General features: G+C 43.8%; 2 protein-coding genes across 2 annotated transcripts in view; both read right to left on the bottom strand.

Moving 5' to 3' along the window:
* Positions 1 to 61,077: 61,077 nt before the first annotated feature.
* Positions 61,078 to 92,307, bottom strand: LOC144892723 (uncharacterized). The gene is made up of 8 exons (XM_078781043.1): positions 92,236 to 92,307; positions 84,814 to 84,975; positions 84,490 to 84,683; positions 84,296 to 84,371; positions 83,278 to 83,699; positions 76,996 to 77,087; positions 67,627 to 67,736; positions 61,078 to 61,975 (listed from the first exon to the last, which is right to left on the bottom strand). Exons 1-8 carry the CDS (start codon positions 92,305 to 92,307, stop codon positions 61,310 to 61,312), a joined length of 1,794 nt encoding a protein of 597 aa, XP_078637169.1. The 3' UTR covers positions 61,078 to 61,309.
* A 38,859-nt stretch (positions 92,308 to 131,166) lies between these two features.
* The window catches only part of LOC137429399 (voltage-gated delayed rectifier potassium channel KCNH8-like), a 723,799-nt gene continuing 710,786 nt past the window's right edge, over positions 131,167 to 144,179 (bottom strand). The window contains exons 11-12 of the mRNA XM_078781042.1: positions 131,426 to 131,640; positions 131,167 to 131,184 (exon numbers count right to left, since the gene is read on the bottom strand). Coding sequence (XP_078637168.1) covers positions 131,167 to 131,184; positions 131,426 to 131,640 — 233 coding nt within the window. The remainder of the gene's footprint in view (positions 131,185 to 131,425; positions 131,641 to 144,179) is intronic.

The following is a 144,179-nucleotide window of genomic DNA, read 5'->3' as shown; positions in this document are numbered from 1 at the left end:
ATTTCTATGTTATATGTTCACTTGTTTCTATGTATATTTCTATGTAGTGTTTGACTGTTTCTATGTATATTTCTATGTTCTATGTTAACTTGTTTCTATGTATATTTCTATGTATATATTTCTATATTTTCTCTGCATATTTCTATGTCCTGTATCACTGTTTCTATGTATATTTATATGTTCTATGTCCACTTGTTTCTATGTATATTTCTATGTCGTGTATCACTGTTTCTATGTATATTTCTATGTTCTATGTTCACTTGTTTCTATGTATATATTTCTATATTTTCTATGTATATTTCTATGTTCTATGTTCATTTGTTTCTATGTATATTTCTATGTAGTGTATCACTGTTTCTATGTATATTTCTATGTTATATGTTCACTTGTTTCTATGTATATTTATATGTAGTGTATGACTGTTTCTATGTATATTTCTATGTTCTATGTTAACTTGTTTCTATGTATATTTCTATGTATATATTTATATATTTTCTATGCATATTTCTATGTAGTGTATCACTGTTTCTATGTATATTTCTATGTTCTATGTTCACTTGTTTCTATGTATATTTCTACGTCGTGTATCACTGTTTCTATGTATATTTCTATGTTCTATGTTCACTTGTTTCTATGTGTATATTTCTATATTTTCTTTGTATATTTCTATGTTCTATGTTCATTTGTTTCCATGTATATTTATATGTAGTGTATCACTGTTTCTATGTATATTTCTATGTTATATGTTCACTTGTTTCTATGTATATTTCTATGTAGTGTATGACTGTTTCTATGTATATTTCTATGTTCTATGTTAACTTGTTTCTATGTATATTTCTATGTATATATTTCTATATTTTCTATGCATATTTCTATGTAGTGTATCACTGTTTCTACGTATATTTCTATGTTCTATGTTCACTTGTTTCTATGTATATTTCTACGTCGTGTATCACTGTTTCTATGTATATTTCTATGTTCTATGTTCACTTGTTTCTATGTATCTATTTCTATATTTTCTTTGTATATTTCTATGTCGTGTATCACTGTTTCTATGTATATTTCTATGTTCTATGTTCACTTGTTTCTATGCATGTTTCTATGTATATATTTCTATATTTTCTATGTATATTTCTATGTAGTGTATCACTGTTTCTATGTATATTTCTATGTTCTATGTTCACTTGTTTCTATGTATATTTCTATGCAGTGTATCACTGTTTCTATGTATATTTCTATGTTCTATGTTCACTTGTTCCATGTATGTTTCTATGTATATATTTCTATATTTTCTATGTATATTTCTATGTAGTGTATCACTGTTTCTATGTATATTTCTATGTTCTATGTTCACTTGTTTCTATGCATGTTTCTATGTATATATTTCTATATTTTCTATGTTATTTCTATGTGGTGTATCACAGTTTCTATGTATATTTCTATGTTCTATGTTCACTTGTTTCTATGTATGTTTCGATGTTGTGTATCACTGATTCTATGTATATTTCTATGTTCTATGTTCACTTGTTCCATGTATGTTTCTAGGTATATATTTCTGTATTTTCTATGTATATTTCTATGTAGTGTATCACTGTTTCTATGTATATTTCTATGTTCTATGTTCACTTGTTTCTATGTATATTTCTATGCAGTGTATCACTGTTTCTATGTATATTTATATGTTCTATGTTCACTTGTTTCTATGTATGTTTCTATGTGGTGTATCACTGTCTCTATGTATATTTCTATGTTCTATGTTCACTTGTTTCTATGTATATTTCTATGTTCTATGTTCACTTGTTTCTATGTATATTTCTATGTTCTATGTTCACTTGTTTCTATGTATATTTCTATGTAGTGTATCACTGTTTCTATGTATATTTCAATGTTCTATGTTCACTTGTTTCTATGTATATTTCTATGTTCTATGTTCACTTGTTTCTATGTATATTTCTGTGTTCCATGTTCCCTTGTTTCTGTGTATATTTCTATGGATATATTTCCATATTTTCTATGTATATTTCAATGTAGTGTATCACTGTTTCTATGTATATTTCTATGTTCTATGTTCACTTGTTTCTATCTACATTTCTATGTAGTGTATCACTGTTTATACGTATATTTCTATGTTCTATGTCCACTTATTTCTTGGTATATTTCCATGTATATATTTCTATATTTTCTTTGTATATTTCTATGTAGTGTATCACTGTTTCTATGTATATTTCTATGTTCTATGTTCACTTGTTTCCATGTATATTTCTATGTAGTGTATCACTGTTTTTATGTATATATCTATGTTCTATGTTCACTTGTTTCTATGTATATTTCTATGCAGTGTATCACTGTTTCTATGTATATTTCTATGTTCTATGTTCACTTGTTTCTATGTATATTTCTATGTTCTATGTCAACTTGTTTCTTGGTATATTTCCATGTATATATTTCTATATTTTCTTTGTATATTTCGATGTAGTGTATCACTGTTTCGATGTATATTTCTATGTTCTATGTTCACTTGTTTCCATGTATATTTATATGTATTGTATCACTGTTTCTATGTATATTTCTATGTTCTATGTTCACTTGTTTCTATGTATATTTCTATGTTCTATGTTCACTTGTTTCTGTGTATATTTCTGTGTTCCATGTTCACTTGTTTCTATGTCTATTTCTATGGATATATTTCCATATTTTCTATGTATATTTCAATGTAGTGTATCACTGTTTCTATGTATATTTCTATGTTCTATGTTCACTTGTTTCTATGTATGTTTCGATGTTGTGTATCACTGATTCTATGTATATTTCTATGTTCTATGTTCACTTGTTTCTTTGTATATTTCTATGTATATATTTCTATATTTTCTTTGTATATTTCGATGTAGTGTATCACTGTTTCTATGTATATTTCTATGTTCTATGTTCATTTGTTTCTATGTATATTTCTATGTAGTGTATCACTGTTTCTATGTATATTTCTATGTTATATGTTCACTTGTTTCTATGTATATTTCTATGTAGTGTTTGACTGTTTCTATGTATATTTCTATGTTCTATGTTAACTTGTTTCTATGTATATTTCTATGTATATATTTCTATATTTTCTCTGCATATTTCTATGTCCTGTATCACTGTTTCTATGTATATTTATATGTTCTATGTCCACTTGTTTCTATGTATATTTCTATGTCGTGTATCACTGTTTCTATGTATATTTCTATGTTCTATGTTCACTTGTTTCTATGTATATATTTCTATATTTTCTATGTATATTTCTATGTTCTATGTTCATTTGTTTCTATGTATATTTCTATGTAGTGTATCACTGTTTCTATGTATATTTCTATGTTATATGTTCACTTGTTTCTATGTATATTTATATGTAGTGTATGACTGTTTCTATGTATATTTCTATGTTCTATGTTAACTTGTTTCTATGTATATTTCTATGTATATATTTATATATTTTCTATGCATATTTCTATGTAGTGTATCACTGTTTCTATGTATATTTCTATGTTCTATGTTCACTTGTTTCTATGTATATTTCTACGTCGTGTATCACTGTTTCTATGTATATTTCTATGTTCTATGTTCACTTGTTTCTATGTGTATATTTCTATATTTTCTTTGTATATTTCTATGTTCTATGTTCATTTGTTTCCATGTATATTTATATGTAGTGTATCACTGTTTCTATGTATATTTCTATGTTATATGTTCACTTGTTTCTATGTATATTTCTATGTAGTGTATGACTGTTTCTATGTATATTTCTATGTTCTATGTTAACTTGTTTCTATGTATATTTCTATGTATATATTTCTATATTTTCTATGCATATTTCTATGTAGTGTATCACTGTTTCTACGTATATTTCTATGTTCTATGTTCACTTGTTTCTATGTATATTTCTACGTCGTGTATCACTGTTTCTATGTATATTTCTATGTTCTATGTTCACTTGTTTCTATGTATCTATTTCTATATTTTCTTTGTATATTTCTATGTCGTGTATCACTGTTTCTATGTATATTTCTATGTTCTATGTTCACTTGTTTCTATGCATGTTTCTATGTATATATTTCTATATTTTCTATGTATATTTCTATGTAGTGTATCACTGTTTCTATGTATATTTCTATGTTCTATGTTCACTTGTTTCTATGTATATTTCTATGCAGTGTATCACTGTTTCTATGTATATTTCTATGTTCTATGTTCACTTGTTCCATGTATGTTTCTATGTATATATTTCTATATTTTCTATGTATATTTCTATGTAGTGTATCACTGTTTCTATGTATATTTCTATGTTCTATGTTCACTTGTTTCTATGCATGTTTCTATGTATATATTTCTATATTTTCTATGTTATTTCTATGTGGTGTATCACAGTTTCTATGTATATTTCTATGTTCTATGTTCACTTGTTTCTATGTATGTTTCGATGTTGTGTATCACTGATTCTATGTATATTTCTATGTTCTATGTTCACTTGTTCCATGTATGTTTCTAGGTATATATTTCTGTATTTTCTATGTATATTTCTATGTAGTGTATCACTGTTTCTATGTATATTTCTATGTTCTATGTTCACTTGTTTCTATGTATATTTCTATGCAGTGTATCACTGTTTCTATGTATATTTATATGTTCTATGTTCACTTGTTTCTATGTATGTTTCTATGTGGTGTATCACTGTCTCTATGTATATTTCTATGTTCTATGTTCACTTGTTTCTATGTATATTTCTATGTTCTATGTTCACTTGTTTCTATGTATATTTCTATGTTCTATGTTCACTTGTTTCTATGTATATTTCTATGTAGTGTATCACTGTTTCTATGTATATTTCAATGTTCTATGTTCACTTGTTTCTATGTATATTTCTATGTTCTATGTTCACTTGTTTCTATGTATATTTCTGTGTTCCATGTTCCCTTGTTTCTGTGTATATTTCTATGGATATATTTCCATATTTTCTATGTATATTTCAATGTAGTGTATCACTGTTTCTATGTATATTTCTATGTTCTATGTTCACTTGTTTCTATCTACATTTCTATGTAGTGTATCACTGTTTATACGTATATTTCTATGTTCTATGTCCACTTATTTCTTGGTATATTTCCATGTATATATTTCTATATTTTCTTTGTATATTTCTATGTAGTGTATCACTGTTTCTATGTATATTTCTATGTTCTATGTTCACTTGTTTCCATGTATATTTCTATGTAGTGTATCACTGTTTTTATGTATATATCTATGTTCTATGTTCACTTGTTTCTATGTATATTTCTATGCAGTGTATCACTGTTTCTATGTATATTTCTATGTTCTATGTTCACTTGTTTCTATGTATATTTCTATGTTCTATGTCAACTTGTTTCTTGGTATATTTCCATGTATATATTTCTATATTTTCTTTGTATATTTCGATGTAGTGTATCACTGTTTCGATGTATATTTCTATGTTCTATGTTCACTTGTTTCCATGTATATTTATATGTATTGTATCACTGTTTCTATGTATATTTCTATGTTCTATGTTCACTTGTTTCTATGTATATTTCTATGTTCTATGTTCACTTGTTTCTGTGTATATTTCTGTGTTCCATGTTCACTTGTTTCTATGTCTATTTCTATGGATATATTTCCATATTTTCTATGTATATTTCAATGTAGTGTATCACTGTTTCTATGTATATTTCTATGTTCTATGTTCACTTGTTTCTATGTACATTTCTATGTAGTGTATCACTGTTTATACGTATATTTCTATGTTCTATGTCTACTTGTTTCTTGGTATATTTCCATGTATATATTTCTATATTTTCTTTGTATATTTCTATGTAGTGTATCACTGTTTCTATGTATATTTCTATGTTCTATGTTCACTTGTTTCTACGTCTGTTTCTATGTGTATATTTCTATATTTTCTATGTATATTTCTATGTAGAGTATCACAATTTCCATGTATATTTCTATGTTCTATGTTCACTTGTTTTTATATATGTTTCTATGTAGTGTATCACTGTTTCTATGTATATTTATATGTTCTATGTTCACTTGTTTCTATGTATATTTCTATGTAGTGTATCACTGTTTTTATGTATATTTATATGTTCTACGTTCACTTGTTTCTATGTATATTTCTCTGCAGTGTATCACTGTTTCTATGTGTATTTCTATGTTCTATGTTCACTTGTTTCTATGTATATTTCTATGTTCTATGTTAACTTGTTTCTTGGTATATTTCCATGTATATATTTCTATATTTTCTTTGTATATTTCTCTGTAGTGTATCACTGTTTCTATGTATATTTCTATGTTCTATGTTCACTCGTTTCCATGTATATTTATATGTAGTGTATCACTGTTTCTATCTATATTTCTATGTTCTATGTTCACTTGTTTCTATGTTTGTTTCTATGTATATATTTCTATATTTTCTCTGTATATTTCTATTTAGAGTATCACAGTTTCTATTTATATTTCTATGTTCTATGTTCACTTGTTTCTATGTATGTTTCTATGTAGTGTATCACTGTTTCTATGTATATTTCTATGTTCTATGTTCACTTGTTTCTATGTATATTTCTATGTAGTGTATCACTGTTTTTATGTATATTTATATGTTCTACGTTCACTTGTTTCTATGTATATTTCTATGCAGTGTATCACTGTTTCTATGTATATTTCTATGTTCTATGTTCACTTGTTTCTATGTATATTTCTATGTTCTATGTCAACTTGTTTCTTGGTATATTTCCATGTATATATTTCTATATTTTCTTTGTATATTTCGATGTAGTGTATCACTGTTTCTATGTATATTTCTATGTTCTATGTTCACTTGTTTCCATGTATATTTATATGTATTGTATCACTGTTTCTATGTATATTTCTATGTTCTATGTTCACTTGTTTCTTTGTATATTTCTATGTATATATTTCTATATTTTCTTTGTATATTTCGATGTAGTGTATCACTGTTTCTATGTATATTTCTATGTTCTGTGTTCATTTGTTTCTATGTATATTTCTATGTAGTGTATCACTGTTTCTATGTATATTTCTATGTTATATGTTCACTTGTTTCTATGTATATTTCTATGTAGTGTTTGACTGTTTCTATGTATATTTCTATGTTCTATGTTAACTTGTTTCTATGTATATTTCTATGTATATATTTCTATATTTTCTCTGCATATTTCTATGTCCTGTATCACTGTTTCTATGTATATTTATATGTTCTATGTTCACTTGTTTCTATGTATATTTCTATGTCGTGTATCACTGTTTCTATGTATATTTCTATGTTCTATGCTCACTTGTTTCTATGTATATATTTCTATATTTTCTATGTATATTTCTATGTTCTATGTTCATTTGTTTCTATGTATATTTCTATGTAGTGTATCACTGTTTCTATGTATATTTCTATGTTATATGTTCACTTGTTTCTATGTATATTTCTATGTAGTGTATGACTGTTTCTATGTATATTTCTATGTTCTATGTTAACTTGTTTCTATGTATATTTCTATGTATATATTTATATATTTTCTATGCATATTTCTATGTAGTGTATCACTGTTTCTATGTATATTTCTATGTTCTATGTTCACTTGTTTCTATGTATATTTCTACGTCGTGTATCACTGTTTCTATGTATATTTCTATGTTCTATGTTCACTTGTTTCCATGTATATTTATATGTATTGTATCACTGTTTCTATGTATATTTCTACGTTCTATGTTCACTTGTTTCTATGTATATTTCTATGTTCTATGTTCACTTGTTTCTGTGTATATTTCTGTGTTCCATGTTCACTTGTTTCTATGTCTATTTCTATGGATATATTTCCATATTTTCTATGTATATTTCAATGTAGTGTATCACTGTTTCTATGTATATTTCTATGTTCTATGTTCACTTGTTTCTATGTACATTTCTATGTAGTGTATCACTGTTTATACGTATATTTCTATGTTCTATGTCTACTTGTTTCTTGGTATATTTCCATGTATATATTTCTATATTTTCTTTGTATATTTCTATGTAGTGTATCACTGTTTCTATGTATATTTCTATGTTCTATGTTCACTTGTTTCTACGTCTGTTTCTATGTGTATATTTCTATATTTTCTATGTATATTTCTATGTAGAGTATCACAGTTTCCATGTATATTTCTATGTTCTATGTTCACTTGTTTTTATATATGTTTCTATGTAGTGTATCACTGTTTCTATGTATATTTATATGTTCTATGTTCACTTGTTTCTATGTATATTTCTATGTAGTGTATCACTGTTTTTATGTATATTTATATGTTCTACGTTCACTTGTTTCTATGTATATTTCTCTGCAGTGTATCACTGTTTCTATGTGTATTTCTATGTTCTATGTTCACTTGTTTCTATGTATATTTCTATGTTCTATGTTAACTTGTTTCTTGGTATATTTCCATGTATATATTTCTATATTTTCTTTGTATATTTCTCTGTAGTGTATCACTGTTTCTATGTATATTTCTATGTTCTATGTTCACTCGTTTCCATGTATATTTATATGTAGTGTATCACTGTTTCTATCTATATTTCTATGTTCTATGTTCACTTGTTTCTATGTTTGTTTCTATGTATATATTTCTATATTTTCTCTGTATATTTCTATTTAGAGTATCACAGTTTCTATTTATATTTCTATGTTCTATGTTCACTTGTTTCTATGTATGTTTCTATGTAGTGTATCACTGTTTCTATGTATATTTCTATGTTCTATGTTCACTTGTTTCTATGTATATTTCTATGTAGTGTATCACTGTTTTTATGTATATTTATATGTTCTACGTTCACTTGTTTCTATGTATATTTCTATGCAGTGTATCACTGTTTCTATGTATATTTCTATGTTCTATGTTCACTTGTTTCTATGTATATTTCTATGTTCTATGTCAACTTGTTTCTTGGTATATTTCCATGTATATATTTCGATATTTTCTTTGTATATTTCGATGTAGTGTATCTCTGTTTCTATGTATATTTCTATGTTCTATGTTCACTTGTTTCCATGTATATTTATATGTATTGTATCACTGTTTCTATGTATATTTCTATGTTCTATGTTCACTTGTTTCTTTGTATATTTCTATGTATATATTTCTATATTTTCTTTGTATATTTCGATGTAGTGTATCACTGTTTCTATGTATATTTCTATGTTCTGTGTTCATTTGTTTCTATGTATATTTATATGTAGTGTATCACTGTTTCTATGTATATTTCTATGTTATATGTTCACTTGTTTCTATGTATATTTCTATGTAGTGTTTGACTGTTTCTATGTATATTTCTATGTTCTATGTTAACTTGTTTCTATGTATATTTCTATGTATATATTTCTATATTTTCTCTGCATATTTCTATGTCCTGTATCACTGTTTCTATGTATATTTATATGTTCTATGTTCACTTGTTTCTATGTATATTTCTATGTCGTGTATCACTGTTTCTATGTATATTTCTATGTTCTATGCTCACTTGTTTCTATGTATATATTTCTATATTTTCTATGTATATTTATATGTTCTATGTTCACTTGTTTCTATGTATATTTCTATGTAGTGTATCACTGTTTCTATGTATATTTCTATGTTATATGTTCACTTGTTTCTATGTATATTTCTATGTAGTGTATGACTGTTTCTATGTATATTTCTATGTTCTATGTTAACTTGTTTCTATGTATATTTCTATGTATATATTTATATATTTTCTATGCATATTTCTATGTAGTGTATCACTGTTTCTATGTATATTTCTATGTTCTATGTTCACTTGTTTCTATGTATATTTCTACGTCGTGTATCACTGTTTCTATGTATATTTCTATGTTCTATGTTCACTTGTTTCTATGTGTATATTTCTATATTTTCTTTGTATATTTATATGTTCTATGTTCATTTGTTTCCATGTATATTTATATGTAGTGTATCACTGTTTCTATGTATATTTCTATGTTATATGTTCACTTGTTTCTATGTATATTTCTATGTAGTGTATGACTGTTTCTATGTATATTTCTATGTTCTATGTTAACTTGTTTCTATGTATATTTCTATGTATATATTTCTATATTTTCTGTGCATATTTCTATGTAGTGTATCACTGTTTCTACGTATATTTCTATGTTCTATGTTCACTTGTTTCTATGTATATTTCTACGTCGTGTATCACTGTTTCTATGTATATTTCTATGTTCTATGTTCACTTGTTTCTATGTATATATTTCTATATTTTCTTTGTATATTTCTATGTCGTGTATCACTGTTTCTATGTATATTTCTATGTTCTATGTTCACTTGTTTCTATGCATGTTTCTATGTATATATTTCTATATTTTCTATGTTATTTCTATGTAGTGTATCACAGTTTCTATGTATATTTCTATGTTATATGTTCACTTGTTTCTATGTGTGCTTCGATGTAGTGTATCACTGTTTCTATGTATATTTCTATGTTCTATGTTCACTTGTTCCATGTCTGTTTCTATGTATATATTTCTATATTTTCTATGTATATTTCTATGTCGTGTATCACTGTTTCTATGTATATTTCTATGTTCTATGTTCACTTGTTTCTATGTATACTGAAACGCAAAAGAAACTTACCACCTTTGAAACCTTTAAATATCAACAATAACACTGCGTGTAGTAAATGTGTGAACTTATTTGTGGACAATAGTGTCCTCACTGTCAGACAAAACGGTCACGGATGGTCACTTGAACCTTCAATGGTCACTTCATAGCACAGCTGTTGAACAGCCATTTTGACTGTCAGTGATTAGCCAAGAGGTACGGGATGATTTTAATGAGCTGCACGTGATGTCTTGATATTGGCTTTAAAAAGGCCAGTGCAAAATGGGCATTTTGACCGAAACATTTGACCATTTTGACCAACTTCAAAAAGACCGAAAACACAAAAGAAACTTACCACCTTTGAAACCTTTAAATATCAACAATAACACTGCGTATAGTAAATGTGTGAACTTATTTGTGGACAATAGTGTCCTCACTGTCAGACAAAATGGTCATGGATGGTCACTTGAACCTTCAATGGTCACTTCATAGCACAGCTGTTGAACAGCCGTTTTGACTGTCAGTGATTAGCCAAGGGGTACGGGATGATTTTAATGAGCTGCACGTGATGTCTTGATATTGGCTTTAAAAAGGCCAGTGCAAAATGGGCATTTCAATCAACATGCCACGATTGTCAAGGGATCAACGGCAGCGTGCCCTGGGCATGCTGCAAGGTGGACTGAGCTACCGTGAGGTGGCACGTCGCCTTGGCTGTTCACACCAGACGATATCGGCCCTGGTGGACAGAGACACCCTCCACAACTCTGCAGATGACAGACCTCGATCAGGGAGGCCAAGAGTCACCACTGCAAGGCAGGACAGGCAGATGGTCCGAAGTCACCTGCGGGATCGATTCCGTCCAGCATCCCGCACTGCGGCAGAAACTCCGGGGCGTGCAAATCCACGGAACTCCAATGATACTGCACGAAGACGACTGCATGACTATGGTCTGACTGCCAGAAGACCATACAGAGGCCCCGTGATGACGGTTGCCCATCGCCGCAACCGTCAGAGATGGTGCCAGCAGCATCAGCGGTGGACCTTGGCGCAGTGGAACGAGGTCGCTTTCAGCGATGAGTCAAGGTTCTGTGTGGACAGTCCTGATGGGCGTGAGTGTGTCTGGAGAAGAACTGGCGAGCGATATGCCGATTGTTGCGTGCGTCAAGCCAACAGGTGGGGTGGCCCAAGTGTGATGGTGTGGGCAGCCATATCAGGCCGGTACAGGATGCCACTGGTGGTTGTGGATGGGAATCTTAACGCCCAGCGGTATGTGGATAACATCCTGCGACCTCATCTGCTGCCATTCCTGCTAGACCACCCAGAACTGAGAACCTTTCAGCATGACAACGCTCGTCCCCATGCTGCTCGCTTTACCACTGCATTTCTCCAAGGCGAGAACATCAACACCATGCAGTGGCCTGCGCTCTCTCCTGACCTGAATCCCATAGAGCACCTGTGGGATGAGCTTGGGAGACGCGTAGTTGGCAGGGCCAGGACACGGGCAGAGCTGCTTCAGACATTGAGGACTGAGTGGGACAGAATCCAGCAGCAATCCATCCAAAGACTGGTAGGCAGTATACGCCGACGATGCACTGCCTGTATCCAAAACAATGGTGGCCATACACGCTATTGAAAGGGGACTGACATTGCACCCTGTGCTGTTCTGTACTGTAGAACAAACTGATGAGATGGTGTATCTTGGTCAAAAACTTGACATGTCATCAATAAAATGCCAATGTTTCAATTAGCAATTGTTGGTTTGTTTTATTTTGAACTGTTACAATTTTATTACATTTCAAACAAGTGGTAAATTTCTTTTGCGTTTTCGGTCTTTTTGAAGTTGGTCAAAATGGTCAAAATGGTCAAATTTTTCGGTCAAAATGCCCATTTTGCACTGGCCTTTTTAAAGCCAATATCAAGACATCACGTGCAGCTCATTAAAATCATCCCGTACCCCTTGGCTAATCACTGACAGTCAAAACGGCTGTTCAACAGCTGTGTATGAAGTGACCATTCATTGAAGGTTCAAGTGACTATCCGTGACCGTTTTGTCTGAGAGTGAGGACACTATTGTCCACAAATAAGTTCACACATTTACTATACGCAGTGTTATTGTTGATATTTAAAGGTTTCAAAGGTGGTAAGTTTCTTTTGTGTTTTCGGTCTTTTTGAAGTTGGTCAAAATGGTCAAATTTTTCGGTCAAAATGCCCATTTTGCACTGGCCTTTTTAAAGCCAATATCAAGACATCACGTGCAGCTCATTAAAATCATCCCGTACCCCTTGGCTAATCACTGACAGTCAAAACGGCTGTTCAACAGCTGTGCTATGAAGTGACCATTGAAGGTTCAAGTGACCATCCGTGACCGCTTTGTCTGACAGCGAGGACACTATTGTCCACAAATAAGTTCACACATTTACTACACGCAGTGTTATTGTTGATATTTAAAGGTTTCAAAGGTGGTAAGTTTCTTTTGCGTTTCAGTATATATTTCTATGCAGTGTATCACTGTTTCTATGTATATTTCTATGTTCTATGTTCACTTATTCCATGTATGTTTCTATGTATATATTTCTATATTTTCTATGTATATTTCTATGTAGTGTATCACTGTTTCTATGTATATTTCTATGTTCTATGTTCACTTGTTTCTATGCATGTTTCTATGTATATATTTCTATATTTTCTATGTTATTTCTATGTGGTGTATCACAGTTTCTATGTATATTTCTATGTTCTATGTTCACTTGTTTCTATGTATGTTTCGATGTTGTGTATCACTGATTCTATGTATATTTCTATGTTCTATGTTCACTTGTTCCATGTATGTTTCTAGGTATATATTTCTGTATTTTCTATGTATATTTCTATGTAGTGTATCACTGTTTCTATGTATATTTCTATGTTCTATGTTCACTTGTTTCTATGTATATTTCTATGCAGTGTATCACTGTTTCTATGTATATTTATATGTTCTACGTTCACTTGTTTCTATGTATGTTTCTATGTGGTGTATCACTGTCTCTATGTATATTTCTATGTTCTATGTTCACTTGTTTCTATGTATATTTCTATGTTCTATGTTCACTTGTTTCTATGTATATTTCTATGTTCTATGTTCACTTGTTTCTATGTATATTTCTATGTAGTGTATCACTGTTTCTATGTATATTTCTATGTTCTATGTTCACTTGTTTCTATGTATATTTCTATGTTCTATGTTCACTTGTTTCTATGTATATTTCTATGTTCTATGTTCACTTGTTTCTATGTATATTTCTGTGTTCCATGTTCCCTTGTTTCTGTGTATATTTCTATGGATATATTTCCATATTTTCTATGTATATTTTAATGTAGTGTATCAATGTTTCTATGTATATTTCTATGTTCTATGTTCACTTGTTTCTATCTACATTTCTATGTGGTGTATCACTGTTTATACGTATATTTCTATGTTCCATGTCCACTTATTTCTTGGTATATTTCCATGTATATATTTCCATATTTTCTTTGTATATTTCTATGTAGTGTATCACTGTTTCTATGTATATTTCTATGTTCTATGTTCACTTGTTTCCATGTATATTTCTATGTAGTGTATCACTGTTTTTATGTATATTTCTATGTTCTATGTTCACTTGTTTCTATGTATATTTCTATGCAGTGTATCACTGTTTCTATGTATATTTCTATGTTCTATGTTCACTTGTTTCTATGTATATTTCTATGTTCTATGTCAACTTGTTTCTTGGTATATTTCCATGTATATATTTCTATATTTTCTTTGTATATTTCGATGTAGTGTATCACTGTTTCTATGTATATTTCTATGTTCTATGTTCACTTGTTTCCATGTATATTTATATGTATTGTATCACTGTTTCTATGTATATTTCTATGTTCTATGTTCACTTGTTTCTTTGTATATTTCTATGTATATATTTCTATATTTTCTTTGTATATTTCTATGTCGTGTATCACTGTTTCTATGTATATTTCTATGTTCTATGTTCACTTGTTTCTATGTATGTTTCTATGTATATATTTCTTTATTTTCTATGCATATTTCGATGTCGTGTATCACTGTTTCTCTGTATATTTCTATGTTCTATGTTCACTTGTTTCCATGTATATTTCTATGTCGTGTATCACTGTTTCTATGTATATTTCTATGTTCTATGTTCACTTGCTTCTATGTATATATTTCTATATTTTCTCTGTATATTTCTATGTTCTATGTTCATTTGTTTCTATGTATATTTCTATGTAGTGTATCACTGTTTCTATGTATATTTCTATGTTATATGTTCACTTGTTTCTATGTATATTTCTATGTAGTGTATGACTGTTTCTATGTATATTTCTATGTTCTATGTTAACTTGTTTCTATGTATATTTCTATGTATATATTTCTATATTTTCTATGCATATTTCTATGTAGTGTATCACTGTTTATACGTATATTTCTATGTTCTATGTCTACTTGTTTCTTGGTATATTTCCATGTATATATTTCTATATTTTCTTTGTATATTTCTATGTAGTGTATCACTGTTTCTATGTATATTTCTATGTTCTATGTTCACCTGTTTCTACGTCTGTTTCTATGTGTATATTTCTATATTTTCTATGTATATTTCTATGTTGAGTATCACAGTTTCCATGTATATTTCTATGTTCTATGTTCACTTGTTTTTATATATGTTTCTATGTAGTGTATCACTGTTTCTATGTATATTTATATGTTCTATGTTCACTTGTTTCTATGTATATTTCTATGTAGTGTATCACTGTTTTTATGTATATTTATATGTTCTTCGTTCACTTGTTTCTATGTATATTTCTCTGCAGTGTATCACTGTTTCTATGTGTATTTCTATGTTCTATGTTCACTTGTTTCTATGTATATTTCTATGTTCTATGTTAACTTGTTTCTTGGTATATTTCCATGTATATATTTCTATATTTTCTTTGTATATTTCTCTGTAGTGTATCACTGTTTCTATGTATATTTCTATGTTCTATGTTCACTCGTTTCCATGTATATTTATATGTAGTGTATCACTGTTTCTATCTATATTTCTATGTTCTATGTTCACTTGTTTCTATGTTTGTTTCTATGTATATATTTCTATATTTTCTCTGTATATTTCTATTTAGAGTATCACAGTTTCTATTTATATTTCTATGTTCTATGTTCACTTGTTTCTATGTATGTTTCTATGTAGTGTATCACTGTTTCTATGTATATTTCTATGTTCTATGTTCACTTGTTTCTATGTATATTTCTATGTAGTGTATCACTGTTTTTATGTATATTTATATGTTCTACGTTCACTTGTTTCTATGTATATTTCTATGCAGTGTATCACTGTTTCTATGTATATTTCTATGTTCTATGTTCACTTGTTTCTATGTATATTTCTATGTTCTATGTCAACTTGTTTCTTGGTATATTTCCATGTATATATTTCTATATTTTCTTTGTATATTTCGATGTAGTGTATCACTGTTTCTATGTATATTTCTATGTTCTATGTTCACTTGTTTCCATGTATATTTATATGTATTGTATCACTGTTTCTATGTATATTTCTATGTTCTATGTTCACTTGTTTCTTTGTATATTTCTATGTATATATTTCTATATTTTCTTTGTATATTTCGATGTAGTGTATCACTGTTTCTATGTATATTTCTATGTTCTGTGTTCATTTGTTTCTATGTATATTTATATGTAGTGTATCACTGTTTCTATGTATATTTCTATGTTATATGTTCACTTGTTTCTATGTATATTTCTATGTAGTGTTTGACTGTTTCTATGTATATTTCTATGTTCTATGTTAACTTGTTTCTATGTATATTTCTATGTATATATTTCTATATTTTCTCTGCATATTTCTATGTCCTGTATCACTGTTTCTATGTATATTTATATGTTCTATGTTCACTTGTTTCTATGTATATTTCTATGTCGTGTATCACTGTTTCTATGTATATTTCTATGTTCTATGCTCACTTGTTTCTATGTATATATTTCTATATTTTCTATGTATATTTATATGTTCTATGTTCACTTGTTTCTATGTATATTTCTATGTAGTGTATCACTGTTTCTATGTATATTTCTATGTTATATGTTCACTTGTTTCTATGTATATTTCTATGTAGTGTATGACTGTTTCTATGTATATTTCTATGTTCTATGTTAACTTGTTTCTATGTATATTTCTATGTATATATTTATATATTTTCTATGCATATTTCTATGTAGTGTATCACTGTTTCTATGTATATTTCTATGTTCTATGTTCACTTGTTTCTATGTATATTTCTACGTCGTGTATCACTGTTTCTATGTATATTTCTATGTTCTATGTTCACTTGTTTCTATGTGTATATTTCTATATTTTCTTTGTATATTTCTATGTTCTATGTTCATTTGTTTCCATGTATATTTATATGTAGTGTATCACTGTTTCTATGTATATTTCTATGTTGTATGTTCACTTGTTTCTATGTATATTTCTATGTAGTGTATGACTGTTTCTATGTATATTTCTATGTTCTATGTTAACTTGTTTCTATGTATATTTCTATGTATATATTTATATATTTTCGATGCATATTTCTATGTAGTGTATCACTGTTTCTACGTATATTTCTATGTTCTATGTTCACTTGTTTCTATGTATATTTCTACGTCGTGTATCACTGTTTCTATGTATATTTCTATGTTCTATGTTCACTTGTTTCTATGTATATATTTCTATATTTTCTTTGTATATTTCTATGTCGTGTATCACTGTTTCTATGTATATTTCTATGTTCTATGTTCACTTGTTTCAATGCATGTTTCTATGTATATATTTCTATATTTTCTATGTTATTTCTATGTAGTGTATCACAGTTTCTATGTATATTTCTATGTTATATGTTCACTTGTTTCTATGTGTGCTTCGATGTAGTGTATCACTGTTTCTATGTATATTTCTATGTTCTATGTTCACTTGTTCCATGTCTGTTTCTATGTATATATTTCTATATTTTCTATGTATATTTCTCTGTAGTGTATCACTGTTTCTATGTATATTTCTATGTTCTATGTTCACTTGTTTCTATGTATATTTCTATGCAGTGTATCACTGTTTCTATGTATATTTCTATGTTCTATGTTCCCTTATTCCATGTATGTTTCTATGTATATATTTCTATATTTTCTATGTATATTTCTATGTAGTGTATCACTGTTTCTATGTATATTTCTATGTTCTATGTTCACTTGTTTCTATGCATGTTTCTATGTATATATTTCTATATTTTCTATGTTATTTCTATGTGGTGTATCACAGTTTCTATGTATATTTCTATGTTCTATGTTCACTTGTTTCTATGTATGTTTCGATGTTGTGTATCACTGATTCTATGTATATTTCTATGTTCTATGTTCACTTGTTCCATGTATGTTTCTAGGTATATATTTCTGTATTTTCTATGTATATTTCTATGTAGTGTATCACTGTTTCTATGTATATTTCTATGTTCTATGTTCACTTGTTTCTATGTATATTTCTATGCAGTGTATCACTGTTTCTATGTATATTTATATGTTCTACGTTCACTTGTTTCTATGTATGTTTCTATGTGGTGTATCACTGTCTCTATGTATATTTCTATGTTCTATGTTCACTTGTTTCTATGTATATTTCTATGTTCTATGTTCACTTGTTTCTATGTATATTTCTATGTTCTATGTTCACTTGTTTCTATGTATATTTCTATGTAGTGTATCACTGTTTCTATGTATATTTCTATGTTCTATGTTCACTTGTTTCTATGTATATTTCTATGTTCTATGTTCACTTGTTTCTATGTATATTTCTATGTTCTATGTTCACTTGTTTCTATGTATATTTCTGTGTTCCATGTTCCCTTGTTTCTGTGTATATTTCTATGGATATATTTCCATATTTTCTATGTATATTTCAATGTAGTGTATCAATGTTTCTATGTATATTTCTATGTTCTATGTTCACTTGTTTCTATCTACATTTCTATGTGGTGTATCACTGTTTATACGTATATTTCTATGTTCCATGTCCACTTATTTCTTGGTATATTTCCATGTATATATTTCCATATTTTCTTTGTATATTTCTATGTAGTGTATCACTGTTTCTATGTATATTTCTATGTTCTATGTTCACTTGTTTCCATGTATATTTCTATGTAGTGTATCACTGTTTTTATGTATATTTCTATGTTCTATGTTCACTTGTTTCTATGTATATTTCTATGCAGTGTATCACTGTTTCTATGTATATTTCTATGTTCTATGTTCACTTGTTTCTATGTATATTTCTATGTTCTATGTCAACTTGTTTCTTGGTATATTTCCATGTATATATTTCTATATTTTCTTTGTATATTTCGATGTAGTGTATCACTGTTTCTATGTATATTTCTATGTTCTATGTTCACTTGTTTCCATGTATATTTATATGTATTGTATCACTGTTTCTATGTATATTTCTATGTTCTATGTTCACTTGTTTCTTTGTATATTTCTATGTATATATTTCTATATTTTCTTTGTATATTTCTATGTCGTGTATCACTGTTTCTATGTATATTTCTATGTTCTATGTTCACTTGTTTCTATGTATGTTTCTATGCATATATTTCTTTATTTTCTATGCATATTTCGATGTCGTGTATCACTGTTTCTCTGTATATTTCTATGTTCTATGTTCACTTGTTTCCATGTATATTTCTATGTCGTGTATCACTGTTTCTATGTATATTTCTATGTTCTATGTTCACTTGCTTCTATGTATATATTTCTATATTTTCTCTGTATATTTCTATGTTCTATGTTCATTTGTTTCTATGTATATTTCTATGTAGTGTATCACTGTTTCTATGTATATTTCTATGTTATATGTTCACTTGTTTCTATGTTTATTTCTATGTAGTGTATGACTGTTTCTATGTATATTTCTATGTTCTATGTTAACTTGTTTCTATGTATATTTCTATGTATATATTTCTATATTTTCTATGCATATTTCTATGTAGTGTATCACTGTTTCTATGTATATTTCTATGTTCTATGTTCACTTGTTTCTATGTATATTTCTACGTCGTGTATCACTGTTTCTATGTATATTTCTATGTTCTATGTTCACTTGTTTCTATGTATATATTTCTATATTTTCTTTGTATATTTCTATGTCGTGTATCACTGTTTCTATGTATATTTCTATGTTCTATGTTCACTTGTTTCTATGTATATTTCTATGCAGTGTATCACTGTTTCTATGTATATTTATATGTTCTACATTCACTTGTTTCTATGTATGTTTCTATGTAGTGTATCACTGTTTCTATGTATATTTCTATGCAGTGTATCACTGTTTCTATGTATATTTCTATGTTCTATGTTCACTTGTTTCTATGTATATTTCTATGTCGTGTATCACTGTTTCTATGTATATTTCTATGTTCTATGTTCACTTGTTTCTATGTATATTTCTATGTTCTATGTTCACTTGTTTCTATGTATATTTCTATGTTCTATGTTCACTTGTTTCTGTGTATATTTCTGTGTTCCATGTTCACTTGTTTCTATGTATATTTCTATGGATATATTTCCATATTTTCTATGTATATTTCAATGTAGTGTATCACTGTTTCTATGTATATTTCTATGTTCTATGTTCACTTGTTTCTATGTACATTTCTATGTAGTGTATCACTGTTTATACATATATTTCTATGTTCTATGTCTACTTGTTTCTTGGTATATTTCCATGTATATATTTCTATATTTTCTATGTATATTTCTATGTAGAGTATCACAGTTTCTATGTATATTTCTATGTTCTATGTTCACTTGTTTCTACATATGTTTCTATGTAGTGTATCACTGTTTCTATGTATATTTATATGTTCTATGTTCACTTGTTTCTATGTATATTTCTATGTAGTGTATCACTGTTTTTATGTATATTTATATGTTCTACGTTCACTTGTTTCTATGTATATTTCTCTGCAGTGTATCACTGTTTCTATGTGTATTTCTATGTTCTATGTTCACTTGTTTCTATGTATATTTCTATGTTCTATGTTAACTTGTTTCTTGGTATATTTCCATGTATATATTTCTATATTTTCTTTGTATATTTCTCTGTAGTGTATCACTGTTTCTATGTATATTTCTATGTTCTATGTTCACTCGTTTCCATGTATATTTATATGTAGTGTATCACTGTTTCTATCTATATTTCTATGTTCTATGTTCACTTGTTTCTATGTTTGTTTCTATGTATATATTTCTATATTTTCTCTGTATATTTCTATTTAGAGTATCACAGTTTCTATTTATATTTCTATGTTCTATGTTCACTTGTTTCTATGTATGTTTCTATGTAGTGTATCACTGTTTCTATGTATATTTCTATGTTCTATGTTCACTTGTTTCTATGTATATTTCTATGTAGTGTATCACTGTTTTTATGTATATTTATATGTTCTACGTTCACTTGTTTCTATGTATATTTCTATGCAGTGTATCACTGTTTCTATGTATATTTCTATGTTCTATGTTCACTTGTTTCTATGTATATTTCTATGTTCTATGTTCACTTGTTTCTATGTATATTTCTATGTATATTGTTGCGGATATGGGATTTGCATCCATCCATATCCGCTTGTAAATATTCCCCTATTTCCTCAATACTTCCCAACTCTCCCCAATCCCCCATTCCCTAGTCCCATTTTCTGCAAACAACACTCTGTAGACCCGACCTCCCCCTATTTCCCCCATTAAGTGTCGCACCCAGGTTCACCGCATCTCATGTAAGACAACTATAGGACATCTTGCTAGTTATTCTTAGTCTATGTCAGTTAAGGATTCGTTTCCATTAATTCTGACCCTTCGTTGCACCAGAATGTGATTGTATGGCACCGTTAGGAAGTTTAGGACCTCCCAATACCTCCCCGCAGCTCTTCCTCACAGTTCAACAACAACAACAACAACAACGAGCGCAGGGAGTGCGCGTCCTCACTCCGGCTTGGTAGGAGTGGTGGGAGGGCACCAGGCCTTCCCAACGAGCCGCCATCGGACATGTGCTCGACGGGGTTACCAAACAGGGGCTCCCTGTCAGCTCCTCGTCAAGGGTGGAGCCCGGTAACCCCCGCACCCAATGGAAGCGGCGGACCGGCCCCAGTTGGGGCGGAAACAACCAGCCGAGGGCGTGTCACTCCCCGTTGAGCATGCGCAGTGAGAGAGAGGTGACGTCAGATGCGCGCTGAGCTTGGAGCAAGCAAGACCACCTCCGAGCGCTGTGAGACCTCCCTGCATCTTTTGAACCATGCTTTATCCTGTCCCCGAGCCAAGGTGCACCTTGTGCCATCGACCGACCTGCCCATTCCCGCCATCAATCCCCGTGTGAGTCTACCTTGTCCGTTTGTCCGTGGTCTGTCCGGGAATAGATAAGATTGTATTTCAGTGCCCATCTCTTCTGTGTCTTTACCTCACTCTGCCTTGTAATCTACCCCCTTTTCTCCACCACTGTAATTATACCCTCCTCCGGAGGTCTTGAGAACTGTACCCCTTGCATCCTTTCATCTATCCCAGTCGTCGTGTCCTTTCTATCATTGATTTAGCATAGCGCGATTTGGCCAACGTCTGGGTGAATCGGGTGAGTGTAAGGGAAGAAAAGGGGAGCAACTGTTCGGTCGCGGAGCCTCCGCTCGGCAAATATAACATCTAAACCGCGGTCCGTAACAACTGGTGTCGGGGAGTGAGATACGAGGCCCGAACCAAATTTTAAAAAAAAACATCTAGACAAAATTTGGTCAAAATTATAAAGTACCGAAATTGCTTTTGTTTTACAAAAACCCGAATTTTGGAAGTCGCGCTATGGGAGATCAAGACGGCTGGGTTCCGGTAGAGGAGAGTGACGCAGGGTCGATCCAGGACCAAATTGAGGGACATGAGGAGAGCGAAGCAGTGAGGGCGGCAGGTTCGCAAAATGGTGGCGCTAGGCATGGGGAAGAGGAGCGCGAACAACAGGTCGGCGCCGCACAGGGGATTGCGGTAGCTGTACCCGTGCCGCCGATGGACATGCAAGTCCTCATGGCGCAAATAGGGGCCCTGTTGGCCCAGAATAGCGAACAATTGGAACAAAGAATGGGCAAGCAATTAAGGGAGGACATGGGGGCCAATAGCCAACAGTTAGAACAAAGGATGGGGTCCAATAGCGAGAAATTGAGGGAGGACATGGGGGCCCAGATCGGAGGGTTAGGGAGTAGAATAGAGGGATTAGGAAACAAATTTGAGGGACTAGACAACAAATTTGAGGGATTAGACAATAGATTAGGGGAAATACAGGGGGGGTTAACGGGGGTAGAAAACAGAATGGCCGCTCAAGAGAATCAAATGGAAGGGATGAAAAAGGGGTTGGAGGGGTTAGAAAACAGTATGGAAGGCAAATTGAGGGACATGAGGGACCAAGCGGAAAGGGAAGTTAAACAAATGGGGCAGCAGATAGAGGGGGTCAGAATGGGGGTAGAAACTAAATTGGATGCTCACAGGAAGGAAATGGAGCGGATGAGGGTGGCATCTGGGCAGGAGATGCAGGTGATGGGAGGGGAGATCAGAAGAGGTGTGAGTGAGGATGTCGGAGGAGTGCGCGAGGAGGTGAGGCACTGTGAGGAGCGCATGGAGAAGGAGGTGAGAAAGGGGACTGTAAAATTGCAAGGTGGTATAGAGGAGTTGACGCTGGGAGTGGAACAGCTGACGGAGGGACAAAATGAACTAACGGAGCAGGTTCAAAGGAACACTGCGGTACTAGGAGGGTTAAAAGCGACACAAAACGACATAAAAAATGACTTGATAGCGACACAGAGGCAATGTCAGATGGTACGTGAGGGACTGACAATGAGGTTGGACGAGGTGACAGAGGTAATGGAGACGAAGGACCGGCAGGTGAGGACGCACATAGAAACGGTCAAGGTAGCCTTAGAGGACGAACTTGAGGAGACGCACCAGGAAATAAAAGAGGTGAAGCAGAAATTAGAAGAAGTGGAAGAAGGGGTGAGCGAAATTAAGAAGCGACGGAGAGGGAATAAGAGGGAAATACAGGAGGAGGTGATGGAATATGTACAAGGTCGGTGCTCAAATCGTGATGTTGTGCTCGCTAACCGGATGAGGGATTCGCAGGTGATGGAGGAGAAGCGAAGAGAAAGAGGACCCGGTGTAAGTGGTGACCAATATGGTCATGCGTATGATGCGCCAGGTGATTTAATAAGCTTGGGGGTCGAGATGGACCCGGGTGTTCGTGAGAGGCCGTTGGTGAAGTGTGCGACAGGTCTGGTGTGCGAAAACGGAGGTGTGCGAGAAAGTCCGACTCTGGGGTGTGTGAGGAAAAAGTGCGCGCCAAGGAGTGAGTGTGCTGTCGAGAGTGAGTCTGTCGTAGCGCGTGTGCGAGGGAGCACATGGAAGCGCGTAGTGAGGAGTGTTACAGAGGATGTAAAGGGAGAATGCACGCCTGTGGTGAGTGTTACGGAGGGTGTAAAGGGAGAATGCACGCCTGTGGTGAGTGTTACAGAGGATGTAATGGGAGAGGGTGCGCGAGAAAGGTGTGTAACGGACAGGTGCATGAGGAAAGAGTGCGCTGTCGAGAGTAAGGGTGAGTGCGCTGTCCAGAGTGGAGGTGAGAGTAGTAAGAGTGGCACGGGGCGTGAGTTGGTTGTGGCAGGTGAGAGAGGATGCACACCTGGAATGGAAGGATGCACACCTGGAAGGGTAGAGCGTGTGTGGGAATGCACACTTGAGTTGGTAGTGAGGCACGTGGTTGGGTGTGCGAGTGAGAGCACACCTGTGATTGTCACAGAGGAGGTGACCGAGGAGGGGGTGCGAAGAGGTGTGTTGGTGAGGTGTGCGAACGGCGAATGTGTGCCAAAGTGTTCGGTGGTCAGGTGTGTGACCAAGTCTGTGAGCGGAATGAGTGTACCTGGGTGTGTAAGAGAAGGTGCAATGACCAAGAGCAGGGAGACAGCTGGATGTATGAGCAAGGAACGGGCTGCGGGGTGTAAGCATGCAGGTGAGGCATCGACGGTAACTGGGTTAGAGGTCAGAACGACTTATAGCCGAATCGGGCCCTCGGTGCGCGTCGGGCAGCTTCGCGTGCTGCGAGGACCAGCGGGGATCCGAACCACGGCGGTTTCGAAAGAACCGCCGTACGCGATCCACGGGGCCGCGCTTTGAACGGCCGCGTCCGTGCTCCATTAAGCGGAGCGGGCAGCCCGATAGGAAGGGTCGTCATGGCGACCCCTTTTTGTTGAGGCATTCCAGCAGGTCGAGATCGGGCCATGGGATGGCTCCGTGCCGAGATTGTGCGTGGGATCTCGGCCCGGGTAAACCTCCTTCCCTGCACCGAATGCGGGACGTATCCAGCCGCTGGCACCAAACAACCCGCATTCATTGCTCGGCTTTACGAAGCCGGGCTGTGGAAGTGAATTGGCGCACCGAGAGGCATTAGTAAGTGGACTGTAATGATGAGGTTAGTGTTTTGGACCCAAAATTAGAAAAAGGCAAAATTTGATGATTGGCAAAGGATTGGCAGTAATGATTGGCAGATGATGGGTAGTGGACCTCGTCTGTTTTAGGGTGACATACATTGACATGACACTTTTGACGTGACGTGACATGACATTTTTAGGGTGACATAGTCACTTTTTCGGTCTTCGAGGCCGGCCGATAGGCACAGTGTGACCAGAAGGGACGAGGTTCTCCTGACCGCGTGGCCCCCGACTCGGTGGGGTTTGTCCGCACAACGTGGGCGCATCAGGATGAACTTTAGCCGGGGAGCGTTTGGGCGTGTGGCGCATTTGGGCGCCCCGGTCTGATACTGCCGCCCACGCGCATATCAACGTGTGAGTGCACGTGGGTCCCGGCGGTCCCACTGGCCTAGCGCTACCATGTTTAGACAGCGAGATCCGTCCCCGGGCACCGGCACCTACTCCCGGAAGTCGAGAGAATAGCGGAGCCAGGCACGGTAGGACACCCGCGGAGCCCCGGCAGACCAGGGACGCGCGAGCCTACGCGTTAGCGTGCTACGGCGGAATCAACGGCTTCGGCCACGGCCGGGCCGATATTCGGCCCGGTCGCACCGGAAATGAACTGGTTCGACGCCCGCGCTAGAGAGGTCGTGGGCGACTGAGATGTATTAACAAATTAGTTAATTAATTTGAGACGTCCGATTTCTAGTGTTTGGAAATTTGGAAGAGCTTGACCCTAGCCTTTCCCTTGCGAGGGCAAGGAGGAACTTAACACTTGACACTTAAGCTTAGTTTGAAGTACACCCTGCCAGCGCCCACGGCGGGACGGCAGGGCAACCAGAAGGGACGAGGTTCTCCTGACCACGTGGCCCTCGATCTGGGAAGCGAGAGGCGTTCCATTAGTGGACGCGCCCCTCACGCCCGACTTTTGGGCGGCCCCGGCAGGCCGTTTGTTTTGACGTTCCGTGACAGGCCCCGCACCCCCACCTCCGGGCCGACCGGGCGACCGGAATGAATCCCGGTGTCCCGATCCGAACCTTCAGAGCGGGCCGGCTGGGGAGTGCCAAGCACCCCGTACCTGCACTTTCCGTCCCTGCGGTCCCAAATACCGGAACCACCCGAATACCACTTTATTCGACAAAATGAGGTGCGGCCTACAGCCTTAGAATACTAACCCTATATAAGTCAATACCTCCAACGACACAGGTGCGCATTCGTGCCGCGTGACGTGGTGACGTCATCGCGCTTTCACCTTAAAATATTTATTTGATATAAATTGATATTTTGATATAAGCCTTAGAAAACCAACCCTACAGAAGTCAAATGGTCCAATAAAGGGTGATGGGAGGGTGATGGGAGGGTGATGGCAGGGTGATGGGAGGGTGGTGGGAGGGTGATGGCAGGGTGATGGCAGGGTGATGGCAGGGTGATGGGAGGGTGATGGGAGGGTGATGGCAGGGTGATGGGAGGGTGATGGGAGGGTGATGGCAGGGTGATGGGAGGGTGATGGCAGGGTGATGGGAGAGGGTGATGTGGGAGGGTGATGGGGCAGGGTGATGGGGCAGGGTGATGGGAGGGTGATGGGGGAGGGTGATGGGAGGGTGATGGGAGGGTGCAATAATCCGGTGCAATAATCGAAAACCGATTCAAAATGGCCCCTCACTACGATTTTCCACGATCACATTTTATTTTCACCACTTCAAATCGACCGAATTTCACCAAATAAGATACCACACTCGCTGCACTGATGTCATTTTTACGGCAAAAGTGAAAACAGATTTTAATTTGGAAATAAAACGAAAGCGTGCACAATGGAATCATTCGTGCCGCGTGACGCGGTGACGTCATCGCGTTTCCACCTTAAAAGACTTATTTTGATATAAGCCTTAGAAAACCAACCCTATAGAAGTCAGTACCTCCAACGACACAGGCGCGCATTCGTGCCGCGTGACGTGGTGACGTCATCACACTTTCACCTCAAAAGACCCATTTGATATAAGTTAATATTTTGATATAAGCCTTAGAAAACCAACCCTATATAAGTCAATACCTCCAACGATACAGGTGCGCATTCGTGCCGCGTGACGTGGTGACGTCATCGCGCTTTCACCTCAAAATATTTATTTTATATAAGTTAATATTTTGAATAACTCGGTCAATACCAGTCCGAATTTCGCCAAATAAAGGTTCCCGTTATCCACAGATACCCCTGTGTCCTCCTAGAGGCGAAGTCAGGATGAATTTCGCAAAAAATAAAGTCCTTCGGCAACGAAAATTTAGCATTGGGTTTTCCTATGTAAATTTACCCTGAAGTAATTTTACCGAAAATCCTGGAAATTTCGCGGGGCCAGTTTCTGTCGAGTGTTAAGACGTACTAGCGACTGCGAAATCCGGAATCAGAATTAAAATCCGAGCCTCCGTTAGCTCTAAGGGCCCCCCAAAACAAATCGCATATATTCCTAATGAAAAAACTTCGAAGCTCCTAAATCCCGAATCTCAGACCATCCGATGTCAATCCATATATCCACACCTCGCTACGAATGTTATGCATCTAATGATAAGCATGAGAACCATCAAAAATAAAACCACTTTATTGGACAAAATGAGGTGCGGCCTAGCATCTAGTCGAGACCAAGTCACCCAGGCCGACCACCCATTCCGACCCCAAATTCCTCATCGACGATAACTAAACAATATATTATATGAATCGCACCATACATACCTCCTTCTAGATCTTGTTCTTGTCTTGATATACTCACTCAGGCTCACCCTATCATGACTGAGTCCTCTCAGCTCTTCCAAATGGCGTCCGCTCCGCCTCGTGTCCAGTCCAACTCCGAGCTCTTCTTCTTCGAAAGACCTTCGACACTCATGGCGGGGGCGTGATGACGTCACTGCACTTCAGTCTTAGAAAACTAAGGGTGTGATGACGTCACTGCGCTTCAGTCTTAGAAAACTAATTTTTATATAAGTTAATATTTTCAATAACTCCTAGAGGCGAAGTCTTAGAGAATTTCGCAATAAGAAATAGAGTCCTTCGGCGACGGAAATTTAACACGGTGTTTTCCTATTAGTGGGGCGGCTTAGCCCAAATATTCAAAAGAATTGTGCATTTTGTGATACAAGCACCAAATTTGGCACAAATGTACATTAATATGTTGCGAACATTTTCAGATATTGGGCCACTTGAAATTCCGTAATTTTGTTTTTCAAATTTTTTCAAATTTCGTAATTTCAAATTTTTCGGGTGACACCGTCACAATTTCGGTCTTCGAGGCCGGCCGATAGGCAAAATGTGACGGGAAGGGACGAGGTTCTCCTGACCACGTGGCCCTCGATCTGGGAAGCGAGAGGCGTTCCATTAGTGGACGCGCCCCTCACGCCCGACTTTTGGGCGGCCCCGGCAGGCCGTTTGTTTTGACGTTCCGTGACAGGCCCCGCACCCCCACCTCCGGGCCGACCGGAAGCTTGTGCTGAGTACATCATACCTGAACAACTCAGTGAGGCAGAACACAGCAGTGCACACCAGGGTGACCCCTTCAGTGCATAAACCAATTAACCTGTCCACTGCAGGGCATATAGAAATGAAGTTATTTTCTGCATATAATAATAATATAAGTTCAGTTCTATATAACAATTTCTGTTATCACCACTACCACTACAACTACCACTACTACAAGCTTTGTCTGGAATTTTGTGGACTAACAGACAAACAGACATACAGACAAGCTGGGATCAAAACATTACCTCCTTCCACCATTGAGTGTAGAGGTAAACATCATGGAAATTATATCATGCCCTAGATTTAATTCATGCTTACCCGTGTATTTGCTTCACTGGTTCACAAGGTCTTTTGCATACATGTAATTCAGACTCTCGTCTACATTGCTGACCACACAATGTTCGCAACATATTAATGTACATTTGTGCCAAATTTGGTGCTTGTATCACAAAATGCACAATTATTTTGAATATTTGGGCTAAGCCGCCCCACTATATCGGCCGGCCTCGAAGACCGGCCTCGAAGAATTGGCAAAAATTGTGACGGTGTCACCCGAAAAATTTGAAATTACGAAATTTGAAAAAATTTGAAAAAAAAAATTACGGAATTTCAAGTGGCCCAATATCTGAAAATGTTCGCAACATATTAATGTACATTTGTGCCAAATTTGGTGCTTGTATCACAAAATGCACAACAGGTTTGCTATGCTGCTACACTATATGTAACTTTACCCTGAGGTAATTTTACCAAAAATCCCCGAAATTTCACGGGTCCAGCCCTATTGAGTGCCTGCGGCCTCTCAAGTCCCTTCACAGAGTCGGGCTAGAGTCAAGCTCAAAAGGGTTTTCTTTCCCCCACTGATTCCACCAAGCCCGTTCCCTTGGCTGTGGTTTCGCTGGATAGTCGATAGGGACAGTGGGAATCTCGCTCATCCTGTTCATGCGCGTCACTTGTTAGATGACGAAATGAATGAGTTCATTCATTTTCGCTGCATGATTTTTAGGGTGACATAGTCACTTTTTCGGTCTTCGAGGCCGGCCGATAGGCACAGTGTGACCAGAAGGGACGAGGTTCTCCTGACCGCGTGGCCCTCGACTCGGTGGGGTTTGTCCGCACAACGTGGGCGCATCAGGATGAACTTTAGCCGGGGAGCGTTTGGGCGCGTGGCGCATTTGGGCGCCCCGGTCTGATACTGCCGCCCACGCGCATATCAACGTGTGAGTGCACGTGGGTCCCGGCGGTCCCACTGGCCTAGCGCTACCATGTTTAGACAGCGAGATCCGTCCCCGGGCACCGGCATCTACTCCCGGAAGTCGAGAGAATAGCGGCGCCAGGCACGGTAGGACACCCGCGGAGCCCCGGCGGACCAGGGACGCACGAGCCTACGCGTTAGCGTGCTACGGCGGAATCAACGGCTTCGGCCACAGCTGGGCCGATACTTGGCCCGGTCGCACCGGAAATGAACTGGTTCGACGCCCGCGCTAGAGAAGTCGCGGGCGATTGAGATGTATTAACAAATTAGTTAATTAATTTGAGACGTCCGATTTCTAGTGTTTGGAAATTTGGAAGAGCTTGACCCTAGCCTTTCCCTTGCGAGGGCAAGGAAGAACTTAACACTTGACACTTAAGCTTAGTTTGAAGTACACCCTGCCAGCGCCCACGGCGGGACGGCAGGGCAACCAGAAGGGACGAGGTTCTCCTGACCACATGGCCCTCGATCTGGGAAGCGAGAGGCGTTCCATTAGTGGACGCGCCCCTCACGCCCGACTTTTGGGCGGCCCCGGCAGGCCGTTTGTTTTGACGTTCCGTGACAGGCCCCGCACCCCCACCTCCGGGCCGACCGGGCGACCGGAATGAATCCCGGTGTCACGATCCGAACCTTCAGAGCGGGCCGGCTGGGGAGTGCCAAGCACCCCGTACCTGCACTTTCCGTCCCTGCGGTCCCAAATACCGGAACCACCCGAATACCACTTTATTCGACAAAATGAGGTGCGACCTACAGCCTTAGAAAACTAAGCCTATATAAGTCAATACCTCCAACGACACAGGCGCGCATTCGTGCCGCGTTACGTGGTGACGTCATCGCGCTTTCACCTTAAAAGATTTATTTGATATAAATTGATATTTTGATATAAGCCTTAGAAAACCAACCCTACAGAAGTCAAATGGTCCAATAAAGGGTGATGGGAGGGTGATGGGAGGGTGATGGGAGGGTGGTGGGAGGGTGATGGCAGGGTGGTGGGAGGGTGATGGCAGGGTGATGGGAGGGTGATGGGAGGGTGATGGCAGGGTGATGGGAGGGTGATGGCAGGGTGATGGGAGGGTGATGGCAGGGTGATGGGGGAGGGTGATGGGGAAGGGTGATGGGGCAGGGTGATGGGGCAGGGTGATGGGAGGGTGATGGGGGAGGGTGATGGGAGGGTGCAATAATCCGGTGCAATAATCAAAAACTGATTCAAAATGGCCCCTCGCTACGATTTTCCACGATCACATTTTATTTTCAGCACTTCAAATTGGCAAATTTTTGATTTGTTGAAATTTGATGTGCAAAATTGGTAGTGGGAGATGCCCGATGTGGTGGGATGGCAACTCTGTCATCCCTCACAAATCGGGGCAAATGCGCTGTAGTTTATGGGGTGGCTATGACAACCGAGCCAGGGAGGGCTTGGTTATATTGATAGGGACTAGAGGTGACTATAGGTGACCAGATTTAAGTAAGAGACTTGGTACCTGTAGTGGGGACGTAGTAGCTTAGTGTTTGATAATGACGTGGGAGCGCTGAGTGTAAGGGAAGACGGAGGAGCGCGAGTTTTAGAAGGGAGGAGACAGAGCAGATGATGCAGTATGAATGGAAGTGCTGGTGAGCAGCTTCAAATGAGGCATTGGTGAGGCAATGCTCCGAGGTGTGTGTGAGGTACAAGCGATGAATGAAAGAGCATTTGCGGATGAGTGTCATGGTGAGTAGTGAGTGTTGTGGATCAGCGCGAATGCGCTTGGGGAAGAGAAGGGTGCAGGCGGCACCAAGTATGAGAGCACAGGTGTGCAAGTACAGGTGTGTGGAATATATGGAGCAGAGAATAATTGGTGTGGAGAGAGTTGGAGTAAGTGGCACGGAGTGGTGTGCGTGGTGCGAAGGTGTGAATGGGGAAGAGTGGACCCCCATCACGGATACCCGGGGCGGGTAGTGTAAGTGTTAGGTAGAGGGTATAGGTAAATTGTGGTTGGATATTGGCATCTGTGGTGCGGGTGAAAGAATGATGATTGGATGGGTGCATTAGTGTTGTGGAAATGGCTGGGCGTGTAGCCTGTTAGTGTGTGTAGTTGGTTTGGGCACTCCACCACTGTGAGGATGTCGGCCAGGTGAGGCCGCAGGTGGGCTCTGGGAGCCGGTAGTAGTTGTTGTGGATGGGGCCCGAGGATCCGGAGGACGGACCCGGGTAGCCCAGTGCCAGAGGGCACCGAGTGGGGTGACAGAGCCAGGAGGGGCATTCCCCAGTTAGTTAGGTTAGGGTGAGGAGCTAGGTAAGCTCGGGTGGCAACTGCAGTGGTGGAGGTGTGCAGGTGGGTAGACCTGCTGGGAGAGCTACACGTCACAGCCCAGAAATTGTGCAAGGGCACTGGGAGATGAATCGGGGGAGTGAGACCCCAAATTGAGAAGCACCACAGTTTGGTCAATGGGATTTTGGTTCTTCGAACCACATAGAGTAATGAGGGCCAATGGTTTCGCAGGAGAAAGACCCCGGGTAATGTAAAGTTGTTAAAGTCATTTAGGAAATAGTTAGGATTGATGAACCTGTCGCACCATACGCAGCCACTTACCTGAGGTGATGATGATGACTCCACACCTGTGTTTCCTTTGTTTTGTGTTGCAGGAAAGGAGAATTGCTGTTTGGATTTGTGAGACGCATCACGACGTGGATGAGACATTGGGGTGATTCCATCTCTCCCTCCTTAGGAGGGACTGATGATGAATTGGTGATGGCAAATTTTGATGTTGAGTTGGAGATGGCAAATTTTGATGAGAGTTGGAAATGGCAAATTTGATTGGTTAGGAGGGAGAGAAGACGAATTTGGTTTATGGGAGGAACGGGGAAGACAGTAGGGACGTTTGTTGATGTGTAAAGTACATGTTTATGGGTAGTGTTGTGTGTTGTGGATACAGTAAGGGGTAAGGTAGGGGCAATGTAGGTTACCTGGTGGGGGGGGGGGGGGCGTACGGTAGAAACGTACCTGTCTCACCTGGTTCCCATGTGCCCCCAGTGTGCATTGCCTTGTATTGCGTGCACTTTTGCGCCCTTACCACCTTACTCACTTGTCTTATTTTGTCTCCCACCTCCGAGGATCTGGCTTTGGGGCAGAGAGAGAGGAGAGAGAGGTGCTGGCTCCGCAGTTGTGGGCCTGTACTTCCGCTGCTTGCTGCCTGGATCGATACACCATATGGACCGCAATTTTTGTGGCCGCCCACAATGGACCGCAGTTCTTTTGCGGTCAAGCACCACCCGTGGATGGACCTGGGTCAACGTGGCACCTATGCCATACAGGTGAACCACTTTTAGTTGGCCCCCTGATGGCCACAATTAAGAAATGGACGCGGTTGGTGCCTTTCTTTATTTCTAAAGAAGCCAGAAGGCCAAGTGCACTCTATGAAGGTAAGACCAGCGGCAGAACATCGGCCGGCTGCGACACCACCGGTGACCATGGACACTTGATGGTGCATTGTTATTGAACACTTTATTGGTGCACCGGATGGTGCTGACTGTACATAATGGGGTGGTGCTTTTGGTGCTTGGAAGGGGTGCTCTGCACATTATTAAAGGCCGTAGGGCCACAGGGCACTCGTGTGTTGGTGTATCGATGCTGGCATGCGTGCTCTCCCTATGCATAACATCTGCATGTGTTCCTCAAAGAACAGGTCCTGGATCGTAGTGTAAATATCAGTGTAGTCTTGTATAAATGATGCTCCCTACCGGCTGTATGTTTAGTTTGAGGATGCTTTCCGCGATTCGGTTATCCTGTGGGTGTGTTTCTGTTAGGAGAAGGGTGCAACGTCGCAGGGGGACATATTTACTCATTTGTGAACATCTGTAAAACTGTCGCACTCAGGGTTGAGTTAATAGTAGAGGGAACTACATCTGAGTGCCACACTAAAGTAGGTAAAAATTTATCGGGTCGGGTCGCCCCGAGGCCGAGAAGGGTGCAGTGTTGCAGGGGGACATATTTACTCATTTGTGAACATCTGTAAAACTGTCGCACTCAGGGTTGAGTTAATAGTAGAGGGAACTACATCTGAGTGCCACACTAAAGTAGGTAAAAATGTATCGGGTCGGCACGCCCCGAGGTCGAGAAGGGTGCAGCGTTGCGGATATGGGATTTGCATCCATCCATATCCGCTTGTAAATATTCCCCTATTTCCTCAATACTTCCCAACTCTCCCCAATCCCCCATTCCCTAGTCCCATTTTCTGTAAACAACACTCTGTAGACCCGACCTCCGCCTATTTCCCCCATTAAATGTCGCACCCAGGTTCACCGCATCTCATGTAAGACAACTATAGGACATCTTGCTAGTTATTCTTAGTCTATGTCAGTTAAGGATTCGTTTCCATTAATTCTGACCCTTCGTTGCACAAGAATGTGATTGTATGGCACCGTTAGGAAGTTTAGGACCTCCCAATACCTCCCCGCAGCTCTTCCTCACAGTTCAACAACAACAACAACAACAACGAGCGCAGGGAGTGCGCGTCCTCACTCCGGCTTGGTAGGAGTGGTGGGAGGACACCAGGCCTTCCCAACGAGCCGCCATCGGACATGTGCTCGACGGGGTTACCAAACAGGGGCTCCCTGTCGGCTCCTCGTCAAGGGCGGAGCCCGGTAACCCCCGCACCCAATGGAAGCGGCGGACCGGCCCCAGTTGGGGCGGAACCAACCAGCCGAGGGCGTGTCACTCCCCGTTGAGCATGCGCAGTGAGAGAGAGGTGACGTCAGATGCGCGCTGAGCTTGGAGCAAGCAAGACCACCTCCGAGCGCTGTGAGACCTCCCTGCATCTTTTGAACCATGCTTTATCCTGTCCCCGAGCCAAGGTGCACCTTGTGCCATCGACCGACCTGCCCATTCCCGCCATCAATCCCCGTGTGAGTCTACCTTGTCCGTTTGTCCGTGGTCTGTCCGGGAATAGATAAGATTGTATTTAAGTGCCCATCTCTTCTGTGTCTTTACCTCACTCTGCCTTGTAATCTACCCCCTTTTCTCCACCACTGTAATTATACCCTCCTCCGGAGGTCTTGAGAACTGTACCCCTTGCGTCCTTTCATCTATCCCAGTCGTCGTGTCCTTTCTATCATTGATTTAGCATAGCGCGATTTGGCCAACGTCTGGGTGAATCGGGTGAGTGTAAGGGAAGAAAAGGGGAGCAACTGTTCGGTCGCGGAGCCTCCGCTCGGCAAATATAACATCTAAACCGCGGTCCGTAACAATATATTTCTATATTTTCTATGTATATTCCGATGTAGTGTATCACTGTTTCTATGTATATTTCTATGTTCTATGTTCACTTGTTTCTATGTATATTTCTATGTAGTGTATCACTGTTTCTACGTATTGTTCCGGGTCGCGGAAAAGATGTTACTTTGGGCCGAGCGGATGGTCAACCGCGACCGTTACAGGATCCCCGATTAGCCCGACTCCCCCAACGTTGACTAAATCGCGCCACAGATATTCAATATGGAAACCTCTAAAGCGACCGAAAGAGAAGGAAGAGAGAAGAAGACAGAGTTCGGAGGAATAACAGGATATATTATACACCCAAGCAAAAGAAGGAGCGATCAAAGTTATTTACAAGCAATGGATGGAAGAAGCAGTCACACAGTGAATCGTTAGCTTATCTATGCAGTTTACTTAACCCCAGGACAACGATTAAGACAGACGACGTTCACACTTACATGGGGGAAATTGCAGGCAGGAATGGCGGAGGTGGGTTGCTGGAGAGGGAGGCAGGGTCAGGTCCCTGCAACCGGCAGGGCTGGAGGTAGCAGCTCCCACTCTTCGCGTTTTTGGCGGGAAAACCCTCGGTCGCGTCGACGCTGCTGATGCTGTGGACGTCACGCGCTGGCTCGGTCACACCTGCTCCTCTCCTTCTGGTGGAGCCGTCTCCCTCCTCTCAGTGCGTCTCTCCAAAGCTTGTTTCATCTCCAAGTACCTCTCCTTTTTGGAGCGTCTCTCATCTCTCATCTCACAGCTCACAGCTCATCTCTCCTCTCATCTCATCTCACCTCTCATCTCATCTCATCTGCCGAAGCAGTCCCTTCCAGTCGCTTTTATTACTCGGGTCGGAATCAAGCCGCCGGCTGCGAGGGCACGCCTACCGGGTCGCTCACCGCGGTGCTGGTTGGCTGTTAGGGCTGTCCGATTCCCCCTTTGATCATGATGACGTGCCACTCCCGTGAGTTGGCGGCTCCTACCCCCCTCTTCTCCGAGATTAGCACATGGGTAATGGCGGCTTGCGTGATTGAACACCACTCGCACCGCTTTTGAAAGGAACTTTGGAGAGCGGAGATGATTGGGGAAATTGAAAGGGGCCTACGCTTCTTCATTCGATGCAATGCAGAGTCAATCTAGTGGGAAACACATATTTAGCCTACATAGAATAAGGAAATAAGCTATTTAAAAAGATATATCGTGGCCTGTGTGTAAGTTTCATGGAATTAACTAGGGGGACGTCTTTCGATCTTATTTACTCTACGAGGGCCAGTTAAAACACAGCAAACCAGTTCTCACATTTTTTACACTTTCCAAATTCGTTACACTGCACCTTCCTTTCTTCAGGTCCGTTCCCGGGCCTACAACTTTAATTTAGTGTGACACGTAGGTGTAGTTCCCTCTACTTTTAACCTGACCCTGAGTGTGACGATTTTAAAACACAAATAAGTATGTCCCCCTATTGCATTGCACCCTGTCTAACAGACTCAAGCCCACAGCTAACCGAATTACGGAATTGTTCTCAAACTATACATTTACGGTGGGGAGCATTATTTATAGTGACGTTATTTCTTATTTACAACGCAACCCAGGACCTGTGTTTTTTTTTCTTTTTAGGGAACAAGAAAAAGAAATTCCTGTTGGGAGGGAAGAGACAGCACGCATTGCATCGATGCACCAGTACCAATACCACAAAAGCACCCAAAAGCACCACAAAGCACCAAAAGCACCACTCGGTGCACAGTCACCACTGTTCATAATAAACACAACAAACCAACTGGTGGTGGTCTTCTCTCTTTCTGCTGGGCCGATGTTCTTCCTGACGTCTTCTGCCTTCATGCGGCCTACTTGGAAATAATAAAAAGCACAACTTGTGTTCATTTTTATTTAGGGCCTCAGGGGACAACTAAGGGTGGTCCACCTGTTTGGCATAGGTGCCACCTTACCGAGGTCCGCAAGCAGATTCCCTGGCCACTATGGCCGGTCTCCAACAGAGGTGCCCTGCCCCAGAACCTGGGGTCCATCAAGTGGTACTTGGCTGCAGAACAGCGGTCCATAAAGTGGTACATCAACGCAATGCATGCTGGTTCTGAGAATCTCGTGCGCACAATGTCCACCTCACGCACGCTCCCCTCAGCGCCCAATGGCGCACAGGTCCTCAAGTGGGAGACAAAAAGGGGGGAAGACAAATGAGCGAGGGGTAAGGTCACAAGGGTACACGTCAATAAAGGCAATGCAGGGTGAAGTGCGTACGGAGAGCGAAGTGAGAAAAACTCATCCCTACCGTATGTCACCCCCCCCCCCCCCTGTCACCTACACTACCCTTGCCCTTACCCCATATTTACAACAATTTACACCTTTCCAAATTCGTCACTACTGTCACGTCTTCCCCATATTTCCCTTATACCAAATTCGTCTCCAATCCCCCTATCCAAAATTTGCCATCATCAATTCATCATCAATCCTCATAAGGAGGGAGAGATGGAATTACGCACAATGTCACACCCACGTCATGATGCGTCTCACATTCCAAACATTTGCACAATAACATAACAAAACATGGCATGGTGTGGAGGTACGTCATCTCAGGTGAGTGCATGTAGATGGTGCGAGGAGACTTCAATCCTAGCTATCCTCTAAATGACATTAACACACTTTACACTACCCGGGGTCTTTCCCTGCCAATCCATTGGCCAACTTACACTATGGGTTCTAAAAACCAATTCCCATTGACCAAACTGTGGTGCTTCTCAATTTGGGGTCTCACTCCCCCGATTCATCTCCCGGTGCCCTTGCACAATTTCTGGGCTGTGACGTGTAGCTCTCCCAGCAGGTCTACCCACCTGCACACCTCCACCACTGCAGTTGCCACCCGAGCCCACCCAGCTCCCCACCCCAACCTATCCAACTGGGGAAGGCCCCTCCTGGCTCTGTCACCCCTTGGTGCCCTCTGGCACTGGGCCACCCGGGTCCATCCTCCGGATCCTCGGGCTCCATCCACAACAACTACTACCGGCTCCCAGAGCCCACCCGCGGCCTCACCTGGCCGACATCCTCACAGTGGCGGAGTGCCCAACCAACTACACACACCAACAGGCTACATGCCCAGCCACCTCCACAACACCAATGCACCCATCCAAACACCATTCTGTCACCCGCACCACAGATGCCAATATCCAAACACAATTTACCTATAACCTCTACCTCACACTTACACTACCCGCCCCGGGTATCCGTGATGGGGGTCCACTCTTCCCCCATTCACACCTTCGCACCATCCACTCCACTCCAGCACTTCCACCATACTCACTCCACGACCATCCATTCCAATCCTCCATATACTCCATACCATTTATTCCACACACCTGTTCTCCATTCACCTGTCGTTGCACACCTGTGCAATCATACCTGGTGCCCCCTGCACCCTCCTTTCTTCCTGGACCATTTGGTCATCACAATACACATCACCATTCACTCACTCATACACTGCTCCACACACCTGTTCAGTTGCACACCTGTGCAATCACACCTGTTCACTATACACTTTCACAATACACTTCCGAAGACACCTCCAACACTCACACGGCATCATCTCATCTACCTTTTGCCCTGCTTACTTAGTGCTCCCCGTCTTCCCTTTAAACTAAGCACATACCACGTCATTTATCATCCACTCTAATCTACCTGCGTCCCCACTACAGGTGTCATTGTCAATAACTAACCTTAACATTACCTAATGTCATCTTCTAGGTCCCTACACACAATATCCTAACCCACCCGGGCTAGTTTTCACTGCCATAAACCCCATAAACTAGTGCTCCTTTGCCCCCCCTTCCATGAGGGATGGTGGATTTGCCATCCCACCACATCGGGGGTCTCTCACTATAAATTTTGCTCGTCCAAATTCAATAAATCAAAAATTTTCTAATTACTGCCAATCATCAAATTTTTCCTTTTTCTAATTTTGGGTCCAAAACACTAACCTCATCACCCGTCTACTTATTAGATCCTCTCGGTGCGCCAATTCACATCTACAGCCCGGCTTCATACAGCCGAGCAATGAATGCGGGTTCTTTGGTACCGGCGGTTGGATGCGTCCGGCACTCGGTGCAGGGACGGGGGCTTACCCGTGCCAAGATCCCACACACCACCTCGGCGCGGAGCCATCCAATTGCCCGATCTCGACCTGCCGGAACGTCTCAATAAAAAGTGGTCGCCATGACGACCCTTCCTATCGGGCTGCCCGTTCCGCCTAGCGGAGCACGGACGCGGCCGTTCCCAGCGCGGCCCAGCGTGGATCACGCCGGCGGTCCTTTCGAACCCGCCGTGCTTCGGACCCCCGCTGGTTCTCGCGGCACGCGAAGCCCGGCACGCACTGAGGGCCCGATTCGGCTATAAGTCACTCTAACCGCTAACCCGGTTACCGTCGATGCCTCACCTGCATGCTTACACGCATACGCTACCCCTTTCTTGCTCATACATCCAGCTGTTTCCCTGCTCTTGGTCATTGCACCTTCTCTTACACACCCAGGTACACTCATTCCACTCACAGACTTGGTCACACACCTGACCACCGAACACTTTGGCACACATTCGTTGTTCGCACACCTCACCAACACACCTCTTCGCGCCCCTTCCTCGGTCACCTCCTCTGTGACAATCACAGGTGTGCTCTCACTCGCACACCCAACCACATGCCTCACGACCAACTCAAGTGTGCATTCCCACACACGCTCTACCATTCCAGGTGTGCATCCTTCCATTCCAGGTGTACATCCTCGCTCACCTGTCACAACCAACTCACGCTCCGTGTCACTCTCACTACTCTCACCTCCACTCTCGGTCGCGCACTCACCCTTACTCTTGACAGCGCACTCTTTCCCCATGCACACGTCCGTTACACACCTTTCTTGCGCACACTTTTTCGTTACTTCCTCCGTAACACTCACCACACCGCGCTTCCATGTGCTCCCTCGCACATGCGCTACTACCGACTCACTCTCGACAGCACACTCTTTCCCCATGCACACGTCCGTTACACACCTTTCTCGCGCATCCTCTTGCGCACACTTTTTCGTTACTTCCTCCGTAACACTCACCACACCGCGCTTCCATGTGCTCCCTCGCACACATGCTACTACCGACTCACTCTCGACAGCACACTCACTGGTCGACGCGCACTTTTTCCTCACACACCCCATGGTCGGACATTCTCGCACACCTCTTTTTTCGCACACCAGACCTGTCGCACACTTCACCAATGGCCTCTCACGAACACCCGGGTCCACAACAACCCCCAAGCCGACTGAAGCTCCCCTCACATCATGTACATTTCCACGTATATCGCCACTCACCTTGGCACCTCGTCTCCGCACCTCCTTCGCCACCTGCAAACTCTTTATTTGGTTAGTGAGCAGCACTTCATGAGTTGAGCACCGACCTTGCACATATTCCATCACCTCCTCCTGGATTTCTCTCTTAGTTTCTGTCCGTCTCTTCTTAATTTCACTCACCTCTTCTTCCACTTCCTCTAATTTTTGCTTCACCTCTTTTATTTCCCGGTGCGTCTCCTCAAGTTCGGCCTCTAAGGCTACCGTGACCGTCTCTATGTGCATCCTCACCTCCCGGTCCTTCGTCTCCATTACTTCTGTCACCTCTTCCAACCTCTTCGTCAATCCCTCATGTACCGTTTGACATTCCTTCTGTGTCGCTATGAATTCATTTCTAATGTCCTTTTGCGTCGCTTTTAAACCCCCGATGATTGCAGTGTTCTTTTCCACTTGGTCCGCTAGTTCCCTTTGTCCTACTGTCAGCTGCTCTACTCCCTTCGTCAGACCCTCTATGCCCCCCTGTAACCTAGCCATATTATTCCTCACCTCTTTCTCCATACGCTTCTCACCTCGCTTTACCTCCTCGCGTAGCCCCGAAACCTCCTCACCTACACCTCGTTGTATCCCCTCTTTCATCTCCTCCATCTTTTTTGTAGATGCCACCCTCATCTGTCCCAATTCATCCCTCTGAGCATCCAGTTTACTTTCTAACCCGATTTTCACCTCCTCTAATTGGTTCCGCATCTGTCCGATTTCCCGGGCGGATTGCTCCCCTATTTCCCACAATTTGTCTTCCATTCTATTTTCTAACCCCATTAACCCATTCTTTACCTCTTTTATCCCGTTGTCTAACCCCTCAAATTTAGCTTCTAGCCGTTCCCCCATTTCTCCCATTTTGCCCCCCATTTCGCCCCTCATTGCCCCCATTTGCTCACTCTGAGCCTCCATCCGGTTCCCCATTTGCTCACTCTGAGCCTTCATTTGCTCACTCTGAGCATCCATAAGGGCCTTCATTTGGATCATAAAAAGGCCCCAATACATCGGCGGCGCTGTTACGGTCACGGGCGTGGCTAAATTTGGCGCCACAATAACCATGTGCGCGAGGCCGCCATTTTGTGCACCTGAAGCCTCGTGCGCGAGGACGCCATTTTGTGCGTCTGATACCCCCTCAACCGCCTCCTCATTGCTCTCCTCCATTTCTCCACTCTGATCCTGGGTTACCCCTAAGCCGTCTATCTCCCCCACCGACATCCGATCGCCTTGATTGTCCATGGCGCGATCTCAAAATTCGAGTTTTATAAAACAACAAAATTTCGGCAGCTCGTAATTTTGACCAAATTTTTTCTAGACGTTTTAAAAATTTGGTTCGGGCCTCGTATCCCACTCCTAGACACCAATTGTTACGGGTCGCGGACAAGATGTTACTTTGGGCGGAGCGGATGGTCAACCGCGACCGTTACAGGATCCCCGATTAGCCCGACTCCCCCAACGTTGACTAAATCGCGCCACAGATATTCAATATGGAAACCTCTAAAGCGACCGAAAGAGAAGGAAGAGAGAAGAAGACAGAGTTCGGAGGAATAACAGGATTTATTATACACCCAAGCAAAAAGAAGGAGCGATCAAAGTTATTTACAAGCAATGGATGGAAGAAGCAGTCACACAGTGAATCGTTAGCTTATCTATGCAGTTTACTTAACCCCAGGACAACGATTAAGACAGACGACGTTCACACTTACATGGGGGAAATTGCAGGCAGGAATGGCGGAGGTGGGTTGCTGGAGAGGGAGGCAGGGTCAGGTCCCTGCAACCGGCAGGGCTGGAGGTAGCAGCTCCCACTCTTCGCGTTTTTGGCGGGAAAACCCTCGGTCGCGTCGACGCTGCTGATGCTGTGGACGTCACGCGCTGGCTCGGTCACACCTGCTCCTCTCCTTCTGGTGGAGCCGTCTCCCTCCTCTCAGCGCGTCTCTCCAAAGCTTGTTTCATCTCCAAGTACCTCTCCTTTTTGGAGCGTCTCTCATCTCATCTCACCTCTCATCTCATCTCATCTGCCGAAGCAGTCCCTTCCAGTCGCTTTTATTACTCGGGTCGGAATCAAGCCGCCGGCTGCGAGGGCACGCCTACCGGGTCGCTCACCGCGGTGCTGGTTGGCTGTTAGGGCTGTCCGATTCCCCCTTTGATCATGACGACGTGCCACGCCCGTGAGTTGGCGGCTCCTACCCCCCTCTTCTCCGAGATTAGCACATGGGTAATGGCGGCTTGCGGGATTGAACACCACTCGCACCGCTTTTGAAAGGAACTTTGGAGAGCGGAGATGATTGGGGAAATTGAAAGGGGCCTACGCTTCTTCGTTCGATGCAATGCAGAGTCAATCTAGTGGGAAACACATATTTAGCCGAAATAGAATAAGGAAATAAGCTATTTAAAAAGATATATCGTGGCCTGTGTGTAAGTTTCATGGAATTAACTAGGGGGACGTCTTTCGATCTTATTTACTCTACGAGGGCCAGTTAAAACACAGCAAACCAGTTCTCACATTTTTTACACTTTCCAAATTCGTTACAGTATATTTCTATGTTTTATGTTCACTTGTTTCTTGGTATATTTCCATGTATATATTTCTATATTTTCTTTGTATATTTATATGTAGTGTATCATTGTTTATATGTATATTTCTATGTTCTATGTTCACTTTTCTTTTTTCATTTCTTTTTTGGATACTGAATCGAGGCTCGTGAAAGAGCTAACATTTATCACACAAACAAATCAAACAGACAAATAAACAAAGTATATAAAAACTGGAGTGGTAGACAAGATGGGGAGAGAAGGGGAAGCACATAAACACAACATTTGAGAGCAGGGATTTCGGGAATGTGTGGGAGGCAGAGGGCTTGGGGGAAGGCGGCATGGGAAGGGAGGGGGGGTTGGGGGAGTATAAACACAAGGACACCAAGGACTTCCAGGAAAGAAGTTGGTGTTTCAAAAAAGTGGATTTGGGCTGAAATTAGCATGGGTAGAAAAGATCAAGGTTTTGGATGGGGGAAGATAAGAGATGGTGGTGAACAGCTGTTTTAAAGACCTGGAGGGAGGAGTGGGATTGAAGAGAGTGAGGGAGTTTGTTCCAGAGGCGGGAGAAAAGAGGCATGAAGGAATGAAGGTGAGCAGAGAGTCTTGATTTTGGCAGTTTAACCATAAGAGGGTTGCAGGCAGATCTTGTGCGACCTGTAGGAATATTTGGGAGACAGAGCCCAGAGAGAGCTGGGGGAGCAAGGCTGGAGAGGAGGCGGTAGAAGACAGAAAGACCACCAACCTGCCTGCGGTGAGTAAGTGAAAGGCCCTCGGAGTTAGCTTCATCGCGGGAGATTCCAATGATTCTGAACGCTTTGGTTTCAACAGCGTGAAGCCGAGCTAGGTGTGAGGCAGGAGCACCAGCCCAGAGGGGAGAGCAGTATTCCATTGAGCTGTGGATGAAAGCCTTGTATGTGGTGAGGAGCTCAGGTGTGCCAAGGAAGGACTTCGCACGACGGAGGATGCCCAGTCGGCGACCGGCTTTGGAGGCCACATTTGAAATGTGGTTTTCCCAGGAAAGATCATGGCAGATAGTGTTACGTATTTATGTGAATGTATGTGAATTACCATTCAGGTCTTTGCTTATCCATGCGTAGTAGATTAAGGGTTGTTGTGGTTGGAGGGTCAGGAGCCCTTCTGAAAAAGTGTCCGGAAACGGAGGTGACCGGAAACGGAAGAGGAAAAGACACGAGGAAGAAAAGCGACGAGTATTCTTCTTCCTCGCCCCGCTCCGACGAAAGGTGGGATCGACCTTGCGCCGCGTGGAAAAGCGGCGTTCCGAAGCCCGTCTGGCGAGAGGAGTTACCGAGACGTGTACCTACCCGGTGGAGACGTCAAGTTGACGTGGGGCCGTGCATTGACCCCGCGTCTGGCACCGTTCGCGGCACCGTCTAAACAGACGCGTACGGGTCGCACGTTGGGGCCTAACACGCCTTGCAAGCAAGCGGCGTGGGGCTTTTGGCTTGCTTTACCGTACCCGCTTCGCGTGGCCACGAGGGGCTGCAGCCGCGGTGCCTGGTACGATACCTGCCCGGTGGAAACACGTCCACCCGGGGTTCGTTCAACCGCCCGAGTGCGGCGACGCCTACCAGCATCTTGGTCAGGAGGGGCCCAGAGACATTGTGAGGGGCAGAGACCAAAAGGGGGTCGTGAGTACAAAAGGGGACACACATATATAAGATGGCCATCTTAATCATATAGGGAATTGATTGTGGATTGGGAATTGTTGATGGTTGTTTGTTGTTGATTGCTCGGGGAATATCCGTGATTGTATCATTGAAATTGTATGATATCCTTACCCTGGAAATATATCATTGAACATCAGTTTCTCTTGGGTGGAATTCATAGGGATTGCGTTGCGAAAGTGCATATATAATACTACTTTCTGGCGAAGGTCCTCTCATGGTCCGGGGGTCACCGAGACCAGGTAGTCACCGAGGGGACCACGTAACAGAATTGGGGGCTCGTCCAAATTACGATTTGCGGATTCGCAATTGGGTCTACGTCCGGGATCTAAAATTGTATAAAATAATAAAATAATATTTTTATTAATTAAAATTTATTAATTAAGTAGTAATTGGAAAGTTTTTGGGGAAATTGGGGTAAAGTCTTGGGTGAAGGTTAACAGGTGTTAACGATAGTCACCATGGCGTTTGTGGCACAGAACTTTGCGGTAACACCGAGTGAGGCACAGTTCCGAGCGTTACTAAAGTCGGACCTCTTGAAATTGGCCAAACATTTTAACTTGGAGGTCCGAACTAATTTGAGGAAGGCAGAGTTGCATGCCACGGTGATACAATCTATGGTGGGATTAGGAACATGGGACGAGTTAGCCTGGGAGTGGCTACCCGAAGAACCAGAAGACGTTGAGCTCCAGAAACTGGAGTTGCAATTACGGAGCCAGGAACGGATCAAAGAAGAAGAAACGAAAGCAGAAGCGAGGAGAGAAGAGAAACAAGCAGAGGAAAGGAGAGTGGAACGAGAACTCCAGGAAAGGTTGAAAGAAGAGGAAAGGAAAGCAGAAAAGGAAAGAGCAGAAGAAGAAAGGAAAGCAGAAGAGAGGAGAGAAGAGAAACAAGCAGAGGAAAGGAGAGTGGAACGAGAACTCCAGGAAAGGTTAAAAGAAGAAGAAAGGAAAGCAGAAGAGAGGAGAGAAGAGAAAGAAGCAGAGGAGAGGAGAGCTGCAAGGGAACTCGAAGCAGAGGAGAGAAAAGCAGAAAGGGAATTAAAGGAACGTGACATGGAGCTTCAGCAAGAAATTAAATTCAAGGAGCTGGAGTTAATGAGAGAACGGGGAGAGGCACCACCCTTGCTGACGGGGTCGACACCTAACCAGAAAACCTGGGATGTGGGCAGACATGTGAGGCTGGTTCCACCGTTCAGTGAAAAGGAAGTCGCGAAATTTTTTCCACACTTTGAGAAAGTGGCTCGACAATTAAACTGGCCGGAGGAGGCCTGGACCATACTAGTGCAAAGTGTGCTGGTGGGGAAAGCTCAAGAGATTTATTCGGCGCTACCAATGGACCAATGTGCAGATTATGAGGTACTGAAGAAGCACATCCTCAAAGCCTATGAGTTGGTTCCGGAAGCTTACAGGCAAAAATTCAGGAATGCCAGGAAGAGGGAGAATGAGACCCATGTGGAATTTGCCAGAGTGAAAGAAAACATGTTTGATCGGTGGTGTGAGTCAAAAGGAGTCGGGAAAGACTTCGAAACATTGCGTGACTTGATCCTGGTGGAGGAATTTCAGCAGTGTGTCCACGAGGACATCAAAGTGTACCTGCAGGAAAAGAAAGAACCAAAGTTGTGGGACGCAGCCACCATGGCAGATGATTATGCCTTAACCCACCGAATAGGGGTCTACGAACCTAACTCCTCGCCTAGATCTCCGCAGGGGAGGTGGGGAACAGCAGGTGCGGAGAACCACCATACATGGCGGCGGCCTCGAGAGGATTATGGGGACAACGCGGATACCCCACCTGTTCGAAATCAGAGGGATGCGGGCCCAAGACAAACTTATAGTTCGGGGGGCCCGAGGCAGACCACGAGTTTTTCCTCCGGGCCTACTTGCGCTTTTTGCAAGAAACCTGGACACTTGATGTCCAAGTTGTTACCGCATGAAAAGGGAAGACCCAGAGCAGAGTCCGACTATTACGACTCCCAATGCAATGGCCATTGTGAGAAATCGCCATCAAAAGGGTTACCAACCATTTATTTCAGAGGGGTTTGTGTCACGGGATGGAGCCTCGACTAACCGGAAACCGGTTAGGATATTGAGGGACACAGGGGCACATCAATCTTTAATGCTTGAAGGCATTTTGCCATGGTCCGAGGAGACGGCCACGGGGGATAGTGTTCGTTTACAGGGGATCGGGGGCGGTGTTAGTGCTCCACTTCATGTCATCCATTTGGAGTCCGATTTGGTGTCAGGACCGGTCACCGTCGGTTTACAAGCCACGCTTCCTGTAGAGGGTGTATCTGTGGTTATCGGGAATGATTTGGCCGGGGGTCAAGTTTATGGTATCCTGAGGGTTGGTAAAGAGCCCAGCAGGGAAAATAACACCACACCAGCTCGGGATGGCGACAAAAGTGCCAAGTTATTTGTAGGGGGACTGAACTTCAAAACAGAGGAAGAAGTTCTGACCTCTGTCTTCAACAGATATGGGCCGCTGGTGGAAGTGCGGTTGGTAAGAGACTGGGAAACGCAACAGTCAAGAGGGTTCGGCTTTGTCACGTTTGCCAGCACAAAAGACGCCAGAGAGGCAGAGAAGAATTGGAATGGCAAGGATTTGGAGGGTCGGACCATAACAGTAGGGAAGGCATTTCGTAGGCGTCGAGAGGTCTACAGGAGAGGACAACTGGGCGGTAGTTTTGGTGGTGGCCGCAATCAATATTATTATGGAGGCTCCCTGAGTTACGGCAGCTCCCGAAGGAAGGATTGGCAAAGTAGTGGCCGAGAAGGAGACCGCTATTCATGGGACTACAGGGACAAGTGGTCCCACCATAATTATTAGGGAAGTTCTGAGAAGTTGAAGCACTGAATGCGGCGGAGCCGCCGAGCCAAGATTCCTACACGGATTAACCGTGAACGCCGTTCCTAAAGGCGTCCATGTAGTGAACTTTCATGCACGGACTAACCGTGAACTCCACGTTCCTCAAGGCGCCCATGTGGAGAACTTTCCTGCACGGACTAACCGTGAACTCCACGTTCCTAAAGGCATCCATGTAGTGAATACTCGGCTTGGCCGCCCGGAAAAAGTGCTATCGAGTTGCGTAACTTTGGATCTTTGATCAACCCCTTAACCTTCATTCACAAGAAACTGACGGTCAAAGTCAGAGGGTCATGAGATGGAGTTTGATTTGGCAGGGACAATGTCATTGCTGGTGCTTAGTCCAGAGTGAGTAATCTGGAGGGGTTGTGGTAAAATTTTGGTTGCTTTATTGTTAAGTGATAACTGTGCCCGGGGGGAACTGATAATGTGGGGGGGGGGGGGGGGGTTGAGTTATCTGGGTTGTTTCTCCAAATTGGCCGGCAAAGAAAGTTTTCGCTGGGTTCAAACTTTCTTTCTTGAAGGGGGGGAGTGTTACGTATTTATGTGAATGTATGTGAATTACCATTCAGGTCTTTGCTTATCCATGCGTAGTAGATTAAGGGTTGTTGTGGTTGGAGGGTCAGGAGCCCTTCTGAAAAAGTGTCCGGAAACGGAAGTGACCGGAAACAGAAGAGGAAAAGACACGAGGAAGAAAAGCGACGAGTATTCTTCTTCCTCGCCCCGCTCCGACGAAAGGTGGGATCGACCTTGCGCCGCGTGGAAAAGCGGCGTTCCGAAGCCCGTCTGGCGAGAGGAGTTACCGGGACGTGTACCTACCCGGTGGAGACGTCAAGTTGACGTGGGGCCGTGCATCGACCCCGCGTCTGGCACCGTCTAAACAGACGCGTACGGGTCGCACGTTGGGGCCTAACACGCCTTGCAAGCGGCGTGGGGCTTTTGGCTTGCTTTACCGTACCCGCTTTGCGTGGCCACGAGGGGCTGCAGCCGCGGTGCCTGGTACGATACCTGCCCGGTGGAAACACGTCCACCCGGGGTTCGTTCAACCGCCCGAGTGCGGCGACGCCTACCAGCATCTTGGTCAGGAGGGGCCCAGAGACATTGTGAGGCGCAGAGACCAAAAGGGGGTCGTGAGTACAAAAGGGGACACACATATATAAGATGGCCATCTTAATCATATAGGGAATTGATTGTGGATTGGGAATTGTTGATGGTTGTTTGTTGTTGATTGCTCGGGGAATATCCGTGATTGTATCATTGAAATTGTATGATATCCTTACCCTGGAAATATATCATTGAACATCAGTTTCTCTTGGGTGGAATTCATAGGGATTGCGTTGCGAAAGCGCATATATAATACTACTTTCTGGCGAAGGTCCTCTCACGGTCCGGGGGTCACCGAGACCAGGTAGTCACCGAGGGGACCACGTAACAATAGTGAAACCCAAAAGCTTGAGTGACAGAACTTCGTGGAGAGGATTGTTGAGAAAGTAGATGGGAGGGTTGTCCACTCGGTCTTTTCGGAGAGACATTGTAAGAGTGTGAGATTTGTCAGGATTGAAAGACATGTTCCACTTGTTTGCCCAGTCTGTGATTTTGTCCAGGTCTGCAGAGAGTGAGGAGGTTGCAGACTGCCGATCTGAGGGATGAGGAATGGAGCGGCAGAGAATGGAGTCATCAGCAAAGAGATAGAGAGGATTTTCAAGAGAGTCGGAGAGATCATTGATGAAGACCACAAAAAGCACAGTCGTCACTGGTTTCTATGTATGTTTCTGTGTATATATTTCTATATTTTCTATGTATATTTCTATGTAGTGTATCACTGTTTCTATGTATATTTCTATGTTCACTTGTTTCTATGTATATTTATATGTAGTGTGTCACTGTTTCTATGTATATTTCTATGTTCTATGTTCATTTGTTTCTTTGTATATTTATTTGTAGTGTATCACTGTTTCTATGTATATTTCTCTATTTTCTATGTATATTTCTATGTAGTGTATCACTGTTTCTATGTATATTTCTATGTTCTATGTTCACTTTAGTGACCATGTATTTTATACTTCTCCCCCTCCTCTCCCTTTCCTACGCCTCCACCCCCCCAAGCCCTCTCCCTCCCAAAGATCTCCCGATATCCCTGCTCTCAAATGTGCTCCCCCTCTCTCCCCATATTGTCTAAAGCTCACCTTATTATATGTTTTACGTGTCCTGTTTTTTTTTTGTGATTAATGTTTGCTCCTACACGAGCCTCGACCTTGTATACAAAAAAAAAAAGGAAAATCTCCTCGCAAACCACTTTCCTTTCAATCCCTTCCCTTTCTTACATATCATCCTTCTCTTCCTTTTCTCAGTCTTCGGTTCCTGGGTGGACAAATTGAATAAACTGGCCCAAAAAATTCACTCTGTACAAGTGTACTTCCGAGTTTCTATTATTCACTGCATCATGCCAAAAAGTGAAACACCTGGGCTGTTGGGAAATTTATATGAGTGGAATATTCGTCGGAACTTCCACAATTGATGGTTGTCGTGCTGTGTAACGTTTTGGTCGAAAAAGGTCACGTGCTGTCAGGAAAAATAATTGCACGTTTTGGGGTCGATCAAACGCTTCTGTCAGTAGGTTATTTTGGCAAATGCTGAAAATGTGAGGTTTGGGGTGACCCCTGAAAAACTGTACATTCAGCAAAAGACTTGAACACTCATTGCAGGTTGTGAAGAAAGTTTTCGAACTTCAGATGAAGGTCACCGTATTTCAACGGGAATTTTAAAACAGAGTAAAAAGGACAATGCGTAAATGAATGAGGAACTTCATTGCAGGAGGAAGGTAGGAGGCTCATCTAGCCTGCGAAATTGTTGCCAACCTATGGTTGCTGCTCCGTATACTCTATCTTTTTTAAATGCGGAGCAAGAGTGAGGAAGCATCACGATCCATTTTTCAAGTCTTTGGTATCATCCGGCCCATGGTTCTTGATTTTACATTGCATATTATGAATAGGGCTTAAATAATGACCTAGAGGATAATAACGACCTAAATAATGACCTACAGTGCCGGATTAGGCCTTGCCAGGGCCAGGGGCAAAGAATATTTTCAGGCGGTCTCAACATGAGTGTCACTCCTGTAAGGACAGGTTGTCTGAGGTCGAGTAAAGAATTTCTCGCCTCTCTGGATTATTTATATATTCGAGTTGAAAAAGTTTTATTGATAAAATACGTTTTTTTATTGTCCTCATTTTATTGATTACCCGCACATATATAAATAATATTAAAGTGAAATACAATTTTAAAAAACCTGGCTTAAAAAAAAAACTCTCGAACAAAACTCATTAATAAAAATAATACAAAACAATATACAATGGACAATGAGACAAACACCGTAATGGGATATAAAAAAAATAGCACCAAATGGTGCGGACATCTACGCTACCAAATGGAATAGCCCACGCAGCGTGGAGTATTTAAAAAAAAAAATTTATGACTTTTTTCTGAAACACAAAGTAAATGCAATCATGATTATAGTCAGAGGTTCACACAATTTTTTTAAAATAGGTTCTCCATTGAGTACCAGCAGAAATGGTTTGGTACGCACAAAAATAAAGATGTCAGCTTCGAGCGTGCTTTCCCAAGCACCACTCCAATTTTTAAGGCACCTCTCAGATTAGTACGTATGCATCTTATCATTCTTACTCTCCTGTAAACGCTCTCTCTGAACGTCCACTCCAGATGAGACACTCACAAGCCGCTCGTTTTTCATTCCGCACATTGCTGAACCACTTCTTCTCCCCCCCATCCTTCTTGCTCGCATGTTCTCTTAAAATCTACTTTTTTATATTATAACTTCTAAGTTATAATACAACTTATTACCTCCGCCACCAAAGTGGATGGAGGTTATGTTTTCACCCCTGTCTGTCTCTTTGACCGTTTGTCTGCCTGTCTGTCCTTTTGTGAACAATATACGTATCTCAAAAAGTTGGAGATGGATTCGGACAAAATTTGGCAGAGATGTAGCATATGTGAGAAGGACAAAATTATTCGATTTTGGTGAAGATCCGGATCCGGATCCGGCTACTAGAATTTTTAAAGTGATTCTTCACCATTGGGAGATAGGGCCAAAAACTATACATAGCAGTATATCTCAAAAAGTTGTGGACGGATGATTTTGATTAAATGTGATTCTGTATTGTGATTTTCTGGTCTACTCTGGGATACAAAACGTAAACTGTTCACCTGGCGGAGGTATGCTCTCTACTGAGTGCCATTCTAGTTAATTATACTGTTATGATTTATAATCTTAATTTTGTACACTGAAATCTTGAAATCACAATAAAATAGTACTGGGCATCAGAATTATCACGGAAGAATCTTTCCGACACGAGCACTAGAGAAAACCTTCCATCAAAAGTCTGTGTTGAGGTAGTACACTAATGAACTTTCTTAGCATCTTTGAAGTATGCATTTAGTTTTGTTTCCCCACGCATGAGTTACCTGCGTCCTCGTTATGTGAACCCCTGATTATAGTTATTTTATGATACAAAACAGAATAGATTACCAAGTTTGGACCAGGTCCTGTGTCCGGACAGATATTTTTGTTTGTAAAAAACTGTTTTTCGTAAAAAGTTTGTAAAAAAGAAAAAGAAAAAAAAAGTAATAAAACAATTTATTCACTCAAATTTTCTTTTTTTGGGCCCGGACAATATCTGGAGCCCCATCATATTCCGCCATTAGATATACACACACTCACCTCTAAAGCCCCGACCCTCGACTACATAAATATTGGCTAAAAACTACATAAATATTGGCTAAAAACGACATAAATATTGGCTAAAAACTACATAAATATTGGCTAAAAACTACATAAATAATGGCTAAAAACTACATAAATATTGGCTAAAAACTACATAAATATTGGCTAAAAACTACATAAATATTGGCTAAAAACTACATAAATATTGGCTAAAAACTACATAAATATTGGCTAACAACTACATAAATATTGGCTAAAAACTACATAAATATTGGCTAAAAACTACATAAATATTGGCTAAAAACTACATAAATATTTATTTTCCTTTACAAACCAGTTTCCTCTTTTTTGATATACATTAATGTATACTTTATCACCTCCAGCAAATGATTTCACTGCCGCTCTGTCCAACGCGGTTACGAGCTTGTCATGTGGAATGTTTGTGTATAATGTGGAAAAATCAGAAGTTGATAAATATTTAGCCTTACCCTTGTTATTATTGTTGTGGATACTGTCGATTACAGGTTTGGAAATAGAACGGCACTCAGTATAGCGCATACCTCCACCAGGTTGAACAGTTTACCTTTTGTATCCCACTGATAGGTCGGATCTGGATCCGGACCTGAACCAAGATCGAATCGGTTTGTTCTTGTCACCTAACCAACTTATTCACCAAGTTTTGTCATAACTCGTCCACAACTTTTTGAGATATCGTGGTATTTATCATTTTTGGCCATATCTTTCAATGGTGAAGAATCACCGAAAAAATTATCGTATCTGCATCTCGATATTCATCAAAATCGAATCAATTCGTCCATGTCACACACCACAAACCTGTCCACCAAGTTTAGTCCGAATCTGTGCATAACTTTTTGAGATATCCTGCTTACAGACAGATAGACAAACAGGGGCGATGACCTTCGGTGGCGGATGTACTTATCAATATCCAGAATTTCTTAATACCAGTACAAAACGTCACCTTTTCATGGTAGTTTTTAAAGCATTTATAGATTAGTTTAATCGCCCCAGATATACTTTCTGACAATGGCCTCAAACTACAGTCTCTACTTGCCATGATGAACCTCATCTTACAAGGGTTTTTGTGTGGATCCAGTAAATGAATAGTAATTTATGGTGTTTATCTGGAACTAATAGTCTTCTCGTTTTTGAGTGATTTATAAGGTGTTGTATGTATCAAGTCTATTTTATTGTCGATACTTATTTGGTAGGTCTTTGAAAGTCCAGTCTGCAAGCCAAATTCTTCCAAAAGTGTTTGAATGTGGAATGTTTTGCATACAAATGTAATATTATTTCCTTTGTCAATTGGAACAATAACATATTGTGATTGAAGTTCTTTTAAATAATCACGCGTCTCCGGATTGTTTAAAATTACCTTCGGATTGTTGATTCAAACTTTTCTTTTCAAATCAAAAACTCTCCCCTTCTCTACCTCCTCCAACCAAAGAGCCAATTGTGTGTTTGCTACTTTATCTTTTTCAATTTGTTCTCTCATTCATTCTGTGCGTCAGCCCTGTCATTTTAAGTTCCATTGTTTTATTCTAGTTTATCCATATATTTTCTGCATAACTTCGTCCTTTTGTAAGTAATGCAAACAGGCAAGCATACACACGCGCACCCACACACACACATGCACACACACACACACACACGCACACACACGCACCCACATGCACACGCACACACACACACGCATGTGCACACACACACACGGATGCACATGCACACACACACACACACACACACACAATGCAAGCACACACACACATACGCATGCACACACACATACGCATACACACACACACACACACACACACACACACAGAGGCTCACGCACACACGCACGTACACACACACACATGGATGCACACACACACACACACAATGCATGCACGTACACACACAAACACATGCACACTCACACGGATGCACACACAGACAATGCATGCACACACACACACACACGGGGGCACACACACACACACACACACACACACACACACACACACACACACACACACACACACACACACACACACACACAGTTTTTCACAAGTCTGTCCCTCACAAGTCCAATCATTTATTGAACACTAATAGCCATTCCTAAAACATCAATCACCATGACCTTTTAAGGGTGTTGTGAACGACACTAATTACACAACACCCTATACCTAACTTTATCTTAATTCCAAAGCTCAAAATAGTTGTTTAGCTAAAGTAACAACCTTATTGAATTTTAAGCAAATGATATATTTTCTGACTGTCTGGATCATCATCTGGGCTCCATTCTTCCACAGGGTTTTCACCATTTCGGTCCACAACCATTGCCATGATGTCTACATCAGCAGATCCACAACCTCAGCTGTGTCCAGAGAGCCAGTCAACCAAACAATGCAACCTCACTATCTAAACCCTCTACCTTTCTTGTTACAGGGTTTATTGTTGGCCTATTTATCATATATTCATAATACTGATCACATATTCGATTCTATAATACGTTAAATCATGCATGCCGAACCTAAATAATTCATTTTACTCACAAATTGAATTGGAAAATGATTTCCTGGGTATTTTGCTGCAAGTCTTGCACAATTGTCGAAGTCTGCAATGAACATGCAAGTGTACCTGTGTGCCTCTTCCAGCTAGAGGGAACCACAGAAACAAAAGGAAAGCATAATAGAAACAAAATAACAATAATAAAATGAGAGATTTCTTTGATTAGAAAGTGAGCGAACAACCTGTCATCACCAATCAGGTTTTCAATGTTTTATTCCGACTGAAAATTGTTTGGTTTCTGTAACATCGGGTAATAAAATAGAACATTAGCAGATTGGGTTTATTGATTAAGCAAAGATATTTTAAAAAAGATGTCTTCCCCCCTCCATCCCTCATTGGCCATCACAAAAAGGATATAAATTGATGCCACTCATTTCAGAATATTATACAAGCTGGGCATGAACCATTGTTGTTTGTGACTCAGTACAACCGTACCATCTTTGTGCCACCAAATACTTTGTACCACCAGTATAAAAATCAATAGACAACAAACAAGTATAATAAGTCAAATGAGATACAGAGGCAATAAAGTATAACAAGAAAGAGCAATCCGAGATTGCAGACCCTTGCCAGGATGTGTTTGTGTGGTTTATCGATGACGTAGATTTATGTTCAATCCAATATGGCTGCCGAAAAACGTGACCGATGACATCATCAATTCAATTATCCCATGCAATTTTTGTGTAGATCACGCTCAATAAATTTCAAACTGATCAGATCAAGTTTTACTCGTCTAATTATGACGTCATGATGAAGGCACCGATGACATCATCATGAATATATGTTGTTCCCCATGGGGAGTACTTGACAATGAGCCATGTTTCAATTTGTTCCATGGAGCAGTTTCGGTGATTTATAAGCGCAAAGGTTTTCGTTTTTTCCAAGATGGCGCCTATTATCAGAGGTGGCATACCACGTGATGGTGTACTACGTGACCTATGACGTCATAATTATTTTACAATTCTACAGGAGAAGGCGCTCCTATGGTAAAAAATTTTGCTTGGCAATCGAACCAATGGTTGCAGAGAAAAGCATACTCACGTTCTGTGCGGACAAACAAACATACAGACAGAGACAAACAAACAGACCCGAATGCAATACCCTCTCCTCTGGTGAGAATAATAAGTCAAACAAGAAAGGAAAATTTACTCTGAAGGCCAAAGCAGACTAGATCTATAGCTGCCAATGCAGAGTAATAATCTGCGGCGTTCTCTGGCAGTATATATTCATTGGCATTTGTCTTTCAATCGTTTGATCTCCTTATTACAAAGTTTAAGCGAGATAATGTGAATAACAATTATTTATTTATTGTAGAACGAAGAACTAACCAGTCTTGCTCTGACAGAAGGATTACATTTAGAAATGCAGTTAATGGCGAGATAAAGCCAAAATGGCTGCAAACATTCTTTGAACCGCCCAGACAATAGACCTGATCATTTTAGGCTGTAACTACGAGCTTTGACCGTACTCAGGGAGGAGCCATCCTTACACATATTCCATATACAATAACCAAATTTTGACCCCTTCGTCCCCCTCTGCTGCCCCCGTATCATTCGCAAATTTCCTTTTGTGTTTACTCCCCAAATATTTTTTTACCTCTCTACTCTCCCTCCTTTCTGCTCACACACACACAATTTTATTTTAAACATTTTCCCCTCTATTTACCCTCCTCCTCCACCCCTTCTGGCTACATAATACGTACATCGATTCCTCGAGGACGTGTCGAAGAAATTTGACAAGTTATGGCAACAAAATGTTCTTTTTTTTTTTGCTGCGACGAGCAGCTCTATGAGAGGACCGCGTTGTTGTTCTTGTTGTTGGGGTGCCTTTTTGAATAGCGCATGCGCATACACTCGGACGTGCGTTGGTATGAGGTAAGAGCATCGCGGACTAAAATCGCGATTTGTTTGAAGAAACCAGAATATTTTTAGCTGAAAGACAAAAAGACGCAAGTGCATGCATATAATTTAATGACTGGTCGAATTTGGTAGCGCATATTGCAACGGATATCCTCATGATTCTACACGTCGCAGCTGGTGACCACACTGTGGTCATTTTTCTCTTGTTTGTTCACGTAAACATTTTAAGATAAAGTGAATATTTTAAATATGAAATTAATGGAATCAAGAAATTGTATTACGTACAGTCGACCCTTGCTAATTAAAATGAAGGAATTTGAATGGGGGTCCTATGTTGACTCTTCTTGGTCATGAGAATGCCACTTGCAATTCCAATAGACCTGATAATTTTAGGCTGTAACTACGAGCTTTGGCTGTACTCAGGGAGGTGCAAAACGACAAAGGGCAACAGGTTCACAAATAACCTGGGAGAATGGGGGTGGACGTACACAGGAAGGAATGGGTAAATAACATAAACGCCAGGAACAATGGCGCAGGGAGGAACAATCAGTGTGTGTAGAAGATATCGTGAATGTTCATGGTTGAGTGGATAAGATGATTCCACAATCAGGGGAATTAGGGAACCAATGAATGCAGGTGGGCAACCAGCCTGGACTTTGCAAGTATGAGCAGGTGAGGGTTTCTTGAGGAACACGTGTGACCTCGAGTGGCTTGCGGAGGGCAGAGGTCAGACTGCAAGTTTGTATCAAATATAGAGAGCCCACCAACTTGCCACGAGTAGGAGAGTGACAGTCTTAAGGTATCTTCCGCATGTGTTGAGATTCAAATGGTGCGGAAGCCCTTTTGTCAACTGCCTCATTTGAAAACTAGGAAGCAGGCAGAGCTCCAGCCCAGAATGGGGAGCCAGACTCCATGGAGCTCTCTGTATGATGGCCTTATACAACGTGATGTGCTTGGAGCAGCTCAGGAATACTTTAGCTCTACAGTTTACAGAGAATACCCAGACAGAGATTAGTACTTTATATGAGCTCGGTGATATGATCCTTCCATGAAAGGTTATGACAGACAAAGAGGCCAAGGTGTTCCAGGCACTGCACTCTTTTCCAGTGGCTGTCCAGAGAGGTAGAATCGATAGTGGTCTGCACCAATGTCCAGACATCTCTACAAGGAACTTCCACGAGTGAGGCTAACACCAAACCTACTTCCTGTCTATTGACCAAGACGTACCTTAAAGTTTTCTGCATTTTCTGGACATCCCGTTATATTCAAATAAAGATGTATGGAATCTCCTCAAACAAATAAAGTGAATTTTAGTCAACAGACTGAAGCTTTGAGGAGTCTACATACGAGACAATGCCAATATTTTATTGAACTAGCAACGGTACCCACCCTATGGGCGGGGCTTCAATTGGGAGGCCCAAATGAAAAGGCAATATATCAGAAATTGAAGGCTTTTTGATTTTAAACAATTTATATAAACATCCGTTAAATCATATGACACGCAAATCATCAAAATCTAAACAGTATTTGTAGAATTTCAATAAAAGCCACATCACTGTTCATATCGCTAAATATTATTCCATAGTGTTTGGAAAAATTGGAAATTGTAAAAATTGGAAAATTGGTAAAACAATATAGCCTATTTTACTCCAGGGCATCCCAGGATTACACACCCAAAATTTCGTTGCGATCAGTTCAGCCGTTTTTGCGGTACCTGGAAACAGACGGACAGACAGACAGACATTTGGTGAATTATAGTAAGATGGTCAGAACTCAGAAGTGTTTCTAGATGGTGGTTGTGGCAACATATATCCTCATATTTTCTTGCTTTTCCAAGGCAATTAAACCCCGAGAGCCAGGCCTCAATGTCACGCTTGGTGGGCCAAGATGGCCAAAGAGCATGTAGAACCTTCGAAGACTCTTGAGTTCTACAAAAAAATTAACTGTATTAGGACAAAGTATCACATCTGCACCATGTACTGCATTATTGTACACATCTACATATTAATTGTAGATGACGTGGTAACTCGGTGCAGTGCTACTCTGATGACAATGAATAAGTAGGCCCTGACAATGTAAATTGAGAGTTTGAGTTAAGGTTCCTCCTGGGATGAGAGAAGAGGGTTAACCTTGTGGTTCACACTGCCTTTGTAGTGAGGTTTGTCTTATTACTTAGCAATTGACCTAACGTTAATTGAATACCGTAAAGTGGGGTGAAATTGAACCCTTTTTGAAGTTTTTCTTTTAAATTCCGAAGAACTTAAACAAAATAAATGTGTGGTATTTAATTAAAGATTTTTTTAAAATTTACGGTACCGTCCTGTAGAGTAATTATCTTTTTTAATTCGGGGTGTTTTATTTATCTCTTTATTCCATTCTTATAGCATAGGCTGTACATGCGATTACGTGAATTTTCTTCCCTATCCGTTCTTCATTTGGGACTTATTTGATGAAACTGCAATATTTATGAAACTTCCTCTCAATCCCTTCTCAATACTGCATCCATGACATGTTAAGTTATAATTCATGTGCATTTGTTCCGAATTGGACACTGAAAATATATATCTAGTGCGTTTTCTGGCCACATATATGCGCAGTCAATGGCCACATATGTAGGCCACATATGTATGGCCACATATCTGCCTTTAACTTCCCTGAACCCATCCTCCATATTCACCACAACACCTTTTTGCCACAAAATAAATCTTCCTTCCTTTTTCGCATTTCCATAATCATGCCACCACTTTGAGCACGAACCCGTCATTGTAGACCGCAACTGTGTGGAATCTGCTCAATGAAATAATGTGAATCTGGGTCAACACACAGGAAGTTGTGAACACCGTTTTGGTTTGTTTCGTTCAGGAGTTCCTTCACCGCATGAGTTCCAGTAAGGGCTGGATATGCACATGAAATGCAGTTGTGTTGTGATTAGCATGTGAAGTTCTATGAGAACACAAAATATTGCAATTACGAGTCGTTGTTTACATTATTATATTTGATATTTAGAGTGTGCTTGTAAAGTGACCCTTTTTCTGATGCTGGTGGTGTACTGGATGTTAAGTAGTTGTAGCAATATGTGCATTTTATTCAAATGGTTATATGTTGGTGGATAGGGTAAAGGCATGCTGCATTGCCCTCATTAGTGTGGGATCGACTCCAATGGCTCCTAAAAAGTGAAAATTTTCCATATCTTGTGACGGAGTTGTGACCCGTCCAGGATTGGCTCTTAGCCGTGAAGACATTCACAAGTTGTCACGAGATCCTCAATACTCCATCAGGAGCATGGGCCTTCAGCGCCACCACCACCATCACATGAGTTTTGTAGCACAACGAAAATAAAAGAAATGCCCCATATTCCAAATTGGAGGGAACAAATAATAACAACAACAACCACAATAATTCCAAGCAATTTGAATTTTCCCCAATTCAAAGGAACTCCAGAACGCACCTATTCAAATTAGCGAGAGTCGACTGTAATTTCAGTGTAGTGCTGTTAAATTAAATTAAATCACACAAAAAATTATATAAATGTTAAATAAATATTAAAATATTGTTGAAAAAAAACAAAAAAACTTCATGTTCGAAAGCTTCAGTTTGCATATAAAAAACACTGACTCCAGAAAAAGAAAATTGCTAGAAATCTAAAGCAACATTCATTCGCCAAAGGTCAAGTAAAGTTTACCTGAATCTCTTCGTAAAAAAGTCCTACCTTGTTATCGCATAAGCTTTGGCCCAATCAGTTTCCAAGTCAGTAAAACGTTTCGAGAGGAGCTCAACTATTGATTGAAGATTCGCGGCACGCTCATATAACTTCGGGGCAAAGTGATGGCAGGAAAATTGTTAAGAACTCATCATCTCTGTAGGTTTATGAAGCCATTCCACTGGAGCGTATGCCGGGAAATCACCTCCAACATCGGCCTCCGACATTAAAACAAGCGATGAGCATTATGTGGCTGAAAGCTTTTTCAAGTGCTGGATTCTCTTTGAACATACATTACTGTACACGCAGCACGCACATAGCACGCACACAGCACGCACACACAACATGCACAAAAAGAGCTTCGTTATCCGCAAAGGTTGAAAAGTAGCGAAGATTACGAAATTGTATTCGATTAATCGAATCGACTTGATTTTTTTTATTTTGAATTTGCATTTTTTTTTAACTGAAACATGAAACAAACACAGACATGTTTTTTTTTTCCTTTAGTGCAAAGGATATAAAACCATGCATTATGACACCAGGTGTTAATAGTGTTGCGGATTGTTTGGACCTGGTAATGGTTACACCGAAGGCAGAGAATGCCCACATTCCGCATTTGCCCAATTTGAAGGAGATTCGTACTGAGCGAACATTGCCATGCAACACGCTAAACAAGTTGTAAACGCCGACTGAAAGGTTTACAAACATCGAACATTCCTTTGATTTGCACGTGCAGGTATCAAGTTTTTTTTTTAAGTTGAATTCTGAGGCTAAATTTTAATCTCATTGCCTATACATTTGTTCCTTCATTGTCCGCGAAATCTATCTCGATAACTTCATGTCCACGCATCACCCGGAGCGACACGGTTTCCAAGCACCCGGGCGTCGGTGTTGGCGAGCTCTCTACATTTACTGGGACAGGCAAAAGGACAAGCCCTGATGTCGAATCGTCGCCTGTGCTGTTGCGTGTCCACGTCACAGCCTGGTGGCAAGGTCCGGCAGGAAGTGCAGCATTCGGTGACAGCTTGGTGAACCCTTCACCATTTCTGGACTTTTCTGTGCAAATAAATGAGTTATGGGGTGATGAGATGTCCATCTCACAAGTAGACGATTCATAACCTTCCCTGTGGAGGAATTCACTACTTGTGGCCTGTGCAGTTATTGCTCGGTGCTGAGATGAGCCTTCTGTTCCGGAGTCTTCACAAAGGCCTGTGCAAATGTCAGATTCGAGCCGTGAAGAAGATGGCTGCGACGTACGGCATAGCGTTTTCCTGTACGTACGGTCGGGACTTGACGAGGGTTGCTTCAATGTGGGAATGGAAGGAGATGGAGAATGAATGACGGATGGTGAAGAGTGAGCAGGCTGATGTCTTTGTGAAGCCATAACCTTCAGGAACGCCATTACATCGTTCAGGCTTTGTCTCATGCGTGTCATTTCCAGTGTTAGCGTACTCACCTGCAACAAAAAAGCATTACTTCAATGTCCTAAACAAAGCAAGTTTCATCACCAATTACCCTCACTCAGTATTTAAAAATAATCACTGATAATCCTTTATTTCAGACACAAAGTTCATATAGTTATGGACACAACAATCATCACTTCAGTATTAGTTTCACACAAAAAGAAGGTTGTACCACCTCTGCACAAGTGATGAAGCATTAAGGCCACCACCAATGAATAATTTCATGAGCATGTTGTCAATAAGAACTAGTACAGCACTCGGTAGAGAGCACATACCTCTGCCAGGTTCAACAGTTTGCGTTTTGTATCCCACTGATAGGTCGGATCTGGATTCGGACCTGAACCAAGAGCGAATCGGCTTACTCTTGTCTTATCCAACTCATCCACCAAGTTTTGACACAAGTCATTCACAACTTTTTGAAGTATCATGCTATATATAGTTTTTGGCCCGAACACTCAATGGTGAAGAAACACTTTTGAATTTAAAAACATTCTCGTATCCAGATTTGGATATTTACCAAAATCGAATTGATTCATCCTTGTCACACAACTGCCCTATGCACCAAGTTTTGTCAGAATTTGTCAAGAACCTTTTGAGATATCATGCTATATATTGCTTTTAGCCCGATCACTCAATGGTGAAGGATCACTTAAAGAATTCTCTGATCTGGATCTGGATTCAAATCTTCACCAAAATGTAATCAATTCTTCCTTGTCACACACCTAACCTGTCCACCGAGTTTCGTCAAAATCCGTTCTCAACTATTTGAGAAATCGTGTTATAAATCATTTCTGCCCTTTCACTCAATGGTGAAGAATCATTTTAAAATTCTCAGATCCAGATCTGGATCCGGATCTTCACCAAAATAAAACCATTTCTTGTCACATACCCAACCTCTCCACCAACCTCTTGAAGATATCCTGTTCACAAACAAACAGACAGACAAACAAACAAACAAAGACATCCTGAAAAGAAAAGAAAAGACGACATGATACTTGCAAAGTTCACCCTTCCACCCCCCACCCACCCCCCCCCCCCAAAAGTTGCCATGGATACATCAAATTGTCCATTTCATGAAGTTTAAAATTGACAATCTTAATCAAAGGTCAGGTTAATCGGATGAAAATTGATCATTTTTCAGATGAAAATTGATGATTTTAGAAGTTTTACCGTAAGCAGACCTTTGACATTTTGACCTCAAAAATACTTGCTTTCCCAATTCAGTGATGCCCTATACAATTGCTCTTTAATTTTCTGGTTAATCGGATAAAAATTGAGAATCTTTTCAGATGAAAATTGATGATTTTAGAAGTTTTACCGTAAGTAGACCTTTGACATTTTGACCTCAAAAATACTTGCTTTCCCAATTCAGTGATGCCCCATACAATTGCTCTTTAATTTTCAGGTTAATCGGATAAAAATTGACAATTTTTTCAGATGAAAATTGATGATTTTAGAAGTTTTACCGTAAGTAGACCTTGAACATTTTGACCTCAAAAATACTTGCATTCCCAATACAGTGGATGCCCTATGCAATTGCTCTTTAATTTTCAGGTTAATCGGATGAAAATTGACAATTTTTTCAGATGAAAAGTGATGATTTTAGAAGTTTTACCGTAAGTAGACCTTTGACATTTTGACCTCAAAAATACTTGCTTTCCCAATTCAGTGATGCCCTATGCAATTGCTCTTTAATTTTTAGGTTAATCGGATGAAAATTGACAATTTTCTCAGATGAAAATTGATGATTTTAGAAGTTTTACCATAAGTAGACCTTTGACATTTTGACCTCAAAATACTTGCTTTCCCAATTCAGTGATGCCCTATGCAATTGCTCTTTAATTTTTAGGTTAATTTTTTAGGTTAATAATTTCTCAATGGAATACTGCTCTCCCCTCTGGGCTGGTGCTCCTGCCTCACACCTAGCTCGTCTTCACGCTGTTGAAACCAAAGCGTTCAGAATCATTGGAATCTCCCACGATGAAGCTAACTCCAAGGGCCTTTCACTCACTCACCGCAGGCAGGTTGGTGGTCTTTCCGTCTTCTACCGATTCCTCTCTGGCCTTGCCCCCCCAGCTCTCTCTGGGCTCTGTCCCCAAAATATTCCTACAGGTCGCACAAGATCTGCCTGCAACCCTCTTATGGTTAAACTGCCAAAATCAAGACTCTCTGCTCACCTTCACTCCTTCATTCCTCTTTTCTCCCGCCTCTGGAACAAACTCCCTCACTCTCTTCAATCCCACTCCACCCTCCAGGTCTTTAAAACAGCTGTTCACCACCATCTCTTATCTTCCCCCATCCAAAACCTTGATCTTTTCTACCCACGCTAATTTCACCCCAAATCCACTTTTTTGAAATACGAACTTCTGTCCTGGAAGTCCTTGGTGTCCTTGTGTTTTATACTTCTCCCACCCCCCCCCCTCCCACCCTTCCCATGCCTCCTCCCCCCAAGCCCTCTCCATCCCACACATCTCCCTGCTCTCAAATGTTGTGTTTCTGTGCTTCCCTTTTCTCCCCATCTTGTCTTCCGCTCCCTCTTTTTATATATTTTGTTTGTCTGGTTGATTTGTTTGTGAAATAAATGTTAGCTCTTTCACGAGCCTTGATTCTGTATACAAAAAAACAAAAAAACAAAAAAACGCATGAAAATTGACAATTTTTTCAGATGAAAATCGACGATTTCAGAAGTTTTACCGTAAGTAGATCTTTGACATTTTGACCTCAAAAATATTTGCTTTCCCAATTCAGTGATGCCCTATACAATTGCACTTTAATTTTCAGGTTAATCGGATGAAAATTGACAATTCTTTCAGATGAAAATCGATGATTTTAGAAGTTTTACCGTAAGTAGACCTTTGACATTTTGACCTCAAAAATATTTGCTTTCCCAATTCAGTGATGCACTATGCAATTGCTCTTTAATTTTCAGGTTCATCGGATGAAAATTGACAATTTTTTCAGATGAAAATTGATGATTTTAAAAGTTTTACCGTAAGCAGACCTTTGACAATTTGACCTCAAAAATACTTGCTTTCCCAATTCAATGATGCACTAGGCAGTTGCTGTTTAATTTTCAGGTTAATCGGATGAAAATTGATGATTTTTTCAGATGAAAATTGATGATTTTAGAAGTTTTACCGTAAGCAGACCTTTGATATTTTGACCTCAAAAATACTTGCTTTCCCAATTCAGTGATGCCCTATGCAATTGCTCTTTAATTTTTGGTTAATCGGATGAAAATTGATGATTTTAGAAGTTTTACCATAAGTAGACCTTTAACCTTTTGACCTCAAAAATACTTGCTTTCCCAATTCAATGATGCCCGATGCAATTGCTCTTTAATTTTCAGGTTCATCGGATGAAAAGTGACAATTTTCTCAGATGAAAATTGATGATTTTAGAAGTTTTACCATAAGCAGCCCTTTGACATTTTGACCTCAAAAATACTTGCTTTCCCAATTCAGTGATGCCCTATGCAATTGCTCTTTAATTTTCAGGTTAATCGGATGAAAATTGACAATTCTTTCAGATGTAAATTGATGATTTTAGAAGTTTTTACCGTAAGTAGACCTTTGAAATTTTGACCTCAAAAATACTTGCTTTCCCAATTCAGTGATGCCCTATGCAATTGCTCTTTAATTTTCAGATTAATTGGATGAAAATTGACAATTTTTTCAGATGAAAATTGATGATTTTAGAAGTTTTACCGTCAGTAGATCTTTGACATTTTGACCTCAAAAATATTTGCTTTCCCAATTCAGTGATGCCCTATACAATTGCTCTTTAATTTTCAGGTTAATCAGATGAAAATTGATGATTTTAGAAGTTTTACCGTAAGTAGACCTTTGACATTTTGACCTCAAAAATATTTGCTTTCCCAATTCAGTGATGCACTATGCAATTGCTCTTTAATTTTCAGGTTAATCAGATGAAAATTGATGATTTTTTCAGATGAAAATTGATGATTTTAGAAGTTTTACCGTAAGTAGACCTTTGACATTTTGACCTCAAAAATATTTGCTTTTCCAATTCAGTGATGCCCTATGCATTTGCTCTTTAATTTTCAGGTTAATCAGATGAAAAATGACAATTTTTTCAGATGAAATTTTATGATTTTAGAAGTTTTACCGTGGGGTGACCTTTAACCTTTTGACCTCAAAAATACTTGCTTTCCCAATTCAATGATGCCCGATGCAATTGCTTTTTAATTTTCAGGTTCATCGGATGAAAATTGACAATTTTTTCAGATGAAAATTGATGATTTTAGAAGTTTTACCATAAGCAGACCTTTGACATTTTGACCTCAAAAATACTTGCTTTCCCAATTCAATGATGCCCTATGCAATTGCTCTTTAATTTTCAGGTTAATCGGATGAAAATTGACAATTTTTTCAGATGAAAAGTGATGATTTTAGAATTTTTACCGTAAGTAGACCTTTGATATTTTGACCTCAAAAATACTTGCTTTCCCAATTCAGTGATGCCCTATGCAATTGCTCTTTAATTTTCAGGTTAATTGGATGAAAATTGACAATTTTTTCAGATGAAAATTGATGATTTTAGAAGTTTTACCGTAAGCAGCCCTTTGACATTTTGACCTCAAAAATACTTGCTTTCCTAATTCAGTGATGCCCTATACAATTGCTCTTTAATTTTCAGGTTAATCAGATGAAAATTGACAATTTTTTCAGATGAAAATCGATGATTTTAGAAGTTTTACCATAAGCAGACCTTTGACATTTTGACCTCAAAAATACATGCTTTCCCAATTCAGTGATGCACTACGCAATTGCTCTTTAATTTTCAGGTTAATCAGATGAAAATTGACAATTTTATCAGATGAAAATCGATGATTTTAGAAGTTTTACCATAAGCAGACCTTTGACATTTTGACCTCAAAAATACATGCTTTCCCAATTCAGTGATGCACTACGCAATTGCTTTTTCAACTTCCATGTCAATCATATGAAAAATGACGATTTTAGAAAATTGACCTCAAGATGCCCTTTGACCTCAAAATCATCTTCAAACATGTAAAGGTTCATGATGATCGGTTTAGAATTGTGACCCGTAGGTGATTGAGACAATGAATTTGAATATAATTAGAATTGTAACCAGACAAACAGACAGACAACCAGACAGACAGAATACCAATGTCGACCGACCAATATACTTGAAAATCTTCGATTTTGCAAGTAACAAACAGATAAACAAACTGAGGTAAAAACATAACCTCCATCCACCTTCGCTGGCTGAGGTAATGACATGGTTTCTGAAGCTACACTGACTTCCTGAGCAATTCTTGAAAATACATCACCTTATGATTTACAAAAGTTGGGGAAGCGCTATGCCGGCTAGTAAGGCTCAATACAGTAAATTCTCATGCTGGGTTATACAGACAACTCTCATAAGACCATCAAAAATCATTGTTGTAGCAGACAGTGATTTTACACAAGGATGACTGAACAAAATTTCTCCACAAGAGTTGAACAAAAGGTTGCAACAGTGGGATTGAAACAAACGACACATAATTTCATCAGAACAGATTAAAAACCTACGAAGCAGCATATTTGCTCGCACACCAAATCAAATGGGACGCAATTTTTAACTTACCACAGTTAAAAAAAAGTTAAACTCAACCAACCTGCTCACTAAGGAGAGAAATGTTTTGCTTGTTTTCCTCAGCCTGGCTTGCCAGCATGTTTGATAGCGCCTGGATGTTGGGCACGGCACTCGGGGAATTCAGAACATTCTCTGGAATAAAAGGGTCGGTTCATTAGAAAATGTATCAAATGACGACAACAATGCTTAATGTGAAATTACTATGCACAGGTAATTATGCCTCTGCTGATGAAGTCGCCGGAGACATTATGTTTTCAGGTTGTCCGTCCGGCTGTCCGTCCGTCCGTCCGGCTGTCCGTCCGTGATAGGTTTTCGTTTCCGCGATAACTTGAGAACAGCTGAAGGGATCTTTGTCAAACTTGGTGCATGTACGTATAATGAGGTAAAGATGAACTGATTAGAATTTAGGGTCACGAGATCAAATGCCAAAGGTCAGAGGTCATGCTAGGTAAAAATCCTGTTACCATGATAACTTGTCAACCAGTGATGGGATTTTGACCAAATTTGGTACAGTTGGTACAATGATATAAAGATGAATTGATTCGATTTTTGGGTCAAGAGGTCAAAGGTCAAAGTCTGTAATATGTATATAACTTGAGAATGGCTGATGTGGTCTATTTCAAACTTGCACAGGTATATATAATGATGTAAATATTAACTGATTAGACGTTGGGGTCAAAGGTCAGAGGTCATGTCAGGTAAAAATGTGATAACTTGTGAACAGCTGAAGGGATTTCAATTAAAATTTGGTACAGGTATGTATAATGATGTAAACATGAACTGATTAAATATGTGGGCCGAGGCATATCAGTCGACGTCGTAACGTCGAAGAGTGCCTTTCTAGTTTTTGGTATATTATGGCGATGAACTTGGAGAGAGAATGTACATGTCTTGATCTTGCTGTTGTTAATTTGCACCTCCTATTTCAAGACTGATTTGCATCGAGATGTACGAGGTACAAATTGAATGAAGTTTTTAACGTATCAATATCTCTGAATGTTGACCAACCAATTATCATGTCAGTGTATTTATACAGCCAACTCTCATCAGACAAATTTCAATAAAACTAATATCAAATTTTACCACTTCAGATTTGTCTCATCAAGCGAGAATCCTTACTACAATTCAGGGACTTGTGTGTGTTTGTTTGTTTGTTTATGTTTGTGTGTTGGTCTGTTTGTTTATTTGTCACGCCACTCCTCCTACAGTTTTGGGTCAATTACATCCACACTTGCTACATATGATCAGCATGACCCCAATTAGTGTATTGACAAATCGTGTATCACCACTCTAGGTGGGAGAGGGTATTGCAAGTCCCCACCCTTTAGAGTACAATGAGTTGCATTGAATTATACAGCGAGAGGTATTTTGGAGTTCTTTTTAATTACACGTTTGAATAAGGATAATAACATAACCCCTCTGGCCAATCCCTTAGGTGCGTCTAGTGTCAAAAATGTGTCTTGTCAATTTTGTTACGTAAATCTGGTCAGATGAATGTATTGAATTAGAAAGAAGGAATCGCCTTTAGAGGCCATTTTCCCACATAGAGCGGGGGTTGGCCTTTTTTGGGCACCGTGGTCCCCTTTTTGAAGCTGAATTAGAAAGAAGGAGATTTTCAAACACAAGCTGTTTAATACAGCCCCACCTGCTCAACGAATTATAGTTAATCCCCCTCCTCCCCAAAACTGTATTGCATATCTATTCACTTTTACACTGAACTCAGCACTCCCAACTGTGTCAATTAAACTCTATCCTAAGATGTTTGTGCACTTATCGGTGTTTTGGATCAAACAGGCGATACTCGATCTGTGGCCCAATCTCATCGTCAATGGATGTGCGCTTAAAGGAGAGCTCTGCGAATATTAGGAAAGTTTTAATTCAATCAGCTATCATGCAAAATGTATAGTGCCTTCAGAAAATATTCACACCCCTTGACTTTTCACATTTTGTTGTGTTACGGCCTGAATTAAAACTGCATTAAATTGAGATTTATTCAGATTTGTCTCGTAATGTCAAAGATCCCCCATAATGTCAAAGTCGATTTTTTTTTAATCGAAATTTTTTAACATTAATTAAAAATGAAAAGCTGAAATGTCTTGAGTCGATAAGTATTCAACCCCTTTGCTATGACACTCCAAATTGAGCTCAGCTACATCCAATTTCCTTTGAGTATCCTTGAGATGTCTCTATAACTTGATTGGAGTTCACCTTTGGCCAACTCAATTGATTGGAAATGATTTAGAAAGAAGTGCACCTTTTCATATAAGGTCCCACAGTTGAAAGTGCATGTCAGAGCAGAAACTCTACCACTCCAAAGAACTATCAGTCGAACTCCGATACATAATTGTGAGGAGGCATAGATCTGGGGAAGGGCATAAAATAATTTCTGGTGTGTTGAAGGTTCCCAGGCCCACAGTGAGATCCATCATTAGGAAATGGAAAGAATATGGATATTCCTATCTTCCTAGAGCTGGCTGTCCGACCAAACTGAGCAACCGGGCAAGAAGGACATTAGTCAGGGAGGTGACAAAGAAGCCAATGACCTGACATAACCATAGAGTTCCTTCACTGAGATGGGAGAAGCTGCCTGAAGGCCATCAGTCTCTGCAGCACTTCACAAATCTAGGCTTTATGGAAGAGAGGCCAGACGGAAGCCACTCCTGAGAAAAAGGCACATGAAAGACTCTTGGAGCATGAGGCAAAAGATTATGTGGTCTGATGAGACAAAAATTTATCTCTTTGTCCTGAATTCAAAGCGCTACATCTAGCAGACCTTACCGTGAACACTAACCTTACCGTGAAGCATGGTTGTCGCAGCATCATGCTATGGGGATGCTTTTCAGCAGCAGGGGCTGGGATACTTGTAAGTATAGAGGGAACAAGGAAAGGAGCTAAATACCGACAAATCCTTGAGGAGAGCCTTCTTCAGAGTGCAAAAGACCTTAGTCTGTGGCAAATATTTATGTTACAACAGGACAATTACCCCAAACATACAACCAAAACAACACTGGAATGGCTTCAGAAAAAGAATGTGAAAGTCCTTGAGTGGTCCAGCTAAAGCCCAGACTTGAATCCCATTGAGAATCTGTGGAAAGACTTAAAGATTACTGTTCCTCAATGCTCCCCATCCAACTTGACAGAGCTTGAGCAAATCTGCAAGGAAAAATGGGAGAAACTCCCCAAATCCAGATGTGCAAAGCTCATACAGACATACCCAAGAAGACTCGAAGCTGTAATCGCTGCCAAAGGCGCTTCTACGAAGTACTGACTCAGGGGGCTGAATACTTATGTAAATTAGATATTTCTGCATTTCATTCTCAATAAATTTGTAAAACTTTCTAAAAACATGTTTTCATTTTGTAATTATGGGGTATTTTGTGGTTATTGGTGACAAAATTTCTTAAATTTTATCCATTTTAAATTCAGGCTGTAACACAACAAAATTTGAAAAAGTTAAGGGGTGTGAATACTTTCTGAAGGCACCGTACATTTGTGAATATGTGCTACTTACAATATAATGACAACTTTAGGTAATTTGTATGGACTTGCTGGATCGCGCCATTGTCAGCCCCCGTCTTTTGCTGACGTTATCCGTCCTATGCATAGTAGAAGCACACCATATTTGTTAGCGATAAAGATCAGTTTCCTACTTAGTATCCATTGTGTTCAAGTGATATGCCACACTGCATTGCCTTTGGCTGTCATAATAACATAGATGATCGGAGGAGAGATAAAACGGAAAACATTAGGTAACATTATTTGCCATTTAAACAGCCAGATTGGTGGAAGAAAGTGTTGCGGAACCTGAGACTCATTCGAGTTCCTTAAGGATTTGATAATGAGATAGAAAACTGAGAGATTGAGCATTGCTAAGTTTATGGTCATATCGTGTGAAACATCATATCCACTACATATCCCTCTGTATTACTGTGGCACAATTATTGCTTTGATGTTGCAGAAAAACAAACACATTTAGAAACAAATCATCTCCGCATCTTTTGTGCTGATATTGTAAACATGTACGATGAGGGTGCAACAACACAAATGTCAATCTGTGATACACAGTAATCTTTCTCCATGCACACATACCAGTTAAGAGGCAAATCATCCGGTATCGATCTTTATTCGTGTCAAATGCTCCAAAATATTTAGCGGGCCTACATTTGACTCACCTGTTCGGTACAGGGTTTTCCTGAGTTCCAAAGAGTCCTGGCGTCATACACAGTAACTAGAGCTGTTTCAAGAACATTCTTATTCAGACAAAGTCTGGAACACTGTTCTCTGTCACACAACTTTCATCATCAGATTGGTTCGGTGAAATCACAGCAGGAACGTCATGGCAGAAATACACGCAACCTCGAACACTATTACAACACATCGCCCGCGTGTTACATCAGTCGGTATTTTCAGATCTAGCATCTGCCTCCAGGCTTTCATTGCTCGATTGCGAGCTGTCATCTCTAAAATCATGAACAATTTTCCTCTTGGTTTAAAATGACTTTCCTCATCGCAAGTTTTCACTCCATAATCGGAAAATAACAGGATAAACCATGCTCGATAACTCGTGTCAGTGGTTCAAAACATAGGACGGATGACGTCAAATGTAAATATTCATATAAATTTTTATTTTTATAAATTCAGGGTCCACCAAAAGAAGTTTAGGGATTTCATACTGTCATATTTTCTAAAGCATGAATGAAAAGCATTCTTTTTTTCAGATTCAAGATTCAGGGCTGGAATTTTCATGACGAGCAACGGTACCCACCCTACGGGGGGGGCTTCAATTGGGAAGCCCAAATGAAAAGGCAAAATATCAGAAATTGAAGGTTTTTTTTTATTTTAAACGATTTATATAAACATCCGTTAAATCATATCACACGCAAATCATCAAAATCTAAACAGTATTTGTAGAATTTCAATAAAAGCCACATCACTGTTCATTTCGGGAAATATTATTCCATTGTGTTTGGAAAAACTGGAAAATTGGAAAAATTTGAAAAAAAAATTGGAAAAACAATATAGCCTATTTTACTCCAGGGGGTCCCGGGATTACCCACCCAAAATTTTGTTGCGATCGGTTCAGCCGTTTTTGCGGTACTTGGAAACAGACGGACAGACGGACATTTGGTGAATTATAGTAAGATGAGCAGCGGACAATTCAACAGCATTTTATTTTGGTTGAACTTTACTTCAAGAAGAAGTGCTCCATCATTGCAGCTCAATGAACATACCGTCAATAACTTTGTGTCAATCCTGCTCCATCCTTCTGAGCACGTCATCCGTAGGTGTATTTTAATATTTTGGGAGATGGAAAGGTAACTAATAAACCATGATCAGGTAGACCACGGTTTGGAAGAACACAAGGAAATATTGAGCGTGTGCACAATAGTGTTTTTTAAAAGCCAACAAAAATCTACCAATAGACATTCAATGGAACTTGGAATTGCTGAAACCTCTAAGACACATTTTGAGAAAAGATTTGCGGTGCTATCCATACAGAGTACACCGTGTGCATGAAATCCTTCCAACTGATTTTGAAACTCGCATGTCATATTTGACAAAATTGCTGGAACTTATTACTGAATATTACGGTCTAATTTCTCACTTGATAATGAGTGATGCAGCTCATTTTCCTTTGAATGGTTTCATTAACAAACAATTGTCGGGTGTGGGCTTCAGATAAAATCCGGATTGTGCCCCCACTGCCCCAGGGTGCACTGCATCCTCAACGTGTTACTGTGTGGTGAGGAATTATGGCAAACAGAATCACTGCACCGTACTTTTTGGAGGATGTAGAAGGTGAAACTCTAACAGTGAATGACGAAAGATACCGTGACATAATCCAAAACTTCCTCAGACCATCCTTGCAAGAAATGAATCCACGAGATTTGTGGTTTCAACAAGATGGAGCAGGAGTGACAATGGCAATGTTGCGTGAACTGTTACCTAATGGGGTCATTTCTCATAATGGAGACATAAACTGGCCTCCAAGATCCTCACATATTTTTCTGTGGGGTTGCTTAAGGGAGAGAGTGTACATCAACAAGCCACGGACATTAGAGGATTTGAAAGATAACACAAGGACAGAAATGAATGCCATTTGCTTTGCTTTGACCTCTGTAATGGAAATTGTCATTCTTAGAGCGCGCCAGTGTGCGACAGCTCGTCCCAGACATTATTTTCCATGCTTAATGGTAAAAGAAATTTTGTTTTTGATGTATGTTTTTGCAGTAATGGAAATTGTTTGTCTGTGACCTGTGATCTGTGATAAGTACTGTGACCTTCGCAAGACCCATGACGCCTATTGGCCCCCAACTTTTTGATATGCTATTAACAGTCGCTTTGGTAGTTTTACACTGAACGGAAAACTTAGTGGGGTGGCATGGCGATTATTAATATGATAGCTCCGATGACGTATTTGTCTTTGAATAGCACCAAAATGGCGGCCGTATGATTTTTCAGGTTACATTGGTGGGTGGAGTCAGTGGCATGCCAATCCACCCATGTGTGGTTCGTTGAAACATTGCGGTTTTTAAAGAAACGAAGGATGACGTGTCGATGGTGCTGCCATGCAGTGGTAGACGTCACCCTTCCACCATATTGCTCCACCATCACTACAAATGGAAAGGAGTTCTTCTGAAGAGAAAGGTATGTATGATACTTGCAATTCTGAGTAAATATTTATCTTTGAGGAAAAGTTATTTTATCTCGATGATGTAGTTAGATAAAGGTCAGTACTTTGTCGTGCATTATATACGCAGGTATTAAGTAAGCCAGAGTATGAGGCAAAGTACGTCTTGTATCTAAAGCACTGTATTGTATACTGTACATAAGATTGTCACGTGGCCATTGGGCTTAGTTGGAACAGAAAGCATGGCGTTAGTTGAAACATGTTCCAACTAACCCCACGCCTTATATTTTGCCCTATCAACGTTTTTCAGATGCTGCAGCCATACCAAAGCAAAGGCTGAGGTTTTAGATCGCCCTACATTTTCATTCCCTGACCCTGACAAAGTTGAAGATTGTCATCGTGAACACAAAGACATTGTAATGAAACTGTCAGTCCCATACAGAAGTGGTGGTACAAAGTGGTGCTTGCAAAAAGTTGTCTTCCCTGTAGATTTGTCTGCCTACAACCTAAAGCAGTTGTGTGAAAACCAATTGTTATCAACATATTTATCAGAGAATAATTAATTATTCTTTGGCTTTAAGGCTTAACCAAAACTCCAGCCACACTAATGATTATTATTCGGTGACTGAAGTTTAGATTAAGCCTCTAAAACCATGGAATAATGAATGTTCCAACTAACCCCATGGTCGGTGTAAGTTGGAACACTTGACACATGGTCACCTGACTCGATACACACATGTAACTATCAAATATTAGCACTTCTCAATATGTTATAATTGCACAACATATGCATATATTTATGTAGTGGAATATCTTTTGTTTTCCGAAACAAAACCATATTTTGTAATACCCAACGAACTCTCCCCTTCTGTGGGTACATTTAATCTTAACTATTGATCAAAGCTTGTGTCCAGGTCGGTTGTATATAAAACCGAGTTTAAAAGTCGTTTGCAGCCATAAATAACAACTAAAGGTGTTTCCCCGTAAAAGGCAACCGTTTAAGATATATTGGGAATAGATCAACTATTGGGAAATAACATATCACGCGAAATGCATTTTCTACACACTGTAGTCAGATGCTTGTGAACAGTGCTTGAACAGAGCAGTGCTTGAGCCTGAGAACAAATGCACTATGTTCTCATGCCAGGCAGTAAATCTGGCATCTCAAGACTGTCTTTCTTTGATGTCAGGCAGATTGGGGGAGGCTTATTGTTTGGCTTATTGTCAGGTTTATATTGGGGGAGGCTACGAAGAACTGCATGTTTACAACTAATAGCTGGGAAAGTCGGGCCTTGGAGAATGTTGTTGTCTCAGTAACAAACCAGGATTAATGGATAGATCTTGGAAGCCCAACTTTGTGATGTCAATATCTCCTCAAGGCCCCCCCTTGCCTCCTTCACCACCCTCCTCCTCCCAGCCTCCTTCCTTGCAACTTCAAACTCACACAACCACCTTCTCTAAAATAAACAGCTGAACACTATATAAATGATTTGTGTACGAGGATTCGGGGAGAAACATGAGCTGGATGACTTAGTCCTGTAATTGTTGATGTGTTTTGAGTATCCGTGTATTTCTGCTGTCATTAAAGTCAAACCATGCTCCCTCTCCTGAGGGGAAATAAATGCTTCATGTAAACCACGATTAAATGGAGGACAAATTAATTAATGTATCAATTCTTGCAAACTCCCCTACAAATCTGTCTCAAGTCGTGTTAAAATGTGATCCAGGTTAAGTCTCGTTAAGATGAGCAGACCACTAGCCTTGGCAAATATTAGTTCTAACCGGGATTACACTCTACTCTCACATATGTACTAATAAGTAGCTCAATGTCGACAGAAATCTTATTATAATGGCCAGAAATACTAAGATATTTTAACGATTAATGAAGATGGACACATTTAGCCTTTCGCTCCACACCAGGCGGACGTTTATCATCATCATCATCATCATCATCATCATCATCATCATCATCATCATCGTTTTACAGGCCGTGTCCATGCTTGCATGTGTAAGCCGAAAAATGTATATGTTATGTAAACAAGACCGAAAGTCTAACAGCAGAGTAGCCGGGCTTGTAAAATATTATAAACCACAAACACACATGATTAGCTTTTTAAATAGTAGTTAATGCTGGTTATAACATTAAACAAAGAAATTTGAAGGAATCCCGACATCCGTGAGGTAAGTTTTACTGAAATAACTTAGGGAAGATCTACTGTAATCTAGATTATACCCCACAAGGGTTGGGTACGCACCATTTTGTTGGAAGAGACGTAACGTCTATGCTTTCGATATTTGATGGTCATTTTAACAATCGGTTTGTTTGTGTTTCACTCTGAATGAAAAACGTAGAGGTAGATCATGGCGATTGTGATATATAACAGGTTCGACGATATGTTCGGCATGAACGGCATATAAATCAAAATGGCCGTGCGTGGAGAGTCAGCTGCTGTACCGCCGTAATGACATCAGACGTAATCAGATCGCCCTGTCATGTGACCAGATTCTCAGCTCTGATTGGTATACGTTTGAGGGGACATACATACATACATACATACATACATACATACATACATACATACATACATACATACAGACAAACACTGTTCTGGACGGCTTTGCTCGATGGGCTACGCCGTAAAAATGTACAAACTAATCTATATAGTATCCCTTATAATGCTATTGGCATTCCTGCTAAATAACCCTTACAAAAACACGACTTTGACAATAGGCAAGGGCCCAAGTGGGTTTTTCTGTCACCATTGTTTCTGGATGCGCTGAAGTGCTCAATGGTGAAATCAAATGCTTTTGCCTTGGAGATCTTTGTATCATCTTCGGTTCCATCCACGACCCTGGAGGCACACCACAGAAGGAGATGAACAGGGCCATTAAGGCAAAGTGCAAAAACATTTTTTCCTAAACAACAACTTTATCAAACTGAACATTACAATAAAAGGCTGTCATCATTTTGATTTTGACAGAGAGAAGTTCGACTTGAAACGGCCTATCAATTACAAAGGACCGCAAAGCATGTCAACTTTACAAAGCGCGTGATTTATTATTCATCGGCACTATCTAGTTCCAACTGGTTTTCAAAGATTGTCGCCTTTCTTGGAGGTAAAATTCTCGATCATCATGAAGTGTGCTCATTCTGTGAGAATAGCTATCATCACGAAAGAAACCTTAAGGGGGTAAAACATCACATCCTCAATCATTAACTGTCAAATCCACACTTTGAAAACTCTTGGATATAGAAACATGAGAAATACTTTTTCTTATGCAACATACATAGTTAATCAAATAATAAAGATGGGTTTAAAGGAAAGTATTACGCATGAGAAAAACGCATGTAGAAAAATGTAAATACACCATTATATTTGTAAATAGTGACCAATTGTTTTTTTTTAGTTTTATGTTTTTTAAATTAAAGAAAGTCCCTTAAAAAGTTATAAAAGAGAAAAAGGGTGAGGATGGGGGCCTCAGGGCATGTGCTGGCTCTCAACGCGCATGGGTGGACGTTATAGATTCCACAGTGTCTTTTTTGTATCCGTGGTCAAGGCTCGTGGAAGAGCTCGAGCAGAATGGAAGGTAACAAAATGGAAAGGGGGAAAACACCAACAGCAGAGTAGAAGTGAGAGTGAGAGGGAGATCAAATGGACGGGGAGAAGGACACATGAGGGTGAACGAGATGCACATAAGCTGCAACGCAGCAAGAAGAAGAAAGCAGGGATGAAACATAAAAGGAAGAAACCAACCGACAAATTAAAAGAGCTGAGGGAGAGGTGGAAAAATCACAATAACCTGGTGAAGGTGAGGGCTTGGGCATGAGGTCGTTTGGGGCAGAAGAGATCATGAGTATGTATGGGTGATGAAGAGTCGGCAAGTCATTGCCAGCACCAGAACAAATCGCAAATATCTGCCTGGTGAACAGGGGCAAATTGGTCTGGTCTTCTTTGATATCCCTTGATCCCAAGTTACACCACTTTCTATTGTGTAGTTGTTGTCTGGGCAACAGCTCCTACATGGAAAACAAATTCACATGTTCACATTTCATATGTGAATGGCCATTCTCGGGGGTTTGATGGGCAACCATGACTGACTGAGGTCAAAAACGAAGATTGGCACGAGATGAAACTTGCGATGATGAAGCAACTCCATAACAACTTGTAAGAAAAACATACATGTCATGTCGGTGGCATTACTGCACAAATGCAACTCTAACTAATGGCCATCAGGGTTCCAAGATTTTGTCTGAAAAATGAATGCCGACTGTTTTCACTTCGATCACGTGAAAAACCTCTAATCTTACTTCAGTGATGTATACGTGACGCACGACGTCGATAATAAAATCTGAAATTGGAATCAGACAACTTCATTGATTTTTCATGTCTGGAAGTTGAGGAATTGGTCCAAAGAAAAAGTAGCTTCAGCCAACCTGCTAGTTATTGAATAAGGTGAAACAAGAATGTAGGTGTAAAAATAATGGAATAACTAGAACGGCACTAAGTAGAGAGCATACCTCCGCCAGGTGAACAGTTTATGTTTTGTATACCAGAGTAGACCAGAAAATCAGAATACAGAATCACATTTAATCAAAATCATCCATCCACAACTTTTTGAGATATCCTGATTTGTATCGTTTTTGGCCCGATCTCCCAATGGTGAGGAATCACTTAAAAACCTCTACTAGCCGGATCCGGATCCAGATCTTCACCAAAATCTAATCATTTTGTCCTTCTCACACGCACAACCGGTCCACCAAGTATCGTTCAAATCCGTCCACAACTTTCTGACATATCTTGTTCACAAACAAATAGACAGGCAGACAGACAGACAGGGGTGAAAACATAACCTCCATCCACCTTTGGTAGCGGAGGTAATAAGCATCACTTACAGCATCACAGTTAAACACCCAAAGAGCAACATTAGGACGCTTGGCTGCGATGCGGACTCTGCCAAACAGAACTCACTGCGATATCACTCGTGGAAAAGGCCACAATATTTGACGACTTGGAATCCTGGATGCAAATCCAATCGGACAGAATCGATTTCCTCAGAGGAACATTTTAGCCATCCTAATGAAAGCAGCACATCGGGATTCCGGCTCTGATGTTCCCTCAGGGGGTTCATTTGCACATGGACACTTGATTAATTGACATTCGTGCAAAACTCAGCATGTCTTTCAAAGTCACTGGAATTAAATAGAGGATACCCAATTCTAGTAGCCGGATCCGAATCCGGATCTTCACCAAAATCTAACCATTTCGTCCTTGTCACATACGCTACATCTCTGCGAAATTTTGTCTGAATCCGCCCACAACTTTTTGAGATATTTTGTTCACAAACGGACAGACAAATGAAAAATCACTCATACAGCGATACTTGGAAAAAGAGAACAAATTAGAATGGCATTCGGTAGAGCATCCTTTTGACTTCACAAATAATTGGTGGTTGAATTATTTGACCTGATCTGCAAATCTTCTTCAAATTAAGTTCATCAGATGAAAATTGTCAATTTTAGAAATTTGGCCTATGTTGACCTCAAAAATAGTTGGTATGTTGATATGAAATTTGAAATGTTGGTATGTTGAAGTTGAAATTTGAAATTTGAAATGAAGTTGGTATGTTGATATGAAAAAAAAAATGAAAATCCTTTTCAGATTTCAAGTCAATCGGATGAAAATTGAGGATTTTAGGAATTTGAGAAAAGTGGTTGACCTCAGGCCTATGTTGACCTTTTGGCCTATTTTGATCTCAAAAATAGTTAGTGATTGAATTCAGTTAGCAGATATGAAAATCCTATTCAAATTTTAGTCAATCGGATGAAAATTGAGGATTTTAGAAATCTGGCCTATGTTGACCTCAAAAATAGTTGGGGGTTGAATTCAGTGACGAGATATGCATATTGTCTTCAAATTTTAAGTTAATCTAAGGAAAATTGACAATTTTAAAAATATGGCCGATGTTGACCTTTTTTCTTTTTGAATACAACATCGAGGCTCGTGAAAGAGCTAACATTAATCACACAAAAAGTCAAACCGACACTTAAACCACAAAATAAGGGGAGAGGTAGACAAGATGGGGAGAGAGGGGGAAGGACACAAACACAACATTTGAGAGCAGGGACATCGAGAGAACTGTGGGAGGGAGAGGGATTGGGGGGAGGTGGGAGAGGTATAATACATATGGCCACTGTATCCATATGACTTTCCTGACTTCCAGGAAAGAAGTTGGAATTTCCAAAAAGTGGATCTGGGGTAAATTAGCCGGGGTAGAAAAGATCAAGGTTTTGGATGGGGGAAGATAAGAGATGGTGCTGAACAGCTGTTTTAAAGACCTGGAGGGAGGAGTGGGATTGAAGGGAGTGGGGGAGTTTGTTCCAGAGGTGGGAGAAAAGGGGAATGAAAGAGTGAAGGTGAGCAGAGAGCCTAGATTTTGGCAGTTTAACCATAAGAGGGTTGCTGGCAGATCTTGTGAGACCTATAGGAATATGTGGGGGACAGAGCACAGACAGAGCTGGGGGAACAAGGCTGGAGAGGAGTCGGTAGAAGACAGAAAGACCACCAACCTGCCTGCGGTGAGTGAGTGAAAGGCCCTCGGAGTTAGCTTCATCGCAGGAGATTCCAATGATTCTGAAAGCTTTGGTTTCAACAGCGTGAAGCCGAGCTAGGTGTGAGGCAGGAGCACCGGCCCAGAGGGGGGAACAGTATTCCATAGAGCCGGGCATGAAAGCCTTGTATGTGGTGAGGAGCTCAGGTGTGCCAAGAAAGGACTTCCCACGACGGAGGATGCCCAGTCGACGACTGGCTTTGGAGGCCAGCTTGGAAATGTGATTTTCCCAAGAAAGATCATGGCAGATAGTGAGACCCAAAAGCTTGAGCGACAGAACTTCTTGGAGAGGATTGTTGAGAAAGTAGATGGGAGGGTTTTCCAGTCGGTCTTTTCGGAGAGACATAGTCAGAGTGTGAGATTTGTCAGGATTGAAAGACATGTTCCACTTGTTTTACCAGTCTGTGATTTTGTCCAGGTCTGCAGAGAGTGAGGAGGCTGCAGACTGCCGATCTGAGGGTAGGGGTATGGAGCGGCAGAGAGTGGAGTCATCAGCAAAGAGATAGAGAGGATTTTCCAGAGAGTCGGCGAGATCATTGATGAAGACCACCATCTCTTATCACCACCATCTCTTATCTTCCCCCATCCAAAACCTTGATCTTTTCTACCCCCGCTAATTTCACCCCAATTCCACTTTTTTGAAATACCAACTTCTGTCCTGGAAGTCCTTGGTGTCCTTGTATTTTATACTTCTCCCTCCCCCCCCCCCCCTTCCCACGCTTCCTCCACCCAAGCCCTCTCCCTTCCACACATCTCCCTGCTCTCAAATGTTGTGTTTGTGTGCTTCCCCTTCTCTCCCCATCTTGTCTTCCGCTCCCTCTTTTTATATATTTTGTTTGTCTGGTTGATTTGTTTGTGAAGTAAATGTTAGCTCTTTCACGAGCCTCGATTCAGTATACAAAAAAAAAGACCAGAAAAAGCACAGGGCCCAGAACACTGCCTTGGGGAACTCCAGCCAGAACAGGAAGGGGAGATGAGAGAAATCCATTCAGGGCCACACGTTGCCTACGACCAGAGAGGAAGTCCGCAAGCCATGTGTGGAGATTTCCATGGGTACCATAGGAGGAGAGTTTGGTGAGCAGAGCTGGTTGCCAGCCTGTATCGAAGGCACGTGATATGTCAAGGGAGACAGCTCTGATTTCCTGTTTGGCATTGAGGACCTCTATCCAATGTTGAGACAGCAGAAGCAGCATGTCTAGAGTAGAATTTTGGCCTATGTTGACCTCAAAAATAGTTAGTGGTTGGTTTCAGTTAACTGATATGCAAATCCTATTCAGATTTCAAGTGAATCGGATGAAAATTGAGGATTTTGGAAATATGAAAAAAGTGGTTGACCTTTGGCCTATGTTGACCTTTTTGCCAACGTTGATCTGCAAAACAGTTGGTGGTTTAATTCAGTTAGCTGATATGAAAATCGTATTCAAATTTCAAGTAAATCGGATGAAAATTGAGGATTTTATAAATACGAAAAAAGTGGTTGACCTTTGACATTTTGCCCTTTTGACATCAAAAATATATAGGATTTTGTCAGACCACGAACTCTACCGTTTGGTAAAGTTTTTTGAAGATCGCTTTAAAATTGTGACCTGTAGGCAAGTATAAGTGAGCAGACAGACAAACACACAAACTGGAGTGAGCAACATACTTGTCAAAAAAAAAATGTTGCCAAGTAACAACCGGACAAACAGACAGACAGGGGTGAACACATAACCTCCATCCACCTTTGGTGGCGGAGGTAAAAATAGTCCTTATCCTGAAAGAACAGTATCCTTATCTAGCAGAGCAGTTAATCCTGCAAAGCACGAATGAATGAATATGCGTTTGTTGCAGATTGTGGAGACTCGTCTCCAACAAACTTCCGTGAAACTATAGAGACTTGTACAGTTTGTTGCGGATTGCACTCGGAAGAGCGCCTGCTTTGTATCCCACTGATAGGCCGGGTCTGCAACCGCACCTAAACCAAAATCGAATCGGCTTGTTCTTGTCAACTATCCAACTAATTCAACAAGTTTTGTCCGAATCCATCCACGACTTTTTGAAACGTCGTTTGTTTGTATAGTTTGTATATTTGTATAGTGTATATATTTGTATTGTATTGTACAGTTTGTATATCGTTTTTGGTCCAATTTCTCAATGGTGAAGAATCACTTAAAAATTCTCATATCTGGATTCGTCATCTTCACCAAAATCGAATCAATTCGTCCTTGCTACATTCCCAAATGGCCTGTAAAGGTGGTTCTTCTTTCTTCTGGCTACATTCCCAGCCTGTCCACCAAATGAGTTTCTAAAGTCACATTAACAAATTAATTATCCAAAGGTGCCCGTTTCACCTGGTGAAGCTCATCAGCTTGGATTTTCGAGCTGCTCGTGTTCAGGGCACTTTCAAACACACCACTCCAAATCCAAACCCAATTAGGTACATCATTTAGTTACCTTGGACTTAGCTGAGCAGTGTGGCAGGAGTAAGGCATGGGAGGCTGTAAGCTGTCCCTCCAGCACGTTTGTTCTTCCCGAGGCCATGGTGCGAGGCCCTCACATTGTCTCTCAGTACACAACATTGTCTGTGCTGTATTTACCCGCGCCTTCATGGTGAGGCATGGTAGAGAGCGAGGCTTTGGCCCACAAGGGTAGAAAACTGCAGAGGATGTGGAGCTCTGAGATGGCAAGCTCGATGACCCGACGGAGGATGGAGAAAGTGGTGTATTCTCATCGACGCTATCTTCTTCCTCACGATCCTCTTCATCTTCCTGAATGGACGGCAGGCGACTGGGAAGGTCGCCGTTGATCTCGGAGCTTCCCTGGGGAAGAGAGGTCTTTGTCAGACTAATAATTATTTTATCTCTGCAAGATAGAACCTTGTGAAGAATCAGGTGTTCTTTTCACACCGTAAGTGAACCATGCTGGAGCTCACTGAATCAGGAGGTCATTTGCCATTTTATCTTCCACAAAACATCATATTGTTTAGATGCTGTTTTTCTCCAACTTACAATTATTTTTGAAAAACAAAATTGGATAGAGAAATATAAATTCATTGGACGAGTTAACTCGACTGATAGAAAAAAAATAGGGGGAAAAAGGGCTTTTCAAAGGAAAATAGGGAGACAAAGCCGTAGCACATGAGTGGTTGAGTGGCATAAAGTAAAGGGGGGCAGAAGGAGACAATGATAGTCCTACTTAAGTAAATAAGGCAATTCTCTGCATGAATGTATGTATATTTGTGCATATGTATGTATGTGTGTATGTATGTATATATGTATGTATGTATGTATGTGCGTATATACAGTGCATTCAGAAAGTATTCAGACCCCTTCACTTTTTTCACATTTTGTTATGTTGCAGCCTTATGCTGAAATCGTTTAAATTCATGTTTTCCCTCAAAAACTCTGTTGAGGAAGAAATTCTAAGAGATGTGCACTAGTCTGTAATGGAGATGACAGATATGAGGCCAGACCCATATGCCTTGCTGGACTGCTATCAATGTCAGTGCCTTGGTAGCTCTCTGAAGTGTGCCAATGGGACAAGCAAACCTGTTCACAAAGGGCATAATCAGAAACGTTGATGGAATCTACAGAATGTTGATCGAAGTATGCAATTACCACCGTGGAAAACAAGAAGATGACATTTCAGGAGGTAACTCATAGTCACCCTCCATCAGATGAATGGTTAACTCCTGAAGGACGTTGGATTCTCCTTGCATCCCCAGCACAGAATGGAAGCTTCTCCTTGCTTCCGCTATCAGTTAGCATACTTTGACAAGCATTCTGTTTATTCCATCCATTGTTCCACCCGTCCATCGATGCAAGACAAACAGCCTTAACGTTTAGGACAAGTTTTCCATTCTACTCCTGAGCAAAAGAGGAGTGGGCTTGGGTGGAGGGGAGTTTATAAACTTGCCATTTGAGTTTGAGTTTGATTGCCATGTAAAAAATAATGATTGCCATTTGGAGATATGTGCGTCGGAAAAGATACAGAGTAAGAGCAGAAATATTGCAAAATGCCTTCTTGGCTGAAACACTGTGGATTGTAGTTTCTTCGGATCTGTATCTCCTGCCCTATACAGTGGGATTCAGACCAGCGCAGAATGTGTTTCACTTGAGGTTGGAAATGAGCATTCTTGTACTCATAGTACACCTTTCAGCATGTTCATAAATCTAACCTAACTCAAAAAAATTCCTTATTATACAAAGTTAATCCTTTTGACCCATAAAACCTACTTTGCATTAATACCTTATTTATCAAACTTACATAATTTCTAATAAACGAGTAAAAATATTCTTTCAATAGCTAAAATCCAAATTTTAGAGAAAAACATAAGTAAATAAATAAATAAATAAATAAACAAGAAGACGTCATGCGGAGCACGATACTTGCAAAATACGCCTCCCCCCCTCACTCCCCAAGAAAAAAAAATTCCATTGATACAGCAAATTGTCCATTTCTACAAGATTAAAATTGACAATCTTGATCAAAGCTCGGGTCAATAGGAAGAAAATTGATGATTTTTCAGATGAAAAATGATAATTTTGGAAAGTTGACCTTGAGTTGATCTTTGCCCTTTTGACCTGCAAAAATAGTTTGCTTCCCTATTTAGTGACTCAATGTGCAAATGCTGTTCAATTTTCAAGTCAATTCTATGAAAATTGAGGATTTTAGAAATATGGCCTATGTTGACCTGTTGGCCTATGGTGGCCTCAAAAATACTTGGTGGTTGAATTCAGTAACCAGATGTGCAAGTCCTCTTCAAATTTCAAGTAAACTGGATGAAAATTGAGGATTTTAGAAATTTGGCCTATGTTGACCTCAAATATAATTGGTGGTTGAATTCAGTGACCAGATATGCAAGTTCTCTTCAAATTTCAAGTCAATTGGATGAAAATTGAGGATTTTAGAAATTTGGCCTATGTTGACCTTTTGGCCTATATTGACCTCAAAAATAAGTGGTGGTTGAATTCAGTGACCAATTATGCAAGTCCTCTTCAAAGTTCAAGTCAATCGGATGAAAATTTAGGATTTTAGAAATTTGGCCTATGTTGACCTTTTGGCCTATGTTGACCTCAAATATACTTGCTGGTTGAATTCAGTGGCCAGATATGCAAGTCCTCTTCAAATTTCAAGTCAATCGGATGAAAATTGAGGATTTTAGAAATTTGGCCTATGTTGACCTTTTGGCCTATGTTGACCTCAAAAATACTTGGTGGTTGAATTTAGTGACCAGATATGCAAGTCCTCTTCAAATTTCAAGTCAATCCGATGAAAATTGAGGATTTTAGAAATTTAGCAAAGTTGGTGACCTTTGGCCTATGTTGACCTTTTGACCTATTGACCCCAAAAACAGTAGGCTTCTTGCTTTTGACCAACTATACCATTTCGTGAAGTTTCGTGAAGATCGGTTGAAAATTGTGACCTGTAGGCCGGTGACAAACAAACAGACAAACAGACAAACAGACAGACAAACAAACAGACAGACAGAACCACAAACACAACCGACCAATATACTTGAAAAATCTTGGATTTTGCAAGTAATAAAGGAAACTATCAAACTACACAAAGCGCCATTTGTTTATAAAATATATTCCAATTTTAAAATACTAGGGCATGCCCGTACTATATATAAGCTAGGACGTGCCCGTACGTGGGTGCCCGTTCCTTGCCAAAAAAAAAAAAAAAAAAAAATTTGTGTAGGGGTGTGTGTGTGTAAACATCCTAGGGCGTGCCCGTACGTGGGTGCAAAAAAACATGCGTGCAAACAACAACAACAAAAAAAAACTTTGAAACCACGTGGCAGTAACGACCACAGAACCCCCCCCCCTCTATTTACATGAATGGTTTGGTCCATTCGCAACGACCACAGAACCCCCCCCCCCCCTCTATTTACATGCAATGGTTTGGTCCATTCGCAACGCCAGTCGCCAAAGCGAACGGCGAACGGCTAAATCGCCATAGCTCGGTAAGTACTTGTCCGATTAATTTCAAACCTTGAAAAGGCACATCCTCGGGTCCCCAGCAATATACCTGGCAAGTTTAAAGTATATCGGACCCGTGGTTGTCGAGAAACAGCAGTCACAGACAAACATACAAACACACATACACACATACACACAGAGATTAATGGAATTATAGATAGACTAGGGCATGCCCGTACTATATATAAGCTAGGACGTGCCCGTACGTGGGTGCCCGTTCCTTGCCAAAAAAAAAAAAAAAATTTGTGTAGGGGTGTGTGTGTGTAAACATCCTAGGGCGTGCCCGTACGTGGGTGCAAAAAAACATGCGTGTAAAGCGCGGCGTTACGCGCGCTGCTTGTGAGCAAGGAGGAAGCGGACAAGCGGTAACATATAAACGTCTTTATTGTAAGACTACACTGTAACACTGTACTGTCCCGGGCTGGGCGCCCGGTGTATATCATGAGGCCACGCCTACCCCTGGTGCGTGGCCACCGCCCACTTGGTGCGCGGAATGATGTCACCACGCCAGTGGGCTTTTGTGTCCGCCACACGCGCCCCCCCAGAATTCCCGCGCACCTGGAGGGCCAGTTTGCGGGGCAGACGAATGACCCGGCCGAAGCGCCCCCTGGCGATCGGCGGCGTCCGGGGTGCAGGGATGCCAGGTGGGATGCCCCTGGCTGCCCCTGGGATGGGTGCAGGACCGGGGGGCGGCGTGGCGGCGGGGCTGGGCGGTGCCGGGGGTCCGCCCGCAGGAGGGCGGCCCCGACGTGGGGGTCGGGCCACTGGCGGTGGATGGTCCACATCGAGGTGGGCCGGCTTGAGGCGGTCTACCAAAACGCGGTCAGGAGTACCGCCGATGTCCAGGGTGAAGTGCTTCGCCCCGGTCTCCAGCACGCGGAAAGGCCCGTCGTACGGGGGCCGCAGTGGTGTCCGATGGGCATCGTGGCGGACGAAGACGTACTCCGCCGTGCGAAGCTCCGGGGCGACGTGCGTCGGTGGGTGCCCGTGGCATGCCGTTGGCACCGGGGCGAACCTCTGGGCGGTCTCTTGTAGAGCGGAGCGCTGCTGTGCCGCGGACCATGGTGCCGTGGAGTCGGGGAGGAACTCGCCCGGCACCCGCAGCGGTTGCCCGAAGACCAATTCCGCCGCGGATGCGCGCAGGTCCTCCTTGGGCGCCGTCCGGAGGCCCAGCAGGACCCAGGGGAGCCTGTCGACCCAGCCGCCGTCGCGGAGGGTGGCCCGGAGCGCGGCCTTCAATGAGCGGTGAAATCGCTCACACAGGCCGTTAGCCTGGGGATGGTAGGCCGTGGTTCGGTGCAGCCGGACCCCGAGCCCCTGCGCAACCGCCCCCCAGAGCTCCGAGGTGAACTGGGGGCCGCGGTCGGATGAGATGTCTGAGGGGGCGCCGAACCGGGCGACCCAGGTGGCGATGAAAGCCTGCGCGACATCGGCCGCCGTTGTCGACGCCAAGGGCACGGCCTCCGGCCACCGGGTGGTGCGGTCCACCATGGTGAGGACGTAGGTGAAACCCCGCGAGGGGGGCAGAGGTCCCACCAGGTCCACGTGGACGTGGTCAAACCGGCGTTCCGGCACCGTGAACGGGGCCAACGGGGCCTGGGTGTGCCGGTGCACCTTGGCGCGCTGGCACGCGAGGCACGTCCTGGCCCAGCCGCGGACGGCCTTCCGGAGGCCATGCCAGACGAACTTGTCGGCGATCAGCCTTTGGGAGGCCCTCGCGCCCGGGTGGGACAGGCCGTGGATGGCGTCAAACACCTGGCGCTGCCAGCCCGCGGGCACGATGGGGCGAGGACGCCCGAGGGAGACGTCGCACAAGAGGGCCGCGCCCGCGCCGTCAAACGGCACCTCGGTGACGCGGAGGCCCGTGACGGCGGTCCGCAAGGCCTGGACGTCGGGGTCAGCGGCCTGGTCCGCTGCCATCCGGGCATAGTCGATGCCGAGGTGGACTGCGTGGGCGACGGCCCGGGAAAGGCAATCCGCCACCGGGTTGTCCTTCCCCGCGACGTGCTGGATGTCCGTCGTGTACTCGGACACGGCCGAGAGGTGACGCTGCTGCCGGGCCGACCACGGCTCGGTGACTTTGCCCATCGCAAAGATCAGCGGCTTGTGGTCGACGAAGGCAGTGAACGCCCGGCCCTCGAGCAGATGGCGGAAGTGCCTGACCGCCAAGTGAAGTCCGAGCAACTCGCGGTCGAAGGTACTGTAACGGCGTTCGGGCGGGCGAAGCTGCCGGCTAAAGAACGCCAGCGGTTGCCAAGCTCCACGCACCCATTGCTCATGCACTGCGCCCACCGCGTAGTCCGAGGCATCGGTGGTGAGGGCGATCGGTGCATCGGGCGCCGGGTGCGCGAGCATGGTGGCGTTAGCCAAGGCGAGCTTCGCGCCCGTGAACGCCGTGTCCATCTGCTCGGTCCAGGTAACGTCGCCTTTGCCCGGCTTACCTCGGAGAGCTTCGTGCAGGGGGCGCAGGAGCTGGGCGATACGGGGCAGGAACCGATGGTAAAAGTTCACCATGCCCAGGAACTCCTGCAGCCCTCTGATCGTGCGGGGGCGCGGAAACCCCTTCACCGCCTCCACCTTGGCCGGTAGGGGGACGGCTCCGTGCCTGGTGACACGGTGCCCCAGAAAATCGATTGTGGCGGCGCCGAACCGGCACTTTGCGGGGTTCACAATCAGGCCATGCTGGCCCAGGCGTTCGAAGAGCGTGCGGAGGTGGCGTAGGTGCTCTTCGCGGGACGCGCTGGCGACGAGGATATCGTCCAGGTAAACGTAGACAAAATCCAAGTCGCGCAGGACGCTGTCCATCAGTCGCTGGAACGCCTGAGCCGCATTCTTCAGACCGAAGGGCATGCGCAAGAACTCGAAGAGTCCGAATGGCGTGATGACCGCCGTCTTCGGGACGTCCTCCGGCCTGACGGGGACCTGATGGTAGCCGCGTATGAGGTCCACCTTCGAGAAGAAGGACCTGCCCGCCAAACGGGCGGAAACGTCCTGAATGTGGGGGACGGGGTAGCGGTCGGGAGTCGTGGCGTCATTGAGACGGCGATAGTCCCCGCACGGTCGCCATCCCCCGCCGGGCTTCGGCACGATGTGCAGCGGCGACGCCCAAGCGCTCTCTGAGCGCCGAACGATGCCGAGTCGCTCCAGGGTAGCGAACTCCGCTTTTGCCACCGCCAGCTTCGTCGGCTCGAGGCGGCGTGCCCGGGCGTAGACCGGTGGCCCGACGGTGGGGATGTGATGGGCCACCCCGTGCTTGACGGCCCCCGCCGAGAAGGTGGGCCGCGTGAGGGCCGGGAAGCCGGCGAGGAGGCGGGTGAATGCGTCCGCTGCCGGAAGCGTACAGACCAACGTGGCCGGAACCGAATCGTTCGGCAAGCCGCTTGGCAAGCCGCTCGTTGAGCTGGGCAACGCACAAGCGAGCGAGCTGAACGTCTCGGCCTGGACAAGCCGTCTGCGCTTGACGTCGACCAGGAGCCCATTAGCGCACAGGAAGTCCGCGCCAAGCAGTGCCATGGGCACGTCGGCGGTGACGAACGTCCATCGGAAAACCTGCCCTCCAAACCGCAGAGAGAGGCAGCGTTTTCCGTACGTACGGATGGGCGTCCCGTTCGCGGCAAGCAGCGCGGGGCCCCCACCCGCGGCGTGCTTGTCTGACGTGCCGGCGGGAATGACACTCACCTGCGCTCCCGTGTCGCACAGGTAACGGCGCCTGGAGAAGGTGTCCGTTATGAACAGCAGGCTGTTCGAATGGCCGGCGCTCATCGCCACTATTGAGCGCCGGCCCGGGCGTTTCCCGACCCGTTGAAGGAGCACGGCGGATGACACCGCCGAGCTTCGTGGCCGAACTTGGCATGGAACCAGCACCAGGTGGTGGAGCTGGAGGAGCGCGGCTGGCTCCGCCAGGCCGGTGGAGTTGGCGGGTTTCCCCGCGGTGGCGGTTTTCGCTGCGGCGGTGGGCGGGGCGTGGCGGCGTTCACGAGGTGCGTATCAGCATGCTGCTGAACATCAGCGTGCTGTAGAAGCTGATGCTGTGGAACATGCTGCTGAACATCAGCGTCGAGGGCCGTGACGGCCACGCCGACGCTCGCCCGCATGTCCGAAGCGGCGAAGTACCTGTCCGCCTCGGCCGCCAATGCTCGGGGTTCCGTTAGCTCGGTCCCGGCCAACGCGAGGCGGACCTGCGCTGGAAGTTGGCGCCGGAAAAGCGCCCGGAATAGCGAACCGGGGGCTTCGTCGCCCAACAGTGACAGCATATGGTCCATTCGGACCGACGGGCGCGTCTCACCGAGCTCGGGGAGATCCAGGAGGCGGTCGGCCCGTGCGTCGTCCGTAAGGCCGAACGTGGCTAGGAGTAGCCGCTTGAGTGCCTCGTACTTGTGGCCGTTCGGTGGGTGGCGAAGGACGGACACAACTCGAGCGGCCGTGCCGGGCCCGAGGGAGGCGACGACGTGGCAATAGCGCGTGTCATCGCCGGTGAGGCGCCGAAGCTGAAATTGGGCTTCGGCCTGGACGAACCAGACTTCGGCCTGAGCCTCCCAAAATTCCGGAAGTTTGACGAAGTCGGCCATGGCGATGGCGTCGCGTGTGGAAGGATCGCTCCAGCAGATCCAACGTCGAGGGTCACCAGTAAAGCGCGGCGTTACGCGCGCTGCTTGTGAGCAAGGAGGAAGCGGACAAGCGGTAACATATAAACGTCTTTATTGTAAGACTACACTGTAACACTGTACTGTCCCGGGCTGGGCGCCCGGTGTATATCATGAGGCCACGCCTACCCCTGGTGCGTGGCCACCGCCCACTTGGTGCGCGGAATGATGTCACCACGCCAGTGGGCTTTTGTGTCCGCCACACGTGCAAACAACAACAGCAAAAAAAAAACTTTGAAACCACGTGGCAGTAACGACCACAGAACCCCCCCCCCCCCCCTCTATTTACATGAATGGTTTGGTCCATTCGCAACGACCACAGAACCCCCCCCTCTATACATGCAATGGTTTGGTCCATTCGCAACGCCAAAGCGAACGGCGAACGGCTAAATCGCCATAGCTCGGTAAGTACTTGTCCGATTAATTTAAAACCTTGAAAAGGCACATCCTCGGGTACCCAGCAATATACCTGGCAAGTTTAAAGTATATCGGACCCGTGGTTGTCGAGAAACAGCGGTCACAGACAAACACACACACAGACACACACACACACACACACACACACACACACACACACACACACACACACACACACACACACACACAGAGATTGCTGGAATTATAGATAGATGTATTTACTAAGTTAGTTGAGTTACCGAGGCTAAATTAGACCGAACGTTAATAATAAATATCCTTTAAAAAACATTTCTTTGGATGACGTCATCATTGTCAACTACAAAAAGCGAAGTTAAGCAGTAAGTTGGGGCCATCACAATGTTTCAAACGCTTGAAGATAGTTGTGCAACAGCCCTCTGAAACAATAGTGAGTCCTTAGTGTGATTTTTTTTGACGACCATTGACGTCATACAGGGCAATTTATGACATGTTGCCTGCATATGTTCAATGAAGTGTGAGGATAATTTACTGCAATTAAATAACTCTAAATGCGTACAAAATGCTGGGTTTATGCATCTTATTTCCTTGTGTTTAGATCTCTCTAAACGTCTTACATGTCCTCTAGACCTTAATCCATTTGGAAGGGTCTACGATATTCCATGGGAATGCCCAATCGAGCAATTCAATTCAGAAAACATTATCAGATCTCATGTCTGCGTATTTGTAAATTGTATGTACCTCTCTTGAAGGGTGCGGACAATGTAGTACCCCCCCCCCCCCCCTTTCACATATTTTACATTTGTACAAAGTGTTGATTTGCAAGCAAGCAGGAAATATTTTCATCTACAATGCCATCAGAAACCGTAAACATTAAACTTGTCTCAAAGGAACAAAACATTTCATAGTTCAATGATGCAATTAATTTCAGGTAATCGAGTGGCCTGACTTTGGTCCATGCATCACTTGCCTTTTTATGCCTCCCACGAAGATGGCCGGAGGCATTATGTTTTTGGGTTGTCCGTCCGTCCCGTCTGTATGGGCTAAACCTCGTTTTTCTCAGCAACCACATGTCCGATTGAGAAAAAACTTTCAGGATAGGAGTGACACCCACGCAGAATGCTTTTATGATAATTGTGACATCATAGGTCACATGGCGTGGCAGGCATTTTGGATTAAACAAGCAAATAATTAAAAAAATTACTTCTCGGAAACCGCTGAATGGAAAAATTTGAAACTTGGCACATTGTCAAGTACTCCCAATGCGAAACAAAAGCATGATAATGAGGACATCATAGGTGAAGTGGTATACCAATCAAAATGTTTCAATCGAATTCCTTATCCTAAAAATCTGAAATTGCATGCCATGATCTATGACCCATTTGTATTGAAATATTAAATTTATGACATCATTGGTCACATGGTTTGGAAGCCTTATTGGATTTAACCTCCCAATAATCTCCATTAAATAAATAATTTAATCTCCCAATAATCAACAAGGTCATGGAATCAATCATCACTTCTGACATGAAATCCTTCCTCTTCTCCAATGGCTTGATCTCGGATCATCAATTTGGATTCAGACCAGGTCATTCTACTCTGGAAATTCTGCTTCTGCTGCCTCAACAATGGATGGAGGTCCTCAATGCCAAACAGCAAATTAGAGCTGTCGCCCTTGACATATCACGTGCCTTCGATACGGTCTGGCACCCCGCCCTACTCACCAAACTCTCCTCCTATGGTATCCATGGAAACCTCCACGCATGGCTTGCGGACTTCCTCTCTGGTCACAATCAACGTGTGGCCCTGAATGGATTTCTCTCATCTCCCCTTCCAGTTCAGGCTGGAGTTCCCCAAGGCAGTGTTCTGGGCGCTGTGCTTTTTATGGTCTTCATCAATGATCTCTCCGACTCTCTGGAAAATCCTCTCTATCTCTTTGCTGTTGACTCCACTCTCTGCCGATCCACACCACATCCTTCAGATCGGCACTCTGCAGCCTCCTCACACTCTGCAGACCTGGACAAGATCACAGACTGATCAAACAAGTGGAACATGTCTTTCAATCCTGACAAATCTCACTCTCACTATGTCTCTCCGAAAAGACCGACTGGACAACCCTCCCATCTACCTTTTGAACAATCCTCTCCAAGAAGTTCTGTCACTCAAGCTTTTGGGTCTCACTATCTGCCATGATCTTTCCTGGGAAAACCACACTTCCAACCTGGCCTCCAAAGCCAGTCGCCGACTGGGCATCCTCCGTCGTGCGAAGTCCTTCCTTGGCACATATGAGCTCCTCACCACATACAAGGCTTTCATCCGCAGCTAAATGGAATACAGTTCCCCCCTCTGGGCCGGTGCTCCTGCCTCACACCTAGCTCGGCTTCACGCTGTTGAAACCAAAGCTTTCAGAATCATTGGAATCTCCCGCAATGAAGCTAACTCCGAGTGCCTTTCACTCACTCACCGCAGGCAGGTTGGTGGTCTTCCTGTCTTCTACCGACTCCTCCCCGGCCTAGCTTCCCAGCTCTGTCTGTGCTCTGTCCCCCAAATATTCCTACAGGTCGCACAACACCTGCGAGCAACCCTCTTCTGGTGAAACTGCCAAAATCAAGGCTCTCTGCTCACCTTCACTCTTTCATTCCTCTTTTCTCCCGCCTCTGGAACAAACTCCTTCACTCTCTTCAATCCCACTCCTCCCTCCAGGTCTTTAAAACAGCTGTTCACCACCATCTCTTATCTTCCACCATCCAAAACCTTGATATTTTCTAACCCCGTTAATTCATCCCTGATCCACATTTTTGAAATATCAACTTCTTTCCTGGAAGTCCTAGCAGTGTCCATGTGTTTTATACTTCCCCCCCCCCCCCGCTCCCCCTTCCTATACCTCCCCCCACAAGCCCTCCCCCTCCCACAGATCTCCTGATGTCCCTGTTCTCTACTGTTGTACTTGTGTGCTTCCCTCTCTCTCCCCATCGTGTCTCCCGCTCCCTTTGTCATATGTTTTATTTGTCAATTTGTTATATTGTGATTAATGTTAGCTCTTACACCAGCCTCAATGTTGTATACAAAAAAAACACCAAAAAAATCCTAAAACTTAAAAAAAACATCTTCCCCCAAAACAACAAATCGATTGACTTGGAACTTTACGTGGTGTCATTGATTAGGCATGTCGATTAAAAGATGATCACAAAAACATCATTGGTCACATTGTGTGGCAGCCATATTGGATTGAAGGAAAATATTAAATAATTATATCTCTGAAACCGTTTACCCTCTCAATGGGAAATTTTAAAAATATCATCTAACACCATTGTTGAATATTGTTTGAAAATGCTGATGTCGTAGGTCACGTGGTTTGGCAGCCATATTGGATAGAAAAACGAACCTTATCCAACAACACAAAACTTCACAAACATGATCCCTTCCCATACATATGCAGAGTGCACATATTTTAAGGTCATATGTCACGTGGTGTGACAGCCATATTAGCTTGAAATCCGATATTTAAAAAATATCACCTTTCTGAAACCGCTTCACCGATCGATGTGAAACCTGTCATGGCTGGTGAAAATGTGATACTTGAAAACAGCTGAAGGGATTTAAATCAAACTTGTTTATTTTTAGGACAGTGAACGAGGGCATCTACCCGTTGTGGGACTATGTGGAGGCATATTGGCGACAGTCGTATTGCTCTCGTTTCTTCCTTTTTTAAAAATCACGTTTCTCCACTGCAATCTCTTTTTCATGGAATATATTCTAACCAATGTATTAACTAGCTAGAACGGCACTCGATAGAGTGCATACCTCCACCAGGCTGAACAGTTTAGGTTTTGTATCCCACTGATAGGCCTTAAAAGGGTGTGGACCCATTAAATGGGTGGATATGGATCCAGACCTGAACGAAAATTTAATCAGCTTGTTTTTGTCACTTAACCAAGTCGTCCACCTAGTTTTGTCATAATCCGTCCACAACTTTTTGAAATATCATGCTATATATTGTTTTTGCCCTATCACTCAAAACCCTGGTGTTGGGCTAGCGGCTAGGGTGCAGGCTTAGGATCCTAGGATCCTGGGTTCGAATCCCGGTCAATCGCTGAATTAACACCAGGGGGGTTGACTCAGCCTGTCATCCTTCCGAGGTCGGCTAATTGAGTACCAGTTCACTGGTAATTCCCTGTTTGTCATTAAAGGCGGCAAAAAGGGTTGGCGTCAGGAAGGGCATCCGGCCGTAAAACATTGCTTCAAAAAGGGGACCAAAAAACAACAACAACCATGGTTCCCGAAAAAGGCCAACCCCCGCTTTGCGGGGAAAAATGGCCTCTAAAGGTGGTTATTACTCAATGGTGAAGAATCACTCAAAAAAATTAAATCTCGTGTCTGAATCCATATTTCGATCTTCACCAAAATTGAATCAATTGGTCGTTGTCATATACTCAACCTGTCCACCAGGTTTCGTCCAAATCCATTCACAACTTTTTGAGATATCGTGCTCTATATCGGTTTTAACCCTCTCACTCAATGGTGAAGAATCACTTAAAAAATTACCGGATGCAGATCCAGATCTTCACTAAAATTGATTTCGTTCTTCCTTGTCACAAGCCCAGCATCTCCACTAATGTTTGTTTGAATCTGCCCACAAACGTTTGAGATATCCTGTTCACAGGCAGACAGGAGTGAAAAACATAACCTCCGTCCAAATTCGGTTGGTAGAGGTAATTACCAACGTTTAGAAGTGGATAAAACACCGGCTTATGGTGCCTTAACAATTGTTTGAATGGTATGATGTACTTTTTTGAGAGACTGTTACGTGCTCCTCCCCAAACCCCGGTCACGGTGTACCTCCGAGCCCCGAAAGGAGTCACGGCAGAAAGATGTGTTATTCTGTGTGTCAATGACCAATGGTGAAACCACACCAATTGTTACCAAAAACAAGTATTGTATTAAGGTCACACAAGAATAACAGCACAAGAACAATATTAATCAATTGAACAACAAATATTATATCATTCCTATGATGGTACCATCAGTTTCTTACAATATAGCTCACTGTGCTCCAAGTGAGCGAAAAGAACATTCCCAAAGTCTCTGTCCCGGCACCAAGCCAAAGTCGATCCACGCTCCGGTGATCGCAAGAAAAATGTCGTATCGAGACCAGATTCCAGTTCGGCTGACAGTCAACGCTGCCAAAGAGGCGCAAATGTGCCCTCAAAAGGCGACTGGGAAAATCACACCTTCGGGTATGAACGTTCAACTGCTCCCAAATGCAGAACCACAAATTCCCAATCGAAATTCACGTTACACACGCAAACCAGTCTAACGGCTGGGTGCGGTGAAATGGCTGGAGCGCGGTGAAAAGGCTGGAGCGATGTGAAATGGCGGGAGCGAGGCAAAATGGCCGACGGGCCAGTACCGGAGGCGTACCTGCACTCCAACAACGATTCTCTTTGGAATCGACCGCAAAACCCGACACGCAGGTTTATCTGTCACAGCGATAACCACTCTGTCACAGGAATCCCTTTCCCAGGAAACCTAAAGTTCGCTCGTGACCCACGTTCGCCAGCGTCTCCTCGAGACCTCAAAGCAGCTCCGCTTTTTCTTCCCCACCTCTCTTGCTCTGCTTTTCGCTTCCTCCTCTTCTTCTTCCGGTTTATTTTAAAACACTAATTTTTTTACCTTTTGAAAACAGTTATCTCCCTTTCACTTAAACGATAACAATAATAGTACATGGAACCAAAAATGCTTACAGTGGATGAAAACCATGACGGAAGTGACGAATCCGTAACAGAGACCATGAAAGAGGATAGATGATAGAGAGGAAGGAGGATGTAGGAGAGAGAGCATGCCCAGTATTTGGTACAAACCCGATGTTATCAGATGTCAAAGAGATCCAAAACATTGGATCGCCGAGAACATCTTACTTCAGTTTTAAGCACCCAGGGTTTGGAATGCTACTTGTAAGTAAGTAAGTAAGTAAGTAGGCCCATAGAGCTTAGGTAAAAATGCTGTATGAGTATTTCATCAGTTGATCCACTTTGGGAATATAAAACCCATCATGTTAGCAAACACTACTTTGCATACCTGGCCTTACGTGCCATTACAAGACACTCTGTGTGGTGACATTGTTGTACAAGTTTTGCTTTAAAAGAATTTCTACATCTAAGCTCAAGCGTTTACAGTAATGGGAAAAATCTCACAGATGGAAGAGCTCACCACAGGGGATAAATATTGTTATGTCGGGGGGTAAAGGAATATCTAGAGCCAGGTAGATCTGTATAGGTAATATGTTTCAACTGTCGCGAAAGGGAATCTACCCTGTAATAAGTTATATGTGTAGTCCGGTTTGTCGGGATAAGCTGTATTGATGTCCCGCTACGAGGGAGCAGGGCGTGCTAAATAGTCCAGGGATTATGGATAAGATTCCTTTGTTCGTCATCCCCCATGTCGCCAAACCTTTGTCCCTTATGGCAATGCATACTCATATAAACACTTAGATAGGTCCTCAGTGCACACATTAATTAGTTCCCTTCCCTTACAATGACCTTGGAAGAAGACCGGCAGGAAGCCAGATCGGTGCACCGCCGGATGGCCGTCGCCAGCCGCACCACCAGCTGGCCTAGCAACATCGCGTGAGACGAGCTGTAACCATGCCACAGGAGGACTGTGATTGGTTGGCGCGGAAGGCGCGAATCTGGAGCGAATCAGCGCGAAGGCGCGAGGAGGTTCGGCAAACGGTGGGAAGCTACGAGGCTCTGGTTGGTGGCGCGCCAGAACTGACGTCACATGCCAGGTTTCAAAAGGACTCGCTGGCAAGATTCTGGAAGCTTCGCTCTGGGGGATTGAGTCGTGCTGGTCCTTCGCTTGTCGTTGTTCGTCCTTGGCTCTTGGCTCTTCATCTTGAGAGGTCCTGGTGGTCGTTGGTTCGCCATCTGTGTGGTGCTTGGAGCGGTCCTTCTCAGTGCTTTCGGAGCTTGGTGGGGTTGCTGGGGCCTCTTGTACTAACGACTCGGAGCTCGGAGCGGTGCGAGCCGCGCGGGGCCTGGCGAAGCGTTCGAGCGAGGCGGACGGAGGGTTCCTTCGCGCCGGAGCTCGGAGCCGTGTTGGACGGTGGACAAGACTGCAGACAGTTAAGATGCACCACATTTCCCCAGTACACGACGGACATTTATTTTTTTAATTCATTTTCCTTTGTCTCATATCCGAAGTGTGAGTGGGGACATCCCAATTTAGAAATTAGATTTATCATCGCGTTTCCCTGTCCCAACCTTTGTTTAAAATAAAGCCTTGTATTATTTTCCATTCCTTGTTAAACCCGTGTTCGTTTGAGTTAATCCCCTGCAGGATCGGAGCTGCAGTCGGTTCGCTATAGGTAAGCGCTTGCCGCCTCTTCTCCTTCATTCTTTCTCCCGTGCTTTTATAGCCGAATCCGTGTTTGATCGTCGCCTCCATTAAAGCCGTTTGAGCCATCCGCGGTCCCTGGTGTTAACCTTGAGGGATTCGCACGACAATATGAAAAAGGCCACCATGGGTGCAAGAGAATACAAGCCACCTCCCAGCATAACGTCTCGCCCTCAACCTCTCCTTTTTTCGTGGGATTTGAGAAAACCTCATGTACAGTTTATGACCTGAAGCATTCGAGCATCTGCTGTTAAGCTCTGAGGGATTTTCGGAGCAGATTTACTTGTCACGACAAAATCAGGAGGAATGATTAAAAACTTGAGCATCATTGGTGAACAAAGGCCTTAGCATCAGGTACCTAAGCTTGACATTTTGGAATTGGGTTTTGTTATTCAATTTGTGATAATCCAGATTAAATATGCATATCACCATGATGAGCACATCCACGTGTAATTAAGGAATAATTATGTTCCGATATGTTTACTGCAAGGAATTGTGGGGCACAGCGAAGATCGTTTAATTTCAATACGTTGGACCCCGTGTTAAATATATTTCTGAGAGAAATGTCAGAGGGAAGAATTTACCTTTGGATGTTGAAGACGATGAAGATGATGATCTGATAGGATCGTTGGCGTGTTGGGACTTCTCTGTGCAGAAGTCCAAATGTAAAATGATGTTTAAGGTGACGCCCATTTACTTTGCTCATTTTGCGGGCATTTCATCCAATATAAGTTCGAATATGGCCTTGATGTTATAGACCGAGCCGTCTTGACTGGAAATGAACTCGGGGCAAAAGAATATGATAAAATATCGAAGTATCGCGGCATTTTTGAAGTAAATGTGATACGACAGAAAGTTCGATATGAACCGCAATAACTCCTTTCTGGAAAGCTGTTACAACTGATTCGTGAAATATCCATTCAACTTTGTGAAAGAAGCGTGTTATGAAAGCTTCAACTAATGATGCTGGCAAGTGGTTTTGGGTGTTTGCGGCTGCTCTGCATGGTAATTGTATGACATGATGGTAATTAGCACGTTTGGCACATTGTCGGTGTGAGTGACGCCGCGAGTCTCAGCATCAGTGGAGTGTCAAAACATCTTCAATTACCTGGTCAGGTAACTTGCAAATCGAAGCTGGAACTTCGGGGTTTCAGCTTCCATTTTCACATTTTTACCTCCAATACTGCAATTACTGAAAATATCCCTCATTGTTCCACAGCATTGTCATGACACCTTGAACGGGATTAACAAAGTTGAGGTGGATCCAGAGTGACGGTAGGTACATCCAGAGTGACGGTAGGATAATATTATACACTAGCGGGGTCACCCGTGGGAATCCCACGGGCATGGACGTGTGTGACATTTCGACATATTGAGTTAGATGCTGCACCTGCACATTCAGTTATATAAAATGGTTACTGGTAATTGATCACATCCACAAATGATGTAATCCACACAATTTATGTACTTTACATAACGTTAATAGGAATACATGCCCGTGTAGCTGGGAAATACAGTTTGTTTGAAATAAATCACAAATATCAGAAGAAAGTTTTTTAAATTTAGAACTATTCTCAGAGTTAAACATCACCGTAATATTATGCGGTTGCTTCAACGTTTTCGGTGAATTATATGTCATTCCCATCTACACGGGCATGTATTCCTATTAACGTTATGTAAAGTACATAAATTGTGTGGATTACATCATTTGTGGATGTGATCAATTGCCAGTAACCATCTTATATAACTGAATGTGCAGGCGCAGCATGTAACTCAATATGTCGAAATGTCACACACATCCATGCCCGTGGGATTCCCGCATGGATGTGTATGGCGAATTTTAAATATATGTCGACTGTTATTTTAGGCGGTGTATTTTCGTTTATCATCATGGCGCGATTTAAAAAAATATATCTCTGCATTTTCCTCTCCAATACCTCCTCACACTTTACACACACACCGGCCCATGTTTACATATACACACACACACACATATACACCCACACACATATACACATACACACACACGTACATCGACACACATGCACACACACACACACACACACACACACACACACACACACACGTACAGACACATATACACATATGCACATATGCAAATATGTATACACATATGTATCCACATATACACATATATACATCTCCACACACACACACACACACACACACACACACACACACACACACACACACACACAAAAACAGACACACACACACACACGTACAGACACATATACACACAAACACACACACACAGACATGTATATACACATACAACAACAACATGCATTTTAAGGCCATTTTCCCTGCTAGAGCGGGGGTTAGCCTACATACACATACACACACATATATACACACACACACATATTCACGCGCACACACACACATACACATACACACACGTACACACGTACACACACGTACACATGTCCCACATGTATATATCCCACATCCCACATGTATATACATGTTTAAAGTGTACGTGCCCTTCCCCCCTCCCCCGCCCGGCAACGCTGGGTACTTCTGCTGGTAACGAATAAAATAAAAACGAAGAAATAGGTGGAATTGGCTGAAATTCGCTCGGTGAATTCACGCGGTGTATTCGGTTCGGCTCGGTTCACTCGGTTTAAAGAAAAAGCGATAATGTCGACATGTTGCTGTCTGTCATGTTGGGCGGTGTATGATACTCGTTGGCTGTTGGGCGGTGTATGATACTTGTTAGCTGTTGGGCGGTGTTGTGCGGTGATATGGTGTATTTTAAAAAATATATCTCTGCATTTTCCCGCGTTGGTGACACCGAGTCGTTCTTCATCGATCGTCTCATTCATTTTGGAAATGGAAGTTTCCACGCAACGCATGAATTGTCACGATCCTCAAGAGGAATTTGTCTCGTAATCATCAAATGATAAATGGCAAGTAAATTATATTGTGGAAAATTAAAGATTTCAAATAAACCTATTTAAAGTGTATGCGCACATAACTAATAAAAAAAACGAAGAAATATCTCTCGGTAATTTCCTGAAACATATTTTACTTCCGGCTAATATGTTGAATGAAATAAAAACGAAGAAATATATGTCGGCATCATTGTTGCCGTTTTTGTGACGACTATCATCAAACGAAATAGTAATATATCATAACGGAAAAGCAAAAGCGAATTTTTAATATATATCGACACATTGCCGGCGGTGTCATGTTGGGCGGTGTATGATACACCATGACGCGATTTTAAAAAATATATCTCTGCATTTTCCCGCGTGTGTGGATTGTTCTCAATTATTGCTGACACCGAGTCTAAAAGTAAAACCATCGATAAAAATGAAATCATATGGTGAGTTAGATTGGAGATAAAGGCGTGAGAGAGACTCAATGGCCTTGAAGTTACAGGCCTTTGAGAATTCATTTCGTTCTATAAACGGCAACTTTCATCGGATTTTCTTCCCGTTTTTTTTCAACCGAGTCTAAAACTATGTTAGCGACTGTGAAAAATGAAATGATTTATCGAATTTGATTTGAAATAAAACTGGGGGAGAGCAAGACACCACGGGCCTACAAAACAGGACTCAAAGCTATGCGAGTTAATAAAATGGTGGATATTTGTTTATAGCCACTCCCAGAATGGGTGGAGCTATGGGTGGAGCTACTCTGCAAACCGAGTAAGCCACACCCCGGACAGACACCCAACAGATAGACAGACAGACAGACAGACAGAATCATCTACGGCTATTATAATATAGATAACACGAGCAGATAACCTGGTTCCACCAGACTGTTGTAAAGGAATTAATTCCCAATAGACTGTGGAAATTTTATGGAGTTTGCTGGCAATGTCCTTTGTCAGCATAATAGTCACTGAATGCGAATACTGCTCAGGTTTCTCGGTTAAATAAATCACAGAAAAAGGTAATTATACGTTGTATGAAATTGACTGAATATTTTGTGGGTGTGTGTGTGTGTGTGTGTGTGTATATATATATATATATATATATATATATATATATATATATATATATATATATATATATATATATATATATTTGTTTTTTTTACTCCCGATAGATGGTGGGCGAACCAGTCCCTTTGAGCATATACAATGCCCGTGTGCATAACAGAGCCACAAAATGCACATATATCGAAACTGTGTGAATATCACTATTCCTAAACCTCCACATGATCCCCAAGAGCACTTAAATGAAGTATCATTCACCATTGTACATGCTGTGGTTATGACGTTGAGCCCATACAGACACAATCATGCAACTTGCATATATATTATACATATATGTATGTATGTATATATATATATATATATATATATATATATATATATATATATATATATATATATATATATATATATACATATATATATATATATATATATATATATATATATATATATATATAGATTATATATACTGAAACGCAAAAGAAACTTACCACCTTTGAAACCTTTAAATATCAACAATAACACTGCGTGTAGTAAATGTGTGAACTTATTTGTGGACAATAGTGTCCTCACTGTCAGACAAAACGGTCACGGATGGTCACTTGAACCTTCAATGGTCACTTCATAGCACAGCTGTTGAACAGCCGTTTTGACTGTCAGTGATTAGCCAAGGGGTACGGGATGATTTTAATGAGCTGCACGTGATGTCTTGATATTGGCTTTAAAAAGGCCAGTGCAAAATGGGCATTTCAATCAACATGCCACGATTGTCAAGGGATCAACGGCAGCGTGCCCTGGGCATGCTGCAAGGAGGACTGAGCTACCGTGAGGTGGCACATCGCCTTGGCTGTTCACACCAGATGATATCGGCCCTGGTGGACAGAGACACCCTCCACAACTCTGCAGATGACAGACCTCGATGAGGGAGGCCAAGAGTCACCACTGCAAGGCAGGACAGGCAGATGGTCCGAAGTCACCTGCGGGATCGATTCCGTGCTCTGGACAGATGAGTCAAAGGTAGAGCTATTTGGCCACAGTACCAGAAGACATGTTTGGTGAAAACCAAAGTCAGCATTTGACCGACCACAATAACCTGATACCAACTGTAAAGTATGGTGGTGGAAATATTATCATTTGGGGCAGCTTTGCTGCATCAGGGCCTGGGCAGCTCACCATCATAGAATGCACTATGAATTCTTCATTGTACCAGAGGGTGCTTGAGGATAATGTGAGGCCATCTGTCGGAAAGTTGAAGCTCAACCGAAGGTGGACCTTGCAACATGACAATGACCCTAAACATACCAGTAAATCCACCAAGGAATGGCTGAAAAGAAAGAAATGGAGGGTTCTGGAATGGCCAAGTCAAAGCCAGGATCTAAATCCCATCGAGATGTTGTGGGGGGGGATTTGAAACGAGCTGTGCATGCAAGAAACCCCTCAAACATCGCACAGCTGAAAGAATTCTGCATGGAGGAGTGGGCAAAAATTTCTCCCAGTCGATGTCAGAGACTGGTAGACAGTTATAAGAAACACCTACTTGAGGTTGTTTCTGCCAAAGGGGGCAATACCACCCCCTTTGTATTATTGGAGCCATGGGTGTACTTACTTTTTCCACATGTGAAATTTGCATTTATGTTTATTTAAATTATACAATGGACTACAAAATGTAAATGTTTCATGATATTTGTTATGTTATATCACCTTTATCTATCAATATTGTTGAAATTAAGATCAAATAGCTGTATGTTGAAATATGTTGAAAAAGTCAAAACTTTACATGGGGTGTATATACTTTTTCACGTGACTGTATATATATATGTATATACAGTTATACACACACATATATTCTTGTTCAGATGTGTTGCTTTGGCTGTATGTTTGGGGCATTGCCCTGTTGGAACGTAAATCTTCACCAAAGTCGAAGGTCTTTTGACTCTGAAGCATGTTTCCTCAAGGATTTGCCTGTATTTGGCTCCATTCATTGTTCCCTCGATCCTTGTCTTCTCGGCCCTGCTGCTGAAAAGCGTACTCAAAGCATGATGCTGCTACCACCAGGCTTCAAGGTAGGGATGACATTAAATGGGTGATGAGCCATGCTTGGTTTCCGTAAGACATAGCGCTTTGTATTCAGGCCAAAGAGTTCAATTTTGTCTTATCAGACCACAGAATATTTTGCTTCATGCTCTTTCAACACTTTCAACACTCTAGAAATTGTTTTATACCCTTCCCAGATCTATGGCTCCTCATAATTTTATCTCGCAGTTTTACGGACAGTTCCTTGGACTTCATAGTAGAGTTTCTGCTCTGACATGCTCTGTCAACTGTGGTACCATGAAAAGAAAGGTTTGTTTCTTTCGAAATCATGTCCAATCAATTAAATTGGCCCCAGGTGGACTCCAATCAAGTTGTAGACATCTCAAGGATGAGGATCAAAGGAAATGTGATGCACCTGAATTCAATTTGGTGTGTCATAGCAAAAGGGTTGAATACTTATTGACTCAAGGCATTTCAGTTTTTTGTTTTTAATTATTTGTAAAAAATTCGAAAAAAAAACAAATTCCACTATGACATTATAGATGTTTATTATATGCAGATCAGTGACAAGAAAATCTCAATTTAATCCATTTTAAATTCAGCCTGTAACACAACAACTTGTGAAAAAAGTCAAGGGGTGTGAATAATTTCCGACAGAACTGTATATATACATATATATATATATATATATATATATATATATATATATATATATATATATATATATATATATATATATATATATATATATATATATATATACATATATATACATATATATATATATATATATATATATATATATATATATATATATATGTGTGGAGAGCTGTTATTCCCCTCCCCCTTTGTTGATTCTTGCTGCTCTACCAATTACCAAGTATAACCAATTATATGTTTTGTTTTGACTGATTGCTGTATTCTTTTAAAATACTTAGTCCTTTCTTGTGCATTGAGGATGTGTAATACCCTAATAAGGAGTTCTGTGCTTGTGAGCTCTTGCCCTGTATTGGCATGATCCCTTGTTCCCCTTTTGTGGCCTTGGTTGCAGCTGCTATCTCTCAGCCTCCCACATGACTTTGCCAATATCCTGTAGGCTGACACATTTATGAGTGTCCACTCCCTTTGTACTTCCCCAACCCAGGTCTCTATACAGAAAGTTGTAAACATGTTGCCACATATTGCTGACCATCTCCTTATTTGAGCTAACCCATGAGTGGCCTTGGATGAACTTCCTTTAACTAACTGAACAACAGGATGGAACTAATGGTGGGAGGACCAATGAGCCCATTCTTTCTCTGTATCTTGTGAGCTAAAGCCACACCCTATATTCTTTATATATAGCAAGTTTAAATCGAATTATTTCAGAGCACCTTGTTGTAGTGTTGGTCATTTTGTGTGAGCTTCCTGCGACATCCTGTTTTCCGCAAGCTTGTGTAAACGAGTTCTAATAAATATATCCGTTGCCCCTTTCTCTGAGTTTTCTGAGTCCCAAGTTCTAAGTCCCATTCCGACAAATGGTGGCAGCGGTGGGATCAGTCTGTGCAGTCCGGGACGCGGTCCCAGGCAAGTGAGTGGTGAGACCAGCTGGCAATTGATCCGGGTCAGGTGAGCGGTGGTTTTTCTTTTGTTTTTTCTTTATAGCCTGGGGGTCAGCCCAAATTGTAACCCACTCTCTTGCTCGGGTGCCGTTTGTTCCGTTCCCTGCTCGAACCTGATCCACGAACCTAAATTTAAATACGGACCGCTTGGGTCCCGGAGCAACTGACTGTTTATGGACTCGTCAGGGTAACGTTACGTAAGGGGAAGTGCCCCACGTTGGGCGCCTGAGGGCAAGGGGTAATAGATCTCTGGGTTGTGAGGGTAAGGATAAGGGCGGCGTCCCGATCCGAGGCCTACCCGGGAGACGTTGGAATTATAAGTAAGGTTAGAAGTATTACACGGGCGTAGGACGCCAAGAGAGTACAGTAAGGGTAGGTTAGACAGCTGTGTAGGCGGGCGAGCCTCTCAGGAGAGTAGGTAGACGGCCGTACCTCGCGAGGCGGGCGAACCTCACGGGTACAAGGCTACGAGCCTCTCAAGAGTTAGGTAGACGGCCGTACCTCGCGAGGCGGGTGAACCTCACGGGTACAAGGCTACGTCGGTAAACTAAATTTTCCTAGGATGGGTAATAAGACTGTAAAGGCGGGTGAACCTCTCAGAAATACCCCAGCATTTTTCATGTTTCGGAGGTATGGCTATGACGCTGCGAGACCAGGGAAGTCATGGGTTGCGCTGACTAAGGATCTAGGTGAACCGTGGCCCGAAGTAGGGTCTTTTGCGCTGGAAAAATTGGACGCGTTGTATGGGGCATTAGAAAAGTTAGAACAGGACACGAAACACTTCCCGCCTGACTATTGGAAAGTCTTTGGTTGGTGGAAGGAAGAAGCGATGAAGCGACACGCAAGGTCGATACAGGCAAGCTTGGCCGGTGAGGTATCAAAACTCAAGGGCCTGAGGAAACAGGCGAATAAAATGCAGGATGAAGCGATTAAAGAATTAGAGAGGCAGGCCAACGCGCGACTGATGCCGCTCGTTGAAAAACCAGACCCCGCGGTAGGGGAGGTAGTAACCAATCTACCCTCCCCAGCCCCAGACCTAAGCCCTGTCCCGGGGTTTCAGGCACCACCTATCCTTTCTGCGCTCCCGCCACCACCTCCCTGCAACCCCGCTACCATCGCGCCCCAGTTACCCCAGGGGCCGATACCCCACGGCACGAAGGTCGTTACCCCCCAGAACCATCCGAGCCAGGGAAATCCGTTTGCACAGCTCGGGGCTAATGGGATAGATAACGGGACCGACATCGCAGGGTTCCCACCACCGATAGGACAGGATGGGATATACCCCTCACTGGTAGGCTGTAATGGGAAAGAGACCTCACAAACTACCCCATTGGAATGTCAGGAAATAACAGGAAGGAAAACATTGTGCCCCTTACAAGTTATTGGAGTTAATGCTCAAGGTCAGGGGATTCGAGAAAGGGTACCATGGAAAGAATCCGCTTTAACAGTAATGCGGGAAAGGATTCAACATTTGCTTATCGAGGACCCACGACAGATAGTGCCAACCATGTTGAATTGGTTTTTAGTTGGCGAGTGCGACTATCGAGGCATAACCCATATGGGAGTATCCGTGCTCCCACCCAAGGTATGGGAAAGGGCTAGACAAAGAGCACAGTGGCCGATGGACGATCCAAGGGCAGCAGGAGCGGGCCAGATAACACAAGTACAATGGGAGGACCTGAAGGTCCGGCTGCTAGATGCCATCGAGCTGGCGCTGTTGCCAGCAGGACGTCCGGACTGGGGAAAAATCGGGGCCATAAAACAAAAGACGGGAGAATCAATTGGAGATTACCGGGAAAGGTTGGAAAAGGCCATCGCGCGCTGGGGAGGACTGGGTCCGATGCAGCTGATAGGGCTACCCCAACCATTGGTAAACCAATATCTAATCGAGGGGCTTCGGCCGGCATTAAAGAAACAGGTACAGTCCGTCCTCTTCGGCTGGAAAGGAATGACAACCAACGAGTTATGCGACAAGCTGGAACAATGCCCGGGCTCCTCCTTAGAGGAGAAGAAGGATATTAAGGAGGAAATATTGCAAATGTATGTCCAGGAGAAACGGGCTCAACTTAATCAAAATAAAAAGGGGGATCAGAGTCAGAGCCACATACGCGATCAGTGCCAGAAGTGGGGGCCTGTCCGGGGTTATGAGGACCACGGGAGGGGGAGTTGGCCTTTCTATAGGGGCCAATTCCCCAACGGAGAGTGGGTCCACCACGAAGGCAACGACTGCGACGGTTGTACTGACCAAGACCTTGGACGAATTAATATGGACGAGATAAGACAACAATGGACAATACAACCCCCTCTTCCCCCTCCTCCTCAAAACCCTCAAACTTGGACCGTACCAGGGCCCCCTCCCCAAATTTGGTACCCACCAAGACCCCTTCTCTAAACCCCTGGACCACCCCCCAATAATGGGATGCAGAATGGACCAAGGGGGAACTGGGCCCCGCCTCGGTGTCCGCCGCAATGGCAACCAGTAAACCAGTCACAGTGGGGGCCGCCAGACCGACGGCTGGGCGGAAGGGGCGCTGTAGAGGGACGACCTATGCCCTCCGCACCACCGGTTCCGCAGGAACCATGCTTTTATTGCAAGCAAATGGGACACTGGAGACGTGATTGCCCAAGTGCTCGTAAGGGGTTTCCGCCCCAACACAACAGAGGGGCCTATTGACGGGACGCTGGCGGGTCGCCCAAGGAGTGTCCTCTTTTGACCATGACACCGGCAGAGGAACCGACCTTGACGTTGGACGTGGACGGACGACAATTAGAGTTTCTTGTCGATACAGGCGCGACTCGCAGTACAATTAACAAGGGGCAATTGCCATCTTTGCGCCCCACGGCGAGGAACGTTCAAATAATGGGCATTTCGGGCTTACCCCAAGCGCATCCTATTTCGGAGGAAGTGCGAGTAACATGCGGCCCGCTGGAGGCTAAACATGCTTTCTTGATGACCACTACCGCCCCAACAAATTTGTTGGGACGGGACTTACTGTGCCGATTGGGCTGTCAAATTTCATGTACAGAGCAGGGAGTTTTCGTAGATGTCGCGGAATCTAAACACGACTCGTTGATGATGGCATTGTCTCAGCCCGGCCCCACCGCGTATTGGTGGCGCTTGGATAAAGGGGCTCTGGCTACTTGGACGCATATCATAGATAATGTGTGTTTGGACAGTCCAGTTCTGCGAGATTGGCTACAACTGCACCAAATTTCGATAAAACACTTAAAGGATAATCCACCCCATTGCACGGCGTTTTACGATGCAAAGGGCGAGGACGAGAATTATCGAGAGAAGGTTAAGGAAAAGCTGGGCGAGCGCACGCCTCTACACTTATCACGGATATGGATCGGCCGTGAGGGGATAGGTATCGAGGTAATCCTAACCGTGAGTCAGCGTGCGTTGACCCAATACCCCGAAGGAGCGGCCGCCCATGTTACCCTCACTACTGCCAAGGGGTGGCCACCGGAAAGTGTAGGTTGGATGGTGGGGCGGTTACGAGAAGTTCCCTTACAAGGTTATCGGTGTAAAAGGGGCCGCTGGACTGTGAAACGGCTTAAAAATGGTGAAGGGTTCTCGATTGACATTAAGACACAACGGAGGGATGGAGTGTTCGAAGAAGCAGAGTTGCCCCCTCAGGGCACCTATGCCATGAGGGCAGTGCTAACGGACCCGGGTGAGTCAGATTACCTCCTAGCGGAGGTGCCAGACAATTTATGGCCTCAGAGCGATGATGAGGTTGGACGGATGCGAGACGCCGAACCTCTAGTGATATCAGTGCAGCCGGGGATGCGCTTGCCAAACGTAAAACAGTATAAGCTACGACCCGAGGCCGACGTAGGCATAGCACCAGTAATTCAATCCCTGGTGGAACAGAAAATTATCGTGGAAACTAACAGCCCATGTAATACACCAATTTTGCCAGTAAAAAAGCCGACGAAAGACAAATGGAGGTTTGTACAGGATTTAAGGGAGGTGAACAAGGTGATACAGGGCATACACCCACTAGTTCCAAATGGAGAAACCCTTATGATGTCAATCCCGCCGGACGCAACATACTTCACAGTTATCGACCTTTGTTCTGCGTTTTTCTCTGTGCCCATCGCGGCTGAGTCACAATACTTGTTCGCTTTCACCCATAGGGGGCGACAGTATACTTGGACAGTACTACCTCAGGGGTTTTCAGATAGCCCCACTCTGTTTTCCCGGGCGCTGCACCGCGACCTGGCGGATGTGGAATTGACGGGAGGGTCAGTGTTGTTGCAATACGTTGACGATTTGTTGATTTGCTCCCCTTCTAAGGAGGCGTGCGAAAAGGTTTCCATGGCCCTATTAAAGGCCTTGGCGGCCAAAGGCCACAAAGTAGGCAGACCAAAACTTCAATTTGTGCGGAAGGTTGTAACTTACTTGGGACACGCCATTTCGCACGGGAAACGAGAATTGGATGCTGGACGGGTGACCGCTATCATGGAGATGCCTCGCCCACGCTCGCAACGGCAAATGATGCGCTTCCTAGGTATGACGGGATACTGCCGCACTTGGATACTTGATTTTGCGCTGCTGGCTAAGCCACTGTATGAGGCGACCAAATCAAACGCCCCGGACGACTTGGTATGGACGGATGAATTGAAGCGATGTTTCGTAGGGCTGAAAAAGGCGTTGGTCACGGCACCGTCATTAGGACTCCCGGATTATGCGAAACCATTTACCCTTTACACTCACGCCGTGGGAGGTTTCGCCCAGTCAGTTTTGACACAGACCCATGGGGATAAGGAGCGGCCGGTGGCCTACTTTAGTAAAAAGTTAGACCCGGTCGAACGAGGGTTTCCGGTGTGCCTGCAAGCCGTGGCAGCGGCCAGGTACGCAGTAGTAAGAACAGCGGACATCGTTATGGGACACCCAGTAACGCTACGGGTACCGCATTGCGTCACTTCGCTGTTGTTACAGCGAAGCACACAGCATTTGTCTAACACTAGATTAATGCAATACGAATCCGCACTGATCACTGCAGCCAACATCACGATCGAACGTTGCACGACACTCAACCCAGCCTCACTGATGCCCACCCCTGAGGAGGGCGAACCCCACGTGTGCGCCGACGTTGTACAGCTAGTCTCCACGGTGCGATCGGATTTAAAGGACAATCCCCTAGAATACCCCGACTGTACATATTATGTCGATGGATCAGCTAGGCGCGCATGGGACGGGTCCCTGTTGTCCGGGTACGCCGTGTACTCGGATAGCGAGACGGTAGAAAGCGGGCGTCTTCCACCTACATTTTCCGCACAGCAGGCGGAGCTGTGCGCCTTGACCAGAGCGTGCAGCTTGGCGGAAGGCCTTGCCGTCAACATTTACACTGATTCGGCCTACGCTCACGGCGTAGTCCACGATAAAGGGGCCATCTGGAAGATGAGAGGTTTTCTCACATCTGCCGGTTCAGTGATAAAGAATGGCGCGTTGGTAGAAGGGCTCCTCCGAAGCATTTTACTTCCCCGCGCTATCGCGGTAATTAAATGTCGTGGCCACCAAAGGGCGGACACTGACGTTGCCCGGGGCAATGCAAGGGCGGACGAGGCGGCAGGAAAGGCCGCCAACCAACAGATAGAACGCAACATGCCGATGGTGACACGAGCAAAGGCGATATCTGCACAGATTGCTGACATACCGACTGTGGGACCACCCGCCACACGAACTAAGGACGATATCATAAACTTGCAGAACGCTGCACCGACGGCCGAACACGAGGACTGGCTCAAACGAGGGGCGATACGCCTTGGGCCAGGAGAAATATGGACCCTTGACGAGAAACCTATAGCACCCCAGGCCTTACTGGTTTGGCTGGCACGCAAGGCACATCAAATTGGTCATGTGTGCCAGAGGGGGGTGATGGGACAGATAAACTACACTTGGGCAGCGCCAGGACTGTCACGGATTGTATCCGAAGTGTGCCGATCGTGCGTGGTCTGCCAGCAACACAGTAGAGGGGCGCCGCCGAGACATGCACATGACGGGGGACGGCCCCCGCCAAGTGGGCCGTTCGCAACTATCGAGTTCGATTTTACAGAATTGGAACCAAGCATGTCGTTTCGCTATGTGTTGGTAATCGTAGATACGTTCACCAAATGGGTCGAAGCCTACCCATGCGTCAAGTCCGATGCCCCGACAGTAGCGAAGCGCCTCGTGCGGGATTTTATGTGCAGATTTGGCATCCACCAGATAATTTCGTCAGATCAAGGGGGCCATTTCACGGCGCAGGTGGTCAAGGGCATCCTGAAGGCGTTGGGCGTTAAACAGTCCTTCCATTGCGTTTACCACCCACAGTCATCGGGACTTGTGGAACGAACGAATAAGACTTTAAAGAATAAACTAGCGAAACTTTGCGCAGACACAGGCTTGAGGTGGCCGGAGGCTCTCCCGCTTGCATTGATGAGCATCCGTTCCACCCCGGGTCGCACTACGGGCCTTTCCCCCCACGAAATATTAATGGGACGACCTATGAGCTTGCCCGTTTCAGCACCAACGGACATGTCCACCCTTGCTTTGCCGGTGATGGATGACATGCTTTTGAGATTTTGCATAAGCTTGTCCAATGTGGCACGCAGCATCCATGCTCGAGTACGAGAGGCGCTGCCTGAACCAATCGGCCACGCCATCCACGACTTCCAAGCCGGCGACTGGGTGCTCGTAAAGCACTTCACCCGCAAAGCTACTTTGGAGCCACGGTGGAAGGGACCATTCCAGGTGCTACTGGTCACACCGACGGCAGTCTTCTGCGAGGGTAAACCTTCGTGGATCCACGCCACCCATTGTAAGTTGTCCATTCCCGCACCACAAGCCACACAAGACACCGCACCTCACACTGCTGAAGACAATGCACCGTCTAGGGCACTACAGTCTCCTAAGGGCGGCGATGACGGTCATGGTGATGGGAATTCTGGGTAGCTGCCTCAAACCCCCTGCCAAAGATAGGCTCTTGCACTTTGAGCTATTGAGAAAGGACCTCCCCAAGTACCCAGGACACGACAACTATCCAGCATTTCCCCTCTACCCCGTCAAGTATATAACGGCTCGCTGGGAGACAAAGTAGCGGTGAATTGCTGTATCTTGGAAACACGCTTTAAGTGGTTATCTGTAAGATGGGTGGAAGCTATAGTGGTACACAATAAGACACCACAGGCACGCATGACAAGACCACGCCTAGTCCTGTCTAAGGTTAGGAAAGTGGAAAATGAAACATACACTGGGCACATAAGCAGTCGATATGCCCCAGGATATCGATGGGGCGAGGGCATCGAGAATACTACCCTCTTATTGCATTATACCCCCATTGGCCCGGATACAACAATGATACTTGAATGTGGAATATGGCCGCCTCGCACGCTAATCCCAAATGGAACTGAACCCTACTTCCGACCTAGTTGCGCCGCCTACGTCATTAAAACCCCGCCTGCCCAGGAAGTAAGAAGGAAGCCAGAGGAGAACACATACTGGAAGGTCGCACGGCATATGGCCACAGTACAGAATAGGACACGGTGTTGGATGTGTATGCACCTTCCCCGCACCAGCACAGCAGGAATACCAATGGTAGTGTTACCCCTATCACTCAATGATTTGTGCTCGAAGCCACTAGACACCAAATGCATTAGTACAACCCTGACAAGCCAAGGTTCTGACGGAACCGCGTGTAAACGAGTTTTTCAGTACTCCCCCCCCCCCATCCAGTCCCGACACTTTGAGGAACGTCCGGCGCCGGTTTGGGTCAAGCCGGCGAGGGGGGCCCTCTGCTTAGAAGGAAAGGGCCAAGTAATGGTAGGCAAATCCGTGTGTAGAGATACCCTCCCCACGGACCCTAGGGAAGGGAAACACAGGCTGTTAGTGAATGTTACAAGTTCGCCCTTACATAACCTCACACACCTCCAGTTGGCATGGGCAGGGGAAAACGGGACAAACACTATCCCAGGCCTTCGCACTTGCATGACCACCCATTTAGTGGCTCCACACGGGACCATGTTTGTATGCGGGAACAAAGCTTACCCGTATCTACCTGATAATTGGGGAGGGATTTGCTATTTAGGATCAGTTTTCCCAGAAATGGAAATGTGACAACACTTGCATAATACCCCTGCACTCATAAGGACACAACGAAGCACCTATTGGCACTACGACGACACCACCACCTTACACGGCGCTGATTGGGAGAAAGCCGTTAGTTTCTTCTTCCCATGGGCTAGGACGGTCATGAACAGTTACCGCATTGACAAAATTGCGTTAATCTTAGAAAGGGTGGCCAACGACACCGCTACAGCACATGACGAAATGTTGGACACGGTTGTCCACCTGCGTACAATGGTTATGCAAAATAGGGTTGCGTTAGATATGCTACTGGCAGAACGAGGAGGGGTATGTGGGATAATTAAGGGTAGATGTTGTACTTTTATTCCTGATCCTTCACAAGGGGTCAGTGCTGCTATTATAAGGTTAAGAGAAAGTGCTCATATATTGACAAAGGATCGAATGGATCGGGAAACCTCCCACCAGTGGCTTACTGACTGGTTCAAAGGATGGACAGGTACGATAGTAAAGTGGATATTGACCGCCTTGGCAATAGTCCTTGGAATCGTGGTCTGTTGTGTACTAATCAAGGCTTTAGTCCTTGCGTGTGTGAGAAAGTTTACCACAGGATGGACACTGAAGACGACACCAGAAAAGGCCATGGTGATGATCGCTAAGCTGACCGTGGGTCCAGATGACACTCCGGCCGTCGACGTGACTGCAGATCGCGGATCCTGGAACGACGACCCGAACGAGTCACTGGGCCGCGACAATGAGATCTCCGCTTCTGAAGATTGTTCTTCCGTTGTTGATGTTGCCGATAATGATTTTGATTACACAGTTGCGGACCTCAGAGCATTTCAGGCTGCCAGGACGCCGATTACTCTGGACACCAACATGTCACATGCAGACGCCAACGAGTACCTAAGGGAGACTTCTCATTTTTTCTCGATGTGTAAGGCTATGACTGTTGCTGGCCGCCTACGCCGCAGGCCTAAGCCACCTGAGAATAATGTTACTGATGATGATTCCGATGATGATGTGGGCCACTTGCAAGGGTCCCCGACTGATGTTTATGTCTCAATGCAGGCTTTGCCTCTTTATGTTTCACGAGCTCACCTTTATGTCTCACAAGCTCACAGTGAGTCAAACGTCACTGACCCAATTCTGGATTTGGACCCAACTGCAAACCCGAGCCTGGATGGTGAGGAACTCAACATGGGAGATACTCTGAGTTCCGAATCTGATTGTCTTGAAGATTCGTCCATGGATAACGGCGGTGGAAGCAGCATCGCCTCGGACGACTTCGACTTTGACCCAAAGGAAGTTTCTCTCCCTCCTTTGGACCGTTATGCTTTGTTTTTTGGCCATAGGTTTAAGCCACCTGATACTGATGACGTTGTGTCTTCCCCAGATCACCAGCATATAAGAGACCTCATGAACATGAATATCGATTGAGCACTGAAGATCTACAATGATTTCACCTGGGGAAGCTTGGGCGAGCTCCTGTCGGGGGGGAGTCCTGGCCGCACCTCTGTGGACCAAGGGTGGGTCGGGAGATCCTCCTGGGTGTGGACCCCGGCTGAACCAGAGGTCTTCGTTGTGGATCTGACACGCTATTCGATCTTCATGCCTCTACGGTCTCACATCATACACCCATCTACACCTGACTTACATCATACACCCACATACACCCACATACACCCACATACCCGCGGATCATCCTGCTGAGTGCGATGTGTGGTACTTTGGGTGCGGGACATGCTCACTGGGCTGCATTCGCGTGGTATGTTTAGTGAACCTTTTACACTGTCTATTTCAATACTCTCGGAGGATTTTACATGCCATTTGACCACCCTGTCTTTACGGACTTACATTGCATACTCACATACAGACGCGAATCATCCTGCTGGGTGCGATGTGGAGTGCTTTGGGCACTACATGCTCACTGGGCTGCCTTCGCGTGATATGTTGAATGACTTTCCTGATTTGTTTTGTTTCTGCTTTGTTTGAAATAAAGGCCTTTGATTGGCTCGTAGATAACGTTGTATCTTAGATCCAAAAGGGCGGTATGTGGAGAGCTGTTATTCCCCTCCCCCTTTGTTGATTCTTGCTGCTCTACCAATTACCAAGTATAACCAATTATATGTTTTGTTTTGACTGATTGCTGTATTCTTTTAAAATACTTAGTCCTTTCTTGTGCATTGAGGATGTGTAATACCCTAATAAGGAGTTCTGTGCTTGTGAGCTCTTGCCCTGTATTGGCATGATCCCTTGTTCCCCTTTTGTGGCCTTGGTTGCAGCTGCTATCTCTCAGCCTCCCACATGACTTTGCCAATATCCTGTAGGCTGACACATTTATGAGTGTCCACTCCCTTTGTACTTCCCCAACCCAGGTCTCTATACAGAAAGTTGTAAACATGTTGCCACATATTGCTGACCATCTCCTTATTTGAGCTAACCCATGAGTGGCCTTGGATGAACTTCCTTTAACTAACTGAACAACAGGATGGGACTAATGGTGGGAGGACCAATGAGCCCATTCTTTCTCTGTATCTTGTGAGCTAAAGCCACACCCTATATTCTTTATATATAGCAAGTTTAAATCGAATTATTTCAGAGCACCTTGTTGTAGTGTTGGTCATTTTGTGTGAGCTTCCTGCGACATCCTGTTTTCCGAAAGCTTGTGTAAACGAGTTCTAATAAATATATCCGTTGCTCCTTTCTCTGAGTTTTCTGAGTCCCAAGTTCTAAGTCCCATTCCGACATATGTATATATATATATATATATATATATATATATATATATATATATATATATATATATATATATATATATATATATATATATATATATATATATATATATATATATATATATATATATATATATATATATATATATATATATATATATATATATATATATACATATATATATATACATATATATATATACATATATATATATACATATATATATATACATATATATATATACATATATATATATATACATATATATATATATATACATATATATATATATACATATATATATATATATACATATATATATATATATATATATATATATATATATATATATATATATATATATATATATATATATATAAAATATATATATATATATATACAGTCATCCCTCGCTATATCGCGGTTCACTTTTCGCGGATTCGGTACATCGCGGTTTTTTCTCGCTAGTATATGTAAAATTATATCGCTGATTTTTCGCTATATCGTGGGATTTTGCAGTATAAATGTATTTTTATATACTATTATTTTAAATATTTTTGTGGTAAAATAAGCATTTTCTAGCCTAAAAAATTAAAAAACGTAAAGAAATAAGAAAAATACAGTATTTAAAACATATTACAAGAAATAAAATACTGTACATAGTGTACAGTAGAAGGGTAGACAAAGAGTCGTGCGTATGGAAAACGCCAGTACATTCATCATCGTCATCACCTTCATAGTCATCAGTACTGCACAGCTAATTCATCATCATCTTCATCACGCAAGTTGTAGTATTGAAGAGCCGGGGCTCTTGCTTGATACGGACGAAATGACGGGCAAGACACAAACTCGTCCGAGAAGATATTTATTCTCAAAACCAACTCGGGAACACTGAAAAGCCCATTTATCGGGCTGCATTATAAAGCACAACCAGAAACCGAAAGCCAAGCCTCTCAAGCGTGGCGTGCTTCGGTGAATCGGTGGTCACGTGATCAACAGGTGTAGCTGATTATACCCGCAAAGCGCGGCACGCTTTAGCGGTCACGTGACCAGCCACTCTCGCGCCGGGAATCCCCGCCGGTGACGTCACCGGCTGGAGCAAGGAGATTCTGATGCTGGTCTTGCTTGGGGAACCCATAGGTAGCTACAGTATCTTCAATGGTGAGTACCCATTAGAATTTTATATGTTGTTAAAATTACGTATGTTTAAGAGTGTAAAAAGTGTTTAAGAGTATAGGAAGTGTTTATAAGAGTATGGGAAAGGTTAATAAGAGTGTGGGGAGTTCATAATGCTTTAAAATATATATTAAAAAAATATATATATATGGTCGCTACTTCGCGGATTTTCGTTTATCGCGGGGGGTTCTGGAACGTAACCCCCGCGATAAACGAGGGTTCACTGTATATATATATACTGTATATATATATATATATATATATATATATATATATATATATATATATATATATATATATATATATATATATATATATATATATATATATATATACAGTGGAACCTTGACTTACGAGTTTAATTCGTTCTGTGACCGAGCTCGTAACTCAATTTGCTCGTTTCTCAAATCAAATTTCCCCATTAAAATGCATTGAAATGCTATTAATCCGTTCCAGCCCGCCAAAAACCACACCAATTTTTTTTTAAATATGCAGTATATATAAAAATATCTCGTGTTTTATATTTCACCTGTATGCAGCATACAAGTTGGCAGGATGGCCTGGACTGGAGGTACGCACACTTGACTCTAAACTGTCCAGCCTGGGTTTGAATCCCGACCCAGCTATAACCTGTCATGTCGGTGTTTCACAGGCAGGGTGATTCATCAATGTGTGTACCGCTAAACTGGGCGCCCCGTTTGCGTCCCATTAGTTGTTGGATGTTAAGGATCTCACCGTGTCTTCCACAAAGAGAAGGCGAGCAATCGCCGGCACTCTGAACAAGTTGTGGCCTGGCATGCTCTTCTCCTCTGCCGTTATATACGTCCTCCTCGGCATCTTTTTCCAGAAGAGCCCTGTCTCGTCACAGTTGAAGATTTGCTGGGGGATGTATCGTTCGGCTTCTATCAGTTCGGCAAAAGTTATAATAAAATCTTCAGCTGCCTTCACATCTGCCTCACCAAGTCGACAACACGCACACCTCGCTCATGTTTTTCGACGATTGCGTCTTTTATCTCCAAGCACATCATCCTCTTCTTCTTCTCAGTACTGCCCTTGGCACTCAATTACTTAGGACCCATGGTTAAAACTAAGAAATTTTCCAAAATAACCAACATGCGAAAACAAAACAGCAGCGATATACGGCAGATATGCTTGCACGGCAAGATAACCACGTGACCGGAACCCACCTGGTGGCGGCTGGCGTAAGCTCCAAAATAACCAACATGCGAAAACAAAACAGCAGCGATATACGACAGATATGCTTGCACGGCAAGATAACCACGTGACCGGAACCCACCTGGTGGCGGCTGGCGTAAGCTCGTAACTCAGATCTCGGCTCGCATCTCAAAGCAATAAACCGCCCGAGCGACGGCTCGTATCTCGGAAAACTCGTAAGTTGGTGCACTCGTAAGTCAAGGTTCCACTGTATATATATATATATATATATATATACAGACTTGGCATTTAATATGGAATATTTTTTTTGTGGGGGTGAACTTACTTTTCAAGATGACTTAGAACCAAAAGTTCATTGGAATTATGTTGAAATTATTCTAGATTTTGTTAATGTGACCTTTAAAAGAAACAAAAACCACATTTGACATTTCGAAGCAAATAAATTGATCCTTGAAAGTGATGTAAACTGATATCGAACTCAATTCACGGACAGTACTGTGTTAAACTTCTGTACGTTTTCCAGAAGTATCTCTTTATTTTGCACATTAGCCAAAAAAAATTTCAACAAAAGCAAAAGCTAAATTATGACTGGGATTACGGACAGTAGAATTACAGTTCTGTACTTCGTGTAACCCCCACGAGCATTCAGGAGAGCACGTACACGTGGAGGCATGCTGTTCACGAGATTTGCCAAGGTTTGGACAGGAATTGCTTGCCAAGCAGTGACAATAGCCTGCTGCAATTCACGCACAGAGGTCGGCTGCTGGTCCAAGTGGTCGATTTGACGCGTTAATTCTGCCCACAAGTTCTCTATCGGATTCATATCCGGGGACATGGCAGGCCACTCCATATGCTCGACACCATGGTCAGCAAGAAAGTGTTGGATCGTGCAAGCACGATGAGGCTGTGCATTGTCAGCTTGGAAGACAAAGTTTCCTCGAAAGGCTGCACGAGCAAATGGAAGCAGTGTTTCTTCCAGAATAACCCTGTACTTGAACTGGTTCAGGTTTCCATTCAGAACAACCAGGTCAGTTTTGCCCCCTGCATGAAAAGCAGCCCAAACGGTCACCCTACCACCTCCAGCTTGGACTCTTGGCACTATACAATCTTCGTTGTGGGCTTCATGCACTTGTCTGCGCACTCGGACGTGGCCATCTTGACGATAGACCAGAAATCTAGACTCGTCACTGAAGGTCACGTGATTCCAGTGTCCTGGCTGCCATTGACGGTGCTCTCTGGCCCACTGCAATCGGCGCTGGCTATGTTGTCTGTTCAGGCGTGGCTTTCTCAGGGGATGCCTGGCACGATAGCCTGCTTGAACCAGTCGTTGATTGACTAGCCTTATGGATACAGGCACATTTGTCAGTTGCTGCCACTAAGCCCAAAGCCGATTAGCTGACTTGGTACGGCCATTACAGACTAACCGGTGCAGCTGGCGATCATCTCTCCTTGTGGTTCTGCATGGACGTCCTGGCCTCGGTATTGGAGTAGGGACACCCCTCTGAGCATTTCGTTTCAGGATCTTTGACACCTGACCTTGAGTGATGCCATACTGCCGAGCAATAGCACGCTGTTTCATGCCAGAATTTCGTAAAGCCACCACTCCATGACAAACAGCATTGTCAAGTTGACGGACCATCTCCAGAGGAAGCGGGAATAACTTTTGTAGACGTGCAACAGTTGTTTTCCACTAATACAGAACGCAACAACCCTTATATACCCGATTGTGAAGCCAATCGTCAAATGTACCTGTCCTTACATTTTGTCACGCCACTTGTGATATAATCCTGTTATTGACTTCTTGCTGCGAAAGACAATCAGTGACATGGTTCTTTCAACAAAGACATCACCGAAGGGTAAAAGAAACTCACCAGATTGATATACTGAGTTCAGAAAGTAAACCCAAGTCAAGAAAAAATATATATTCCATATTAAATGCCAAGTCTGTATATATATATATATATATATATATATATATATATATATATATATATATATATATATAGATATATATATATATATATTATATATATATATATATATATATATATAATATATATATATATTATATATATATATATATATATATATATATATATATATATTATATATATATATATATATATATAATTATATATATATATATATATATATACGTATATATATATATATATATATATATATATATATATATATATATATATATATATATATATATATATATATGTACAGTGAAACCTTGACTTACGAGTGCACCAACTTACGAGTTTTCCGAGATACGAGCCGTCGCTCGGGCGGTTTTTTGCTTTGTGATGCGAGCCGAGATCTGAGTTACGAGCTTACGCCACCCGCCACGAGGTGGCCCAACGAGCGTTCCGGTCATGTGGTTATCTTGCCGTGCAAGCATCTCTGCCGTATATCGCTGCTGCTTTGTTTTCGCATTTTGGTTATTTTGGAAAATTTCTTAGTTTTAACCATGGGTCCTAAGAAATTGAGTGCCAAGGGCAGTACTGAGAAGAAGAAGAGGATGATGTGCTTGGATATAAAACACGCAATCGTCGAAAAACATGAGCGAGGTGTGCGTGTTGTCGACTTGGCGAGGCAGTACGATCGTAGTACTTCTACGATATGCACGATTTTGAAGCAGAAGGAGTCGATAAAGGCTATAACGCCAGCCAAGGGCGTTACGATTATTTCAAAGCTCCGGACCTCTGTCCATGAAGAGATGGAGAAGTTGTTGTTTGTGTGGTTGACGGAGAAGCAGCTCGCAGGAGATACCGTGACCGAGAGCATCATCTGTGAGAAGGCCCGAGACATTTACGGGGATTTGGTGCAGCAGACGGCGGGAACATCAACGGACGAGGCATCGGAAGAGTCATTCAAAGCCAGTCGGGGATGGTTTGATAATTTTAAGAAGAGGACCGGCATTCACTCCATCGTCAGGCATGGTGAGGCAGCAAGCTCGGATGTGAAGGCAGCTGAAGATTTTATTATAACTTTTGCCGAACTGATAGAAGCCGAACGATACATCCCCCAGCAAATCTTCAACTGTGACGAGACAGGGCTCTTCTGGAAAAAGATGCCGAGGAGGACGTATATAACGGCAGAGGAGAAGAGCATGCCAGGCCACAACTTGTTCAGAGTGCCGGCGATAGCTCGCCTTCTCTTTGTGGAAGACACGGTGAGATCCTTGACATCCAACAACTAATGGGACGCAAACGGGGCGCCCAGTTTAGCGGTACACACATTGATGAATCACCCTGCCTGTGAAACACCGACATGACAGGTTATAGCTGGGTCGGGATTCAAACCCAGGCTGGACAGTTTAGAGTCAAGTGTGCGTACCTCCAGTCCAGGCCATCCTGCCAACTTGTATGCTGCATACAGGTGAAATATAAAGCGCGAGATATTTTTATATATACTGTATATTAAAAAAAAAATTGGTGTGGTTTTTGGCGGGCTGGAACGGATTAATAGCATTTCAATGCATTTTAATGGGGAAATTTAATTTGAGAAACGAGCAAATTGAGTTACGAGCTCGGTCACAGAACGAATTAAACTCGTAAGTCAAGGTTTCACTGTATATATATATGTATGTGTGGTGGACACAAAAGCCCACTGGCGTGGTGACATCATTCCACGCACCAAGTGGGCGGTGGCCACGCCCGAGGGGTAGGCGTGGCCTCATGATATACACCGGGCGACCAGCCCGGAGCAGTTCAGTGTTACAGTGTGCTCTTACAATAAAGACGTTTATATGTTACCGCTTGTCCGCTTCCTCCTTGCTCACAAGCAGCGCGCGTAACGCCGCGCTTTACTGGTGACCCTCGACGTTGGATCTGCCGTAGCGATCCTTCCGAACACGACGCCATTGCAATGGCCAACGACAAGGCAATGGCGATTAAACTTCCCGAATTTTGGGAGGCCCAGGCCGAAGTCTGGTTCGTTCAAGCCGAAGCCCACTTTCAGCTTCGGCGCCTCACCAACGACGACCTGCGCTACTGCCATGTCGTCGCCTCCCTCGGGCCCGGCACGGCCGCTCGAGTTGTGTCCGTCCTTCGCCACCCACCGGACGGCCACAAGTACGAGGCACTCAAGCGGCTACTCCTAGCCACGTTCGGCCTCACGGACGACGCACGGGCCGACCGCCTCCTGGATCTCCCCGAGCTCGGTGAGACGCGCCCATCGGTCCGAATGGACCATATGCTGTCACTGTTGGGCGACGAAGCCCCCGGTTCGCTATTCCGGGCGCTTTTCCGGCGCCAACTTCCAACGCAGGTTCGCCTCGCGTTGGCCGGGACCGAGCTAACGGAACCCCGAGCATTGGCAGCCGAGGCGGACAGGTACTTCGCCGCTTCGGACACGCGGGCGAGCGTTGGCGTGGCTGTCACGGCCCTCGACGCTGATGTTCAGCAGCATGTTCCACAGCATCAGCTTCTACAGCACGCTGATGTTCAGCAGCATGCTGATACGCACCTCGTGAACGCCGCCACGCCCCGCCCACCGCCGCGGCGAAAACCGCCACCGCGGGGAAACCCGCCAACTCCACCGGCCTGGCGGAGCCAGCCGCGCCCCTCCAGCTCCACCACCTGGTGCTGGTTCCATGCCAAGTTCGGCCACGAAGCTCGGCGGTGTCATCCGCCGTGCTCCTTCAACGGGTCGGGAAACGCCCGGGCCGGCGCTCAATAGTGGCGATGAGCGCCGGCCGTTCGAGCAGCCTGCTGTTCATAACGGACACCTTCTCCGGGCGCCGTTACCTGTGCGACACGGGAGCGCAGGTGAGTGTCATTCCCACCGGCACGTCAGACAAGCACGCCGCGGGTGGGGGCCCCGCGCTGCTTGCTGCGAACGGGACGCCCATCCGTACGTACGGAAAACGCTGCCTCTCTCTGCGGTTTGGAGGGCAGGTTTTCCGATGGACGTTCGTCACCGCCGACGTGCCCATGGCACTGCTTGGCGCGGACTTCCTGTGCGCTAATGGGCTCCTGGTCGACGTCAAGCGCAGACGGCTTGTCCAGGCCGAGACGTTCAGCTCGCTCGCTTGTGCGTTGCCCAGCTCAACGAGCGGCTTGCCAAGCGGCTTGCCGAACGATTCGGTTCCGGCCACGTTGGTCTGTACGCTTCCGGCAGCGGACGCATTCACCCCGCCTCCTCGCCGGCTTCCCGGCCCTCACGCGGCCCACCTTCTCGGCGGGGGCCGTCAAGCACGGGGTGGCCCATCACATCCCCACCGTCGGGCCACCGGTCTACGCCCGGGCACGCCGCCTCAAGCCGACGAAGCTGGCGGTGGCAAAAGCGGGGTTCGCTACCCTGGAGCGACTCGGCATCGTTCGGCGCTCAGAGAGCGCTTGGGCGTCGCCGCTGCACATCGTGCCGAAGCCCGGCGGGGGATGGCGACCGTGCGGGGACTATCGCCGTCTCAATGACGCCACGACTCCCGACCGCTACCCCGTCCCCCACATTCAGGACTTTTCCGCCCGTTTGGCGGGCAGGTCCTTCTTCTCGAAGGTGGACCTCATACGCGGCTACCATCAGGTCCCCGTCAGGCCGGAGGACGTCCCGAAGACGGCGGTCATCACGCCATTCGGACTCTTCGAGTTCCTGCGCATGCCCTTCGGTCTGAAGAATGCGGCTCAGGCGTTCCAGCGACTGATGGACAGCGTCCTGCGCGACTTGGATTTTGTCTACGTCTACCTGGACGATATCCTCGTCGCCAGCGCGTCCCGCGAAGAGCACCTACGCCACCTCCGCACGCTCTTCGAACGCCTGGGCCAGCATGGCCTGATTGTGAACCCCGCAAAGTGCCGGTTCGGCGCCGCCACAATCGATTTTCTGGGGCACCGTGTCACCAGGCACGGAGCCGTCCCCCTGCCGGCCAAGGTGGAGGCGGTGAAGGGGTTTCCGCGCCCCCGCACGATCAGAGGGCTGCAGGAGTTCCTGGGCATGGTGAACTTTTACCATCGGTTCCTGCCCCGTATCGCCCAGCTCCTGCGCCCCCTGCACGAAGCTCTCCGAGGTAAGCCGGGCAAAGGCGACGTTACCTGGACCGAGCAGATGGACACGGCGTTCACGGGCGCAAAGCTCGCCTTGGCTAACGCCACCATGCTCGCGCACCCGGCGCCCGATGCACCGATCGCCCTCACCACCGATGCCTCGGACTACGCGGTGGGCGCGGTGCACGAGCAATGGGTGCGTGGAGCTTGGCAACCGCTGGCGTTCTTTAGCCGGCAGCTGCGCCCGCCCGAACGCCGTTACAGTACCTTCGACCGCGAGTTGCTCGGACTTCACTTGGCGGTCAGGCACTTCCGCCATCTGCTCGAGGGCCGGGCGTTCACTGCCTTCGTCGACCACAAGCCGCTGATCTTCGCGATGGGCAAGGTCACCGAGCCGTGGTCGGCCCGGCAGCAGCGTCACCTCTCGGCCGTGTCCGAGTACACGACGGACATCCAGCACGTCGCGGGGAAGGACAACCCGGTGGCGGATTGCCTTTCCCGGGCCGTCGCCCACGCAGTCCACCTCGGCATCGACTATGCCCGGATGGCAGCGGACCAGGCCGCTGACCCCGACGTCCAGGCCTTGCGGACCGCCGTCACGGGCCTCCGCGTCACTGAGGTGCCGTTCGACGGCGCGGGCGCGGCCCTCTTGTGCGACGTCTCCCTCGGGCGTCCTCGCCCCATCGTGCCCGCAGGCTGGCAGCGCCAGGTGTTTGACGCCATCCACGGCCTGTCCCACCCGGGCGCGAGGGCCTCCCAAAGGCTGATCGCCGACAAGTTCGTCTGGCATGGCCTCCGGAAGGCCGTCCGCGGCTGGGCCAGGACGTGCCTCGCGTGCCAGCGCGCCACGGTGCACCGGCACACCCAGGCCCCGTTGGCCCCGTTCACGGTGCCGGAACGCCGGTTTGACCACGTCCACGTGGACCTGGTGGGACCTCTACCCCCCTCGCGGGGTTTCACCTACGTCCTCACCATGGTGGACCGCACCACCCGGTGGCCGGAGGCCGTGCCCTTGGCGTCGACAACGGCGGCCGATGTCGCGCAGGCTTTCATCGCCACCTGGGTCGCCCGGTTCGGCGCCCCCTCAGACATCTCATCCGACCGCGGCCCCCAGTTCACCTTGGAGCTCTGGGGGGCGGTTGCGCAGGGGCTCGGGGTCCGGCTGCACCAAACCACGGCCTACCACCCCCAGGCTAACGGCCTGTGTGAGCGATTTCACCGTTCATTGAAGGCCGCGCTCCGGGCCACCCTCCGCGACGGCGGCTGGGTCGACAGGCTCCCCTGGGTCCTGCTGGGCCTCCGGACGGCGCCCAAGGAGGACCTGCGCGCATCCGCGGTGGAGTTGGTCTTCGGGCAACCGCTGCGGGTGCCGGGCGAGTTCCTCCCCGACTCCACGGCACCATGGTCCGCGGCACAGCAGCGCTCCGCTCTGCAAGAGACCGCCCAGAGGTTCGCCCCGGTGCCAACGGCATGCCACGGGCACCCACCGACGCACGTCGCCCCGGAGCTTCGCACGGCGGAGTACGTCTTCGTCCGCCACGATGCCCATCGGACACCACTGCGGCCCCCGTATGACGGGCCTTTCCGCGTGCTGGAGACCGGGGCGAAGCACTTCACCCTGGACATCGGCGGTACTCCTGACCGCGTTTCGGTAGACCGCCTCAAGCCGGCCCACCTCGATGTGGACCATCCACCGCCAGTGGCCCGACCCCCACGTCGGGGCCGCCCTCCTGCGGGCGGACCCCTGGCACCGCCCAGCCCCGCCGCCACGCCGCCCCCCGGTCCTGCACCCATCCCAGGGGCAGCCAGGGGCATCCCACCTGGCATCCCTGCACCCCGGACGCCGCCGATCGCCAGGGGGCGCTTCGGCCGGGTCATTCGTCTGCCCCGCAAACTGGCCCTCCAGGTGCGCGGGAATTCTGGGGGGGCGCGTGTGGCGGACACAAAAGCCCACTGGCGTGGTGACATCATTCCACGCACCAAGTGGGCGGTGGCCACGCCCGAGGGGTAGGCGTGGCCTCATGATATACACCGGGCGACCAGCCCGGAGCAGTTCAGTGTTACAGTGTGCTCTTACAATAAAGACGTTTATATGTTACCGCTTGTCCGCTTCCTCCTTGCTCACAAGCAGCGCGCGTAACGCCGCGCTTTATATGCATGTTTGTATGTTTGTTTGTTTGTTCTTTATACGTATCCAAACCTCTGGGCCAATTTCCCCAACATTTGCTGTACCACATTATTTTCACACGTGGAAGGTCAACGTCACACTAAAAGCTTTCTTAATGAGATTGATGTAAAAACATGAAAGAACTGCTTTGAGTGATCGAGCGTCGTCTTCCGGGCAAACGCGCATTGCAGTCCAAGCTCCGCCCCTCTCCCAGGTGCGGTTGTGACGCATTATGTTGGAGGATCAACCAGTAGGCTCAAATATAACACTAATACTACTGTAAAGTTGAAATAACCCAATTTAGATCAGGTGACCCAACTTGGTACAAATAATATTTTGCAGCGATACTGGAATATCAATAGTCGCTTGTTGTTGTTTTATAACTGGGAGACATCAGCTTCAGGAACCACACTGTTGGATTGTTTTTCGTTGTACTCCTCCAACCCTTTTAGCCATTTGGCGAAAACTAAAAGTGGAAATATTCTTGGTTACCTGGTCATGTAGGATTCAAATCCTCCAGGAAAATACTGACTGCATGGATGTGGTCATCCATTTAAACAGGTTTTCTTTTTGAATCAATCTCACCCACAACCACCTCCTCTGATATGATTGCTTAGTAAATGATAAAAACAGTGAGTGAGTTCTCCTGACTGTTTAAGCCCAGTTTACATTTGTCATGTTTTCAGTGAGAACAGGTAGCAGTGATCAGGAAATATGGTCCAATGGTAGGGAAACAAAGATGGCAGAATCTAACCCTGGCTCATCACAGAATTAATCATGGATACATAGCATGACAATAATTGTTAAGAGCATAATTAATTTATTCTTTCTTTCTTGTTTTGTATACTAAGGTGAGGCTTGTATAAGAGATAACACATAGAACATACAATAAAGGGAGTGGGTGACATGAGGGGAAGAGAGAGGGAAGCACAACAGTAGGGAACAGGGACATCAGAAGATATGTGGAAGTGAGAGGACTGGGATACACGGGATAAACAAGATGGACACCACAAGGTCTTTCAGGAAAGAAAACAAGGAATTTGAAGGAGGTGGATTTGGGGTGGATTAACGGGGGCAGAAAATATCAAGGCTTGGATGGGGGAAGATACGAGATGGTGGTGAACAGCTGTATTGAAGACCTGGAGGGAGGAGAGGGATTTAAGAGAGCATGGGAGATTGTTCCAGAGGCGGGAGAAAAGAGGAATGAAAGAGTGAAGGTGAATAGAGAGTCTTGATTTTGGCAGTTTCACCAGAAGAGGGTTGCTGGCAGACCTTGTGTGTCCTGCAGCCGCAGGAATATTTGGGGGACAGAGCACAGACAGAGCAGGGGATACAAGACTGGAGTGGAGTAGGTAGAAGATAGAAAGGCCATCAACCTGCCTGTGGTGATAGAGTGAAAGGCCCTCAGAATCAGCTTCATCGTGGAAGATACCAATGATCCTGAAAGCCTTGGTTTCTACAGCATAAAGCTGAGCTACATGTGAGGCAGGAGCATTTGCCCAGAGGGGAGAGCAGTACTCCATCAAGCTGTGGAGGAAACCTTTGTATGTGGTGAGGAGCTCAAGTGTGCCAAGGAAAGATTTCGCACGACAGAGGATGCCGAGTCGGCGACTGACTTTGGAGGCCAGCTTGGAAATGTGGTTTTCCCAGGAAAGATCATGGCAGATAGTGAGATCCTATAAGCTTGAGTGACAGAACTTATTGGAGAGGATTGTTCAGAAAGTAGATGGGAGTGTTTTACAGACGGTTTTTCCAGAGAGACATAGTGAGAGTGGGAGATTTGTCAGGATTGAAAGACATGTTCCACATGTTTGACGAGTTTGTGATAATGTCCAGGTCTGCAGAGAGTGAAGAGGGTGCTGCCTGCCGATCTGAAGGATAAGACATAGAGCCGCAGAGGATGGAGTCATCAGCAAAACGATAAAGAGAATTTTCAAGAGAGTCGGAGAGATCATTTATGAAGATTAGAAAAAGCAAAGGTCCCAGAACACTACCTTGGGGAACTCCAGCCTGAACAGGCAGGGGAGATGAGAAAATTCCATTCAGGGCCACACGCTGACTACGACCAGAGAGGAAGTCCGCAAGCCATGTGTGGAGGTTTTCATGGATACCATTGGAGGAGAGTTTGGTGAGCTGGGCCAGACTGTATCGAAAGCATGAGATATGTCAAGGGTGACAGCTCTGATTTCCTGTTTGGCATTGAGGACCTCCATTCTTTGTTGATTAATGATACAGCAGAAGCAGCATGTCCAGAATGGAGTGGCCTGGTCTGACTCCAAATTGATGATCTTAGATCAAGCCATCGGAGAAGAGGAAGGGCTTAATGTCGGAAGTGATGATGGATTCCATGACCTTGATGATTATTGGGAGCAGACTGATTGGTCTGTCGTTGCAAGGATCTGTTTTTGCACCTTTTTGTGTAAAGTGGTAATGTTTGCTGATTTCCAAGATGATTTCCAAGATGACCTTGAGCAAAACAGAGGGTGAAGAGAACAAAGAGAGGGTGTGATAGAGCGACAGAGCATGATTTTAGGTCCAGTTGCCATCTGGTCCAGTTGCAGAATCAGTCGAGGTTTGACAGAAACTTCTCCACCTTGTCAGGAGAGAAGGACACAGAGTCCTGGAGCAGGTGGGTTCGACTGGGTAGGTGGGTACAGGGAGAGATGGGTTTGGGACACAATATTTTGAAGCAAACACAGAGTTTAGGCAATCGGCTTTTTCACGTGTGGTGTCAACTGTGTAGCCGTTTGAGATACCCGAGGAGATAGAAGGGGAACAAACACCAGAAACATATTTGACCAGACGCCACCAGGATTTGTATGAAGGAGACAGGTTTGAGAGTTCATTCTTGAGAGTCGAGACATATTGTTTCCTGGCTCTCCTGATGGTAGACATACACTTGTTCTGAGCTTTGTTGAAGGAACTGAGATTGCCTTCAGCTTGATTGGCCTTCCATGAGGTGAAGACAAGTTGGTTCAGGGCACTTGCCTCACCACAAGATTCAGTGTACCAAGACTTCCTGTTTTGAGATACCGTAGATATGTTTTGTCAAAGTGCAATTATAGTTGTTGAATAAGAATCTTGGGGAAGTTAATATTGTCCTCGTCACTGAAATCATGACTTAGGGGAATGTAAATAACATGGAATCTATGCGTAACCATTATTGATAACATGCAATCAATTGGGTAAATAAGAGGTTTGTGTGTCAAGTATAAGTTAACCTTGTGGTATGGGAGCAAGGTGAGGGAAATTGTACTCACACGGCTCACTCGAGCTTCACGCAGGTTGTACGTGAGCTCACGGCGTAGGTCTCGATGGAATCGAACACCATATTCCGGATAGAGGTCGAGGACCTCACGTAGACCACGAAGGTTGAGGCATTGCAGGTCACAATATGTCAGAGACTTTACATCGGCGTTGCTCTGAATCACCTCTACTTTGTTTGAGAGATCGCAGCCAATCAGGTCTCCCTTACCTGGAGGAGAAATATATTCAGCTAAAAGTAATCCACGCTGTTACAGTTGTGATCAAGTACAAGGTTACTCCTGTAATCCTAAATAATAATACGTCAACATGTTATGAGTGACAAATCGAATTAATCAGGTAATTGTTTGATTGTAAAAGTGACAATATATTTCGAAAGCAACCATTTGTCAAAGACCTGTAACCTTCTCTGACAAGATGGACATAAAATTTTTTTATAGGACATGGACATTTTATAGGACATTTTATAGGGATTAATATGCCACATCGCCACTTGTAAATTCACTTGAGAGCCTGCAGGGTTCTTGTAGCATCTCAATTCAGCAAATACGAGCCGGTACCATCAAACACCAACCAGACAGAACCTGTCAGACAAACCCAATTTAGTTTGTGCTGAATTGGGAACGCCACAACATAATTGCTATTTCTGTATCATGTAATTGTTTATTGTCCCATTGCGTTATATTTTCACCTGTGTTGAACAGTAACTCTTGAGCAAGGTACTTTAGTATACAATGGTAAGAAAAAAGTTTGTGAACCCTTTAGAATTTTCTGTATTTCTGCATAAATTTGACCTCAAATGTGATCAGATTTTCATCTCAGTCCTAATCATAGATAAAGAGGCCCTGATTGAACAAATAGCACACAAAAAATATCTACTTTTTCATTTATTTATTGAGCAAAATGATCCAACATTCAATTCATTTGTGGGAAAAAGGAATGTGGACCTCTAGGCTAATCAGCTCAATTAAGGGGGTAATTACAGTCAGGTGTTTCAATCAATGGGATGACAATCAGGAGTGAGTTTGGGTGGCCCTGTCCTAAATGAAAACATAAACTTTGTTTGTCACCATCAGTCTCGTCTTCACCACACAGGTTTGTGGAAGCATGTCATTTCCCATTCAAAACAGGTTTCTGATTACCTCAGAAAGTATTGCCGATGCTCTTCGGTCTGGAAAGGGTTACAAACCATTTCTAAATATGTTGGGCTCTACCAATCCACTGCCAGGCAGATAGTGTACAAATGGAGAAAATTCAACACCATTGTTACTCTTTCCCGGAGCGACCGTTACATGAAAATTGGTCCAAGAGCAAGGCGTACAATAATCCAGGAAGTCATAAAGAAACCCAGAGTAATGTCTAAGGATCTGCAGGCCTCTCTTGCATTGGCTAATGTCAGAGTTCATGAGTCCACCATCAGGAAAACACTGAACAAGAATGGTGTTCATGGGAGGATGGCAAGGAGGAAAACACTGCTCTCCAAGAAGAACATTGGTGACAGTCTCAAGTTTGCCAAAGACCACCTGGATGATCCAGACGGCTATTGGAAGAATGTTCTGTGGACAGATGAGTCGAAATTTTTTGGCTTAAATGAGAAACCGTATTGTTACGGATTCGGCCCTAATTATTGTTGGTATCATTATTATTATTGTTGGTTCTCAGTAAGGGTTATTGTGGTTAAAAGGTTTAAAAGCGCTCCTGGTAAAATGTGGCCGGAAATCCGGATGGTGACCCGGAGGAGAAAGGGAGCAAGGAAGAAGAAGCATGAAGAGATCGTGGAAAGACGTTTTTGTTGAAGCCGGACCGAGCGGTCGAGTGGGCAGTGCGAGTGAACTTTGAGGCCTTGAAAGGAAGTTCGTGTGATAGGTGACATCGCCGGAGTGCTGTTGAGCCTGCGTAGTCGGGTATCTACATTGAGGATCCGGAGTGTCCTTGCCTGAAAGCCCGGCTCGAGTGAAAGCCGTCCGCCATTTCGCCACGTGCGCTGCCTTCACTTCAGTGAAAAGGTTTTTGTCGCGTCGGCCGGGCATTATTCCCTGGTGGGTTGCCGGGGACGGCTGTGCAAGAAAGTGGCTTTTGGGGATTATAAGGAGACTCGCTGATTCAACCGCACACGTGTATGTCGGAGCGCGTCTTTGGGAGGTTTCCCATTCCACCGCTATTGTGCTGGGTGTTGGACCACGTGACCTATGGGTTGCTTCGATCGTCCACGCCTCAATTGATTGTGATCGGGCATTGATCCAACGATCGCTGGAGCGAATCGACTTCGCCTTGGAGGGGTACAGAGACATTGGGGGAGTGCTGTGAGTTGGGGTTAAAGGAATAGATAAGGTGGTACCATCTTGAAATAGTGATTGTAGGGCGAATTGCTCTTATTATTTGTGTCGTGATTCCGGTGTGATTTATAATATATTATTGTTTGTTCATAACCCTTGGTGTGGTCTCATTATTGATTTGATTGATTTCAACTAAGGATAACATATCTTTCTGCCGGGGACCCTCTCGGGGTTTGGAGGTTTACCGAGACCAGGGGATAGGGGAGGACCCCGTAACAGTACGGCAAAAACCAAACACTGCATTCCAACATGAGAACTTCATCCCAACCGTGAAGCATGGTGGTGGGAGTATCATGGTTTGGGGCTGCTTTGCTGCCTCAGGAACCAGATGGCATGCTATCATTGACGGAACCATGAATTCTGGATTGCAACAGCAAATTCTACAGGAGCATGTCAAGGCATCTGTCCATGAGCTGAAGCTTTACAGAAAATGGGTCATACAGCAAGACAACAATCCTAAACACAGAAGTAAATCTGCAACAGAATAGCTGAAACAGAAGAGATTTTGCATTTTGGAATGGCCAAGTCAAAGTCCAGACCTTAACCCAATTGAAATGTTACTGCAGAACCTGAAGTGAGCAGTTCATGCAAAAAAGCCCACAAATATCTGAGTTGAAGCAGTTCTGTAAGGAGGAATCGGCCAAAATTCCTCCAAGCCGATATAAAGGACTGATCAGGAGTTACAGGAAACGTTTGGTTGAAGTTATTGTTGCTCAGAGGGGTGCCACAAATTACTGAATGTGAAGGTTCACATACTTTTTCCGACAAAGAAATTGAATGTTGGATCATTTTGCTCAATAAATAGATTAAAAAGTAGATTTTTTTTGTGTGCTATTTGTTTAATCAGGTTCTCTTTGTCTATTATTAGGAATTAGATGAAGATGTGATCACATTTTAGGTCAAATATATGCAAAAATACAGAACATTAGAAAGGGTTCATAAACTTTTTCTCACCACTGTACTTCCCTTGGTGTCTTCTTTTGAACAAACTAGGGCATTGCCCGTACGTGGGTGCCCGTTCCTTGCCAAAAAAAAAAAAAAACGCTACCCGTACGCTCTACCCCGCCCGTACGCCCGTAAACAAAAAATAACAACGCTCTTCGCTTCCGCCCTTCGCTCTGACTGAATTGGGAGAAATAATGCGCATAAGAAATCGAATTACGTACCGTAATGGCGGTCAGCTCGTAACGCGCACACTGTCCGGAAGTTCGCATATCGCATATCTATCTATCTATCTATTAATGCCCATTTATTCAATTATCGCCAACGTATTTTGGCTTTTTGCAATTTAATCGCAAGGAAAAGTAGAAAGAGAAGAGGGAAAAAAAGAAAAGCCTTGCCTTGCTGCAAACAGCTGCTGCAAACAACAACAACATGGAAGGCTGCACTGTCCGGAAGTTGGCATATCGCAGTTACGATTATTTTAGTGTTAATGGCCAATTATTCAATTAGCGCCAACGTATTTTGGCTGTTTGCAATTTAATCGCAAGGAAAAGTAGAAAGAGAAGAGGGAAAAAAAGAAAAGCCTTGCATTAACGCATTAACGCTTGCATTGCATTAACGGTTCGGCACACGTGATAGCTCGCTGCTCTCTGATTGGTTGAAGCGTTTTTTGGACATAGCTCGGTAGGTACTTGTCCGATTAATTACAAACCTTGAAAAGGCACATCCTCGGGTCCCCAGCAATATACCTGGCAAGTTTCAAGTATATCGGACCCGTGGTTGTCGAGAAACAGCGGTCACAGACACACAGACACACAGACAGACACACAGAGATTGCTGGAATTATAGATAGATTACAAATACCTGCCACGACTCTCTCAACAACCCACACTTGGCAAGTGTGGTGAGTATACCAAACACCTCTCAAAATGAAAGAGGGGTTTGTCTGCAGTATACAAAGATGGGCTGCTACATTGATAATAATATACACATGACTGTGCAAAAGTCTGAGATATTTTGCATTTTTCCAATGTGATGCATAAAGAAACTAAAATTTTGTGTTCAATGCAAATACTCCTTTATGAAAGAGAAAATCTTATTCAAATAACCAGATTTATACACAGAATGCCTTCCTTCTTTTTCTATTACAGGATCTAAGGCTCGTAGTGGAACTGCAACACACATATCCCACACACCTAGAAACATATATACAGACGGACACCGTGGACACCCACACACACATATCCAGATGGCTACACAAGACACAACACAGGACTGTTAAATGAGACAAACATAGGATTGCTAAATGAGACAAACAGCCACTGATCTTGGGGGAAGCAAAAACAATAGCACTTTTTATGTTCAGTCCTCCAATTTTAGGTAAGCATAAGTATTGCAACAAATGACTGATAGATGTTTCTTGGTGCATTGATTGTTCACACATTAAAGAGCTGTGAATATCTAGTCTTGCTTTTAGCCTTTGGGAGTCTGCCTTTGGAGTCAGCAGGCATAAACAACATGAAGACCAGAGAACTGTCAATGAAAGAAAAGCATGCAATTTGGAAGCTGAAAGAACAGGATAATTAAATTAAACCATAGCACAAAAACTGGGCACAGCAAATACAACAATTTGGAATAGCTTGAGGAAAAACGAAACCACTCATGTACTTAGCAATAGACAATGGCCGGTCGGACAAGGAAAACAACAAAAAATCATCAGAACTGTGAAGAGAAACCCTACAATAATGCCAGTAACATCACCAACAACCTCCAGAGTGCAGAAGTGAAAGTATCACAATCTACCATTCGTAGACGATTTTGACAGCAGAATTACAAAGGTTACACCACAAGATGCAAACCTCCCATCAGCACCAAAAAAGGAAAGGCCAGATTAGAATTTGCCAAGAAGTACAGAGGTGAACCCATTGAGTTCTAGAACAAAGTTTTATGGACAAGTGAGATCAGGATAAACATTTATCAAAGTGATGGAAAGGCGAAAGTGGGGAGAAAGGGAGGAACTGCATGTAATCCAAAGCTTACTACCTCATCTGTGAAGCATGGCAGAGGTAGTGTCATGGCTTGGGCTTGCATGTCTGCCTCTGAAACTGGCTCACTCATCTTTATTGATGATGTAACTAATGATGGCAACAGCAGAATGAGTTTGGAAATGTACAGAAACATTTTGTCTGCCTATGTACAAGAAAAGGCCTCCAACCTCACTCGGCGGGGCTTCACCATGCGCTGCAAGATAATGACCCAAAACACACCACCAATGCAACCAAGGAGATCATCAGGGGGGAAATTATAAGGTTTTAGACTGGCCAAGTCAATCCCCTGATTTAAAACCAATTGAGCATGAATTTCACTTGCTGAGGAGGAAACTAAAGTCAGCAACCCCCCAAACCCAACAACTGAATATGGCTGCAGTAAAGGCTTGGCAAAGAATCTCAAAGGAAGATACCAATAGTTTGGTGATATCGACGGGTCACAGACTCAATGCATTTATTGCATGCATGGGATATGCTACCAAATATAAACTATTGTTGCGGTTTTGAGAACGCCCACAGGTAACATCATTAAAGGTTAAAGGTTGCACCCCATAGTTAGGCCACAAGCAACACGTAGGTCACCTTAGAACGTTAGTTATTTCTTCGTATATGTGAGATAAGGCCATTTCCAATAGTGATATCTGCGTTGTGTAAAACAAATAAGAGTAGGCCCCGTTCATTCTGCAGCCCTCCCTCCAATCGACTCCATTGCACACCATCCAGTCTGCACCCCATGCCCCATTGCGCCCATCCAGTCTGCACCCCATTGCCCCTCGCATTAGGATGCTCAAACCAGCCCAAATGCCACGAGGTAAGGCCCGAAAAGGGGGCGGAGCGTGAGGTCGGGGGTGTGGCCACATCAAGCAGACATCAAGGGCGGAACCGGTAAGACCCCATCAACCAACCAGGGCTCGAGTGGGCATGGCTAAAGGGCGTGGTAAGGGTGTGGCTAGAGGTTCGAGAGGGTTGGCTAAAGCGGCGCTATATAACCGCGAGCGTAAAGCCCTCTGAAGGACTGTCCAAGGACTTGCACGATTGCGTTTTACCAAGAGGACTGAACGGCACTCGATATATGAGAAGGACTCGCGTGCATACGGCAGTGGCAAAGAACTGGGACTTGGCTTGTCTTTGGTGACATCATTGGGAAAGCATTGCCGGAGTGGCGCCTTGCAGAGGACTTGTGGGAGTGGCGCATTGTACCGAGCTATACCGGGAGCACGTATAAGGCGTCGGTATATGAGAAGGACTCGCGTGCATACGGCAGTGGCAAAGAACTGGGACTTGGCTTGGCTTTGGTGACATCATTGGGAAAGCATTGCCGGAGTGGCGCCTTGCAGAGGACTTGTGGGAGTGGCGCATTGTACCGAGCTATACCGGGAGCACGTATAAGGCGTCGGTATATGAGAAGGACTCGCGTGCATACAGCAGTGGCAAAGAACTGGGACTTGGCTTGGCTTTGGTGACATCATTGGGAAAGCATTGCCGGAGTGGCGCCTTGCAGAGGACTTGTGGAAGTGGCGCATTGTACCGAGCTATACCGGGAGCACGTATAAGGCGTCGGTATAACTATTACGTACGCCAGTATAATCGCCAGCTTACCGATCCCCCCCCCCCAGTATAATTGTCCGATCCGCGCCACCGACACGGGGCGATCTTGCCTGCCGTCTACCATCACCAGCTGCTTCGTGGTACGAGCCAGGGACCGGAGCGAGCTGTGGACGCCATCGGTGGACCCTCAACCCGACCATCTACAAACCCCGTGTGAGTGAGTCTGACAGTGTGACTGAGTGTGAACGGGCCCGTGTCCAGGGATAAGTATAAGACTGTATAAGGCTGCCCTGTGTATCTGCTTCTTCTTCTTCCCTGTACATTGCTTCTTTTCCTCTTCTTATTTGTACAAAGTGTAATAAATTACCTGTTCTTCCTGTTTTCCTCTTAATTCGACCATCTTAGTGATTTCTCAATTGGGTAAGTGTGGCACGATCACAACCGCTCCAATCGGGTTAATACCTGTTAACGGCCCGAATCACGAATCACGAATCACTTTCGCTTGGCGTGTCCACTGAAACCGTGGTTCGGGTGGGGTTATTTCCTTGCTTCACGGCCGGTGTTAGTACTTAGGTAATAAGACTAATTCGGCTTACAACCCTATTTAACACCGACCGGAAGGAACGTAATAGCCCCGGATCGCGTCGGCTAGTAAAAAGACAAGGGGATTAATCCCCCTTTGGTAAGGGGGAGGCCGATGTTTTGGAGATCCGCAACAATTGGTAGTCAGGAGTGGGGATTTGGAATCTGGGATTAAATTTTTTAGACCAAATTTTGGACACCAATTTTGCACATTGGCCGCAACAATTGGTGTCGGGGCGTGGGATTTGACCCGAAGTGCGCCTAACGCACTCAAAATTACGAGCGGCCGAAATTGAAGTAACATCTAAATTAAATCGTGCCATGGATAGCCAAGGCGGTCGGATGCTGGTGGGGGTAGAAGATGAGGAGGTAAAGGAATGAGAGTCAACCCACGACCCCAGGGAAGAATTGGGACAATTGGGAGAAATGGAAGAGGACATTGAAGAGGGTGCAGCAGTAGGGGTGGCAGGCGAACAAAATGGCGGCGCCTCGCACATAGCGACGAGGGCCGCGCCCGCTGGGCAAATGGGGGGGATAGATGTGCAGGCCCTCATGGCGCAGATACAGGCAGCCATACAGATGGGGATGGAAAAGAACAGTGAGCGATTGGAAAACAGAATGGGGGAGCGATTGGGAAACCAAATTGGGGGATTGAAAATTGAGATGGATGCGCAAAGTAACCAAATGAAGGAAATGGGCGACCAAATGAAAGATGGGTTAAATAATTTGGAAAACTGAATGGGGGAGCAATTGGGAAATCAAATTGGGGGATTAGAAAGCAAATTGGGGGGATTCAAAAGCAAATTGGGGGGCCAATTGGAGGACGTGGGTGGCTAGATGGGAGAAGTGAATGAGGGGTTAACGGGGTTGGAAATCAGGATGGCCACCCGAGAAAATCAAATGAAAGGAATGAAGGACGGGTTAACGGGGTTTGAAAACAGAATGGGTGGCCACATAAAAAAATTTGGGGAGGACATAGACCGCACATTGGTATGCGACAGGGTAACGCGATTCGAGGAACACGGGGAAAGCGAGGTGGAGCAAAGCGCAGCCGGGTGGACCGGGGTAGAAATCGCGACACGGGGTGTGGAAAAGCCGACGGCTGCTGAATTAGAAAATTTTATTTTATTAGCACCAGCGGTCGTCGGGGAAAAAGAAATTGAAATAATTATAGTTGAAATTGGGGTTGAGGACACGGCAGAGGTAGTACATGAATTGAAGAAAGAAATGGAATGTACACAAAGTCTGCATTCGCATTATGATGTAGTGCTTCCTAACCGAAATAAAAGTTTGCAGCTGCATGAGGAGAAAAGGATCCCGAAGGTAAGCAGGGTTGTATATGGCGTGAAAAGGTTTGGCGCGGAAGTGTTTGGCGCGAAATGATTTTTCGCGCGCTTGGGATCGCGACGTCACCCGGGCGCTTGTGGAAGGTCCGTGGTGCGAGGTGTGAAGGTGAATGGCGCGAGTGTGAGGAAAAGGTGTGTGCCGAAGCGCGAGTGTGAAACAGAGTGCGAAAATGAGAGTGAGTGCACAACAGAGTGTATGTGTGAGGTTTTTTTTTTGGTTTGTTTTTTTGTATACTGAATCGAGGCTCGTGAAAGAGCTAACAGTTATATCACAAACAAATCAACCAGACAAACAAGATATATAAAAAGAGGGAGCGGTAGACAAGATGGGGAGAGAAGGGGAAGCACACAAACACAACATTTGAGAGCAGGGAGATGTGTGGGAGGGAGAGGGCTTGGGGGGAGGAGGCGTGGGAAGGGGGGGGGGGGTGGGAGAAGTATAAAACACAAGGACACCAAGGACTTCCAGGACAGAAGTTGGTATTTCAAAAAAGTGGATTTGGGGTGAAATTAGCAGGGGTAGAAAAGATCAAGGTTTTGGATGGGGGAAGATAAGAGATGGTGGTGAACAGCTGTTTTAAAGACCTGGAGGGTGGAGTGGGATTGAAGAGAGTGAGGGAGTTTGTTCCAGAGGCGGGAGAAAAGAGGAATGAAGGAGTGAAGGTGAGCAGAGAGTCTTGATTTTGGCAGTTTAACCATAAGAGGGTTGCAGGCAGATCTTGTGCGACCTGTAGGAATATTTGGGCGACAGAGCCCAGAGAGAGCTGGGGGGGGCAAGGCCAGAGAGGAGTCAGTAAAAGACGGAAAGACCACCAACCTGCCTGCGGTGAGTGAGTGAAAGGCCCTTGGAGTTAGCTTCATTGCGGGAAATTCCAATGATTCTGAACGCTTTGGTTTCAACAGCGTGAAGACGAGCTAGGTGTGAGGCAGGAGCACCAGCCCAGAGGGGAGAGCAGTATTCCATTGAGCTGCGGATGAAAGCCTTGTATGTGGTGAGGAGCTCAGGTGTGCCAAGGAAGGACTTCACACGACGGAGGATGCCCAGTCGGCGACTGGCTTTGGAGGCCAGATTTGAAATGTGGTTTTCCCAGGAAAGATCATGGCAGATAGTGAGACCCAAAAGCTTGAGTGACAGAACTTCTTGGAGAGGATTATTCAGAAAGTGGATGGGAGGGTTGTCCAGTCGGTCTTTTCGGAGAGACATCGTAAGAGTGTGAGATTTGTCAGGATTGAAAGACATGTTCCACTTGTTTGCCCAGTCTGTGATTTTGTCCAGATCTGAAGAGAGTGAGGAGGCTGCAGACTGCCGATCTGAGGGATGCGGAATGGAGCGACAGAGAGTAGAGTCATCAGCAAAGAGATAGAGAGGATTTTCAAGAGAGTCAGAGAGATCATTGATGAAGACACATTGATGAAGACAGAGTGTGAGTTGGCTGAGGAGCGTGTGCGGAAGTGCACACCAGAGCACGTGATTGGGTGAGCAGCAGGAGATTTCACACCCGTGGGTAGGTGTGCACTGAGTGGGTGTATGCAGGAGTGCACACCCATGGTTGTTACAGAGGACGTAACGGGGGAGAGTGCACGAGAGGAGTGCGTGGAAGAAATGTGTGTAACAGAGGAGTGTGTGATAATGGAGTGTGCGAGTAGAACGGGTGCGCCTGAGTGGTGCGCACCTGAGTGTGTAAAAAAAGAGAGTGCACGGAGAGAGAGTGCAGGAGTAGAATGCATGGAGAGTATGGGAGGCGCTGGAGCGCCGCGTTGTGTGAGTATGGAAAGGGTCGCGTGCGGATGTGAGAATGCGATTCAGGCATCGACGCAGACCGGGGCAGCGTTTAGGCCGACGTACAGCCGAGGCGAGCTCTCGGGGCGTAGTGCGCTTTGTGTGCTGCGGGAGCCGGCGGGGATCGTTGCCGCGGCAGCATGCACGATTCGGGCCGGGCCCCGCCCTGTATGGTCGGTGCCGTGCCGTGGCCCAAGGGGAAAACGGCACGATTCCAGGGGTAGGAGAGGTCGGACCTTCGCCCCCTGGCAGGCGCGGTGCTCCGACCGGGGGAGGTTGGGTCATCGTGGCAGAGACCGGAAGGCTCCGTGCCGAGATGGCGCCTAGAACCTCGGTCCGAGTATGCCTCCTCCCCAGAATCGAAAATGCCGGACGGACCCAACCAACCGGAGACAGAACACCAGTATGCATTGCTCGGCTTTGCGAAGCCGGGCTGAAATGACAATGTATTTCCGCACCGAGGCTCGAGTACAGTGGACAATTAGCCATAGTGATGGCGAATGGTAGCTTTACCATTCTCCCTCACATTTTGGGGCACATGAGCTATAGATTATGGGGGTTGGCAGTGAGAACTAGCCAGGGCGGGCTAGGATAATTGTTAGGGACTTAGAAGTGACTTTAGAAGACTGAGAATTAAGTAGAGACATTGTACAAGTAGTGGGGACGTAGTCAGATTAGGTGGATGATAATGACGAGGGATGTGCTTAGTGTGAAGGGATGACGGGGAAAGCACAAGTATTAGAGGGAAGTCGATAGTTAGATGATGCTGTGTGTATGAGCTTGAGGATGCACTTTTAGTACAGCGGATAACAACAACAATTGTGCATTTTATAAGAAAAGCATGAAATTTCTAACATAGTGTTATGAATTTGGTAGCGCAACATCTAGAGCTAGGTAGATCTGAATAGGTAGGTATTCGGCTGTCGTGACAGGGACTCTACATGTAATAAGTTCTTGATGTTTAGGCGTTTGTCGGGGTAAGATGTATGATTGTGGATCTACCTGGAGATTCGAGTGTTAAGTAGTGAGGGATTAAAGGTAACGCCCCTGTGAGTCTCACCTAGTAGTCAAACCTTTGTCCATTATGGCACTGCAAACCACATAAACATTAGTTAGGTCCTTAGCGCAACATTAAATAATTCCTTTCCCTGACAATGACTTCGGAATAAATGGACAGGAAACCAGGCCAAAAACACCGCCACAATTGGCCGCCACCGTTTACACCTCCAAGGCCTACAAACCTCGCCTGGCACGTGTTATAACACAAGGACCGCGGGGTCGGGGACGGGAGATGTCAAGAGTGGAGCGATGCCGCAGAGGGCGTGACCTGGGCGAGTTGGGAGGCTATTATTGGCTGAGGAGTGCGCCAATGTGACGTCATCGGCGAGAGATATTAGAGCAGTTCGCACACAGAGCACACGGCAGTTCGCAGGAGTTCGTGAGCAGTTCGCAACAGTTCGTTGAACACAGAGCACACAGAGCACACGGCAGTTCGCAACAGTTCGTGAGCAGTTCGGAGCAGTTCGTCGGAGTTGGCAGTTGGCACCGAACAGTTGGCACTTGGCTGCCAGCACTCCCAAAAGAGAGTCGAGTCAAGTGGAGTTCGCTTGCTTTGTGCAGCTTACGTTGAACCTTTGGTGCACGGACCTTGTGGAGATCGACCTCGTGTGGAGCCGCTGGCCTGCGTCGGACGCGTGGTGCTTGGAGCGAGGCCTTGTGGAACTTGGAGCGAGGGACCTCGTGGTGTGCGATCGGGGCTTGTGGAACTTGGAGCGAGGCCTCGTGGGTACATCGGGGCCGAAAGGAGCCGGGTGTTGGACGGCGGTCACCAAGACGACAAGGACGAGATAAGGCCGTACCCGCGAATACACTGTGCATAAACCAAAAAGACGTGTTATTTTCGTATTCACCTCCCTCGTATCGTGTTTGATATCTGTTGTGTCTGGGATCCCAATTTAGGCTTATTCGATTTATTAGTATTACCGGCGCGGGCTTTTTCACTGTCTTTACTTATAAATAATAAATCCTTATATTATTTTCTGTATATATCTGAACGCAGTTTTCCTGGGTGTTTCATTTTAGTAGATAAGGCGGCGGGCGGAGCTTTGCTGTGTCCGCCATTCCGCGCGTTTAACTTTGTGTTGAGCTTTAATCCGCCATTGAGTTTT

The sequence above is a fragment of the Myxine glutinosa genome, chromosome 6 (genome assembly GCF_964187855.1).
Source record: "Myxine glutinosa chromosome 6, kmMyxGlut1.1, whole genome shotgun sequence".
NCBI lineage: Eukaryota > Metazoa > Chordata > Myxini > Myxiniformes > Myxinidae > Myxine > Myxine glutinosa.
This window is presented reverse-complemented; position numbering and strand designations above follow the sequence as displayed.

What these genes read in the sequence shown, in the direction of transcription:
- LOC144892723 (XM_078781043.1), bottom strand. Translation starts at nt 92,307, where the DNA reads ATGGTCGTCAAAAAAAATCACACTAAGGACTCACTATTGTTTCAGAGG. An exon ending in AACCATTCATCTGATGGAGG is followed by an intron (nt 84,372 to 84,489) that starts GTGACTATGAGT and finishes CTTTGTGAACAG; the next exon opens with GTTTGCTTGTCCCATTGGCA. An exon ending in ACTGCTCAGCTAAGTCCAAG is followed by an intron (nt 77,088 to 83,277) that starts GTAACTAAATGA and finishes GTGTGCCTCCAG; the next exon opens with GGTCGTGGATGGAACCGAAG.